General features: G+C 35.1%; 11 protein-coding genes across 11 annotated transcripts; 7 read left to right on the forward strand and 4 right to left on the reverse strand.

Moving 5' to 3' along the window:
* The first annotated feature begins 762 nt into the window (after positions 1-762).
* Positions 763-4,178, forward strand: LOC121257166 (probable protein phosphatase 2C 15). The gene is made up of 8 exons (XM_041158073.1): positions 763-989; positions 1,248-1,419; positions 1,569-1,722; positions 1,795-1,858; positions 1,983-2,090; positions 2,182-2,307; positions 2,455-2,687; positions 3,787-4,178. The coding sequence occupies exons 1-8, from the start codon at positions 780-782 to the stop codon at positions 4,004-4,006; spliced, it is 1,287 nt and encodes a 428-aa protein (XP_041014007.1). The 5' UTR covers positions 763-779; the 3' UTR covers positions 4,007-4,178.
* A 4,477-nt stretch (positions 4,179-8,655) lies between these two features.
* Positions 8,656-11,915, forward strand: LOC121257165 (LEAF RUST 10 DISEASE-RESISTANCE LOCUS RECEPTOR-LIKE PROTEIN KINASE-like 2.4). Its single transcript, XM_041158072.1, has 3 exons — positions 8,656-9,522; positions 9,945-9,983; positions 10,742-11,915. The coding sequence occupies exons 1-3, from the start codon at positions 8,805-8,807 to the stop codon at positions 11,872-11,874; spliced, it is 1,890 nt and encodes a 629-aa protein (XP_041014006.1). The 5' UTR covers positions 8,656-8,804; the 3' UTR covers positions 11,875-11,915.
* A 161-nt stretch (positions 11,916-12,076) lies between these two features.
* On the reverse strand, positions 12,077-14,029 carry LOC121257862 (glycosyltransferase BC10). Its single transcript, XM_041159112.1, has 2 exons — positions 13,406-14,029; positions 12,077-12,944 (listed from the first exon to the last, which is right to left on the reverse strand). Exons 1-2 carry the CDS (start codon positions 14,027-14,029, stop codon positions 12,300-12,302), a joined length of 1,269 nt encoding a protein of 422 aa, XP_041015046.1. The 3' UTR covers positions 12,077-12,299.
* Positions 14,030-26,207: 12,178 nt separating this feature from the next.
* LOC121257769 (zinc finger protein BRUTUS-like) lies at positions 26,208-36,164 on the forward strand. Its single transcript, XM_041158992.1, is given in 15 exon segments — positions 26,208-26,727; positions 28,196-28,405; positions 29,418-29,612; positions 29,695-30,059; positions 30,858-31,083; positions 31,271-31,300; positions 31,302-31,440; positions 31,554-32,780; positions 32,928-33,099; positions 33,190-33,411; positions 33,499-33,636; positions 34,268-34,502; positions 34,633-34,692; positions 35,508-35,579; positions 35,681-36,164. Coding segments are annotated over 15 exon segments (3,729 nt in total). The 5' UTR covers positions 26,208-26,427; the 3' UTR covers positions 35,819-36,164.
* Positions 36,165-37,594: 1,430 nt separating this feature from the next.
* Positions 37,595-45,166, forward strand: LOC121257893 (chaperone protein dnaJ 15-like). Its single transcript, XM_041159158.1, has 11 exons — positions 37,595-38,181; positions 38,813-38,936; positions 41,745-41,827; positions 41,900-42,011; positions 42,089-42,193; positions 42,377-42,427; positions 43,550-43,639; positions 43,755-43,863; positions 43,970-44,118; positions 44,204-44,257; positions 44,643-45,166. Exons 1-11 carry the CDS (start codon positions 38,039-38,041, stop codon positions 44,856-44,858), a joined length of 1,236 nt encoding a protein of 411 aa, XP_041015092.1. The 5' UTR covers positions 37,595-38,038; the 3' UTR covers positions 44,859-45,166.
* A 6,448-nt stretch (positions 45,167-51,614) lies between these two features.
* Positions 51,615-52,884, forward strand: LOC121256938 (zinc finger protein GIS3-like). Its single transcript, XM_041157746.1, has one exon. It carries the CDS (start codon positions 51,831-51,833, stop codon positions 52,575-52,577), a length of 747 nt encoding a protein of 248 aa, XP_041013680.1. The 5' UTR covers positions 51,615-51,830; the 3' UTR covers positions 52,578-52,884.
* Positions 52,885-56,529: 3,645 nt separating this feature from the next.
* Positions 56,530-64,152, reverse strand: LOC121257217 (cysteine--tRNA ligase 2, cytoplasmic-like). The gene is made up of 9 exons (XM_041158155.1): positions 63,957-64,152; positions 62,849-62,912; positions 59,878-60,039; positions 58,750-58,920; positions 58,391-58,672; positions 58,176-58,301; positions 57,478-57,711; positions 57,237-57,353; positions 56,530-57,146 (listed from the first exon to the last, which is right to left on the reverse strand). Exons 1-9 carry the CDS (start codon positions 64,124-64,126, stop codon positions 56,886-56,888), a joined length of 1,587 nt encoding a protein of 528 aa, XP_041014089.1. The 5' UTR covers positions 64,127-64,152; the 3' UTR covers positions 56,530-56,885.
* Positions 64,109-94,201, reverse strand: LOC121257218. The gene is made up of 3 exons (XM_041158156.1): positions 93,095-94,201; positions 75,372-75,382; positions 64,109-64,261 (listed from the first exon to the last, which is right to left on the reverse strand). The coding sequence occupies exons 1-2, from the start codon at positions 93,797-93,799 to the stop codon at positions 75,377-75,379; spliced, it is 711 nt and encodes a 236-aa protein (XP_041014090.1). The 5' UTR covers positions 93,800-94,201; the 3' UTR covers positions 64,109-64,261; positions 75,372-75,376.
* On the forward strand, positions 86,822-88,696 carry LOC121257219. Its single transcript, XM_041158157.1, has 3 exons — positions 86,822-87,853; positions 87,974-88,051; positions 88,248-88,696. Exons 1-3 carry the CDS (start codon positions 87,095-87,097, stop codon positions 88,251-88,253), a joined length of 843 nt encoding a protein of 280 aa, XP_041014091.1. The 5' UTR covers positions 86,822-87,094; the 3' UTR covers positions 88,254-88,696.
* Positions 94,202-102,135: 7,934 nt separating the features above from the next.
* On the forward strand, positions 102,136-115,169 carry LOC121257801 (glutamine--tRNA ligase-like). Its single transcript, XM_041159041.1, has 24 exons — positions 102,136-102,446; positions 102,836-102,886; positions 103,140-103,211; positions 103,352-103,451; positions 103,730-103,825; positions 104,341-104,402; positions 104,607-104,708; positions 104,829-104,921; positions 105,644-105,796; positions 105,885-105,940; positions 109,314-109,404; positions 109,490-109,576; positions 110,030-110,227; positions 110,313-110,411; positions 111,935-112,066; positions 112,167-112,303; positions 112,400-112,499; positions 112,574-112,669; positions 113,024-113,124; positions 113,206-113,311; positions 113,422-113,511; positions 113,622-113,751; positions 114,802-114,994; positions 115,034-115,169. Exons 1-23 carry the CDS (start codon positions 102,309-102,311, stop codon positions 114,894-114,896), a joined length of 2,385 nt encoding a protein of 794 aa, XP_041014975.1. The 5' UTR covers positions 102,136-102,308; the 3' UTR covers positions 114,897-114,994; positions 115,034-115,169.
* A 3,668-nt stretch (positions 115,170-118,837) lies between these two features.
* LOC121258551 (transcription factor MYB62-like) lies at positions 118,838-120,593 on the reverse strand. The gene is made up of 3 exons (XM_041160087.1): positions 120,149-120,593; positions 119,921-120,050; positions 118,838-119,755 (listed from the first exon to the last, which is right to left on the reverse strand). The coding sequence occupies exons 1-3, from the start codon at positions 120,297-120,299 to the stop codon at positions 119,122-119,124; spliced, it is 915 nt and encodes a 304-aa protein (XP_041016021.1). The 5' UTR covers positions 120,300-120,593; the 3' UTR covers positions 118,838-119,121.
* Between the last annotated feature and the right edge of the window lie 1,303 nt (positions 120,594-121,896).

Raw genomic sequence — 121,896 nt, forward strand, 5'->3', positions numbered from 1 at the left:
TAGGAACCGTTTGTTTGTTAACATGAAGCTGACTTCAAAAATTCAGTACATTTTTATTCTGTCTCTTCGCCTCTAAAGAGATTTCTTTTTTCTTTTTTAATTGAAGTTTTTGGGTTTGGGTCGGTCTTACGGTTCATACCTTCTCGTCAATACGCGTTGCGTCTCCGTGTTAATTTTCTTGTAAATATATAAAGTTCTTGAATTTGCTTCTTCGTCCGGCTGTTGTTGCTTCGTGTTGATGTCATTTGCCTTTGGTAGTACGCACATTTTGACATTTTCGCTGGTAATTCTTTCACATTCTCTTATGCGCTAAAATCCATCTTTGCTGTTTGGCTGCGAGAAAACTGAGATGAGTGTAACAAAAGAAAAAGAAGAGAATGTTTGTAAAACCCAGGATTCTTACTTTAATCTTGGAATTTAAAAGTGGAAGTTTCCTTTCTTCAAAGACATTTTATTGGATCGAGTTTTCTGTTCTTGAAGGACCAAATTAGTGTATTCGTAGATTTGTTAATTGGTTTGTTTCATTCGAATATAGATTTATGTCCTTCAGTGTTCTGTAAATCACCAATGCAGGTCAGGTCGGAAATCTTGAGGTTGATTTGGAAAAGTTAGAATTTTTGTTCTTGAATTGGGAACTTCATTTACAAGGGAAACTGGATTTCTTTTGTCTTGGGGGAGGTTATTAATTCCAAGTAATTTGCATTTTGGTTGAGTTGGAATATCTTTAATCATAGGATCTACTATGCTTTTGACACAAAGAACTTTGTCGTTTGGAAGTTATGACGTCATGCGAAGGTAGGCGCCATCGTCACAATCTGGTGCCCCTAGCTGCACTGATCAGCAGAGATTTGAAGAGTGAGAAGATAGAGAAGCCCACAGTGAGATATGGGCATGCGGCTCAGTCTAGGAAAGGGGAGGATTATTTCCTGTTCAAGACTGATTGCCAGAGAGTCCCCGGAAATTCTTCATCGACATTCTCTGTATTTGCGGTAATACACGCCCTTTCTTTTTTTAAGTTTGAGAGCATTTTTTTTTCTTAATTCGTAAGACCGATGCCTTCGGTGAAATGCATTTCAACGTTCTGTAATTACTAGGGGTAATTGTGGTTCAAAAAATTGTACTTTCCTCCTCTTCTTTGCATGACCTTCTTGTCCTTAATTGTCTTGTTAAGTTGTGTACACATATCAATTTTACGTAGCTATAGATGTATTTTCCAACAGGATGAATATTCTTCTTCTGATATTCAGATCTTTGATGGGCACAATGGAAATGCCGCTGCCATTTTTACACGGGAGCATTTGTTGAATCATGTGTTGGGTGCAATGCCCCGTGGACTTGGTCGGGAGGAGTGGCTTCAAGCTTTGCCGCGTGCGTTGGTTGCTGGGTTTGTGAAGACTGACAAGGAATTCCAGAGCAGAGGCATGGAAATTGGCCTCTTTCTTTGCTTTTTTGTTTTTACCTTTTGAAGAGACTATACTTTGTTTTCCTGTTTATTTCAAGTCTTTAGTCATATTTGTTAGGCATGATGATGAACTAATTCTTTCATATCTTCATCCCATTATCTCCAGGAGAAACATCTGGAACCACAGCTACATTTGTAATAGTTGATGGTTGGACAGTGACAGTTGCATCTGTAGGAGACTCTCGATGTATTTTAGCTACTCAGGGTGGCACTGTTGCCACCTTAACCGTTGATCATAGACTCGAAGAAAATGTAGAAGAGTGAGTATCTATTTGAAAGCCCTCATTTGTTACATTTTCTTCTATACACTGAGTTGTTCTTCATGATTGCAGGAGGGAACGTGTTTCAGCAAGTGGTGGTGAAGTGGGGCGGCTTAGTATTGTTGGGGGTGCTGCGGTAAGGTGCTATTATTTATTATTTATTTTTCCTTAAAATCAGAATTATATTCTGATGTTCCTCTCCCAAGTCTTTATCATTTATTATTTTACATTGGGTAATAGGTGACTTATAACCCATGCAGATTGGTCCCCTCCGTTGTTGGCCCGGGGGTTTATGCCTTTCTAGGTCAATTGGAGACATGGATGTTGGGGAGTATATAGTTCCAATACCATTTGTCAAACAAGTGAAGGTACATGTCCTCATCTTCAATCTTTTTTGTGAAGCTTATGCATCATTGATGTCTTCATCGTGAATTCTAATATTCTTCTTTTGCATGAAAGCTCTCAAATGCAGGTGGGAGACTTATAATTGCATCTGATGGCATCTGGGATGCTGTATCTTCGGAAATGGCTGCCAAATCTTGCCGTGGGTTGCCTGCCGAACTTGCTGCTGGGCAAGTTGTGAAGGTTATTTAAATTTGTGACTGCTATATCTTGTGACAACTTTTACTTGAATTACCATTCCCTTCAATATTTTAGCAAAAACCAGGGCTAATTGTATTCTTACACTAATCTGATCCGTAATCATATTGTATTTGATGGAATCCTTTATAGGAAGCATTGAGGACAAGGGGCTTAAAGGATGATACAACTTGCATAGTTGTTGACATAATTCCTCCTGATAATTCAGAACAACCTTCAGCTGCTCCTAAAAAGCAGAGCAAGCTGAGAGCTCTATTTTCCAGGACGAGGTGCGGAAGTTCTGCAATTAAACTATCCAAGAAGCTCTCGGCTATAGGTATAGTGGAAGAATTGTTTGAAGAAGGCTCAGCAATGCTTGCTGAAAGGTCAGTATGCCTATTTTGGAAAGTGGTTATATTTGAATGAGCTCTTAAGCTTACAATTGTGCACTGCTTGCTGCTTTCCTTTTCCCACTATTTCATCTATTGCAATCTATTACTTCCAGAAATTTATATAGTTATGATGGGTAAATGTAGGTTTTTATCTGAAAATAGAAAAACAATTTGATAGCATGAGCGAAATGTGTATGATGGAGCATGATAGAATGAGAAATATGGAAATCTCTAAAATTTCGATTCGATTTTATATGAGCGGTCTATTACTGTTTGTGATTTTTTGCTTAGTTTTGCTACTCCAAATTGTATTTGGCATTCAGTCGGGTATCAAAATTTGAAATTGCAAGCTAGCGTATTATAAGGAACCAGAATCCTGAAATTGGACTCCCACCTTCACAGGGAATGGGGTGCACCCCTCCCTTCCCCCTGCCTCTCTTCTACTGGGGAAGACTAACTTGGTTTGCATTGATACAAGCCTCTATAACTATTTGGGGCATGCCCATGGTGGAGAATCCTTTTAGGAGACGCTTCAAAATTTTAAAAATCTGCCAGTATCTGGTAAGCTAGCAATTCTAGGAGCACACATGAATAGAATCGGAAACTGCTCATAGCATATTCTGTATCTTGATATATAGCTGCCCAAAGAGAAACATCCCCAATACAATCTATTCTAATCTGGGTTAATGTTCAAGAATGGTGAGGTTTTGAGTAACCAAACGGAACTATTCTGTGTAGTAATCTTTATTCAGCAAAAAAAAAAAAAAAATATATATATATATATATATATATATAGAGAGAGAGAGAGAGAGAGAGAGAGAGAGAGAGGAATGGAACTATTCTGTGTAGTAATTTTTTATTAGAACTTGCGTGATCTTCTGTAGTCCTTACAAAGGTTCCAAGGTAGGGACTTGTGTGTCGTGGAACCTTGTATTGTCGAGAACTAATGTTGTTCTTAGTTACCCTGTGGTATAATTTGATTGCCTTTTCAGTTTGGTTCTTTGTACTCATGATGGCTCGTTTCTTATCATCTGAATGATCATAATATGATGAGAGATTTTTATTTTACTAAATTTTTCTCAATGTTTTGCAGACTGGGAAATGATGAGCCCAGAGGCCGATCGACATCTGGCCTTTTCGTCTGTACAGTATGCCAAGTTGACCTTGCTCCAAGTGAGGGCATCTCTGTTCATGCTGGTGCCATTTTCTCCACCTGTTCAAAGCCCTGGCAAGGCCCTTTCCTCTGTCCTGATTGTCGCAATAAAAAGGATGCAATGGAAGGAAAACGCCCCAGTGGAGTTAAAGTGGCATAACTCTTAATATTGTTTTACCCGATTCTTTTCCTTTTAATTCATTTTTTCAGATTGGCGATTGATTGAATCTTTCTGTGATTTTGCATCAAATGTATATGTAATATTCAGAAATAATGTAAGATATTTTTAGCATTATAGTAATACAAGCTTTAAGAAGCAACTGGACTGGGTTTGGGAAATTGAAGATGCAACTGGGCTTAGCGTGAGTTTTTTTCTTTGTTTTGAATCTTTTGATCCTCTTTTTCTTGAAAGAAAAAAGAAAAAGAAATTATCACGAGGTTTTTTTGTTTGAGTAGCTTTTATGATGAGGTTTCCAAATAAAAATATGTTATTGATAGAACTCTTTTTCATAATTTTTCTTGATGACATTGAAATTTTTTCCCTTGTTCATCTTTCTTTCCATTTCTAGTGTTGGTGTTCATCTTTATTTTAGATACTATTATTCTAAGGGTACATTTATTTTCTATCATTATCAGCTTAATACACAATATAAAAATATAAATAGCAAAATGTATTTTACAACTATTCATATAAGGGTTTTCATATAATTCTTTGAAGAGGCAGGAACTCACTATTGACACTAATAGTTATAATTGCTTCTAAAAAACAATATGCAAAATTAATTTTTTTATAAGTAAAAATATTATATATATAAGAAGGAATAATTAAGTACATTGAAGGTATACAAAAAAACACCTTACCCATATTAGAAGCCCCTAATGAACCAAAACTTTCATGAAAAATAACCCAAAATACACTAAGCTTGAACCCAACCTGTTGTTTCCCGCAAAACTAAAACTCTACCCGAAAACCCAACCCCAACCCTAAAACTCTACCCTGTCTTCACAATGCCCTCCCTTTAGACTTCCCTCTAGTTGAGCTACCACCCTTAGCGTCATAGTTGATTGCCTAAGAAAGACATTGTAACTTCCTGCTTTTCTTGAAACTTGATTTGGTTTCAAGCGCATGACTTATCTCAATCGCAATGATTAGTTCTTTAAATTGGTCTTCACATTCTCCATGTGAAATTTTCATAAGCTGCTGAATCTCGTTAACTTTAGGCAGAATCCAATTCGCTATTGCATGAAGAAATACCAGGGGAGCAACATTATCTCCAGACGGAGTATCCAACTGAACTCCCGACTCTAGACATTCCTCTACACAAAGCACCAACACCAAACTCATTGGTTCTCCAGCAACTCCATTGGTTCTCTCCAATGGTATTAGGGTCCCCGTTGGAGATTATGGGATGACAACAAGTCCCTTCACCTCTGGGGTGATAGTGGATCATACCTTCAGACCTCGGCAGTACACCATTTTCCTTCAACTCCGACGAGGAAGCCATAGTTTCTTCGGAGACCAAGGGTGTAATATCAACTATCGGTCTATCCTGTATTACATAAGGCGATTCCATTATTGATGTCTCTACGTCGATACTCGATGTAGACCCTACTTCAAATAACCCAAATTTCCTTTTGACCCGTCATACTCTCCTAGATCTAGTTATAAGGACGGGGCCGAATCTGATTTTTCGTTTTCCTTTATCTGAGTTTAAAGGATTTGGGCCTATCTTGTTTGTTACAACCCTATTGCCTCCAGCTAAAAGCAGATCTATTTTCGTAGACAAGAAAGCTATCGCTACCTTCAACTCGACAAGTTGGGTTTCCATCTCCTTTAAAGAAATGTGCATCTCGACAAGCTGGTTCTGCGGCGTGATTTATAGACCCCCCCTCACTCTAAACCCCCAAAGCATGACCCTTTCTTTAAAGCTGCCGCATAAGATCTCCTCGCCACCGAGGATGTACTTGGGTCTTTATGATTCACCTCCAAGTTCTCCCTCTCTCCCACGCCACCTACATGTCTGCTATAGCCCCCCTGCCACTGAGTTGGATGCGACTCCCTGACAGAGCCATGTCCGGCAACACCTTTTTGTCCTTCCAAACCGTCACTCCAAAAGGAAAAATCACACAGCACCTCTCTCATTCTTCTCCAGCCACTGCCCCCTCCTCAGTAATGAAAATAAAATTCCTCCTCCCACCACCACTATACTCCTCCACCGCCATATAACGTCCTCGAGCATCGATATGCCATGAAACTACGACTAGCTTCCCTGACAATGGAGAAAAAATCATGTTTCTCATCCTTTGTGCACGCATCCATGGCCTTAGCCAGCCACTGTACTGTTGTTGAACCCAGAACCAACTTAGAAATCACCCTTCGACTCCTTTTAGTAATGACCAACATACTCCCCTCATTTACCAATGTAAAGGATTTAGATTCTATGACCAACTTCATAGGAGAACCCATACTGGGCAGGACAGTCGTGAAAAAATAGAAAAATAGATCAAAACCCAGTTGTCATCTCAAGGATATAAAAGACACCAGATCGGAGGATGACCGACGTCGGATGGCTCTCACAGGAGTCGCTGGAGCCCGTCGACCTTGTCTGGAGCGATGGTGAGAAGTCACTCGCCGGTTGTCGACGTCGTCTCCAAGAAACAGAGAGAAAACTTGCAAAAAAACCAGGTTGTCGACGCCAAGACCTACGCCGGACAGCCCTCAGCGATTTCGCCGCGGCCCGTTGACCTAGTCTGGGCCAATGGTGAGCTGTCAATAGCTGGTGGTCAACGTCATCTCCAAGAATGAACTTGCGAAAAAAATCAAGTCGCCAGCGCCAGGACCTACGCCAGACGGCCCTTAACAAGGTCGTCGGGGTCCGTCAACCTTATATGTGCCGATGGCGATGGGTCACTCGCCAATCTTAGGTGGTTGCATGGTGGCGGCTTGTCTTCTCTCTCGTAGGAACCTAGTTTAAAATTACACTTATTGGCGTTATATGCTATATCTAAAATTAAATTTGATAAAATCCTATTAAACCTTAATTATTATTTTTGCTTTGCAAAAGCGATAAAGATAATTTTTAAATAAAAAATATAATATAAAGATTAAATTAATTAAATTAATTTTTAAATATAAAAAGGGCCTCACTCAGAATTTTTAGGCCATTCAATCTATTGAGAAATAGAGCGGCCGACCCGATCTCTGATAATCCACCACCACGCAGGCGGTAGGTGTCTAAGTGTTATAATTATAAATAGATTTTATAAAAATATATTTATAAATTGAGGTAATTTTATATAAAATAATTTTATATAATATATTATATTTATTTTATAATAAAAATAATTTTATAATTTAATGTATAATTTTAAATTATATCAATTTATAAGTTTATTATTAAAAATTTAATATTATATTAATTTATAAATTTATTTTGCTGTTCTCTTCGTTAAACCGTTTTGTACGCAATTGTGGACCATGCATATGATCATGTAGCACGTTATCTGTTTATTTGGAGAATGACGCTAGGGGACTAGATTGGACTCATCAAATTTATCTTAAATTTTGATAAAAATTACATATTTTTTATATATCTAAAACTTTCTTATCTATAACTTCATATTGAATTAGTTATTGAATTCATCAAAATAATAATATAATATTAATTTTTTAATAATAATATTTTATTTTTTTCATATTTTATAATTACACTAATTATATGTTAATTAATAATTTAATTTGATTCTTACATTATTATTATATGACGATTGGAGATTAAACGTGAATAAAAAAAGACCATTGGAGATTAAAAGTGAATAAAAAATAGATTTGATGAGTGAACGATAACCCTTTAAATTTGAAGAAACGTATCCATTTACTGTAACTCAAAATTTCACAATTATCTCTTTGGCTAATCCAATGCAGTTCTATTTTGATGAAATTCATCATATTTTACATTTGACTAGACTCTTGATGAAGCCAATGTCAATGCTCTAATGCTATTTGTATTATCATTATCCTCTAGGGCCCAGTTTTATTATCTTCATCTCATCTGAATCGTACAGTAATTTTCTCTATCTAAACACATTATATTTTCTCTCTAAATTTTAAAAACGTCCACTTAAATAAACAGTGACTACTGACAATGAATAATGTGTGAACAGAGCATAACTTATATGAACAGTACATAAATAGTGAAAACTAACAATGAATAATGCATGAACTGTTTATAAATAGTACACTTTTCTGCTCTCTAATTAACAGTAGGACTTGCACATTTTTCAAATTTCAAAAATTAAAAACTATCACATCTCATCTCACTATCCAAACACATATTTTTTTTACAAATTATTTTATCTCATCTTAATTTAAAATTTTTACTACCATTCAAAATATCTAATTTCATCTCCTCTAAAGATGCTAAAGTGCGTAATCAATCGGGTCTATCTTTCTTCCACCCCCAATAATTCGTTGACGTGAAAAGTATAGAGCCAAGACTCGCCTCTTAGTCGGTCTATTTTACTCTCTCTCTCTCAATTTATGGTTGGTTTCCGTCAGTATCAAGGGTGGAAGAGGGAAACATCCTAATTCCTAGTGCTGATAAATCCGGAATATGAGTAGGAAACATCCTAATTCCTAATGCTAATTCGGGTACCCTTGGCATACTTTCTGAGAAATTTCACATCACATTTTGATGGCAGAAGCAAAGAAGTATTCGAAAATGTTATTTTGTTTTTTGTTTTTTTTTTTTTTTTTTTTTTTTTGTGTTAATAGTAGTAACAAGTCTCCCCTTCTCCAGTTCCCGAGTCAACTGCCCTGTTAAACTGAGAAACTCCATATTATATTATGTTATATTGTGAAGGCAGCAGGAGCTACCAACACAAATAATTATCCCAACACGTTGTTTGTTTTATCTATCGATCCATAGAGTAATAGGTTGTTGCTGGTGAATTGGGATATGGCTTCTTTCTCCGGCCTCTTTGTTTTCTTTCTTCTCTCTTACCTCGTGTTGCTTCTTTCGGCCCAACAAGAAGAAACATACAGTTCCCATAACTGTCCTCCCTTCTACCTTTGTGGAGATCTGGGCAGGATCGGCTTCCCATTCGCCAATACCACACACCCAAACTGTGGTATTGGCATCGTAGATTGTAGCAAAAAACCTGCGATGATTCAACTGGTGAAAGGTGAACTGGTGAAAGGTGATCATAGATGGTACGAACTTAGCTTCATTAGTCGTGAGCCTAATGCTTATGTCCTGGGTATCCGGGACCAGACGCTTTCGAAGAACCTGTCTTCCGGTAGATGCGAATTCATAACGAATCAGACTATCTCCCAATCTCCATTCATCTCTTTTCAAATCCTTGCACCCAATCGGACCTTTGTCAAATGCATCAGCAGTGTCCATGATCCTGGGCCGATGGAATCGGGCGATATTACGTGCACAGACAATTATAAAATTAAAGTCTACGATAGTCATCCAAGCGATGGTATTCATATTCCTTCTGAATGTTCCATTATTCAGCTCCCAAAAAAGCCGGGGCCAAGTGACAGTGAACCGTACGTAACCGGTGAGTTCGAACTTCGGGTGAATGTGTCTGATGATTGTTTCGAGTGCCATGAGAGAGAAGGTCAATGCCAGCTTGACGTCGAGAGAAAATTTATTTGTGCAAAGGAAGGTATGGGATACACAAAACCATTCATCATGAAACGGCCGCAGAGAAAAATTCTTTTTTTTTTTTTTAATATATTTTTACATTAATGTAGTTATTCCTAATACACGTGCTAGTACTGTGTAATTTGTTCCGTGCCATATATATATATATATATATAGAGTTCAGTACTCCTCTATATATATATATATATATATATATATATATATATATGAGCAGTAGCTTTATATATAGGTGATTGATTGGGATTAGTTATGAATTTAGATGATGAGATCAAATATTAGAAATAAGTTTGTGGCAATGAAAGAAATCTGTATGAGCTGGCTGACGGTGCTTTGTTACTTAATAACCCTTTTAAAGATTTCAAAGGGATCCATGCCCATTTCTCCGCCAAGCACTAACACCATTTTATTGTATCTTGTTTGCAGGGCGGAAGCACAAGAATAAAGTGTTGGCGATAGCCTTGGGTACGTAATTCAGCTGCCTCTTCAATCTAATTTTTGTTTCTGTTAAATTGATATTCATTCACACGTGCCATTTGATTGCTTATGGAAATCATAATATTCCATCATAATATGGCATCGACCCCCACCCACCTATCTCCCGGAGATCACCAGAGGCGCAACCAGAAATTTGAAAGCTCATTTTGTGTTTGTTGTTTTTATTTTTTATTTTGTATTTTTTTGAGGGGGAAGGGGTGAGGCTATAAAAATATTAACCCGAGTTCCTGAAATTTTGGGGGCACCAACAATACACCTAATTCTGCCCCTGTCCGGGAGCCAAATCCGCCACCACACCACCCCATTTCTAGAGATTAACACACAAATGCTTCGTCTATTGTGTCTTCGTCGCATATAAATTAATTGGCAATACCTAATTTTGTCATGAGCTTTGGTCATCGCTCAATTTTCTAGATTTCTATAATTCTAGGGCATTTATTATATAAGGAATCTAGTGAGAGACTTCCTACTTACGTACATGACTTATTCCTGTTCCATGATATTCTTTAGAGGCTTCTTGTCTACCTGTTACTCAAAAGTTAACTCATGTACCAGTTAAGATAGTAGAATCCGGGCATCTTTATAATTTTTGCTTCTTCATTTCTACTCTGTTATTACCTACAGAAAAGGCAATTTTGCTCAGTTTCTTGACTGCCTAAATACATTGTTTGAGTTACTCTGGTCTATGCGCCAATTTATAATATATACTTTTTCTTTGATTACAGCCACTTTATCTGTTGCCATTGGAGTTCTGATAGTCATTGGCCTCAGCTTCAAGCGAAAGTTTAGATCCATTAATGTTATAAATCTTTTGAAGAAGGAAAGTCTCATTCATCAGAGTGTCGAGACCTTTATAAGGAATAATGGACCCTTTGGTATAAGAAGATACAATTACTCGGATATCAAGAAAATGACCAACTTCTTCAGAGATAAATTAGGCCAAGGAGGATATGGTAGCGTCTACAAGGGGAAATTACAAGATGGATCTTTGGTGGCAGTAAAAGTTTTGAAAAAATCAATAGGAAATGGAGAGGAATTCATAAACGAGGTTGCTAGCATTAGTAGGACCTCACATGTCAACATTGTCACTCTTAGGGGCTTTTGCTTTGAGGGTTCCAAAAAAGCTCTCGTTTATGAATTTATGCCTAATGGATCTCTAGAGAAGTTCATATACAAAAAAGATTCACCATCTGATCATCAATTGCAGTGGGAAACATTGTATAATATTGCAGTTGGCATAGCTCGAGGATTAGAGTACTTGCATAGAGGTTGTAACACTCGAATCTTGCATTTTGACATAAAGCCTCACAACATTCTTTTAGATGAGAACTTCTGTCCAAAGATTTCGGATTTTGGCCTTGCAAAAGTATGCCCTAGAGAACAGAGTATCATATCAATGTTGGGCGCAAGAGGAACTGCAGGATATATAGCTCCAGAAGTATTTTGTAGAAACTTCGGAGGGGTCTCTCACAAATCAGATGTTTACAGCTATGGAATGATGGTTTTGGAAATGCTTGGAGGCAGAAAGAATATAGATGCTGAGGTTGATCGTACCAGTGAAATATTCTTTCCGCATTGGATTTATAAGCGCCTTGAACTTGATGAAGAACTAACATTGCATGGTCTCATGACTGAAGAGGATCGACAAAATGCAAAGAAGATGACAATAGTGAGCTTGTGGTGCATACAGACTGACCCGTCAAACAGGCCAGCAATGAGTAGAGTTGTCGAAATGTTGGAAATGAGCCTTAACTCCTTGCAAATCCCTCCTAAACCTTTCTTGTCTTCCCCGTCAAGATCAGAAGTTGATTCTTCGACTATAATGGTTCTATCTCATTCTAGTTCTATAGTGGCCTAAAAAGAATCTTTTTCTTGGATATGAAATCTTAATTCTCGAAAGCAACTGTGTATGTTTTTTAGTTTTTTCAAATTTTAGCTTGTTGATGCACCTTCAGTTGAAGACTTGCCTAACTTTGCTTGTCTAAAATATGCAGTATTATCTGGCTTGATGGCTCGGTCCCATCATATTATCTGGTATTATTTGGCTTCATCCCATGTCTGGGTACTTATCAAGCCCATCTAAGGGCTAATCGAGTACAGAAAAGATATGTTTCATCCCATTTTTGGAAGCTTTTGCTGACTCTGGTATGTTTATGCATTTTCACAAGGAGGGACAAAACCTTGATTGAGTTGATCTGTTTGCATAAGGATTATATTCCTTGGAAAATAGATACTGCTAATAAGTAATTTGGCCAAACAATTTTTACAATACTAAGATTTATCTTAAGGATTAGACCCAAGCAATGTTGGAGCTAGTTTTAGCAAAGGCTCTAGGGTGTTTGGTTGAAATTTCCTGGCGAAAAGAAAGCAAACCCTGGTCATGCTACCATTATAAGTACAATTAAATCCATGTCTCACCCGATTCAAAAACTCTTCGGACACATCCTTCCTCCCAAACCTTGTTGGGTGTGAGCCACCTTTGGACCAATCAACCCATGTAATGCTCCTATTTGAGTCGATGTCCGGGTGAGTTTTGGTCACGAGGGTTGCCAAGTAGTGCTCATCCATGTAACATGGAGGCTTGCAATGATCCTCAAAAATGGGGTAGTATGTGACATCTGATACAATCTCTACAGCCAGCTTCCGGTGAACTTCGAACCATTGGTTGCCTTTACGCCAGTCGGACAATGATATCATCGGCCACATGCGCTTATTGTACCGCCCTCGACCCATGGGTCGTGGATCATCAAATGAGCCAACAAAACTATGGTTAGAGTTGATGAGGTAGTTGTAAATTGTTGTAAAGTTGAATAGAGGAATGCATGTTTCGGAGAGCAACACAAATCTTTCATTGGAGAAATCAAGTAGGGCATTAGCTAATAGGCGCCTCTCCGCATCCATCATTGTGGCTTGTCCCCATTTCACGGGCTGCAAAACAAAATACAATCCAATTTAATTTGACAAAAACGTAGCCAATTGGTTCTTATATAATGCTATTTTCCATCTCAAGTCTTGTCATTTTTTGTCATATTTATTAATGTAACACATTTTAAGTGGTTTCATGTGTCAATATCACTTAACATGTGACACAAAGCAAGTATGAATGGAATAATAAAATTTTGGACTAAAAAAAGCATTTCTTGTTCCCCTACTTGAGGGAGTACTAGACGTACGTTAGTCCCTATATGCATTGCACTATTCAGCTAGGCTCTAATGTTCAATTTCTGAGCGAGTGTGGTGCTGCCATGGTAACAACCATACAGAAAATACCGACTTCTGGTTGACCTCTCCTTCACTTTTTGCTAATGAAACCCAAAAATAAATTAAAATAAAAAATCCAAAACACTTTCATTTTTTAATGGAAGAGTGTGTTAATATAAATTTATAACCTTGCTTGGTATCTTCCGCTTATAAAACACCGAGGATTCTTGTGGCTCTTTGGTGAATTCAGGTGAAGTATGGAGGTAAACCGAATAGAGCCCTGCATATCCCTTGAAGAACATTTCCCATAATGGTCCCAACGGCAAGCTTCCCCTGCTCAAGAACATGAACGCCACCTTCCGAGTCCGATTGTTAGGGTACTTACTGATTCGCGGCACCATTGATGCTCTCCACATTAGCTCCTCGTCGCTCATCTCATGCCATAGCTCCTCGGGACCTATAATCCAATCCTCTAAACCTCTACTTCCACTTGAAGATTTGAACGGGGAGGGCTGCAAGGAAGCAGCCGATGACGAATTATTGCAAAGACAGCAAGAACATGATGAAGGCTGCAATGGTGGCATTAGGAAGTAAGACTCATCTGAAGACAGAAATTTTCGTGCACCATTGTTGATACAAATTCCTAATGTCATCACGAAAAATGACAGTGACAAACAAAAGACTATGGTGGTAGTGACATGGAAAGTACTACTTCCCCTTATAACTTTCGTAATACGTTGGCAGAGTTCTTTTCCAAACAACACAGTGATCTTACACTGCTGCATATCTTTATCTAGCTTTATCTGATCCATTAATGTAAGATCAGTCCTCGATACGTTCATGTTTTTAACGTATGACCCAAGATAGTGCATGGGGCAGGGTCTAAAAACTTTTGAATTGAACAGAGGTTATAATAATGCAAGGGCACATGGGAAGTGCCAGGAATAGTACTGTGGATAGCAGGCTAAAAACGTTGATCTGTTATGGATGGATGCATGGGTGATGAGCCTTGGTGTTCACGGGCTCATATACACGAGAATATGGGGGCCAGGGGAGATCACATTTATCATGTGTACGTTAGGCGATGGTTCATCCAAAAGAAATGTCCATGATTCAGGGGCGGACCTTTTGAAAAAAGAAAGGTCTAACACACAAGGTAAAACTTCAACTGCATGGATCAGATCAGATCGAGAAACTCAAGAATTTTACCCCTTTGAAACGTAATACAAGGAAACTAACCAACCAAAACATGTGGATGCAAAGCTAATATATTATCATGTTGTACTTGTGTAGCCCTTCATGGAAAATACAGGTGTTTTAGAAGGCAAAAGTGTCTTGCTGGGCCAGATGCTCTGCATAATGCCTCACATTCAGGCGGTTCCACCCCTGCTCACATTTGACACCAATCGTAAATCCCTGAACTATTAACATTTATCGTTTAAAATGCTTTGGGCTGGGCTTCTCTCAGTACTTATTTGGATTCAGAAATAAGATGAAATAATTTTAGATAAAAGATAAAAATTAAAAAAAATATTATTTAAATATTATTTTTTAATATTATTATTGTTTTAAGATTTGAAAAAGTTGAATTATTTATTATACTTTGTGTGAAAATTTGAAAAAATTATAATATTGAAATAAGATGAAACAATTTCCGAATCCAAACGAGACCTTATTTGGATAGTAAGATTAGATAAAATGGTTTTAGATGAAAGTTAAATAAAATATTATTTTTTTTATTATTAATATTTTAAAATTTGAAAAAGTTGAATTGAGATTTGAAAAAGTTGAATTGTTTATTATATTTTATGTAAAAATTTAAAAAAATTATAATGATGAGTTGAGAGTCTTGCACCGATCTCCGGTTCCATGCACTCAATTAAAAATCCCCCAAACGGCCGAAAGTTAGAAAGTAAGGTCATTAATATTGTCATGAGTTGTTTTTCCAAATCCTATAAAGAATAAATATAGATAGAAGTTACTGTTAGAGCAACCATTTTGTATACATGATGTGGCATCATCTAGACTACACATCTCCCAAGTCTAAAATAAAAAAGGTAGAGAACTAAAAACAGTCATATAGTGAGTGTAAAGTGTGTACTGTTACAGTAACTTCTCTCTAGTATTACTCTTCTATAAATATTAAGCTCAATTTGTTTAGTAACATGGAACTAAAGTTACGTACGTAGACTCCTGATGAAAAAAAGTTATAAATTATAAATATCATATATCATGTATACATATATATATATATATATATATATATATTGAAAAAGCAAATTAAAGAAAAATATTAGGACTACAGCATGCATGCATTGATATATAAGCTAATTAAGTCACTACGCCTCCCCGGTGCTCTAAAGAGGCACGCCTGCCTTTGAGGGCTGGGGGATGTGCATTATGCTGCGTGGCCAACAAATACTAGAAGGCGTACGTACGTGTTCCATTAATTCTAAATCTTCCACTGGTCCGCCATTAAAACAATTAGCTAGCTAGATGCACTACTTCTGCACATATATATACAACATTAAGTACTTTTGATAGCTGAGATGATCAGGACGACCTAACTAATTAATTAGTCGCATTAATTTATATTATATGCTGATCTTAAACGAGTATCTGGAGTAGTACGTACTACTGCAATTACCATAAAACGATTCATGCATTATATCCACATTGCTGCTAATTGCCATAGATTCAATGTAGATCATAGGTTGGCCGAAGTTAAAACGTACGTTCATGTCTGGTTTGGATACAAAAAGCATCTAGCTGATCTCATTTCATCTTATTTAATTATTATAATTTTCTTAAATTTTTAAATAAAATATAATAAATATTTCTACTTTTTCAAATCTCAAAACAATAATAAATTTTATTCAACTTTTAATTTTTATATCAATTCCTATCATCTCAACTTATTATCAAAATCTCACCTTAAGAGAATCACAATCCACTTAGCCAGTACTCATAGCCCAATATCTTTCAATTAGAAGTGTTACACACACATAATAAAAAAATTATAGAAAAGTAAATCTATAAAGTAATGTGATTTTATGTAATCCATTAGATCTATTTTATGATAAAAATAAATAATTTATAATCTAACGTGTTACATCAAGCGCATGCATATATCACTTTGTGGGTCTATTTCTATATGTAATATTGATGTTTTTATGACTAAAGTATTTTTCTTAATTTTTTTAATATATATTATAACAATGGATCATAGATCGACCTGGCCTGTTATTATCATTTTAATAGTCGTTTTTCTGTTTGATCAAGCGGTCCCATTTTTTCTTAAAACGGTTTTTTTATATAAAATGTCTAAAGGAGGTATATATAAGTACCAATTAGCTAGGCAGACTCAGATCTGCATGCATATATGCTGCGCGCAGTCTGCAGATGCTAAACTATACGCGCAATAACTTATCGATTTGGAGAACCATAATTTATTTATCATTCATTGTCTAACATCATGGGATCATGAATATATATACTTTGTTAATTAGTTAGCAATACTATGCTTGCGTATGAAAAAAGATGCATACTTTCCCCAAAATGCTGTTATTAAAATGGACCTACATATTTGAGTAAAATTGGTGGCAACAACTTGCGGCTAACGAGGTAGATGATGATCATCATCCATTATTGCATGCATGGGGTCATTCATTAATAATTATTTATTTCATAATTGAGAAATTAACTTGTGCCAATCATGCTAATTACATAATATAAATAATTAAACCTACATTTTAATTTCTATCAAAAACTTTTGAAATAAATAGTGATTTTATATTATATATATATATATATATATGTTGAGTTTGAATCCCATCATATCCATTGATTGGTTTTGTTTTTTCTTTTCCTTCCGTTTTTTTATTTGCCTTCCATCTTCTCTCTCTTTCTTTTATCTTCTCTTATTCACCTTTTTTTCATCTCTTTCTTTCTTCTTTTTTCTTCCACTTTCTCTCGGTTTCGCATTTTTGCTGTGAAGTTGATTTTTGTTGGTATAGATAAAAAAATTTTAAATCTATTCTATAGAGTTTGAGTTGTGTGAAATTAATTTTTTCAGGTATAATACAATGTTGTATTTTTTACTTTTATCTTCTTGTAAAACTTGTGTTTTGGTTGTATCATTTAGTGATACTTTTTTTGTTTTTTCTTTTCTTATGATTTAGTTTTTTTCATGTGTACTGTATGACAAACATTTTTTTTTTTTTTTTTGTCTATTCTGTTATAGTGCAAGATTTTTTTTCTTTCAGGCTTTTTCCTTATAGGTTAGTATTTTTTAACTTGCTCAATGTGTATGAGTATGTAATTGCATAGATGTTGAAATTCTGATTTTGTGTTATTGCTCGATTCTGTTATGGCATAATATTTAAAGAATTGAGCCACTGTTTAAATTTGCTAAAACAAGTATGTTTGACAGTTTCAAGTTTATAGTTTGGATAGTATTATATATAAATTTGTATGTTTCAAAATTTGATATGTAATATATATATATTGAACAAATGTAAAATAAAAGCATTTTATAATATATTTTGTTTATTTTTGTTTTAGTATAGAAGATAAAACTTGTAAATTGTTGTCTTATTATCTTCTTTTGATGTTATGGTGACTAAGTGGTTTGGGCTTTTTGTTTCTGGTTGGTATCTCTTAACTTTCTCAATTTGGACTTTGATTTGGTCTTTTTAGCAAATTTATGCTCAATATTTAATATTTATTATCAGTATTTATTGAGCATAAATATTTAATATTTGTCTGTTCAATATATGATTTGGTCTTTCCAACAAATTTATGTTCAATATTTAATATTCATGATCAATATTCATTGAGCATAAATATTTAATATTTGTTTGTTCAATATATGATTTTGTTTGTGATTTATTTACATTATTTTATTATTTCTAATTGTGAATATATTCATTGTGTAAGGTTAAACTTTTTTTTTTCAGGAGGTTTCGAACAATAACGCATTGGACTTTTACTTTAATGTTTGTCTTTCTCAAGTTTTTCATTTTGTAGTTATTACTAATATTTTTTAATTTCGTTATAACATGTGATTATTAATTTATTTATAGTTTGAGGAGTGATCAAGAGTTTCAAATTTGTCAACAAATACATTTTTTTCTGGCCCTTTTTTTGTTGTGGAGCTAATTTTTCATGGTATAGATAGAATTTTTTCAAATCTGTTCTATAAAGTTTGAGTTGTGTTAACTTTTTTTTTTCAGGTATGATGTCATGTTCTATTTTTTTTTATAATGTAGTGTTGGTTTTTTTTATTCTGTGATTGTTTGCCCTTTTTATTCTTGTAAAGGTTTTTTTTTTTTTTTTTTTTTTTGTATCATTTGTAGCTGTCTTTCTTTTTTTGCTTTCTTATACTGCAGTGTTTTTTTTAGTATAGTGTGGCTTCCTTCATTGATTTTATTTTTAGGTAAAGTTTGGGTTATGATCTCACTTCTTTGGTTTGGTGTCCCAAGCCAAAAGAATGGGTCAAAACTCAAATTTTCTGAAAGGGGTACATTTAGTAATTTAAAATTTTTTATATTTTGCACTGTATTGTATATAGATTTGTTGAATTTTAGATTTTATGATATTGCTTCGTTCTCTTATGGCACAAGATTTAAAGAAATCAATCAAATTCCAAATTTGTTGAAAAACGTATATGAATTTGAAGCTGGATGGTGTGCAGTGTGTTCTTTGGTTTGCATGTTATGATTGTTATGTGATATATTTTTATATTGAAATAAAAAATAACATGTCATTCTGTTTGTTCTAAAAGAAAGAATTTAGATGATAATGGTTTTCTTAAGATGATGGAATTTTTTAGCATGATTGTCTGCAATAATAATCTTCAAATGAAAGAAGAAATTGTTATGATCTTATTCTATCATCTAATGAAAATCCTCTTTATTTATGTTCTTTGTATTGGGATTAACAGTTTGATGAGTTGGATGGTATGCAGTGTGTTCATCATCTACAACTCTCTCTCTACGTCAGCGATCTCTTCGGATTAGAATTTCTTCCACTGATCTCTACTTTCACTTTTTTTTACTCTTTCATTCTCGCTAAGATTGTTTGGCTGCCGAGAAAGTTCAAATGCTTTCACACGGATTGTTTTTTTAAATTTCTCTCTCATGTTTTACCGTTTTGTGACTTTTTGAGGATTTGGTGCATTGGATTTTTGGTTTTGAGAAGAATTTGGTGGAGTTTGTGGTTACGGAATGGATATTTCTGTATTTTTTTTATGTGTTTGGTGAATTTATTGCAGTGTTGGGTCCTTTGCAGTGTTCTGTGTTGGCCGTGTTGGGTAATTTGTTGTGTTGCTGGGTCCTTTGCAGTGTTTTGTATCTCTTGGAGAAGGGGAGCTGTTATTAGGCTGTGATAATGTGTTATAGTGTGGGTTAATTCACAAGTGTTAATAGGACTTCATCGATATAGCAAGGTAATCATCACCCGAATGACCATATTGCAGTTTGTGGTACTTTCTACAAAAGGCAATCGAGGTTTGGGTGGGGTTTTGTAGCCATTCGATGTGAATGACTTCTTTCTTACGCATGCTGTCAATATTTCCACCATTTTGAGTTTCAATTTATTTATACATTTGATATAAATATACTGGATGGGAATACTCTTATTTAGTATTATAAATTTTTTTTACTATATGATTTATAAATTTGTAAGAAAATATACTTTTTTTATAGTGCATTTGTGTTATTTTTATTTCTATCTATATATAGTTCATATATATATATAAAATTAGCATGAGAAACACTACTATGCCTACTCCTTTTGACACCTCCATTTGACCGCTGGTCAATTTTTTTTTTTTACTTAGTGATTAAGGAAGTGATTATAAATGTATTGGTGTATTTTTTTATTTTTTAAATGTATTTAAATATATTAAAAAAATGTGAAAAAAAAAACTTTTTACCTTGGGCGGTATGCCCAGGGGTCAAGATGGGGCGGCATAGTAGCCGCACCCAATTAGCATATATATTTTATCTCCACACGGTAAACGTCCCTTGGACGTTTCATTACTACTAGAGTGTGTGTATATATATGTATATATATATATTGAGTACGAATCCCATCATATCCATTTAGTTTTGGTTTTTGGACACGCATCCACTTATTATTACATGGTTAGTGCCTCGATCCCTACACAAATTAATGGTGCATAATCTAATTCTTCATGTCTGATTTAGCTGAGCAATTTTCTCTTGCATTTCTTAATATTTTCTTGTCCTTTTTTTGGTGCTAGCTAGTTGATTATAGTGCTCGTGCTTAAGTGTTGGAACCATTTAATGCATATAGGATTGGATAAGGCTAGCAACGTCGGCCATTTTCTCCAAAATTCCACCTTGTCGATTCCTGCCTTAAGATGATCATCAAATGCATGCCAACATAGTCCATTTTCAGAAAACGTTAATGGCTGGCTAAAAGAACTTGCATGCAGCATGCTCCCACACAAAAAGGATAATATTGGTCCATATATATTTTAAATTGCGACCTACAATATCTATACATGTATATGACCTCTAAATCACTGCTGATCATAATCCTTGGTCGACCGATATTCTTGCAAACGGCCGGCACCACTCAAGCTACATCTATACATATGACCACTGAATCACTGCTGATCATAATCCTTGGTCAACCGATATTCTTGCAAACCGGCACCACTCAAGCAAGCACCGGCATTAATAAAGGTTACTTTATAATAAAAGTAACTTTACAATCTGACAAATCACATTAAACCACATCAATTTGTAATATATATTATATTTTTGTATAATCTTTTTGTGACTAGACTATTTCTAAGAAAAAAAAAATTATTACTGATCCGCATATCATTTTAAATCTTGTCATCTTCAAATATATTTTTTGATGTGATACATAATTTTATATATCAATTAATTAGATTATGCCATTTAACATGCATTAATTTGTGACTATAAATCATAAATTTTATGACAAAAGAAAGAATATTAATACTAAACACAAGTTAAAAGTGTGCAACTTTTGTGAAAGCTTTTGTAAAAAAGTAAATCCTATTAAAAAATATTTTTTTATAATTTTTTACAATGGAATTTATTATTTTATAAAAAGGTTATACGAGATTATATATATATTAGAAATTTATACAAATCATTATTACTAAAGATTGGATTTAACAAATAGGTTGAACTTTGTATTTATTGGCTATGGTTTAATATAGATCAATATCAACTTGAAAAAAAAAAATAGGTCGAAGAAAAGTAAACCGTACGACAATAGGCTAAACAATAAGATCACGATTCATGATGATGACCAGTGATAGGATATCATTATTGACCGATGACTCAGCCACCACAATACATGATGTGATTTTTTCAATTAAGCAGGTGGGTGGGAGACGTCTTATAATTAAAGTTTTTTTTTTTTAGGCTTATAATTAAAGTATTTACATGATATAATTAGATTTAAAACATAAATTTTAAATTTTACAAATTAAATTTTATTATTTAATTGATTATATATAAAATAAAGTACTCTATACACCGGCTTAAAAATAGAATAATTCTTTCAATTTATCCTCCCGTTCTTTTTTCCACTTTTTTAGTGAAGTATTCTTATTAAGAAAAAATAACATTTGTATTTGACTTGTAATGTTATTTTTGTCCTAGTGATTATCACGTTAGAAAATAATGGAAAAAGTTGTTTTGCCGCCTCAAAATTACTGCTCTAGGTAACCGCTTGGGAAATTTATTTTTTAGTTTTTTTTTTAACTTAGTGATTAAGGAAGTAATTTTAAGTATATTGGTATATTTTTTTATTTTTTAAAAATATTTAAATATATTAAAAAAATGTGAATAAAAAAATAAAAAAAAATTGCAAAACACACTTTTGATAACAATGAGCGGTGCTACTGAGGCTATAAAAAAACAATTGGTCTAGCTGTAAAAAAAAAATTAAAATATAATTACAAAGCGATCATGTAGTTGTGCATCAAATTATAAAACTCTTTTTATTATAAAATAACTTATCTATTGTATACTGTTAAGAAAAAAACTTATGCTTTGATCATTCATTTCCTGGGATAAAATATATATGTAAAAACATAGGTCGTAACTAACTTATAATAATAATAATAACAATAATAACAATAATAATAAATTAATAATAATTAAAAAAATGTTGGAAATGCATGCAGCTCATACTCCATGCATGTTGGGATAATGGGACTGAGCAGAGTAGCTAGTTTGATGCATTGAATTCTAGATGAAGATTATCAAAGGTATTTAATTAATTAAGAGATAATAATATATTAAGAGCAGATGGCATATATATATATATTTTTATATAAGCTCCATAAATATAAATTAGAACAAATAAATAAAGACGTTTTAAATGTTGACTGTTGAGGAACCCAAAGGACAGAACACTAGTACTACTGGCAATCTTATTTTAATCCGAACAGGTATATGAATGTAGATGTCATGCTTGCCGGCGTAAGTACGAAGTAGAATGCAAACATCGTAAAAGTACGACACATAATTAATTAATTATTAATCATTATTTATCATTTTTATCATTTTCACTTACTTTATCATTAATTTTATTACCTATTCGAAGTTAACTTCAAAAATATTTTAAAAATATTTTAAATTTTCACATTTTAGTTACATATAAATATATGGACTAATGTGATACATTTTAAATAATTATTTATTTAAATAGTTGATATTTAAAATTATATATGTGTGTGTGATCATATCAATACGTACGTGTAAAAGTAGACAACAAAGACTAATAATTAATAATATTTCTCAATTATTTATAATATAACATAGAGGCCGCTAGTGCAATATTAACGAACACATCTCGTATATTCTTTTAACATATTGAGGGTTATGACAATCATATCACCAAAGGATACAATCATTTACTTGGTTAACAAAACGATTAAGGCTCCTATATCTAAAATGTATGCATTGGTTCAAGTCATCATGACACATTTACATTAATTTAAATTTAAATAACTGAACCGATATGTTGAACAATGATAATAATTCACATTATTTTTTACTTAACATTAAATATTTTAATCATTTTTATAAAAACCAATAGAACATATCAATTGATGTGTCTTAAATTGACCAACTTTGTCATAACCTCAAATGTTGAAACATTATATAGGTGAAGCGTGAGTGTCTTAGCATATTCAAAAATGAATAAATATATATAAAAGTAAATAAATGCATAAGTCGCGTACATGCATTTTATAAAAAAGTAAATTTTATTATAAAAAATGTGAAAAATAAATAAGATTTGTGCATTTGAGCTTTATTCTTAACATTACTATTCAAAAATATAGTTAGAAAAAAATGAGTAATATTATACACTATATTTCTATTTTATTTTTATTTTATTATGTAAGATATAATATGTTTATTATTATTAGATGATAAATAATTATTTAATAAAATATTATTTAATAATAATAAATACGTGAGAGACTAAAATGATTTTAATTCCAATAATAATAGAACAGCATGCATGCAATGCCATGAAATGTGACCCTTAACGTGGGGACAAGCCCGTCCACCTAGATATCACGATTCAATGAGCTGACACTGACAGGTAACAAAAAACCGTAAAGCATTGGGATCTCCATTCTCTAAAGCCGCCGGAGACAGATCCCACTTGTCCTGCCACGAGCCCTCACTTGCCACCCAACGTTTTCCACGCACTCTGCGCTTTCATTTCGCGTGTTTTCTTACGTGTCTCCTCTACACGCTAAACTCTCTTCAGTAATGTTAATTTTAATATCAAATATAAGTGTATTATATATATATTTGATATAAGTGTATAATATATTTAAAATTATTACAAATATAAAAAATTATATAAAAATAAATTTATAAATTGGTGTGATTTTACATGATACATTATATTTATTTTATATTAAAAATAACTTTATAATATAACATATTACATCAAGACACGTGTAGATTTATTTTTATATAATTTCTTTATGTCTAAAATATTTTATAGATTTATTTTTATATTTTTTTTTATGTCTAAAGTATTTTTCATTTTATTTTATGACAAATTCTAATTCGTGCCATGTCAGCATAAAATAAATTTGACTAAATTCTTTTAATAATGCTAAATAGATTGTTAATGTGCGTATTATTAAAAAGTATATTTTTTTATTTTTATTTTAAATTTATTTAATTATTTTATAAAATATGTATGGTTTATATATTTTAAAATTATATAAATCATTGTCGGTATTTTACTATCCGAGATTCTAATTTCATATTTTATAATAAAATTTTAATTGAAAATGACCAAAAAGGGCGCTCTCAGTCTCTCCAGTCGTCTTCACGAACGAAGTAAGTACATGCCATCAGCTTAGAATCTTATCTATCTCATGCAGTGGATGCTTACGTGGACAAAGCGACTCCCAAAACGATCGTAGCGAAGTATTAGGCTCATACGGAACGTGCCAAACATACACGTGTCACGCTCTTGCTGCCGCTCCCACGTCTTGGTTTTCATCCTTACGTGTCATCATCCAAGAAGGTCCAATCTTTTAGGAGAGAACAATTGTATTTAATTATTTATCTTTTTTGACTTTTAAGCACGCAGTCGTTTCACGATTCACGAATACAGTGACATATTGCCCTTCAAAGACGTTTAGGACGGTGCAACGTCAACCGCTATCGGTTCTTGTTGGGAGTTTCTGTTAGGTATAGTTAATTATATATATATATATTTAACATTTTTAAATATTTTTTAAAAAAATAAAAAAATCATAACGGTAAAATAAAGCGGTGAAATTAATATTTTCCTTTTAATAATAAAATAAAGTCTCGTTTTGATTCAGAGTTAATCTCAATTTATCTTATTTCATTTCATCTAATTATTATAACTTTCTCAAAATTTCATATAAAATATAATAAATAATTTAATTTTTTTAAATTATAAAATAATAATAATATTAAAAATTAATATTATAATAATATTTTATTCAACTTTCATCTCAATTCATCTCATTTCTGAATCTAAACTAGTCCAAAATCTTTTCATGTAACGACTATTATGGGTTTGTATGTTTATAAACTCAGCATTATCTATTCCATTTATAAAAGAAAAATAGTTTGACTTTGATACGTGGGAATTAAATTGTTTAATGCGAGACGTATTCTATATACAATACAAAATAATAAATGTCCACCCAAGCCAATTCCTTTATAAAAGATTCTTATATGTATTCGTACCATTTTTTAAAGTGCATTCTAATTCCCTCTCCAAATTGATTTCGCTACCATTGCTCTCCAAATTCAATTGGTAAACTTCACTTTTATCTACCTCTTTGAGATCCGTCGATTAGTTTATATGAAATAAAGAGAATTCTAGATAGAAAAAGTCTTGCTCTCTTGTATGATGTCAGTACCAATTTGGACATATGTTAAATTGGAAAAAAATAAATAAATTGTGAAATGTAGTGTTTTGAAAAGATATCAAGTTAAATAAAATATTATTTCTTAATTAAAATCTAGGTAAACTTTTATATGGTTGATGTGGTCAACGTGAAAGCAGTAAAGGAGTTTGGCCTGTTTGGATTGGATAGTAAGATGAGATGAGACTAAATGAGATGATTTAATATAAAAGTTAAAAGTTGAATAAAATATTGTTAGAATATTATTTATTATTATTATTATTATTATTATTTTGAGATTTGAAAAAATTGAATTGTTTATTTTATTTTATGTGAAAATTTTAATAATAAGATAAAATCATTTATATATCTAAACATTAAAGTAAAAATGAATTTTATATATTAGTCAATATTTACTTACACATCTTATATTTATAAATTTTTTTATAAGATGTAAGATAACGAATAGTAATGATAATAGGATATGAGATTTAGGATTGTGAATAGTAGTAGCGAGAAGAATTTGTCTGAAGTAAAAGTTGAAACTTTTACCTGCCCCAATATGGCAATATGGAAACTTCCCTTTTCGCCTTCCCCGTCCTCGTTGAACTTGAGGCCTGAGTAGTACATAATACAAAAAAACAAAGCGAGAGAGACCGCAATAGGTTCATGGCTAGAGAGAGAGAGAGAGAGAGAGAGGCGATAAATCTAGCTAAGTCGGAATGAACTTTAGGGTTTTGAGAACCTGAATCCGAAATCTGAAACGAAACAAAAATGGCGACGCCATTTCCAGGTCTCCAGCACCGAGACGGAGGTGGAGCCGTGGCTGTAATGTCGGGCCCAGCGAACCCCATCGACACTTCAACGTCCAAGGCATGGGTGAAGAACGACCCGGAACTCAAGCCCCCGATCCTAATCTTCTTGTTCTTCCACAAAGCCATCCGCTCTGAGCTCGAGGGGCTCCATCGTGCTGCCGTGGTTTTCGCTACCGGCGGCGGCGATATCAAGCCGTTGTTGGAGCGGTACCGTTTTCTCCGAGGCATTTACAAGCACCACTGCAATGCGGAGGACGAGGTGTGCATGTTACTATTGTTTCAGATTGGAAGTCTTTCAGATAAATGTTCTCCTCTGTATGTTTGCTTATTTTTGTTTTCACGTTTGCTCAGTTTTGAGGGTTTAGGCGTTGCGATTATTCAATTTCATTTCATTTGTGGTTTTCTATGTGCATAATTTTTTCAGTTAATTTACAAATTTGATGAGTATCGAAGCTATGGTATCCAAAATTTACTTGTTTCGTAGTAGTAAAATTATCATCGAACTGAAGGCTTTGATTGATGTTGTTGGCGGCTCGATTCTCTTCTCATTTTCTTAATTCCTTTTTGTGGAATGTGAGCTGCATGTAAAAGGATAGAAGTTGCGTTCATTTATGTTCATTCGTGTCTCCAAATAAATTTGTGGGTATAGCTTCCTCACTAACAAGGGAGAGGATACCAGACATACTACGTGGCTGGGTCAATATATTACTATTTTTGGATTTCCAAAGATGGTCTTGGTAATAACTACTATCTAATTGTAATCTATGCCTCTTGGTATGCAATCTGCTGGATAAGAAAGTAAACTTTGATTGGAAGAAAATATGTTTGCTTGTATTTCTCTCATTTATTAACATATAATCGCATGGAAGATTCAACTTTCTTGTTACACTTGGGACCATTGATATCGCTAATTTCTAACCGTGCTACAGGATTTTGCTTGGAAGAAAATATTTTGGGTTTTAAATTCGACTTTCTTTTTATATTTGGGACCATCAATTGTCCCTCATTTCTAACGGTGCACATGTCTACCAAAGTTTGTTGGTTCATTTTGCTCTAGAACAAGTTGCAAGTACAAGTAAAGGAAGGTGTTGCCTTTGAACAAATTACATGTTGCTCCCACAAATTTGTTTAAACAAAGGTTTGAGAGAACGGCTGTTCAACAATAAATGTACACTTTTTCTCATTTTACATGGAGTTTATTTGACTCGGGGCCATTTGGTTTGCATTATGGGTTACACCAATGAGGTTTGATACTTTTTCTGGACTCACATTCTTAGTTTTTCCCTAATTTAGTAAATTTGCTATTTTTACCAATTGTATGAGGGGTTTTCAGAGCCGGTTAATGTAGGTGGACGCTGAACCCAAGTCTTGGTATTCGTAGTGTTTTGGCAAACAGCTTCTGGTCTTAATTTTATATAATTCTATTATATAATTTATCCATAGGTCTCTCAATAAACATCTATAATAAAATATTTCCGCTCTTTGGCCTAACTGTTGACCATGGAATGAATGTCCAAGCTTTAAGAATTGCAATCACCTTAATCAAATATTTTCACGGTTTAAGGCTTTGTAATTGGATAATTCCATTTTGTTGTATACATGTGGAGGCTCACCTTACATGTGGTTGTATTGGGCAGCTCTTGGTTCACCTTTGCAATGTTTTTTATTTTCAGATGCCTTACATCTCTTAAGATATTATTACATCTTTTATAGATCTGAAATTGTAGGTCATCTTTCCAGCTCTAGATATCCGTGTGAAGAATATTGCCCTAACTTACTCCCTAGAACATGAGGGAGAAATTGTTCTTTTTGATCAGTTGCTTTCTCTACTGGAGTCAAATATGCAAAGTGAAGAAAGCTATAGAAGGGAGTTAGCCTCTTGTAGTGGAGCTCTTCAAACATCAATTAGCCAGCATATGTCCAAGGAAGAGGCGCAGGTATTTATTATCTCATTTTTCTAATGATAGCTTTGCTTCATTATCATTGTAGTCTAGGATGTGCTCTGTTGGATTTGATGAATATTAAACTATAAATTTGAAAATATACAATCAATCATGTGTACTGGATTCATCACATATATAAAGAGAGAGGCTTTATATACTTCCTGTGTACTTGGGCTATGCCTATTTCAACATCAATAAAATATCTTTTTTTTTTTTTTAATAAGTTCAATAGAATATCTTCTTACTTAATAATATATATATATATATATATATATATAAAGAGAGAGAGGCTTCTTCTTCTCTTGTTTCAGTAGTTTCTTTCTTCTGTACATGATGTAATATATCCCAAACACGTCTATAACGTGTATCAGGCACCTGTGATTTTCAAGCGCAGATGCCTGCTGCAATTTTTTCTTTTACAACATATGAATGATTCTGGAACCTAACAACAAGCTATTGAACTATGGCCTACTTTTTCCTTAAGGCTTCTTGCCCAAGGTTGAGTACTCATCACTACATGCATGCTAAGACAGAATTTTGCCCTTGTTTTTGGAATCTATCTGAACAACATTTATTTTCATCTACTTCTGTCTATGTTTGGATGAAAAAGTATGGTGGGGAAGAGAGTTGTTTAAGGATCCCTTCTCCTTTCCATGTCTCATTCCATGTCCATCCAAATCTCCAAGAGTAAAATGTTTCCCCTTTCTTTTCCTCTATCTCTAAACGCAATGTAAGTTGTAGAAAATTCAAAATTAGTGGTGGTTAACTCCTTCCAACTTCTCTGCATGTGAAGATTATGTATTGCTCTCGATGGACTTGACAGTCGATAATGAGCTCTCTGCATATTACTCAAAGGTCTTTGGGATGGTGTGTTGCTCTTTATTGCACAACACATGCTACTGAGTCTGTTCTTATACAACCTTCAAACTTTGCCAGTCATTTATGTAGAGTTTTGCAGGCTGAATCATAAATAAGTTTGGACATCACCATTTGTTTTGTTTGGCAGGTTTTCCCCTTGCTCATTGAGAACTTTTCAATTGAAGAGCAGGCCAATTTGGTGTGGCAGTTTCTTTGTAGCATTCCTGTGAACATGATGGCAGAATTTCTCCCATGGCTTTCTTCCTCTATATCATCTGATGAACGTCAGGATATGCGCAAGTGTTTGTGCGAGATAATCCCAGAAGAGAAGCTTCTTCAGCAGGTGAGGGCTCCTATTGGCGGTATTTCATTTCGAATGGTTTTTATGAAAAGAGTATGCTAACTTTATCTTGTCTAAAGTGAAGGTTGTATTTGCCTGGATTGAAGGGGAAACTGTCTCTGAAATGCGTAAAAGTTGCAAAGATGATCTTAAGGTCAGATGTCAAGATTCCAGGACTAGCACTTTTATCAGTCAAACTGAACAAGGGCATGGTGCATGTGAATCTTTAAAAACCAGTAAAAGGAAGTATATGCAGCTAAATCTTGATCATACAAAACCCAGTATGTCTTGTCCTATAGATGAAATATTGCTTTGGCATAATGCAATAAAAAGAGAGTTGAATGATATAGCTAAGGTGGCTAGGACGATCCAAATATCTGGAAAATTTTCTGATCTGCTTGCATTCAACAAGAGGCTGCAATTCATTGCAGAAGTCTGCATCTTTCACAGGTTTGGTTTTATGCGGCGCTCCTATTTTTAATTAATAGAACATATGAGTCCCCGGGGCCTGAATATAATCTTTCAATTGTGCTGTATTTAATGAGCCCTTGTGGACAAGGAGTAGGAATTTCGATGTAGCAGTCCTTGGTAGCATGGCCTAGTGTAAGTCTTGAACCTGTTTTTATTCTTAAAAGATATTTTCCAAGTATGGAAGACTTCAAGCAGTGAGGGACACCATTTGCCACCCAAACGGCAACAAGAAATGCCCAAAAATAAAAAGAAATAAAAAGGAGAAAGAAAGAAAGAAAGAAAGATTAGAATGAATGATTCTTAAATGAGAAATGATATTTGCAATCATATAGTGAGCAAGCGCCGCGCACTCCTTTTGAAAAAAGTGAGTAAATATGAGATCCACATGAAAAAACTAATTTTTTTAATGGTGGATCCCACTCTTTTTCAAAAGGTTGGCGCTTGCACAACACATGACTGTTTCTAGCATTACTCTTGTTAGAGACTTAGAAATGAGCTCTTTTGGGTTACTTTTCGCCATGCAGGGGCAGAACTCCCTCATAGTGCTTGATTTAGTACTCAAGAGTTTCTGGATATGATGAGGTTTTATGTTTTAGCTTTCTGACTTCATGGATTCTTGGGTTCTTTTGAACTTTTTTTTTTCATTGAACCTTGGATAAAGAAAGCAATACTAATTTGTAGTGGAGGGTCACATAACAATTACACACACTTTCTTGTTGGATATGTAATGAGTGCCTGCATTTCATTAAATGTGCTTCTCTTGCTCTCTGTCTGTAGCGTTGCTGAGGAAAAAGTTATATTCCCTGCTGTAGATGCAAAACTCTCTTTTGCTGAGGAGCATGCAGAACAAAAAATTCAATTTGACAAGCTTAGGGGGCTGATTGAAAGCATCCAAAGTGCAGAAGCCAACTCAACTTCTGCTGAATTTTGCACAAAGCTGTGCTCACATGCTGATCAAATAATGGACACCATACAGAAGCACTTCCATGAAGAGGAAGTTCAGGTGAGTAATGTTCCATGAATGGCTATGAGCTGAGCCCATGGGAAGGGGACATTCAGTTAAACCATATTCTGAAATATTTGTGCACGTTGTGCCTATGATTTGATGCACTTTTATCAGCATTGAAGGCTTAAAATACATGGTCAAGTGTCCTAGCTGTGTTAAAAGTCGTCTAACAAGTACTTTGCAGGTTCTTCCACTCGCTCGAAAGCATTTTAGTGACAAAAAAACAGCGAGAACTTCTGTATGAGAGCTTATGTGTGATGCCCTTGAAATTGATTGAGTGCGTCTTACCATGGCTGGTAGGATCAGTTGGTGATGAAGCAGCTAGGTCGCTTCTTCATAACATGTATATGGCAGGTTCAATATCCATTCTCAAAATTTTCTTTTTCAATGATAAGGACGGGTTCTGGACAAATTATGTAGTCTCCTTGTTATTGGTTCCTAACTCATAGAGTTGTTATCTGATGCAGCTCCGGCATCCAATTCTGTGCTGGTCACACTTTTCTCAGGCTGGGCATGTAAAGGTCGTTCAAGAAATATGTGCTTGTCTTCGAGTACAATTGGTTGTGGCTCGGCTGGGTTCGTGACAGGAATAGAAGAATATGTTAAGGAACCACTTTGTGCATGTGCCTTGTTGTCTTCTGCCGAGCAAAAACCTCCAATCACTCAAGAAGAAGATGAAAATAGAAGGCCAGTCAAACGTGTAAACACAATACCAGGGGAAGGCAGTGATGCTTGTCACTTTTCAGGAACTGCAACCATTGAATTATCTTGTAGCAATCAGTCTTTCTGTGTCCCTGGGTTAGGAGTGAATGACAAAAATCTAGGAGTGATCTCTTTAGCTGCAGGAAAGTCTCTACGCTCCCTTTCTTTTAGTCCCGCTCCTTCTCTAAACTCAAGTCTTGTTAACTGGGAAATAGATGTAGCCTTTGCCAATGCTGGATCTGCAACGCGACCCATTGATAACATATTTAAATTTCATAAAGCCATTCGCAAAGACTTGGAGTATTTGGATGTTGAATCTGGAAAGCTTAATGATTGTAATGAGACCTTTCTTAGGCAGTTCACTGGCAGATTTCTTTTTTTATGGGGTTTATATAGAGCTCATAGTAATGCAGAGGATGATATAGTATTTCCAGCACTAGAATCTAAAGAGGCTCTTCATAATGTGAGCCACTCATATACTCTGGACCACAAACAGGAAGAGAAACTATTTGAGGATATTTCTTCTGCGCTTTCTGAGCTTACTCAACTGCATGAGCACGTGAATGGTAAAAACTTAGCGGATCATTTAGCTGGAAAAAACTTTATCCCTTCTGATCACAATAATATGATGAGAAAGTATGATGAGCTCTCCACTAAGCTTCAGGGCATGTGCAAATCCATCAGAGTGACATTGGATCAACATGTTTTCCGTGAAGAACTTGAATTGTGGCCGCTGTTTGACAGACATTTTTCAGTTGAAGAACAGGACAAAATCGTGGGTAGAATAATTGGTACAACCGGTGCAGAGGTCCTTCAGTCGATGTTGCCATGGGTTACTTCTGCTCTTACTCATGAGGAGCAAAGTAAAATGATGTACACATGGAAGCATGCAACTAAAAATACAATGTTCAGTGAGTGGCTTAATGAATGGTGGGAAGGAACTTCTGCTCCATTTCCACATACAACAACATCCAGGAGTAGCATTTCACTAGGTTTGTGCAGTGTTTTTGTTAGTTATGCTTTTGTGATTTTATTTTATGGTCTTATCATCTCTAGAGGTGCCATTATAAAATCTAAGTGTGCTGTAGATTTCACTTTGTTAGAATTCCTTCTTATGAGTTCAAAATTTACTCTATTAGGCACTGATGCCTATGAAAGCTTGGACCACAGTGATCTCACTTTCAAGCCTGGATGGAAAGATATATTTAGGATGAATCAAAATGAGCTTGAATCTGAAATAAGAAGAGTTTCTCGGGATCCAACTCTTGATCCGAGAAGAAAAGCATATCTTACTCAAAATCTTATGACCAGGTCAGTTTATGCTGTGACCCAAACTTACATCTAACTATTTATATTAATATGCTTTTTCATGTTCTGATATATATTACTGGGTTATGGTAGTCGGTGGATAGCATCTCAGCAGAAGTTACTTCAGGAAACAGAAGGTGAAAGCTCAAATTCAAGAGATATACTTGATTGTGCTCCATCATATTGCGATCCAGAGAAACAGTTACATGGGTGTGAGCATTACAAAAGAAATTGCAAACTTCGTGCTGCTTGCTGTGGCAAGTTATTTACCTGCAGGTTCTGCCATGACGAAGTCAGTGACCATTCAATGGATCGGTAAGTTTGCACCTTATATATTCTGATTGGTTATCACTGGAATCCTATATGTGATGTTTTATTTTTTTAATATGAATTCATTTGCAGGAAGGCTACAGCTGAAATGATGTGTATGCAGTGCTTGAAAATTCAGGATGTTGGACCAGTTTGCTCAACTCCTTCCTGTGGTGGACTCTCGATGGCAAAGTACTATTGCAGTATTTGCAAATTTTTTGATGATGAAAGGTCATTTTTTGTTGCAACTTTTTCCTCCCTAATTATCATTAATGAAATCAGGTTTTAGTTTTTTCAGAGTAGTAGAGTTGGTTAGATGCTTTGGCAGAATGCTAATTTTTTGCAGTGGAATTGAGGTCTTTGAGGGTTTCTGTTTTTATTTGTTATTTTTTGCAGGTGGGGTAGGGCAGAACTGTGGGTTTTGAGTTGAAATTATATATTGTCCGAATGTAGAGTGCAACTTTATCATTTTTTTCCTTCTTGTTAAATCATTGTCTTTGTGTATGCATAATTTTGATTGATTGCAGATTTGAGGGTATTTTTTTGATAAATATGTGTGGATACGTGTTACGTACTGAATGCAGTCAATTAATTTTTTGATAAGTTTTGGTGTTATAGTTTCCACGGTAGCAGAACTACTTTTTTCGATAAATATGGTAACAGACTACCATTTAGGCCGTATGAATATGATAAATGTTGGTTCACTTCAGTTTAGTACTGAATGCAAGCACTCAACTTTTTTTATGAGTGTAGTAAACTTAACTCATAAAAAAAAGTTTAGTGCTCAGATTCAATTGTTTTTAATCAAAAAAGAAGATTTTCTGAAGTGAATTTCTTATTTTTCCCTATATTGTTATTTCAGGACAGTATATCATTGCCCTTTCTGCAATTTATGCCGTCTTGGGAAGGGGCTTGGTATTGACATCTTTCATTGCATGACATGCAATTGTTGCCTGGGAAGAAATTTAGTGGATCACAAGTGCTGGGAGAAAGGTTTGGAAACCAACTGTCCTATTTGCTGTGATTTTATGTTCACATCAAGTGCGAGTGTCAGAGCACTCCCATGTGGCCATTTTATGCATTCAGCTTGCTTCCAGGTCTATATTTTATTCCATTATCGGCTTTGGTTCTAGTACTGAAATTTTGCTCCACTTTTGGTGTCTATATAAAGAAAACAATTTTTCCAGTGCTTAATGTTATATTCCACTTCCTCATTCATTATGCCAGGCATACACTTGCAGCCACTATGTTTGCCCAATTTGTAGCAAATCTTTGGGAGATCTGGGGGTAAGTGAACTATTTTAACACTAATTAATCTATTGTCCCAATAATGGAAGGTTCATTGATGAGACCTTTTGGGCAATGCATTATCAACTTGCTATTTCCTTTTTTTTTTTTTTTGTACTTAAAATTAGAATGATTTGATCTTAATGGCGTACAGGCCTGGAGTTTTTGTTATATAATTTAATAAAAAGTCCTCATATTATTGGTCTTTTTTGTCTCTCACAACTGTATGAGTTTTGCTTATGGGCTAACTTCCGACCAGTGTTCAAGTGCCTTGTAAATGGACATCAGGATAAGAACAAAAGCTTAAGGGGGATGCTTTAAGCTTTCAAAAAGATACTTGGGCTATGCCACCTGTTCTTATGAATAAAATTCTTGATTACCTATAAAAAAAAGTATTCAAAAAGATCTATGCTTGGTGTTGACTTTATATGCTAATGTCTGGATGATACACATATGATGGGCGTAGGAGTGAAGCTGATTGATTAGCAAGTACCATCAATTTTCGTACTTGGTTAGAAGTGAAGAACGCACGGTATTGCATCGAAGTGTGTGTGTGTGTTTCATTTTTGTAGTTATAACGCAACATTCAGCTAAACATAAAAAACTTACACTTATTTGCTTTCTGGGCTGGGCACATTATAAATTTGAGTTAGACTAATTTGTTAGGATTGTATGGAGGTTTGACAGGAACCATATCATCTGCAGATAGAAGATTAGAAAGAATAGATATACATAAAATTTTAATTTTTATGTGATCCTAATTACATGTGTATGTGTGGCTACATGTGTTTTCATTTTTATTTTTGTGTCATCAGGTTTACTTCGGCATGCTTGATGCTCTATTGGCTTCTGAAGAACTCCCCGTTGAATATAGGGATCGCTGCCAGGTGAAACATTCGGACTTATTTTTTCCTTCAAAATCTTTGATAACCTTATCAAGATATCATTGTTTACTGAGTGTTAAGGCGACCAATCTTGGTATTTACAGGATATACTGTGCAATGACTGTGATAAGAAGGGGACAGCACCCTTCCACTGGCTACACCACAAGTGTGGGTCTTGTGGATCCTATAATACCAGAGTAATTAAGATTGATTCCAGTTCTTACTGTTCAGCTTCAAACTAGTGAGGGCATGTCTCTTTCCCCCATGGTTTTATCTCCGCATGTAAATACTTTCGGTGGCGCTGCCACTTTTACATGGTTTTGTAAAGCAACATGCATAAAATGGTGAATTTTACCTGTTATACTTGTACCCCATAACTGGTGAGCATTCCCTACATTATAAGGTCGGCTGGTTTGATCCCCAATATTTGAAGGTTGGTGGATTTTTGTTATATATATATATATATTCAGCTTTCCTCTTTATTATATAGAAATTGAAAATGTATTGTCTTGAGGGAGATGTTAAATATTAAACACACTCTCTCTCTCTCTCCCTCTCTAATCACAAACATTTCTTGCTAGTTTTGTCCAGATGATTTGGTTTTCTTTGTCGACTTTGATTTAGGATACATTTCACGACAATCTCTGCATGCACAGATTCCAAACATGTGAACGTGATTCAAGACCTTTTTGTTTTGGGTTACTAAATACACCATTAATATAGAATCTTGTCGCATCAATTAGTATAAAAGCTATTTATGAAAAATTTTACTCATCATCTCCATATACTATACATAATTTTTTATTTTATTCTATTATCAAATATGTGGTAGATGATGAGTAGAAGAATTCAATTAGTTTAGGAAAAATAAAAATAAAAATAGATAAAAATAAGTGTGGTGTGTAGTGTATGGGGATAATGAGTAACAAAATTCACTATTTATATATTTGAATCTTTGATAATTACAATTATGATCTTAACAATAAATTACATGTTTACGCACCAACTCAACTCGTAATTAAATTATAATTACCATACAATAAAGTGTAGATCTCTTCTAAAAAAAAAGTAATATTAAATATAATTTTATGATGTTTTAGTCGTGTATATTTTCTTTGAAAAAGAATGAATTCATTATTAAAAAATTATTTTTTATGTGGATATTACATTTACTTTTTTTTTTTTCAAAGAATGTGCACATGACTTGCACATCTTAAGATTATATATATAAATCATTTTTCTATATATATATTATATATATATATATATATATATATATATATATCAAAATAGCCATATTCCAATTATGACTAATCACTTCCTAAGTCAAGAGCTTTTCTCCAACAATGCTCAACCCATAAATTAAAAATTGCCTGTATGTATATATATAAATCGTGACCCAATGGTGTAGAGTTTTTCACTAAAGAAAAGACGAGAGGAATGGTAGGTGAGATTGTATGGAATAGTACATTAATCAGGATACTGATTGAATCCTCCTTAGAAAGCAAGTTCGACCCCCCACCATTATTATTATTATTATTTATTTATTTTGTTTCCAAGATGTGTTTTGTCTGGTACAATTTGTAACCATAAACAGGAAGTTACTTGCCAGAACAGGTCATAATCAACCTTTTTTGTATGAATTTCAAAATTTATTTTTATTTTTATATGTAATAGTCTAAATTGCAGCATTCTTAAAGTAATACCATTTTCTTTTTTTGTCAAGCATTAATAGAATCAAATAATTAAGAGATTCTCTTCATTTTCACTTTTAGAAAACAAGATAATTTTCAGAAAAAAAAAACAAAAATTGATATTCATAAGATTAAAAAAAAAAAAAAAAAGGTAGAGCTGAGTGATGTATATAATGACAATTGGGTATTGACAAACCCCAATTTGTTAGACTAATTTATACTTATTATAAATAAAACTAATAGAGTAGCTGAAATTACGTAATATCACTGAGAGTTTGAAAGGACAATATATAAATAAAGTAGATTGAAAAACAAAAGGACGAACTAACGAAGAGGGAAAGGAAAATAAATTAAAAAAAAAAAAGAAGAAAAAAGAACGAAAAAGGATAAAAGAAAAAGAAAAAGAAAAAGAAGTAGAAAATGAAAATATTCAGATCTGCTCCCTCCATTATATTTCCGTGATTTCCTAAACCCTAGAGCTATCTCTGTTTTTTATATCCACCTTTTTTTTTTTTTAATCTGTGCAATTAGATCTCGCTTCGATTAGATCTTTGCTACTCGATGTTACATAATCAGTTTCCGTCTTTTCAAACTCCCGAGAAAGTTCAGCGATCCAATGATGCTTTGAATTGCGTGTATTTTGTTGGAAAATTTTGACTTTTGTTTTCCCGGTCGTAAACTCCTATTTTCTTTAGTGGAAATATTCTACGATTGGAGCAACTGACGGGAAAAGATAGGACTTTCTGATTAGAGAGAAACGGAGGGTGAATGAGGGAGGGAATGGGGACGGGTTCGAAGATGGAAGGACCTTCGGCCCCAGTGAATCGGAGAGACCCCTATGAGGTACTGTGCGTTTCGAGGGATTCCACCGATCAGGAAATCAAAACGGCGTATCGGAAGCTTGCTCTCAAGTGAAATTCGCTTCTTTCAATATTTTTATGATTTATTTATTTATTTTGTTCTTTTTTATGGTTTATTCTTGATTCTTTTTTTTTTAATATGTTTCCGGTGCTGGAAATTCTGGTTGGCCCAGCATGGTATTGCATAGGAACTTATGATTGGGAGTTTGATAATATGCGCTATTAAGTTTGGTTACAATCTTAGTTTCTAGCTCAATGAGGTTATTATTCTGAAGAACACGATAACACGATTAGAAATTCGGAAATGAATTTTGGGAGGTTTGTGGCAGATGAATTTACGGAGCAACCACTCCTATACCAGCGGTTCTGCTGCTAAGCTGTTGATGTTTTATTATTTCCTTTTTTTATGAACGTCATCGTTCAAGTTGATAGATTCATCATTTGATTCAAACAAAAAATGCTACCCTTGTTACTCTGTTGTTCTTGGATAGATTAGAAAAACAAAGCCCATTTGATAAAATGTGTTGAACATCAATTTTAAAATGCTACCTCTCTCCTAAATGTGGTGTTATGACTTCAGTGCTCAGTTGAGTTCGTTCAATAACTTTTTCACCGGTGATGAAGATGCTTATCCAATTGAGCTTTTGCATACGATGTGAACGTGAATTCCAATATTGGACAGGTATCATCCTGACAAGAATGCCGCCAATCCTGAGGCTTCTGAACTTTTCAAGGAGGTTGCATATTCTTATAGCATCTTATCTGACCCTGAGAAGAAAAGGCAATATGACAGTTCAGGGTTTGAGGTGCGTTTCTTTCTTCTCTTTCTATTATATACTCCTTCCTGGGAAGTAATGTGGCGACAGTGGCGTTCATGCATGTGAGTGGTCTAAGTGCATGTGTGCCTGTGAAAGTGTTGGCAGGAAGTAGTAACATTAACTACAGTAAATTCTGGAATAATTTCAAAATTTAGTCATTCCTTTAATGACTTCTTATATTTCCATTCAAAATTTCTGTTTGTTTACTGATGGAAATGTTGTGCTACTTACAAAAAAAACTGATGGAAATTTTGTGCTTAGTTTTTTCCCCCTAAGCAAATGTTGTACCTAGTTAATTAGAAGGAAATGATGATTTATAACATAAGTCCTTTGCACTATGTGTGATGTGGAGCCCAATCTCTGAAGAAGGCCTTCCCTGTCTTAGTCAATATTCTAGGGAAAAGATGCATCGGTGGGAAAAACATTGCGGAATTTGGATGGAATAATCATTGAGAAGTGGATTTTATGAAAGTAGCGTGCGATGAGGAGTTGGACTTGTTGGCCTATTTCTTTTTCCAATCGTACTTGGTGTGAATAAGACATGGGAGAGAAGACAAAATGCATTGGGCCCTATCCAAAAGGGTGATGTTTGAACTGAAATTGTTTTACTGTGCGTTGTATCCCAATGAACAGTCTTCTTTCCCACGGAAAAGCATTTGGAGGAGTAGAGCTCCTCTGAGAAGGTCTTTGCTTGGGACGCAGCTCCATGGAAAATTCTCCCACTGGAAAACCTCTAGGAAGTGACAAATAATAGTGATAAATTAGTGTTGCATGTGCAAGAGAGATGGGAAACTGATCACTTGTGAAGTAGCTAGTACTCTTTATAAAGTTGGTGTTCACAAGGTAGTAACAACTGGTGTTCTCGAAAGTACGATCATTCCTCCATGTTCTTTGTCCAATTGTACTCGACGAATTGGTGTTCTTTGCTGGAAAGTTGGTTTGGTAGCCACATAGTGCACTTGGAGGGAGAGGAATGATTGTAATTTCAAGAATATTGAGAAGAATATGGAGGAACTAAAGGACGCCTTCTTTAGTTCTCTGTATCATTTGATGGCCGTAATCTTTAGTTTTTTGGATTTGTTTTTTGAATCTTTGTAATCTTTCTACCTAGGTGTGGCTAATGTATTTTTTCCTGGTCAGGTCTCTCTTTCTACCTAGGTAGCTTTAATATATAAATTTTTTAGAAGTATTAGATTTACACACAGTTCTTACAAAAGTAAAATTACATAATGATGTGGTTTGATGAGATTCGTTAGACATACTTTATATTAAAAAGTGCCTTACAATCTAATGTACCACATCGAGACATGTTAGTTTGTAAGTTTGCTTTTGTAAGATCTTGGTGTAGACCAAACATTTTTCCTTTTTATAAGATATTTTATTAATGACCAAAAGACGTTGTTAAGTACACAAAGGCTATACATTAGATAGAAGATATTTTTTTTAATAACCAAAAGGTACTGTATCTCTAAATTATATCTTGTGTACTTTACAATGCCTTTTGGTCATTAATAAAAGTATTTTATAAAAGGTTATATGTTAAAGCTATCAAGAGAGAACAATGGAGGAGCTGAAAGTTTTTTTCTTTAAAACATTGTTTTCTTGGGTGGGGGCCATTGGTTGTAACGGACTATGAAAGTTTTTTTCTTTAAAACATTGTTTTCTTGAGTGGGGGCCATTGTTTGTAACGGACTAAATGTCCATGACTTTCTACGTTCAGTTGTAAACTCTAGTTAGGTACTTCTCATGCATACTCCCAGTGTACTTGGGCTTTGCCTATTATTATGAATAAAATTTATTGATTACCAATCAAAAAAAAGAAAAAAAAAAGAAAAGCTAGGGGGATAAAGATTGAAAATTTCTGTGCTGGGCCCTGAAACTATAGAAATTGACAGTTGGCGAACTAGTAGGATATCCCTCGCATTGGTGTGGAATGAATACAATGCTGTGTAGTGAATACTTTACCTACTTATTAAAAAAAAAGAATTGTAGTATTGAAGGGTTAAGAATGAATACATAATAAAATTTTCCTGTGTACATGGGCTTTGACTACTTCATTCATATTAATGAAATTTTCATTTTACTTATGAGAGGAAAGAATGAATACATAGAAAATAACCACAAATTTATGAAAAGGATTATAATATGTGGATACCAACATGGGTATCAGACATCGACATGAATACGAGGGATAGAAATTTGTTCTGAAAAATGATGTAAGAAGTGTTTTTAGTTCTTTCACTTATACTGAAAATTGTTACCATGCCACTTAACCACAAGGCCAGGACCATCTCCAAAATCTCACACAGCCACAACCTGAACACATTGGCTACCAGCCTACCACCATAGCCAAGACTATCTCCCCCCTTATACCCTAGCTTTAATATGGTTAGAAAAAGACCACAAAAACCATATCCAGCTCTGGTCTGAATCCACCAACCTTCAAACAACACCAAAGGGCCATAAAAAAAGCACCCAATCGCAAAAATACACACAAACCATCTCAAACAAATCCTAATGTCATGTTTGCTAATAAAAGTAATCACTTCCATTTTTCTATTTTCTTTGAGTATAGCATGTATATCAACAACATTTTATTAGGATTCACTAATTCCATGTATGGTTTTCATTTGACTATATGATTTCACTTCATGTTTCTAGGCCCTTATGGATCTAATGATGCATATGAGCCAGTTGGTTCTGTTCTTGCAAGTTTTCTTTTTATTTCCTCATTTATTTTTTCCGCTAGAATTCATTTTTAATCTTTTATCACATTTTAGTCATTAAATTATTCAGGCTCTTGACGCTGATGGCATGGATATGGAAATTGACTTGTCTAATCTTGGTACTGTCAATACAATGTTTGCAGCTTTATTCAGGTAATATCTTACTTGTTATTCTAAGAGCTGTCAGGGTCATTGGGATTTAATAACCTCTCATTTTGTCTATAGCAAGCTGGGTGTCCCTATTAAGACTACAATTTCTGCAAATGTTCTTGAAGAAGCCTTAAATGGCACTGTTACAGTCAGACCCCTCCCAATTGGAACAGCAGTTAGTGGAAAGGTGCCTACACAGTTTATGCTATATGGGGCCATACTCTCAGGTGTCATTCCTTTGCTGATTTTTGAATGCTGCTGCAGGTAGACAAGCAATGTGCCCACTTCTTTGGTGTAACAATCAATGAGCAACAAGCTGAGGCTGGGATTGTAGTAAGAGTTACCTCATCTGCACAGAGCAAATTCAAGGTTTGAAAGAATTTGTCAATAAGATCATGTAGACTTTCGCATGACTGTGGGACATCTCTCTGTCTCTCTCCCCCTTCAGCCCTCAACCTGTCACTATGTGTCTGTGTGCCTGTCTGTCTATCTTTGGATCTACTTTCTCTGTACTATTCTTTCAAATTGTAACATAAGATATTGATTTTCCAGTTACTCTATTTTGAACAAGATGCAAATGCTGGTTACGGCTTGGCATTACAGGTATATATATTTTTATTTGGTGCTTTTTCAACCCAGTTTTCTATCATTTATCCCATTACTTGTTTTATTTACTGTGTTTGTTCTAAATTATATGCACCATTTGTTTGGAAAGTTGAGAAAGAAGACGCATTCAAATTATCTCATGTTGATGTAGTGTTTGGATTTCTGTTGTTATATGATATCCCTCTAGTTTAATACAGAAGTTCATAGTATGGAGGCATTCTCAGTACTCGCTTGACACAACCTGGTTTTCTTTGGCATTTCCAGCACTTTTGAGTTTTCTGGAACTTGAGTTCGGTCATATAACTTTAAATGCCTGCATTCAACTCATGTTATTTTGGAATACAAGATGCCAAAAAAAATAGTGTTTGACACAATACTGAATCTTCTCCCCTTATATTTTTCTTATGCTTCTTGTTATTCCTTTGTGTAAGTGGAAAATTTGTGAAATAGAATTGAAGCATGTAGAGCTGTGAATATATGCTAAATTGGTGCTTGTTTTTTTGGCACATAGGCCAATAGTATGGAATTATATGTTGTGGTTTTCGCAACACATGTTTGAAATAACTTTGAGACTTTGAAGAGGTAAAGTGAAACAAGCTGGTTAAAGGGATGTTGTAGAGCCATGGTATTTATTAAGTTTCCAAGATTCAGCATTCTTCTCCAAAGGGATCCATCCAAAGGTTCTTGTTTTAATGGGCAGGTTTAGCTTGATGAACTGTGGATTGCAACAAATTAAGATGAGCACTGGTGTTTGAAATTGATGTTTGAAGAAACAAAGCAAATCGTGTTCACCATACTTCTCTCATTCTAATTTTGGAGTGAAAAGGGAGATCATGAATGTGAAGTTGCTGTACATGTGTGTGTGTTTTTGAGAGAGAGAGAGAGAGAGAGAGAGAGAGAAATGCAAGATATTTCAATGTTTGAATTCATAAGAGTTTCCGTTAAACAGCCTAGAATGGTGTCCAAGGATTTTTTTTTTCCAGGTTTTGTTTTATCAATACCAATCCAATACTTGAAAATCTGCGCAATTGAACTACATCCATTTTTTCAGACATTTATTGATTCTCAAGGTTGGTTACTTCAGTAAACCTGAGATACTGTATCTCTCTCTTTGCACAGGAAGATAGTGAGAAGACTGGTAAGGTGACATCTGCAGGGATGTACTTTTTGCATTTTCAAGTGTACAGAATGGATTCAACTGTGAATGCGGTATGCAAACTTTGCAACCTCATCATCATCATCATATTGGTTTGGGCAGGGATGTGGGTAAAATTTTCCTTCCTGTCATTTCTGAAAAAGTGATGAGTGAATCCTGTTGGTGCAGTTAGCAATGGCTAAGGACCCTGAAGCCGCTTTCTTTAAAAGGTTGGAAGGCCTTCAACCTTGTGAGGTCTCAGAACTAAAAGCCGGAACTCACATATTTGCTGTTTATGGTGTGAACTTATTATCATGTCCCTTCATCATCTTGCTTTATTACTTCATGTCTATTAGAGTTGTTCATCTATTCTGTTATGCTTACCTACTCTGAATTTTGTTCAGGAGACAATTTTTTTAAGACTGCTAGCTATACGATTGAGGCGCTTTGTACGAAGTCATTTGAGGACACAACAGAGAAGCTGAAGGATATCGAGGCTCAGATTTTAAGAAAGAGAAATGAGCTACGCCAATTTGAGACGGAATACAGAAAGGTGGAGATCCTGCCTTTTAGTTATGGTTTATAATTGGTATTTGGTAATAGCCTGTTCATACAATTTTCTTGTGATGTTTTTATAGGCATTGGCACGCTTTCAAGAAGTGACCAATAGATACAACCAGGAAAAGCTGTCTGTAAGTTTTATATATTCCTCTTTTTCATAACTGCATTTTAATTTACGCTATTGTCTCCAGTTTCTTGCCCACTGGTCCTTACACTTAACACGACACACTTGCAAATTTTAGTATAATAGGAAGCTAATGGGACCATCTTTATTCTTTTGGGGGTTAATTGGGGAGGCCATAGCATGAATGACTTCATATTGGATGTCATTCTCTTTTTTTATTTTTTGTTTCTCAGTAACAACCTGTGCTGCACTCTAGCACCTAAAATGTTTGTACTTTCAGATACACATGGAATCTTTATTTACTTTTCATGTGTAAACTTTAAATCATTTTGTTCAAATAATTAAATACGCTGACTCGTCTTCTAATATCTCCATTTTGGCACATTAATCAGGTTGATGAGCTTCTGAAACAGCGAGACAATATCCATTCTTCATTCTCTGTAGCAAGAGTAGCCAATGGTAGTGGGAGTGGCATTAATTTAAGTAATGGCAGTAGTAGCAAAATTACTGGTGAAGATTCAAAGGCAGAGAGTCCTGGGGAAGATGGAAGCTCAGATGGCAAGGATAAATCAGCCAAAAGGAAATGGTTCAATAAAAAGTTTGGTTGAGAAGGTGTTCGGCTTATTCTGTATTATTCAAGTGCTTGAATATCCATCCTTGCGTTTATATGTTTGGGCGTCTAGCTTGCTGCTTACAAAGGCTTGCATTGAATTCCATGTTCGATTTTTCTCCGAGCTCCCCCACACAGGTTTTCCGTTCCTGGTTTTACAATTTGGTTGTAAAAACATTTGAGATTTAAAAGGTATGTGTATTAATGCCGTTGTATTCATGATGCTACTAAGGAAGAGTCGATTCATTCCTCTTTGGTTTTTATTGTAAAAATGAAATCTTCACTCCTTGAAGCATCTTCTGCTAATGACAATGTGCACGAAGAATTGAAGTACCCTTCTCCTCTGCTAATGATAATGTGCACGAAGAAATGAGTTCTCACTCCAATATATCATTTTCTAACTCGTTTACATTAAGGAATCTTGAATATGTGAAAAGTGGGAAATACGAGACCATGGGGCGATGGGAAATACGAGTCCTGATCCATAGAGAGGAAACAAATTTAGTTGAGATGTATCTCAAAGATTTGCAAAACAGGTGCGGGGAGGAGATGGAGCACATAATGAAGGCAAGCACGTCACCGATGGACAGTTTGTTCAAGATTATCAACTTTTCTTTCAGGGAGAGGCTCGCCACTGACGACCAAGAGGGGTATTGGCAACATGATTAGTGTGAGGTATATGGGCTCGGAGTAATTTCATGGCCTACTAAGAATTCATGGACAAGACGGAATAGTTCATGAATTCTTAGGACGCTATCAAAGTTTTAACGGAGTCAAGTCGAGTCGAGTTGAAGTGGACTGTCTAAATATGAGAAGATAGAATAGAAAGGATTGAAGGGGGCATACGACATGTAGTGCCAGGAAAGGAGGCAAGAACATTAGGGCCTTAGGGGTCCTCCGCCCAGGGCTAACTCCACAAATTAGGCATAGGAGTTTTCCTCAGCCATTCATGAAATCACAGGCCGCAAGCTCGTGCTTATTTTCTCGCCCTCTCTTTTTTTTTTTTTTTTATTATTATTTTTTTTGTGCAGGGACTGATAATTGGTTTTGACCTTCAGGAGTCAGTATTCAGCAAACTGTTCCAACACTATCATAGCCAAATGCATGCATTAAGATCGAGGCTATTCATGAGAATTGATAGAGTAATGTTCATGCAAGTCGTACGTGCTGGAGTCATTAATTTTCTTGATCTCGATCGATGTCTTTATAATTAGGGCCATATTGCATGAATTGCTTGGACTTTTTCAAGGGACAATGACCCCAGGATTCTGGAGGAAATTGGACTCATCTCAATTCATCTGAGTTGAGTTTAAAAATTTAGGCCTAGTCCAACATACAAACACACAACTCACAAATTATTAAAACGGAAAAAATCTTCTTGCAAACAATTTCAAGCACCAAATTGCGTACCAATGTTAAATGTAAGATATTATTTTATTTACTTTTGTAATAAAAAAAAAATTATGTGAGTGCTGGTACGCAATTTGATACGTCAAACCGCCTGTACCTAGCAAATTCCTATTAAACGTCACTCAATTCAAGACCTCTTTATACGTAGAACTCATAATTTTTTTCAACTCAACACCTCTTTAAACGTAGGACCTACAACTTTTTTCAACTTCTCATAAATATATTTAAATTTATTTTAATATCAAAACACATTTTAACTCATCTTAGGTGGCTCCCACAAAACTCATTTTACCATCTCAACTCACTACTATTCATAAAGAACTCAACTCAGCTCAATAGCTTTGTTAAAATAAGACAACATATATGTAGATTAGGAAGTGACGCTTAAACCTTTTCTTATTATAAGACATGAACAATTAGCTATGGATCAGGAGGAACTAATTAATGAAGAAATTTGTACAAAAATAATATTTTGATCACGAAAATTCGAAAGCAATTCAGATCTTGAACATACGTACGCGTATGACTACTTTTGTTCCCCCTTGTTCATCATTACTCTTTGTTAATTTCTACAATCCAAACACATCATGATCACAAGCCATGATGTGGGAAAGATTAGAAGAAAAGGGAAAACATTTGAGGGTCAGATAATGGGTTAATAGAAATAATATTGTGGGTATTAATGGAAACATCCGAGTGTCTGATCTTAATTCATTAACAAGCCAATTGAGCACATTTACTTTGTTTCATTTATTTACCAAATTGAGTTCCCATGACTCCAAAGTCCGAGCACATCATGATTTATTTGAACATATATATATATATATATGTACTTTTTGAATTTTAGAATTTTGATGGAATTCATAGCCATCATGGTTTAATTACTTAAATGAATGTGGATAATATTCTTGAAAGAAAAATACTTTTACCACAGAGATTATAAAAATAAATCTATAAACTGATGTCATTTGATGTGATATGTCATATTGTAAAGTTATTTTTATTATAAAATAGATCTAAAAGATTTCATGAAATCACGTCAATTTGTAAATTTATTTTATATAATTTCTTTATGTACGTAACAATTATTAATCTTAAATATTAATGTAATCTAAGTAGCTATCCATATTTTAAGTGATAATTTATTATATTTGATGATGAGTGGTTAAATTCCCTCGATATATGAGCAAGCAACTAGCACAACTTGGAGGTTGGTCATAATTAATCACGATTCGATCTATCTTAAAACGATAACATCGATCGGGATGATCACTTCAATCAACAACAAAGAAATTAAGATGCATTGGTGGAAACATTACAAAGCTAATTACCAAAAAGCTAAAAAAAATATCCATTGTTAAGGAGACAGTTGTTAGCAGCTTGTTGGGAAAGTCATGAGATTGGACAATTCTCTCAACACTCTACTTAATTAGATTCTTCCATATTTGATTGATAGAGATATATAGGGCGTTAGGTGTTCATGTGGGACCATATTGCCTCATACCAAGCAACCACGAATATGTGGCCCCAAAGTGCTTCATCACTGTATAAGGGCCCTACCTGAATTTATTCAAAAATAATGTCGTTCCTTTCACAAAAGGAAAAAAAAAATATATATATATATATATATGTTTTATTATTAAAAATTTAATTTTTATTTTATATAAATATTATATTTACTTAATTTTGAGTATTGTCATATTTATAAAAAAAATTATACAAAATAATTTTATAAATTAACATGAATTTATCTAATCTATTATATCTATTTTATAATAATCATAATTTTATAATATGATAATTATATAAATTCATATTATTTTTATATAATTTATTTATAACCAAAGTGTTTTGAATCAAATTTTATGTTGCTCCCCTAGCCCAAGTACTGCATCCAGCTCTTAGGTTTAGCACCTACGTACCAACCCTATTGCATGCTATGGATTTGGTACAACCTAGGTAGGCTATATTGGTAAAAAAAAAACCAAGATGTTCCAAAATTGGGACTTTCCTTATAATTAATTAATGGGAAAGAAGTTTACTATGCCGCCTTAAGATGACATCTTTATTTGATTATTGGTCAAAATTATTATTATTATTATTTTTTATTTAATGATTAAGAAAGTGATTTTAAGTATATTGATGTATTTTTTTATTTTTTTATATATATTTAAATATGTTAAAAAAATGTGAACAAAAAAAAAAAAAAAATTTTTATGCTCGGCGGTATACCTAGCGGTTAAGATGGGGCGGCATAGTAGCCGCACCCTTAATTAATTAGCTCCAACTTGCAATAAAACCCTAAAGCCTTATATATTATATATTTAGAGAAATGATAGTTGTAATTGTGAGTGTGTAAGTATCGTACAATCATTTAAAAAGTATATATATGTGACCTATATGAAAAAAAAATATTTTAATAGTAGACCGAACTCTTTTTCAAAGCAACTGCACGCGTTTACTCACTCTACGACTATATGTAACATTGTTCGTATATTTAACCTGTGATCAATATTCATGATCTTACTGTACTTTCTTCTTTTATATATCCGTCTAAACCAAATACACACGTGTGTATATATATATATATATATATATATCCATATATATAAGAGTACGTAGATACTTGGTTAACTGATGCATCTGGTCCCATGCATGCCACTCTTCATTATTATTGATCAAGATCCAAAAGTGCTTTGTCCATTTCAATATATTGATTCTATCTATTATTATGGGAACCCTAGCTAGCTAAGATGTAAGAAATTAAAAATCCACATGCATGCCATCCCATAACTACTAGTTAAGCACGCATATGTATATAATCTAAAAACTGATATGTATCAACTGCTGGCCGCCATTGTTTTTTTTTATTTTGAATAAGCCTCAAACTTTCATATATAACTTTCCTGCATACATCTTCTATCCAAACCCAGACTATTTACTATAAAATCTGGAACAATTTCTATCCGAACTTTTTCCTCAACTATGTGCTGGCCTCCATTGTTAACAATTAAGCTTGAGTATATATGATTTCTCATATTCTTTTTCCCCCTGTTTGGGCACATAAACAGCTAGAGTTAGAAAAGTAGTAGGGTTGAGGACCCTGATTTATAAACTCCCCATGCAGTTGATCAGGTATTACAGGAAAAACTAGATACAAATAAAAGATTGAAAAATGAAACTAATTATAATTAGTAGATCGATCCAGTCCTTTAACGGACTGCATGCTAGTAATTGGCTATCTCCTCATGTACTGACAATTTGAGTATATTTGATTCATCTATATATCTGTGGTAATTCATGTACACATCGATCAACACGTACACATTCTTTTCTGCATGTATGTGTATATATATATAAACCCCTGTTCATATTTAGTGGTATTCATCATCATGATAAGTTGTGCAATCTAACGATCCAAATTAAAGAATGAAATATTTCACCTCCAACCACCATCCATCCAATTCATGAAAAATGATAGGGTTTTCATACATGGGAAAAATTGACTAGCTAGGTGAGAATTGAAGGCTAGCTTTTAATGGAACAAACATGAGAAAGAGGGAACAAAGTGGGTCATGTTTAGGGTTGTGATGAATGCATTGGAAAGAGCTTTTGAAATAACAAGGTCAATTTATACATACAATTATTGTGCTCTTTAAGTGGGAGATTACAAAACCAAAGCACTCGTAGTTTACAAGATTCGGAGAAATCTCTCCCAAAGATCACAGAAAACCAATAAGATTGAAACTCAACGTGAATCACGCAAACATCCTAGCTAAACAATCATTCATCATCATGAACACGTGCGTGATGGTGGGGTGTGAACCCTAAGTTGTAAACACACCTGAACATTCATCCATATGATGCCCTTTTGATCTCATTCGATGCACTTCCAGACAAGCTAAGTCTGTTTCTTTTCTAGCCCAGCTAATTCCCTTGTTGACTAATTGATACACAGAACTGCCATCATGAGATCAGTAAGAGAGATATAGAGGGGCGGGGGTTGGAATTTGAGACATGCGTATCTGTTATTAGATATGCGATGGTGACACGTGGGCCATGCATGCGGAAGTGACTAGTGGCCGGGACTGACAATGTTAGATCTCATGAATTCTTTGCATGATCTCTCAATTTAGGACCCTACAGACAGTGAAACTGTTGCATGCATGGATGCTCTTGACTTTATGTCAGAGAGAGAGAGAGAGGGGGGGCCGGCCGGGAGACTAAAGTCTAAAATTAGAAAATCAAATTGGAAAGAGCTAAGGAGTAACCGAGAAAAATAAATGGAATTGGGAATTGTTTTAGCAGTTGCAGTCAGGATCAAGAGGGGCATGGGCTTCAAGTACGGTTGCTCATTAATGGGGGATTTGGTCCACACTCCACTACTACGTTTATATATACGTTTGAGTTTTCAGGCCAATAACGTCTCTACTTGCTGATTCATCTAATGGAAGATCATGGGTTCTCAACCAATAAATAACTCATCTAATTGGAAATGTGTCCTGCATGTAGTGGCCAGGACTTGTCATGATCAACTGAGTTTTTTTTTTAAATTCTTGCTTTTTCATTTATTTAAAATACAACAAAGGATCAAGTGCTCCACAACATCCATTATCTTTTCACCTAATTGTAATAAGTTGATCCCCAACTTAGTAAGCAAGGAAAAAAAAACACTAATTAATATACATCTGGATCTCTCTCTCTCTCTCTCTAGAGTACTCTAGTAGTACTGTTAGTGTATGTAGGAAAAATGATAAGACTTTGGAGTGGATGAATGTTATCATGGTAGCATTAGATGATCGATGTGAGTTATTTCACCCATGTTTATTGATTAGGTATGTTCATCAACAGCTAATTCATGACCGATCAAGTTGTTGTCGATGTTGCCGCCAACCTGTTAAAGTGCCCTAGTTTTGAACTAACAACGACTGTTATACATGCATGCAGGTATGATAAGGATAGATAGTTGCAAAACAGAAACGATGGAGGGTTTAATTCCCACAGTAGACAAAGCCAATCATTGTCATTTTAATATGTATATATATATATATATATATACCATACTCTCCTGATCATAATATTCCATGCATGCCCATTACTACTTCATTAAACTGTACGTTTTCCGATGCATAATTATTGACCATCAAATTGGTTATCAGTTGAAATTTGAAAGGAACAGACCAAAATGGGCCCCCTATTTCAAATCAAGTGTCTCGTATCAGGGTAATCTGACGATTTAACCATAAATAAATAAAAGAGGGAAAAAAAAATGGAAAGAGAGAATCGGTGGGATGGTAAAATATTCCTTCTGGGGTCCCGGAAGTACTGTTCTTGGTCGTGTTCCCAAAATTGCACACTTTCTCCTTTGTATGTATGTCTGCAACCATCTCTCTCTCTCTCTCTAGTCTCTCCCCTTTCTTTACACATTATAGAAAGTCCTTTTTACTGATCTGTATATAAACCCCCCCGCACATGCAACAACTCCCTTGTATCCTCATCCTCATTTCCCATCTCTCTCTCTCTCTCTCTCTCTCTCTCTGTGTGTTCAAAACACGTACAAATGCATATGGCAGAGCTCTACGGCCCAACCAAACCAAGCAATAATGTTCCCACCAACACTAGTAGCAGCTCAGGCTTAAGCTTGAAACTCTTTGGCTTCAACGTCCCAGAAGATGATGAACCTTTGGACTCCTCTAAGAGTACCCCACCGGATTCGGGTGCTTTTCCTACCTCCGGCGACAGGAAATACGAGTGTCAGTACTGCTGCCGAGAGTTTACCAACTCCCAAGCCCTCGGCGGCCACCAGAACGCTCACAAGAAAGAGAGACAACAGCTCAAGCGTGCCCAGTTGCAAGCCTCGCGAAACGCAGCCGTATCGTACTTCCGTAACCCGATCATATCAGCCTTTGCGCCGCCACCGCACCTCTTGGCCCCACCTGGGACCGTTGTGGTCCCGGCTGGAGCTGCGGCGGGGGCTCACCCATCTTGGTTCTACGTTCCACGCGCGGCGCCGCCGTTCCACGTCTCGCACGGGAGCATGTTCACAACGAGTACTGGTAGTAGTAGTAGTAAGGCGACCGGCTCGACCAGTAGTACGCGAGGGAGAGGTGCAGGGATGTTGTTGTGCGCTGGTGCCGTAGGGGATTCGTCGTCATTCAAGATGGGCTTGCAGGTGGAACAAACCCGAGGCCATGGGAGTCCTGATGGGCCGTTATTGAGTAGGTTCTCCAAAGTGGATGGTGGGCCCACTTTTGACCACGTAATGGACTTGGACTTGCATCTTAGCCTTGCCCCGGCTGCATCGTGATTTCGACTCGATTTTAATTAGATAGTCAAGAGTCAACAAACCGTTTAAAAGCTGGCTTAAGGGGTCGCTTCATTCATCTCAGCCATGTTTATCTCCCCAAGCCAGATATTGTATATTTTCCCTATTTATTTATTTAATTTCTTTTTTTAAAAGAAAGTGATTTGGAGAGTGAGAGCTTTGAATTTTTGCACTTTTTTGTTCTATAAATTAAAGATGTCATTTGCTTTAGAGAGTTTGGGACATTTGAACAATTTTCATTCTTCTCTTGTTTATTTATTCCAATTCGATCTAATGCTCCATTTGATTGTTCTGAAAGAGAGAGAGAGAGAAAAGATAAAAGCAAGGAGATTTCTGTGTGTAATCTTATCTTCCTTTTGGACCTATAAAGTTCAGAGAATGGAAAGGAAAGTTTATGTATCATTTCTTTTTTTTTTTTTTTTCTTTTTTCTAAAATTGCGTCTTTTTAAAGGGAGGATTATACTTTCCAAAAAGTCATCCATCCTAATATTACAATCGTCCAAGCACGTTAATTTAATGTTGAAATTTAACATAAGATTTTTTTATAGATCCGATACATTAGTACTGGTATGATCGCACTATTGTACCAAGAATGTACTTATCAACCCATATTGCAGTGTTTCTGGTCTGTCTACACGAATTCCAACTAACATATATTACATATATGTGGATATATATGTTATATACTTAGTTTTTTGGTGCCTTCTTTCCACCCTTATATTAATTGTATTGTATCGACTTGGAGGTGAAGAAGCCGTGGGACCGATGTTAATTTCACATGGAGCCCAATACTCTTGCATGCCCAACAGTTTTAAGTTCAGCAGTTAATCGATTAATGCACGGATCATGCATATTGAGTCATGAAACGCAAAATTCGGTTGTTGTTTCTGGCCTATTACATTATATTAAGAGTTCAATTATATTATTGGGAGCAATGGCGAGCTTCTAATAATAATAATTAAATGTGTTCTTTATTAATTAATCAGCAACTGAATAAACCAAGTGTAAGCATGAAAACAAGATAATCATAATAATGCATGACAAGCAAACACACGTGGCTACTACAAGAAAAATAAATATTTGTGACGGATTATATATTTGCGATGAAAACAGATTAATTTTGATAAAAAATAATCATTTTCATGCCAATATTTAATGAATAATTCAAGAATTATTCACGAGTTTATATAAAACAGCTAGATCATGATGAAAACAGTCAAAACTAGGGCAAGTCGGTACTCCCAAAAATATTAGTAATTCCTTCTTTCGGTGGAAAGTGAAGTTTAGAAGTGCTAGCTAGATCGAGTTGGTACTGCTTTCAAGCATGTATGCATGCACCTAGCTAGCTACCAGTACCTTATGTGATCATGAAACCATTATAAAAAAGATAAAGCTTGCTTTTGGCTGTTTCATTGCCCCAACAGCCGGTTTGGATTCAGATGAGTTTAGATGACAAATTTATATTTATTACTATTTATTATTATTTATAAATTTTAACTCATGACAAATTTTACTTCTATTCACAAACAATTTCAACTCATCTCATCTCATCTTTCAATCCAAACGAGTTATAATATTTATAGAACGCTAGCTAGCTTAGGCTTAGAGGGTGACTGCAGGATCATTTAGATTTAATTAGGAAACATAAAAAGGACATAAATTTATTCATTTTTTTTATGTAACAAATAACTGATCACAAATAAATATTTTTTTATAGTAATAATTTAATATATAGTAGGTCTTTTTTATTTATATAATTAATTCTTTAATTTGATCTTCTCCTTGAAGATTTGGTAATAATTTTGGTTCGATTTGAGGAGATCAGATCATCAACGGATACAAGTATAATCATTAATCGTAGATTTGAAAACTTGTGCCCTTGAAAAAAGTTATTTTATTTTTCTAATCAGGGCCTTTTGACTTATGGGGTACAAACATTCGAAACGTATATAACTAATCTTCGACCATAAGGCAGATCTAATAATAATTAAATAAAACTAATAATTCCCACAACTTTCGATAAATATGATAATAATAATAATAATAATAATAATAATAATAATAATAATAGCTGTGGGTTGGACATGGACCCATCAATTAATTTTATCAAATCCAATCAATTAATGATATCTATATATCTTAAACTTGAGTTAGCTAGCTAGCTGTAGTGGGAATAAGCTTAATCTATTATATGTAGAATAAATAAATAAATAAAGCCAAAGATGGAGTGAGGGTACTTTAACTATATGATCTTAATTTCATTAATTTATTTAGTGATCACCATGATCCAATCTATTAATTAAATAAATCCTAATTAGCCATATTTTTTTATGGCTTAGTGACATTAATGGTCCAATCAAATAGGAGTCATATATATATATATATATATATATATATATATATAGTTAATTAGTAGTTGTGTCTTTGATTGAGGAGCTAGGTAGCTAGCTATAGCAAGCAATCTCAAATGCCTGCAGGTAGTTGTCGGGACCATATATAAATAAATAATTAATGTTGTCAAAACAGTGAGTTCCTTTTTCTTTCTTCCTTTCCTTTTCATTCTTTTTCTTTTTAATCTGTTTTTATATTTGTGAATTGTTTATATATATATATATATATTTGTTAAGGCATGCAGTCTTTTGTTTATATATTGATGTAGATATGTACGAATGAATGTATTTGGAAGAGCTAGGCGCAGTCTTAATTGTATGTACATATAATAATATATATATATATATATATGTTCAAATGAATCAGTGTGTATATATATATATATATATATATATATATATATATATATTCCTTCATAACTACTACTCTTCGATTCCTTGCGAAGCTAGCTAGCTACCATCCATGATCTTAATTTCAGGGTAAAATATATGTTTTGTGGCGGCGTGTTACATTACGTACAGCCAGCCGCAAGATATATGCATGATCATAAAGTTAATTAAAGCCTAGTACGTGCATGCATGATCGAGTGGTTGTCTGGAGTACTACTGTTATCTAATTAATTATTTGCTATATGTTTTCCCTGCCGTAACCGCAAAGATCGATGATTAATTTGTACGTTGTCTGATTTTTATTTTGGGATTTTGAAGTGCTCAATGCATATGTAGATTTGAAGAAATTACAACCTTAAATCCTACGTACGTACCTTTAATTTCAGCTATCACGACGGTGACAGAAGAAATAAATATCCGGACTTTGTATTTTCATATGCATGCAATACTGAATTTATATTGCATGCATATATACATGATGCCTCTCTTTGACCTCTTCAAAATTGGAGTTTTTTAAAAGCTTCGGAAGTTTCCATTTTAAAAATTCTGAAGAGGCCAAGCTAGAGAGGTATTTTTACATTTTCTGAAAGTTAAAAAAGAATAATTTTAACTCTACATGTAACTCTTTGAGTTATTCTATACATCAGTCACTATTCACTTTCACACCTCTACACAGTTTTTTTATTTTTTTATTTTAGAGGTATTTTCCATAAGATCTGGGATAGCGAATAGCGATTGATGAAAAAACATTTTCTTGACTCTTTTTAGGAGAATAGGGTGTGGTTCCTCGCGTTAAGTTGGTTTAGCCATGGCCCTTCGACCCTTTTCCTCCCTTCCTATACGTGCGTAACAGATATATGACTTTCTTTAAATACACGATTAATTTTTGTTGATTTTTCAAACCCAAAAAAGAAATAGGGTTTTGTTTTGTTTATAAATTAGTTAGTGGATGGATGATGATTGAGAAAACGATCCAACATTTTTGCATGCATGGTACGTACGTAGGATTATTCAACGTTTCCCATTAATTTCCTCAAGATCCAACAATCTTATTATTATTAATTAACACCCTAATATGATTTATATATTAAGACTGCATCCAACATGATCTCTCTAAGCCTAACTGCATGCCGTTGTTAATCAAGCTAGCTGTATTTCCTTAATAGCTGTGTTTTAAGTATGAAACGGGTCATAATAAGAGCACAATATTGCTTTAACACACATGGATCATGGTCACAGCCTAATGGGGATGTAGTAACTTGTGACAGCCGCCCCCAAATGTTACAACATTAATCAATAGATTAAAAAATTACAACCATGATCCTAAAAATAATTTAAACCATATCACTCGTCCGTCATGCATGCGATGGTCGGGGTAGGAACAAGGCTTTCCACCATCTCGTCTGAACAGGTGGTCCACTTTGTTCTTGTTCAATAGGTGATACATCTGCAATTGTTTGAATGGATGCGAGTTCGTTCTTATTCAAACAATGCTGATAGCGGTTCTCTGTTAAACTGGCAATGCCTTGTGCTCCTGTTCAACTGGAGGTGCTGGCTGCTCTAGTTCAACAGGGACACATGGTCTCCAAATAGTTTCCTTGCCCACATCCATCAGCGCAACGCCCTTCACAGTTAAATCAGCCCTGATCTGGTCACTCTTTGAGAAATCCTTGTTTTTCCTTGCTAGGGCTCTTTCTTCAATCAGATGCAGCACATCATTTTCCTCCAACCCTGCTCTCTTCAGAGCCTTGTCTTTTAATTGCTGCAAAACCTATAAAGATGGAAAGCAACTTCTATGTTATATACTTCAATAAATCATGCATCTTTAAATTTATTACACAAGAGCCAGGAATTAAATCACCTCCACATAAGTGCAAGAGGATAGCAACCCCAGAATATTAAGAACTTCTTTGACTTCTTTCTCCACCTCAACAAGAGATTGAATCATCGATAATTGTTGTTGTTTTTGCTGCTTCTTCTAGAAAATATTAAAAAGATCATGTCACATTTCACACGGAAAAGAAAAAATAGAAATAAAGACGGATAACAAAGGAGAAAGAGAGCACATCATAGGCCTGTTGGAACTGGTTTCTAACACGTACCTTGAGCATGGTCAAAGAACTGTTTATGAACTTCAGCGCTTCTTGAAAAGCACCGGTCAATATCTGTGCAGTGTTCAAGTCATCTGACATTTTAGTCTTGAACTCACTGCGCAGCTTACTGATGCACTCTTGAGCAACAGGAGAGACACGGACTGTTTTTCCTTTTTGTTCTGAGCCTTCCTTGAGGCTTCCTTCTTGTGATGGGGATAAAACATCTCTACAATCTTCCAAAGTCTAACAACCACAAGATAAGGTATCAATTTTTCTGAAGGTAAATAGGACCTTAGGACCCTTTCAAGAGTGTTCTTACAGTTTATCTGCCTTTTGTGACAATAAATTCAAATAATAATTAATAAAATCAAACAAGAGGAGATGATATTACAGCATATCAACTCAGAAAAACAAGGAATCAAACTCTACTTATCAGGAAGAAAAACAAGGATAACACTGCCATAATAGCAGTCTTCTATCAACTCTACAAGGGGTTGCATCCATTCAAAATCCGGTGCAGTAAGAAATCCAAGCTACTAACGACACGCACGTATTCACATGCAAGCACATACATGAAACCTTGAATGGATGAAAAATTCAAGATAATCCAACTCCCATAGGTGCATGCACATTGATTTGCTAAGGACTGAGATGGTAGAATTCCCTATAAAAACTAAGAAGTGAGGAATCTAAGACAAGCTTTAAACCTGATATATGTAATAAACAGCATCTGATGCACTTTCCAGCTGTAAGACTGTGTAATTGAGAGGAGATCTATAGTGTGCACTTATCAAGAAATGTCTCAGAGCCAGCGGATGATACAATCGAGTAATCTACAAGAAGATACCATATTATTTTAAATGCAAATACTCGTACAAGACAAGTTCTTAGAAGCATTGACAAATGTGTAGCCCCACTTTACCTCACGAATTGTAAAAAAGTTACCCAATGACTTTGACATTTTCTCATTGTTATTAGTGACATGCCCATTATGCATCCAGTAACTCACGCGGCTCTCTTGGCAAGCGGCACAGCTCTGTGCAATCTCATTTTCATGATGTGGGAAGATTAGATCAATTCCACCACCATGAATATCAAATTGGAAGGACAGGTATTGAGCACTCATTGCACTGCATTCTATGTGCCAACCTGGTCTTCCAGGACCCCATGGGCTGTCCCAACTTGGCTCACCAGGCTTTGCAGCCTGTAATTATTAGAGGATATCAGATACTGAATGATATTAAGAAGACTTAAACTTGTCATTTGCAAAGGTTTTTACACCTTCCACAATGCAAAGTCAGCTGGATTACGCTTCCTTGAGTCAATAGCAACTCGTTCACCAGCCCTGTTGTTTTCCAATTTCTGCCCAGATAACTGGCCATAATTTAGGGATTTGTCGACAGCAAAGAACACATCTCCATCAACTGTGTATGCACAGTCATTGTTTATAATCTACAAAATATACAAGCCATATATTAAAAAACAAATAAAGAATTCCTCATAGTGAAGGAGCCATTGTCCCAAGTAAAAGGCAATTTCCCTTTTATCAACATCAAAGAACACATCCCATCAAGGCCAAAATAAATTAGCTTAAATCCAGGAAGTCATGATCCCTAGTGAGAAAGCCAGATGGAGCTGGATGCCTGTGCCATGACTGCATATGGCTCAAGAAGGAGGGGGAAAGAATGCATCAGAAATAAGTTACGATGTGTATATTTCTGCTACAATGGGAATTCGAAGTCCCATATTTAATCCTTAGTCAAATATTGTAACAAGCTGCTTTAGCAAGTCAAGCCCAACTCAATATTTGAGATAGGAAAGTAATATCAATGATAAAATTAGAAATAAAAAAAAAAATTAGAAAATCACACACACTGTAATACGATGAAGATTATAAAGTACTACTCAATTAGGAACTCCGGTTTCATGCCCGTTTTGTATCATCATATACGAGTTTCATGATCTTTTAGGAAATTCAAGATTAGAAATTAGGAACTCCGCATGCCCATTGTGTAGCATCATATAAGAGGTTCATGATCTTTAAAGAAATTCATGAAGAATACCGGTTTCATGATTTTTAAAGAAATTAGATCTTCGCACATTACATCTGAAAAACAAATTACCCTAATATTACCATATAAATATACTGCACTACACATTTTTTCTAAGTAGATATACTTAGTGCACATTAACATGGACACAGTTCATTTTGACAAACACTGAGTGCATGCCAACAGAAAATATATATAACTAAAATTATAAACAAAAGGCACACCACTCTGTTATGTACTTTCAACAGAAAATCCCCATTTTGCAGTAATTTCCTGCCTTTGTGCATATGCGTCTGTTAGAGAGATCAGAATTTCTCAACATCATCAGATAAGGTGAGCACTATAGTAGGAATACAACCTGCATTATCATATCCTTTATCTGTTCCATATGATCAGAAACACGTGGCTCATGGGTAGGAGGGAGGCACAGAAGATCAGCCATGTCGACAACATATTCTTGGCAAAAACGGTTACTCAAACTTAATGGATCCTCCCCAAGCTCATTCGCTCTACGAATTATCTGCATAAAAATGTAAAAATGTTAGCAGTGTCTAGATAAGCATTAAAAACCCAAGGAATGAAGAGTTAACTGAGGTATCACAGGTTCCAACATAAAAATCTTCTTTATTAGTTTTATGGTTCATTTGAACATAAATCTTCAAGTGAGCTTTTAAGCAAATTGAGGCAATGAAAATAATACAAGGCCTTCATATCAGACCAATAGTTTAGTCAACAGGGGCATTCTGGAACTAAACTCCAGTGCTACACTTGCAATTTAGAAGAATGATTAAAGCGAACTGTAGGTTTACAGGAGAAACAGAGTGCATCCAGGAAGAATCATTAAGAAAGATTCTTAAATTGATATATGTCTTCATAGCTGGAGAACAAAGCATAGTTGCAGAGTTTTTCTATTTAGGTGAGGATTTCCCAATAGACTAAAACCCAACCAGATTGTAGAATCCTATAAACCCAACTCTCCACCAGACACATTTTCAGCAGCTTCCATGACTGTTTTTTATTTAAGCATAGCCATTTGAAGTCCACTTAATCCATCTTGCACATGTTGTGGGAAGCTTTTCAATTAGATTGTTTTTACGTTCGTCTCAATTTACCTTCGACATAGGTATCTTACTTGTTGCCAAAACTAAAAAGCATATGGATCTTATCCTGTAACTCCCCAACGGAAGGCCCAAACCACATGACCTATACTTCAAAAGAACTAGTCAATAATACAATTAGAGCCTCATTGGAACCATTATAAAGAGCAAGAACTTCTCTTTTCCAAATATAGTAGGATCCCATACACCAACTACCCTTACACATCATATGGGGGTATCACAATCCCCCCCCTTAAATTCTCGACGTCCTTGTCGGGCCTATCCGCCATAGGTAGCCTAGCTCAAATCCCACATTTCTAGTTGGGATAAGCTCTAATACCATTTGTAACGCTCCAATGGAAGGCCCAAACCACATGATCTATACTCTGAAAAGACTAGTCAATGATACAATTGGAGCCCCATTGGAACCATTATAAAGCGCTTCTCCTTCCCAAGCAATATGGAATCTCATACACCTACCCTTACACATAATATAGGGTATCACATATCCTTTCATTTTTACTTTTGTATTTTTTGAAGGTAATCAAAAGAACTTCTGGATTCAAATTTCAGTCCAAAAAGTGACTGTTAAAAAATTGATTTTGATATTATGTAGAATCCCAATCTCTATGATTTGGTTCTTTTAATTGGTTAATTTTTTTTATCGGTCTCTATGGTTTGGAGTTAGATGAATGAGAAATGAAGAGTATATGAAAAGACCACCTCTCTCAAGAAAACTGTTTTATTTTCACACAATTTTTTCATAGAAAAAACATTATTGATAATAAAAAAGAACTCCTTGCCAGGGACCTGTGCACTCCTGAAATTAGTCGGGACGTTGTTCCTGGACACCCGATGCCAATAAAAAAAAAAAATGTTATCCAGGTCTATACACCGAAAAAGAAAACATCATTGGGCAGACATCCGAAAGAAAAGGGCTCCGAAGATCTCTGATAACTAAAAATAGAAAGGCATGATTGGGCGGACATTCCAAAAGAAAAGGGTTCTAAAGAAAATAATCCTTGATCGCTGCCCCCCCCTAAGGATGTTTTCATGCAATTTCTTTACACTCCAATAAAAAGAAAAAAATCAACTCCACCATGGAATAACATCCAAATTATCCAATGAAATTTGTGGACAAAGCCCAGCAAATAGGATGGATCATGAGGGATGGGTGTCGACCAACAACCAAGCATTAGCGAATGACTCGAAACGGTTCCAGAACGGGTGCTGATTGCCATGGAACCAGGAATTTTCAAGATCACAGAATCACAAGCAACCTGCAAGAGGCTGCCAATCAGAGGCCATGAACAAGAAGCCAGATGTAAAGGATGATCTTGGTGGGATCGGCGGATGGACTAAGTTGAACAGCTGTGTTTGAAGGCTTGAGCTCGTTCCTGAAAATAACTAACTATTTACCTCAGAAGGGGTTTTTGTTTTTTTATTTTTATTTTTTATAAGTACCTCAGAAGGGGTTTTTTACCATTAACCAGGAAATATTGTTTCTTGGCTAACTATCCATGTCGCATCACATTGTGGAAAATGTAAAGAAAAAATATTTGAGAGAAGAGGATCTTTGTTTAAAAAAATTGACATAAGGAGAAGATTCTTTAAGATTCAGGTTTGTTAATTTGCCTCTCAGAGCTACAGGTAAGGCACTAGGATACCCTTTTCCAAACATTTGAGACAAGTTTTAAAAAAGTTAACCATTCTAACAACCAGTATTTCTAATGGCAAGAATAGAATACTGCAAGCTCTGAGAATACAGGGGTTTCTACTTCTCAGGCACAAGGAAAGCACGAGATTTGAAAATCCTCTGTAAGTTCTAACTCTACTATTTAAAGATTGATTCTCAGCATATATTGGCTGGGGCAGTGGTCCTTCTAAGAAGGGGTTCTTCCATAGCAATAAAGTATTACACTTGCAAGGGAAACATACATTGTGTCTATCATTATTTCCTCCTAAACAATAGGGTTTTGATGGCTTTTGAAGAAGATTTTAAGAAATAACAGTTAGGTAGCCAAGCAGATGGATGCATCCCAATCAAATCAATTATTATTCCCACATTTTAGAGAGTAAAGAGACTGCTCTTATCAAAATTGAATTTCCATTATCCGCAATGGATGGTTGGAATTTCTGTTTTCATCTTATATCTTATATGGCTTCAAACATGTCTTGATACAGCATTTCAAATAAAAAAAATTCTTCAATCCAAAAGTTGATTATTCTCACCTTGTCATCAACATCGGTGAAATTCCGCACATAAGTAACTTGATAGCCCAAGTGTTGAAGATATCTGCAGGGTTCAATTCCAAGTAAAACCATGACTACCATCCACATATTAATTATCATTGCTTTATACCTAATTCATGTACGAAAACGAAGGGCACAGTAGCCACATTGTAAAATAAGGCAAAAGCACGAGCTAAAGAATGGGATGAGTTGTGCAGTGAGTTGAGATGAGTTGAGTTGGGTCTAGGTGAGTTGAATAAAATATTGTTAGAATATTATTTTTAATATTATTATTGTTTTGGGATTTGAAAAAATTGAATTGTTTATTATATTTTGTGTGAAAATTTGGAAAAGTTGTAATGATGAGATGAGATGAGTTGAGGTGAATTTCCAATCCAAACCGAGGCTTAAGGTTAACATCAATTTCAGCTTCAAATTAGCACATATTGGCCAAGGAATTTCAGCTTCAAATTAAGGTCCACTAAAGTTCATTTTTTAAGGCCAACGATGGGTTAACCAAGTCAGAGCAAATAAAGCGGGAAAAAAGAGCAAATGAAATTCATCTATACAGGGGCCCTAGGTCACATGCATGAGCACAAATTCCCAATCAAAAGACTAAATCTTTCAAAGTGATTATTAAATGGATGGGCAGAACCTGTACATTGTACCATTTTACTCAAGATGTGGAGCGGAAGAGGTTTCTTTTTTTGGGCAAGGAAATTATCTTTTAAGCTTTTGCAGCCAAAGATCCATCAGTGATAATTCCTCAAATGGTATATGGAGGAACCTGAAGGACAAATGAGAAGTGTGTTTTTACAATATCAGAGGAAAGCCTTGCTGCTTTACAGTCCAGCAAAGCTTTGTATGCTGTGTAATAGGATTATAAATTGCTAACTCCAATCCGTTTCCCTGTTTATAAATCTTTTAAAGAAAAATCTTCAAAAAAAATAAATTTTTACTGTTTGGCAATAAATTGCTTGAAGTTGTCAGATCAGTAGCAAAATTAGCAACGGCAAATATCCATGTTGGCAATTATATTCTAATTCTTATCCTATTAGCTATCAGATAAGTGGGCAATCAGGTAGAATCGAAACTGAAGGAGAATAACCTGAAGAGAACGTCGAAATTGACAGCAGCGCGAGCGTGGCCTAGGTGGCTGAGATCGTAGGCGGTGACGCCACAGACGTACATGCCAACACGCCCTGGCTCATGCGGCTTGAAGATCTCCTTCTGCTGAGTCAACGAATTGTACACTCGAAATTCCTCCTCCTTCGCCATTCCTCCCACACACAGCTCGCTTTCCTTCTCCCTCTCCCTCTCTCCGTCCCTCTGCGTCTGCAGCTTAACGATGCAACACAACCTAAACCTAAAAGCCTACAGATTTCACCGTAGATGAAACGCCAATGGTAACAAAACCCTAATCCTCTATTTTCATGAAACCCTAACAGAAAAAAATCTCCAAAACATGCTAAAATCGATATAGTCATTGTATAAGTATTTTGATTGTATAAAATCAGACTGATAAATACAAGAATTCACGAAATACAACCTAAAAAGGATCAGTAATAGAGAGAGAGAGAGAGAGAGAGATTAGGAATGGGGAAACAAAATAAAAAGGAAAGTGCTACGCAGTCCACGTAGGACTAGGGGTGTAACCGGTCCAGTCCGGTTTTAGACAAAACTTAGGACCGAACCAGTATGTACTGGTTTTGCATTTTCAAAAACCGATTATGCACCGGTTACCCCCTAGACCAGTACTTCCAGTTTTACCGGTTCCGGTCCGGTTCGGTCTGATTTTAGGGTTTTAATCATCTACCATAAAAAAATTCTGCCATAAAAAAACGGGTCCCATGTAAAAAATATGCTATAACAAAATAACCGCTATAGAAAAATCTGATATAAAAAGAAAAAAAAAAAACTGTAACAACAAAATAAACCCTAAATCAGAAGCTCATTAAAGTTTTTACAATATGCGGTTATGCACATATTGATGCCAGTTCACAAAAAATACACCAAAAAAAAAAGAAGGATCAACCAAAACTGACTTTTTTTTTATAAGTGTTCAATGGACACCAAATAAATTGATATAAAGGAATCTCAAGTGCATGAATTGCAACGACAAGCCAAAAGGGCAAAGTACCCTGCCTCTTGTTACATAGCACAAGAGAAAAAGCTTATGGGTTCCATATATCAATACACAGAATAAAGATTAATAAAGAAAGAAAAATCATCAATGCAATAGCAGAAAATTCAAATAGAGAATACACACAAAAAGAATACACTTAGAATACACACATAAAGAAATTCACATAGAGAATACACACAATGCAAGAAAACATTGTAATGATTCAATAAAACACAGAACACACAAGAAACCAAACCAGTAGAATCACTGATTGACATCCATGCAACCCAAAAAAATTTATCAGGTTCAAATCTACTAACAGATATATATGAACAAACAAACAAAATTACCCACAAAAACAAAAAGGAAAGAAATCAAGCTATTTTCAGCTGGATGGGGAACTATACATGTTCATCCTCGATGGGGACTATACAACATATACAAACCCTAAATCCTAAAATATAAAATATAAAATTATACCTTCCACAATTATAAAATACAGATTCAGCTTGATGGGGAGCTATACAAAAAAAACCTATAAAATATAAACCTTAATCAGATTTCGAAATCTGTAAAAAACCCTAAATCTCAAAACTGTAAATTCGATAAAAACCCTAAATGAAATGAATCAATTAACAATGAATTGAAACATTGTAATGATTCATGAAGTAAATGTAAGATTTTGAAAATTACAAAGCATATATATGTTCACATACCGATTAGCTCGCCGAGAGAGGGGAAAACAATATCTGAGATTCTGTAGCCTCGGGAACAACTGAAAGCGGAGAACAGAACGGATCAACAGTGTCGACGGCGAGGGGCTGTTGACGGCGTGAGAGGGGCTGAGCGGACTCAGGGACTCGAGAGGCAGAGGGTCGAGCGGGGAAGGGAGGCGGGGGTGGGTATGTAATATATATATATATATATATATATATATATATATATATATATATATATATATATATATATGGCCCCATTAAACGACGCCGTCGGGCCTTTGGACTAAAATTTAGTCTATATTAATTATATATACTAATATAATAGTTTAATATTAATAATATTTAGTGATTTAGTATAACTATATTAGTATAAATATAACTATAGTCTATATTAGATTATTAGTATTAGTTAGATTATATAATAGTATTAATATTATACTATTAGTATAGCTATATATTAGTAGGGTAGTGATAGGCTTACTACCCTATTACTATCCAAGTATATTTCAAAGCTTTTTATTTTTTTATCATTTTATTTTAAATATTTTTTAACTTAATCATTAAGAAAAAATTAAAAAATATATGTAATTTTACTAATACCACTTCCTTAATCATTAAGTAAAATAAAAAATTAAAAAAAAATAAATATAAAAATAGTAGTAAATGAGTAGTAATAAAGTAGTAATCTATCATTATCCATATTAGTATAGCTATATAATATAAGTATAACTATGGCTATAGTGAGTTTGTTAATTGTTATATTAGTATTTGTTAATTGTTATAATGAGTTTAATTTATTATAACTATATTATTGATAGTATTATAGTGATGGTATTAGTATAGTAATTTATTATAGTGATAGTATTAATACAGTAATTTAGTATTAGTAATTATTACTAACTAATTAATCATTATTTTATATGTGATTATTTAGTATAGTGATTATTTAGCTATATATAATACATCAGTATAATTAGTTATATATTAGTATAGTTATAAATAAAATGTTATTAATAATTTAAATATATATTTTATGTTTAAAGCATATGATAAATTAAATTTTCAATTTAAGATTAAACTTTTATTTTATAAATTATAATAACATTATCTTATATATAATTATATTAATAACATATAATCAAACAAATTACAAATGTTCATATTTAAAATTAACATTTTATGTTATAATTTATAAATTATAATATGAAATTATTTCATATATAATTATATATTATATATAAAACTTATATATAAAAAATATTTTGTATAATATTAATTTTGTATAAAACTTATATATATAAAATTTTATTTTTTTATTTTTTTTCCCAACCGGGCCGGTCAGATCTTGGAAACCATGTAACCGAGACTGGACCTGGTCTGGCTAGTTTTACGGTTACAAGAACCGGTCCTGGACCTGACCGGTTCAAAACCGGTCCAACCGATCCAATTTTCCAGTTCAAATTTACACCCCTACGTGGGACTCCTTGCCATCCAAATATAGGAATAGACTAAAAGACTCCCATTTTTATCATGAAATTGACTAAATATCTTACTTTTAAATCAAGAACAAGTCAGAATTCTAAACTCATTTCGTTTCCCTCTCCCTCTGTGCCAACTATGTGCATATGGGTCATCCACTGCCATTTACAAAGCTTTGATTGTTTTTCTTTATGTTCTAGCAATTTAATTTTGTGTGAACTGCCTTGCATATTTAATTTTTTTTACACTTACGATAAATCCAAGAAAAGTAGTTAAATACGTGACTTGCAGTCTAGTCCAGGTGAGAAAATCTTACTACAACCATGAGACCACGAGAGAAAGAAGTCCAGTGCAGAGCTAGAAATTAAATCTACATCTAAATATTAAACTTTATCACACGTATGGTTCGCATCTAGAAGGATGCAAGCCCTATGGGAAATTCTCAGTTCACACGGGCTTGAACCTAGGTTCTTGAATATTTAAAAAGATGTCACGCTTCCAGAGAGAAGCACGAAGGACGAAGGAGTTTCATAAGGGATTCAGGATTTTCAGAGAGTTGTTCCTGCGTTTGAAGTGCCCTAAGGGCTGTGAGTGAAGTGCATCATCAATGGGAATCATAGACCAGGCCGTGAGCCTTGTTGAGGATGTTGGGTTTATTCTTAGTAAAAAATAAGGCCTGTTTGGAGTAAAGAGTTACAGCCTTGAGGCCTTTTATGTTTTAAGTATTATGTCGCTTTCTATATTAAAGCTTGTTATTTTAATTGTAATCTTCTAGAAGGAATCTAGTTTGTTACGTCTACTGTGTCATACCAATTTGGGTGGAACGTCCACACTTGGAAAGTTATGCAAAATCATATGAGAAGTTTGTTATTCATTCCCTCTGTTCTTTCTCTCTATTTCTTCTTTATTCTTTCCATGGAGGTTCTCACCCTCTAAGTGAGCAAAATTGTCAATTACAGGCCACCATTTTACAGATAAAACCAATACATCGAGTTATATAGTGTTATAGTTGGTATCAGAGAGTGATCCCAAGTGCTATCACTCTATTCAACTTCACCATGGCAGAAGGAACCCACCTCAACCAGCTTCAAGATGACCTCATATCCTTGAAGAAATCCACCGATTCACAGCTAAAAAATCTGGAAACAGAAATGTTAGCTTTGAAAAGGCAATCTGATTCAGTCATGCAACAATTAGCTACAATCACTATGGAATTACAGAAACGTAATAATGACTAGCAAAGGGAGGGAAGTACCTCGTAGGATCAGCAATACAACTCTCACCATCGTGACCATGAGCTGGAGCTGCAACCCAAACAGGTAAGGATTGATTTTCCTTACGTTCATGGGGATGCCCCAGTGGTTAGTTATACAAAACTAATCACTAATTTCCTTTCTACAATACAATGCCTCAACACAAGCTAAGGTTGGCCTCTTTCCACAAGAAAGGGCCAACCCTTGTTTGGTTTCAAGATTTAGAAGAATCTGGGATTGTTCAAGACTAGGAAGGGTTTACCAAGACATTGTTGGTGAGATTTGGACCATCTTCCTATGATGATCCAATGGAGTCTCTTACGAGACTCAAGCAAACTGGCTCAATGGAAGATTATAAAACCAATTTTGAAGGGTTGTCCAATAGACTAAAGAGGCTATCTGAGGACTTTAAACTGAGTTGTTTTCTTAGTGGATTGAGGGATGAAATAAGGCTGTTGGTGCTTATGTTTGGGCCTAAGAACTTGTTGACAGCTTACAGTTTAGTAAAGATTCAGGAAGAGCATGTTGGGTTGGCTAGAAATGGTGTTAGAGGACTCGGCAATAACCATGACCCTGGGATTTTGAAAACCCCACAGCTCCCTACCTCCAGCCTACACAATAACCAAAAAGCCCCACACATCCCTAGTTTCAGCTTCCATAACCACCAAAATAATCAACAAAGAGCCATTGTACCAGTCCATAAAATCAAACCACAACAAATGAAAGACCGCAGAGATAAGTGTCTTTGTTACTATTGTGATTCCAACTGGAATCAGGGCCACAAGTGCCAACAATCCAAGCTTTTCCTCATTGAGGAGGTTGAGGAAGAGCTGAGTGATTCCTTGAAGGCGGAAGAAGTAATAGAAGGGGGAGATACTGGATTTTGTTACAAACTCAGTGCAACCAGAAATATCATTACATGCTTTAATTGGTTCAATCAACCCTAGAATTATGAGGGTGAAGGGTAGGGCTGGGAACCAGGAGGTAGTTATTTTAATTGACTCGGGAGCACCCACAATTTCTTAGACCCTTCTATGATTACAAAAGGAAAAGTTCCAGTGGACAGTGATAAAATAATTAAGGTGAAAGTGGCCAATAGAGAGACGGTTATGAGTGAGGGCAGTTGTGCCTCATTGAGAGTAAGGGTGCAGGGGAATGTATTTGTTATTGAAGCATTTGTGTTGGTGCTAGTGGGCTGTGACATGGTGTTAGGAGTGCAATGGCTTCATGAGTTGGGGTCCATTCTTTGGAATTTTAAAGAATTGTCTATGAAATTTCATTATAACAGTAATGCGATTGAGTTGTAGGTCTTGTGTCCAGCCAAGCTAATCGAAGAGGGCAGCTTGAACAAAAATAATAAACTGGAGAAAATGGGCGTGCTGTTACAGTTAATGGAGGTGAAGGAGAACCAAAAGCTGAAGTAAAAAATACACCCAGCTATCCAAAATTTACTAAACCAATACCAAGAATTTTTTGGAAAACCAAAAGGCCTACCTCCTATAAGATCCCACGACCATAATATCACCCTACAACCAAACACTCAACCCATTTCAGCCCAACCTTACCAATATCCTTATTTTCAAAAGGATGAGATTGAAAAAATTGTGAAGGAGTTGTTGTCCTCTGGTGTCATAAGGCCAAGCCAAAGCCCATATTTCTCACTGGTGTTGTTGGTAAGAAAGACGGATGAGATATGGCGCATGTGTGTGGACTATAGGTCCTTGAACAAGGTGACAATTAAGGATAAGTTTCCTATCCCGGTGGGGGAGGAGTTATTGGATGAATTAAGCGAGTCTAAACTGTTTTCAAAGCTAGACTTGCATTTCGGGTACCACCAAATTAGGGTCAAACCTGGAGATATTCCTAAAACGACTTTTAGGACTCATGAAGGGAATTATGAGTTCCTAGTCATACCTTTCGGATTAACGAATGCTCCTAGCACTTTCCAAAGCCTCATGAATGAGGTTTTCAGACCATACTTAAGAAAGTTGATACTAGTTTTTTTCAATAATATTTTGGTTTATAGCGCTAACTTGGATGATCATCTCAGGCATTTGTAGTTAACATTGGAGGTGATACAGCAGCATAGCCTGTTGGCTAAGCTTTCTAAATCCAGGCTTGCTATCCTGGAAGTGTCTTATCTAGGCCATGTGATCTCAGCTGATGGTGTAAGAGCAGATTTGGAAAAGCTGGTTGGTGTAACAGAATGGCCATTTCCAACTTCTTTGAAGTCCTTAAGGGGTTTCTAGGATTGACGGGCTATTATCGTTGTTTTATAAAGGGGTATGGGAGCATAGCTGCCCCATTGACACAAAATGAAGAGGCAAAGGAAGCTTTTCGACTCCTTAAGTAGTGAGTCAGCCCCCTGTATTGGCTCTCCCAAATTTTTTCCTTTCTTTCATAATAGAATGTGATGCATCGGGAGGGGCAATTGGGGCTATTTTGATGCAGAGGAACAGGCCCATAACCTTTTACAGCCAGACTTTAAAGGGCAGAATCCTAAATCTGTCCACCTATGAAAAAAAGCTCTATGCGTTAATTATGGCAGTGCAAAAATGGCAACCATACTAGTTGGGGCCTGGGGCACCCTTTTGTGGTGAGGATAGATCATCAGAGTTTGAAGTATCTTTTAGAGCAGAAAATAGGTACTCCTATACAGCAAAAGTGGACCTCAAAGTTACTAAGGTATGATATGTTGGTGGAGTACAAAAATGGACTGGCAAACAAGGCAGCAGATGCTTTGTCTAGAAGAGGTGAGAGAGAGGAGCAAAGAGTGGAAGCTACCCTTACTGTCATTTCCTTACCAACATTGGAGTGGATGGAAGAGATTAAGGAAGGGTACAAGGGGGATCCTAAAGTATTAGAGTTAATGGAGAAATTTCAAATAGGTGATTTACCTCAGAAATACTCAGTAAGGGAGGGATTGTTTTTTTACAAGCAGAGTCTAGTAGTGGCTGATGATGCAGCCTTCAAATAGAAACTATTGCAGCTGGTGCACTCTAGTGTTTTGGGGGGACATTCGGGGTATAATAAGACCCTCCATAGACTTATAAGAGATTTCTATTGGGAGGGTATGGAGAAAATTGTGAAGGATTAGATTAGGGATTGTGAAATCTGCCAGTGTATGAAGATTGATCAGACAAAACCCAGCGGCCTACTTCAGCCCCCTTCCAATCCCTTCCTAACCCTGGACTCAAATCTCTATGGATTTCATAGAGGGCCTACCTCACTCACATGGTTTTAATAGCATATGGGTAGTTGTTGATAGGCTCACAAAATACAACCATTTTATTCCTATAACCCACTCGTATACTGCCAAAACCATAGCCCAGTTGTTTACCAAGCATATCCTAAAACTACATGGAATGCCCAACTCCATAGTGTCTGATCGTGATAGTACTTTTACAAGTACCTTTTGGCAAGAGATGTTTAAGTCCTAGTGGGTGCAATTAGCTTTCAGCACTGCATACCATCCACAGTATGATGGGCAGACTGAGGCTGTGAACAAGTGTGTAGAGAATTTTCTCAGTTGCTATGCAGGGGACAGACCTCGGGATTGGTCCCACTGGGTGTCCTTAGCCGAGTGGTGGTACAATACCACCCAACACTCATATATTCTAATCACCCATTTTCAAGCACTGTATGGGTATGAACACCCCAAGTTAATCAGTTACATGCCAAGGTTATCTAAAGTGCAGACAGTTGAAGAAATTTTATAGACAAGAGAACACATGAACAGCTTACTCAAGCACAATATTCAGAGGGCCCATAATCGAATAAAAAAAATACTATGACTTGAAAAGAAAGGACAAGAGTTTGAAGTAGGAGATGTCGTTTACCTAAGCCTACATCCCTACAGGCAGATGAGTGTGGCTCATCGCAGGAATCACAAGCTATCCCCATGTTTTTATGGCCCTTTTCCCATCATCCAGAAAGTGGGATACGTAGTTTACAAGTTGCAACTTCCTCCAATCTCGACAATATACCCGGTATTTCATGTGTCACAATTGAAGAAAACCTTGGGACAAAGGCATGTTTATTTACCTACCCTCCCACCCATAGGTACAGATGGGAACCTTAAGCTTGAGCCTGAGAAGGTCCTCCATCGCAGAGTTCGGAAACACCACAATCAGCCTTTGACCAGATGCTTGGTGCAATGGTAGGGGCAAAATACGGAAGACGCATCATGGGAACCGTATGAAGAGCTAAAGGCATCTTACCCGCACCTTGTGGGAACCGTACGAAGCTTTGTGACACATCCAGAGAGAAGCATGAAGGAGGAAGGAGTTTTAGAGGGGATTCAGGATTTTCAGAAGACTGTTTGTGCGTTTGAAGTGCCCTAGGGGTTGTGAGTGAAGTGCATCATCAATGGGAATCATGGACCAGGCCGTGAGCCTTGTTGAGGGATGTTGGGTTTATTCTTAGTAGAAAATAAGGCCCGTTTGCAGTAGAGAGTTACGGCCTTGAGGCCCTTTATGTTTTAAGTATTATGTCGTTTTCTATATTAAAGCTTGTCGTTTTAATTGTAATCTTCTAGAAGGAATCTAGTCTGTTACGTCTGCTGTGTCATACCTATTTGGGTGGAATGTTTGCAAATGGAAATTTATGCAAAATCATATTAGAAGTTTGTTATTCCTTCCCTATGTTCTCTCTCTCTATTTCTTCTCTATTCTTTCCATGGAGGTTCTCACCCTCAAAGTGAGCAAATTGATCAATTACAGACCACCATTTTACAGATAAAACCAGTACATTGAGTTCTATAGTGTTACAAAAAAAAAAACACTAGCTTCCCTTCGTTAAATCTTACATTTTCTCACACTGACTAGGGGCAATTACAATAGAAGAAAAGAGAAAATTGATTACACAAATCTACACCTTATAGCCTACAGGGAGAGAGAGAGACATAAACACACATGGGCAGATTGGGTCCTCCCTTGAGGAAGGGGACAGCACAGCGACATCAATGGCCGAGGGATTTGTGAGGGCAACATGATTTCACTGAGGAAGGGAGGGAGCTACGTCTGGATTTCACGGAGGAAGGAAGGAAGCTATGGATGTAAGCTTCCTTGGTTTTGCGACGTATTGGAAACGCTACATTTCATCAATAAATGAAATGGGAGCGTTTCATTTAGGACTGCATTGCAGGCCACGCTCATGGACTGCAATAAGAATTTTCCAAAAATAAAAATTATGGGGATGGTGTTTTTTATTTTGGTAAAAGACTATTTCTGGCGCTTTAGTACTGCCACAAATAAGCAATAATTGGTCGAAAATAAAAGTCTCCTTAGTTATTCTCCATTATGTGAATCCCTTTTCCCATCACATTTTATTACGGCGACAAAACATAGACACAAAAGGTAGATTTTGTGGCGATTTTTCTCCCTTGACGGAAAGAAAATACCGTTACAATAAAAATATTTGTTGCGACAACAAAACTGTCACAATAGGTATAATAGTAGTCGTAAAATATTATAAAGTGAATTTTCCATCAGCATTTCCTAACTTCGTGTTGGAATTTAGCGACGATTAGAAAAAACGTCACAATTAAGGTCCATTTGCGGCGATTTCTTTTGTAACAAATATAAAATCGCTGGAATAGACCGATTTTCTTGTAGTTAATGTTAAAAAGTGTATTGAATTAAAAAGAAAAAAAATACAACAATCGGTCATTCTATCAGTAGACCATCGGTCTTTGTAGAATGATCCCTTTAAAATTGTAACATTTTGGGCGTACTCTTATTGCAAATTATTTTTTTTTCTTTTTTCTTTTAAATATTTTTTAAACATCTTTAAATATTTAAAAAATATATTTAAAAGAAAAAATAAAAAAATAAAGTTTTTGAGATATCAAGTTGGGAGGACAAATTCAAACAACATAGTATCATTTTCCGTACATTTAATTTATACCCTAGTTGAATCAGTACCATCTCAACCAAGTGCGATTCATAGGTTGTTCTCGCTACTACCAGGCATACTTCTATTAAAAGGGAAAGTTATTAATAAAATTATCAAGCAAGTCAATGCGAATTTTTTTTTAGTTTTTTTTTTTAATTTAAAAGTTATCCTAGCTTTTTATGAAACTATTTGACTATAGATAGACACCCATCTATTATATATAGCATAAAAGTGAGAGAGAGAGCGAGCCGATATTCTTATGCGATATGAATGGAATAGTACTCATGAGAGAGAACCTCAAACTTCTCACTAAAAACTCCCTTAAACCAAAACTAGCTTGAAGGGGTGGGAGCTTTGGCGCCCCCCCCCCCCCCCCCTCTCTCACTTTTCAAATATGTGTTTTTTGTTTTATTTTATGTGTTTTTCAAGTCTAATGAAGGAGTAACACGATTTTGGTTTTCAAGTCTGTGTGGTTTGTGTGTGTTTTTGTCCGCCGCCCACCTCCATCACATGAGCATTTTCTAGGATCAAAGTCCTTCACAGTGGGGAACGGCAGCATGTAGTTTGGTGCTGTTTTTATGCAAAAACAGGGGAGGGGTTCCTTTGTTGAAGGATACCCGTGAGGGACGAAGGTGTAGTGGTGGTTGGCTTGGAAAAGGGTTTCAGCTGGAGGTGTTGCAAGACAGAGCTCAAAGGCCTCGACAGAAGAGTGGCTTACGGTGGTCGGTGCTTGGTGGTCTCTTAGTTTCACGACTCTACGAGCAGACCAAGACGCACGCCGGTTTGGGTTGGCCATGGTAGAGCGAGAGACCAACCGCGTCCTAATGAGTGGGCGATGGAAGGGTAATCTCTACTATTTATCTGCTCCATACGAAGCTCACTTCTCAACTCGCTTTTGGACTGTCTCTGAAAATGTGTGGCATCACCGTTTGGGACATCCTCATGCCTTTGCTATCCAAGTTCTTAAATCTAAAGGACTTATTCAAACCTTTGGCACCAATAAAACATTTCTATTTGTGAAAGTTGTCAGTTAGGCAAACTAAGCAAGTTTTTCGTTTTACCATCTACTAGTTTCACTCATGCTATTTTTTATAAAGTTTATTATGACTTATGGGGTCCTACCTCTGTTGTTTCTGTTGGTAAATTTTCTTACTATGTCTGCTTAATTGGTGTCTTTTCTAAATTTATGTGGTTTATTCCGCTCCGGAAAAAAATCTGATTTTTTTTCAGCCTTTTTACTTTTTGAAAAATATGTTGAACGCCAATTCAATAAAAAAATAAAAAATTTTCAAACTGATGTGGGTGGAGAATTTGCTAACACTCAGTTTACCTCACATTTAACACAATAAGGTATTATTCATCAGTTTTCCTACCCCATACCCCTGAACAAAAAGTCACAGTGGAACGTCGTCATCATACTATTCGAGAACTTGGTATGGTGGCCCACCCAGACCGGCGTGCGTCTTGGTCTGCTCGTGGAGTCGTGAAACTCAGAGCCCACCAACAACCGACCACCATAAGCCACTCTTCTATCAAGGCCTCTAAGCTCTGTCCTACAATACCTCCAGCCGCAACCCTCTTCCAAGCCAACCACCATTGCACCTCCCTCCCCCACGGGTATTCTTCAATAAAGAGAACCTTCCCTTTTTTTGCATAAAAACAATGCACTAAACTGCATGTCGTTGTTCTCCACCGTGAAGGACTTTGATCACAAAAAATGCTCATGTGTAGGAGGCAGGCTACGGACATAAACACACACAAACCACACAGACTTGAAAAACCCAGATCGTGTTTCTCCTTTATTAGTCTTGAAAAACACACAAAACAAAACAAAAAACACAGATTTGAAAAGTGCGGGGGGAGGAGCCAAAGCTCCCACCCCCTCAAGCTAGTTTTGGTTCGGGGGAGTTTTTATAGAGAAGTTGGAGGTTCTCTCTCATGAGTACTATTACATTCATATCGCATAAGAATATCAGCTCTCTCTCTCTCTCTCTCTCTCTCTCTCACTTTTGTGCTATATATAATAGATGGGTGTCTATCTATAGTCAAATAGTTTCATAAAAAGCTAGGATGACTTTTAAATTAAAAAAAAAAAAAAAACCTAAAAAAAATCGCATTGACTTGCTATGGATGGTGGTGATGGTAGGTGGAGGTGGACGTAGAAGAGGAAAAAAAGAGGAAAGGGGTCACGGGCAAAGGGAAGATGCAGAAAAAAAAAGAAAAAAAAAAAGGGGGGGGGGGCAAAGATAGTGATGAAGCCCTAAGGGCTGGGCCAATGTGGTTCTTTTTCAATTTTTTTATTTGTAGTTTTCTGTTGTTTTGTTTTAGGTAAAAAATAAAATGAAATAGACTATTGGACTTGATGTCCACAGCAGCAAAGTCTCATTCCTCCTTTGGGAGGAGTCGGAGTGATAGTACTCATCCTCTTTAAGAGGATGGAAGTTGATAGTACTTCTCTTCTTTTGAAAGATGGGTCGTTTTGTTTTGTTTTTACAAAGCACTCTTCTCTCCAACAAATCGGAAGGTTTGTTAGGAAGAAATTTATAGAAATTAAAACAATATCCATCACAAAGAAATTTGTGTGGGGGGTTGCCCCAAAGCAAATGCATAGTTTGGCTTGTAATCTAGATTTTTCTCTGTATTGATATGTCACAACTGTAATTTTGGTTTCATTGAATGAAATGAAAGTCTATTTCCATATATATATATATATATATATATATATATATATATATATATATATATAGCACAAAAGTTGATATAAAATGGGAAAGTAGGTCCATTCAATGCCCTATGCTCTGCACTACTTGTTTCCATCCACCCATATATTTGCAAGGTTGTTTGCAAAATTTATTTATTTTTCATTAATTAGTTTTATTTTGGATTTGTATTACATTCAATTTTCAAACCAAGTTTGCTGAATAAATAACCATATGCGAGGAATATTATTTTAATTACAAAAAGATTTTACGAAAGCAAGTTTATAAACTAACGTAATTTGATATACTATATTAGATTGTAAAACTGTTTTTATTATAAAATAGATCTACTATACCATATAAAATTATGTTAATTTGTGAATTTATTTTGTAAATCTCTTTAGCGGTAGCATGTCTCACATTTTAAATATGTGAACAAATAGTTAAATCAAAAGTTCAAAACCCATCGATCTCCACAATCTCCAAAAAGCCTGTGGAGAGCAGACGGCAATAAAATAAGAAAGTACTACAAAATCAGTAATTAACAATGAGCTAAATTGATTCATGCCTATATATTCTCATCTCTTCATAGAACCTCTAAAAATACCTCTCATCCCTCTGATCGTGCGACCTTATACTCTAGTCTTCATCACCAGAACTCGATGGCTCCAAAAGCTACCTTGCAGTGACATCTTCCATGGCAGGAAAAGCAGGCGGATCTTTGAATATACGTAGGTTGCAACCACTCCTTGAGCTCTCAAACTGAACCATGCAACATCTATATAGAAAGAACATCAAAGAAATATCTCGAGGCCTTTTGTTCTTGAAATGGTTTCTGTGGTAATGAATGATGGGGTTGGTTGAAGGAGAAAACTAACCGTACTCCTCAAGAAGCCCACAAATGTAAAGTTTGAGAAGTTTGAACCTCTTGACCCCTCTTGCTTTCTTAAGAAATATTAGTTTTGAGATTATGGCTTATCTCATTTTCGCAATGAAAATGGAGAACTTCAGAAGATTTCAGACCTTTTGGAGAATCGGTAGCCCTTTTGTATAGGATTGTTCAAATTGTTCTGGCCCGAGAATCCGGGTTCCAAACCCGGGCCGAAATCCGGAAGGGGTTAGTTCGGGTCAGATCCCGGGTGAATCCAGGTTTACAACCCGAAACCCAGGTATACAACCCAGTACCTTTTTTTCCAATTTGAATGTTTTGATTTTTTTTTTCACTTTGTATCATGTTGTTATCCAGGAAGAGCCTCTCTGGATTGTGTTCAAGTGGGCGGGAAAGTGATGACGAAAAACCACAAGAAGATGATTGGGGCAAAAGAAAACCCCACTTTGTTTTGAATCGTTGAACAAAAAACAGAACTATCAAGATTGCTGCTGAAATCCCCACAACAACATCTGGATCGAAGCATATTTAATACACCACAGATAATAATCTAAAGAACTTTCTAGTCCGTTTATAAAAGAATGATTGACATATAACATAGCACTTGTGCCTAGCAAGTGTATCCCATCTATTTTGGACGTGTTTCACCACCACAATCTCGTGATCACCTGCAACCAAATAGTAGATGGCTTGGGGGTTAGATGGAACGTCTCTAATGCCTAAGTCAATCACTGAAAGTAATAATGTAATTCTCAATAATTCGATCTCTTTCACGTACCTGGGTTCTCCCCTTATATAGAACCGTCTAATCCGTCCCCCTTTTTTGGGTGATAATGGCTATCCATTATTCAAATTTAAATCTGGACATGGAGGTTCATCTTTTAGAGCACTCTCAATGGATTAGCCAAAACTAAATAACATTTTTTATGAATGTAAGAAAAATTTGACTTTTAACTACTCCATTCACATAAATCTCCACATTGGAATATCTATTTTTTCATTATATAACAATAAAATAATATAAGATGAAATTGGTTTTGGTTATTCACATCAAATCTCTACATTAGATTATCCATTTATTCATTATATAGTATGTATAACTAATAATTTCAAAATTATTTTATTATTTAATTATTATTTTATTTTATTTTATCATATTTTACTATTCTACCTATTATATATTAAGTAATAATCATATTCTTATCAAATTAATATACCAATTGTGACAAAATATGTGATAGAAAGAAAGGGAGATAGAAATAATTAATAAAATATATAACCTCTGGGTGGTTACCCAGTCGGTATTGGCAGTGGGCTAGACCCTCTTGGTATTGATTGGACTTTTCTGTAATGGGACAAGCTTCAAGCCTAAGCCAAAGCCCAGGCCCATGTGGGGGCTAATCGGTCGGGAATATCCCCTCCACCATCCATTGCAGAAAGAACTGCATGTAGCAAGCAAAATCCATTTGTTAAATGATACAGACAACATGTTTAGGATTGTACTGTCTTCATCAAGTCCGAGATTTTTCTGTCAAACTGACTTGAAATGGATGGAGTAAGATCCCATCTCCAATTACCATGGAAGTTCCCCTGATGGTGACAAGGAATTGCAAAATTTGTGTAGTATCACCATGTCTCACCCACTTGAACACAATCCAGAGAGGCTCTTCTTGGATAATAGCATGGCGCAAAGTGAAAAAATAAAAAATAAAACCATCAAAACATTCAAACTGAAAAAAAAAATGGATACTGGGACCCAGACCAGGTGTACTCGGATTTGTTTTGGGCCGGAACCCAGAACCGGAATTCGATTTTTTGGATTCCAGACCAAGCCAGGAAAAAATTCGGCCCAGATGAACAGTCCTACTTTTGTGGGCATTATGAAAAAAAAGAGTTATGAGAATCGGAGACATGCTCTTTCTGGAAACAAAAGGGTTGGCTTGGAATTTGGTAGGGATTCAGAGGTTGAGGCATGGGTAGGGAAGGTTTTTAAGGATATAGAAAGGGGAATGATTTAAGAGGACATGATCTCTAGAAGGGAACGGAGAGCCAAGGTGTAAAATGATGGTGTGACACAACTTGTACACGAGGGGTTATTTGGAAAGTGAGATAAACTTTTCATCTCATCTCAAAACCTCTAATCATAATATATTTATTTTCCAAACATCATTTAAATATAAAATACTTTTCAATTTTAAATTTTCAACATTTTCAATTAATCATTGCAACTTTTTTTAAACTTCCAAATAAAACACAAAAAATAATATTTTTTTTCAAAATTTAAAACAAAAATTATATTTAAACAATTTTCTAACTTTATAATATTTTTATTCAATTTTCTCTCTCATTTATCAAAATCTAATAAAATATCTTAACTCAAATTATTTCACTACTATTCATAAATTATTTTCCTAGTATTCAATCGCACATCGTCTCATTAACATTTCCATACGATGAAATTAGGGTTCTATAATTTTTACCAAGAAAAGCCCAAATGATGAAATCTTGGTATGTAATGATTCAGCTTGATTAATTGATTGACAACCCCTCAATGAATTAATCTTCGAAAGTGATAGCTCAACAGTCATTATCTAGACAATATTCCAAGACAATTTTCTACATTAATACCTCACCATTCTCTTGTCTAAAGTCTTGTTTTCTTTTTTCAACACAAGTGGAATGTTATTGTTAGCATGTCACTTCATTCGTAGCACCTAACACTAATGAAGAATTAGGAACTCGATCGATCGGGCTTGTTTGGCTGCAAGATATATACATAATTGTTCAAGCTTTGGCCGGTGAGGATAACTACTCAAGCACCAAACAAGATTATCCTCACAATTAAGACTTACATGCTGTTCTATTCATGATTTTTTTCATTTACAGAAAGAAAGGCTATCACTTTTCATGACCAAACACAATCAATCTCAACTTTACTGCACTGTATAGGCACATGATTTCTTTACAAAAATCATGGTGCTTGGAGAACATGTACATTTTTTTTTTTATTTTTTTTATTGGAGAACATGTACATGAGCACGTTTTCCTTTCATTTTCGTTAGCAAAGATATATAGACATAGAGCACTGAAAATGAGATATATAGACATATAAATCAAGATCTATTGTCCATATGAGTCTCTTGAATAACACCAAATTAATACTCAAATAGATATTATGAGAATTGAGAACATTGGAATTCAAATAAAAGCCTTCAATAATACTAATGCTATAAAGTGTTAAAAATATAAATTAAATAATTAAATCTACATAATCCCATCACCTTAACATTTTGGGACAAGTGATAATTTCACATGATATCATAGCAGAGGTCTTGAATTCGAACTCTAACTCTACACTCTACTCCATTTAATTAAATATTTTACGTGTTGAGTTATCCATTGAAGGAGAGTCTGACCCACACGTGAAAAGGAATGTTAAGATATAAAATAAATAATTGAATCTATCCATTCCCATCAGTTTAAACTTTTGGAATAAGTGGTGATTTCACATAAAGATATTAGTTAAATTATAGATATTTTAGACTTTTCTCTAATCAGAATAGAAAATTCTCTAATCAGAATAGAAAATTTGAGAATTGTTTTTATATATATATATATATTTAATTATCAACCATATTTGTCAATAAGGTACATTTTAAATAGCTTTATATTCAAGCGGCAGATGTATAAAATTAATTAAAATATATCATAATAATAATAAATAAGAATAGAGATGACCAAATTCAAGAAGAAAAATAATCACAAAAAGACTTGCGTGCCAATGCGTCACACCCCGGAAAACTAGTCGTTCTTTCATGTTATTATGCCATACGTAGTTTTCGTTTCTTAATTTATTCCTTAAGGTTTACCTCTCTTCCCTCATTGTATGGAAAGGCATTATATATGTCATGGAAAATGCTACATATCACTCAAATGAATTGCTCAAAGTTACGTTATTTAGGTTTTCTTTTTTATATGTTTAAAAAGAAAATACGGTGCTATGAGTTTCACTCTACACATTCTCTCTCTCTCTCTTCAATTAAATAGGCATTCGATCTAAGGGTATAAATCGGTCTGATCTGGTTCAGGAGTGATGGATTGAAATTTTAGGTCTATTAATTTTTCCGAACCAAATATCCATAGAGACCAGACTGAACCGGTAGCTATCAGTCCGTTCTATTCGCTCTGGTCCAATTATTTTTTATTTTTTTCTTCTTCTTTTTTCAAATAAATTAATAAAAAAATTTATTTAAATTATTAAATTAAAATTGAGTGAATTATTAATGTAGATTATGTAACTAACTCATTAAAAAAATATTTTATATGGTCAATAATAATAAATTAGATAAAAATTATATCATTAACTCATATAATTACTATAAAATAAATAACATATTAAAAATATTTTAAAATATATATAAGAGTTCGGTCTGGTCTGGTTCAATCCAAAATTTATAGACTCCAAGACCGGACCGAATAGTTTCGGTTCAAAATTTATAGGATTGAGACCGACCAGTTTGGAGTTCAGTTTGGTCTAGTCCGATCGGTTTTTCCGGTCCAGACCGAACTCATTTCAACCCTAATTCCACCATCTTCTAAAGATGTTATTAAGAAAATGCTATATCTACTTAAAAAAAAAAAAAACTTACTTTTTCATAAATTAGTTATTGATATACTAAAAATCATAAAATTTGAATTTAAAAAAAATGAGTTTTATAAATAAAGATGCAAGTACATATACTATTACTCAAGATCATGTTAAGATGTTGTTACTGTTTGTTTAAGAAATTGCTGCACACCCATATATCAATTAATAAAAATTATGTTAGTCATCATTTACTCTTTTTATACGAAGCATTGTAAATAGTTTTATAGGTCGATTAAATGAACAATTATTTAAAAATATATCATTTGAATAAGAATGCAGCTATACATCAGTCGTACTTTCCAGACACCTCACATGATATATATATATATATATATATATATATATATATTTTGAACTCAACACATGATGTGTTGCGGCTATAAGCTAAGGTAAATAATTACACTTTCAATAAATATGACTGTGGATGACAAAATAAATAATAGCGTTACTAATTAATCAATCACACTTGTTAAAGTACCTTTTGCTTACTTCATCCCGACTCTCTCTCTCTCTCTCTATATATATATAATATTTATATATATATATATGTATACATATTGGCAGTTAGTTCATGTTTTGGGATTATAATTCTTAAACCTGTATCTGAATTTTAAGATCTATATACGAAAGAGATAAATGTAAAAAATACGTAACGAAGTATTTATTTTGAATAATTACTCGGATTATATAGTGAACAATTAATGAATAAATATTAGGAAAGTCATTGCATATTTACGTCTCGCACCTTGAGATATTGATCCGAAATTACTTTAAATAGTGAGGCCCTATATTACTATTAAGAGTGCCAGAATATATTTATTATTAAAATGCTGGATATATATACATTAATATTCGAAAGTTGAAACGATTTGAATATTGATTTTTTTTTTTATCGGTAATTTGAGCTCTATTATAAATCTTAATATGTATGCAGGTAATTCAAGTCTCATGCACTCGTCCTCGATCAGATCAACTTGCATGGACCAATGCTTTTTGCCTTTTGGTAATCTTGTTATAATGCATGCATGCCATTCTGTATATGTAATTGATATCTAATTGGCTTGTTTGTTTTTACAAATGAGATAAGATAAATTGAGATTAAAATTAAAAAATTAAATAAAGTATTATTATAATATTATTTTTATTTTAGAATTAGAAAAAGTTAAATTATTTATTTTATTTTATTTTAAAATTATGAAAGTTGTAATAATGAGATGAGATATTTTCTAAAAATAAATGCAACCTAAGTGTTAATTTGAATTTATTTATAAAGACGTTACCATGTACAGAAAATGAATCGTTATGTTTCCTTTGACCAATTCAGAATATTTTGGGAGGACCTCTTTGACTTTTTATCGATGTTTTGGATTATTTTTTTATTTAAAAAAAAGGTTGCTCATTTTGGCTCAAACTCCTATAAGTACAAGAACTAAAAGAGGATACAATTTGCTATATTATTAACTAAATTAATGTTTTGCACTTGTTTGATCATTTCTGGCACATAATTTCTTTCAGCCACAAACAAAAAGGATAAATAACAAATTTATCTTTTTGGTCCCTCTCCTTATATATTAATTAAAACTACCCCAACTCTCTTTTTATTTATTTTTTAATCGACATATCTAATTATAACTTCAATATTATTTTAATTTTTTTCTGTGGGCAAGCCAACTCAGCGGAAGCTAATAGGACAATGCTAGGGCGACGAGAAAGGTCACTTTGCATTCTATCGATAGTGCAAATTGTATTTTATTTTTTTTTTCAAATATTTTTTAAACTCCTTCAAACATTTTTTTTTTAAATTTATAAATTTTTTAAAAAATATTTTCTTAATAATTAAATAAAAAAAAAGTATTAATCACTTTTGGAGGCACCATTCTTGTGTTTTTTATGGGACACGTATATTCCATCTAATGAGTCCTACTAGAATTGGACCCAAATCATATCGGAGGACATGGTTTGGATTTGGTTCTTGTAAGAATTGAGGGTGCGTTTGGTTACCAAACTCACATCAACTCATTTCAACTCATCATTACATCTTTTTTAAATTCCAATATAAAATATAATAAATAATTCAATTTTTTCAAATTTTAAAATAATAATAATATTAAAAAATAATATTCTAATAATATTTTATCATCACAACTCAACTCACTTCAACATCCACACATACCTTAATCTTTTGGATCGGAGACTAGTTCTAACGGGAATGAAATATGGAACATAAGACCAGAGTTTGTCTATATGATCCATGATAAAAAAAAAAATTAAATTTGAAATGGGTTTAAATACTAAGGTCAAATTATTCATTAAGGCTCCGTTTACATACAGAAATAGTTTCATCTAATTATTACAATTTTATCAAATTTTCACACAAAATATATCAAAAAACTCAACATTTTTAAATATTAAAATAATAATAATATTAAAACATAATATTTTAATAATATTGTATTCAACTTTTATCTAAAATCATCTCATCTTACTATTCCAAACGAGACCTAAGTTTTTCAATTGGACTTATTATTCCCTAAAGGTGTAAAATTGATCATTTTATGAAAGTTCCATTTCTATTCTAAGGAGGCATAGAAAATGGCAAAACAAGTATATGTCTTAAAAATACTTAAAAAAACTAAAAATAAAGAAAAGAAAGTTATTGTAGAAACAAGGTGCGGTTGCATCGGTCGCATCACCATCGCTTAGCTAAGGTTTGTCATCGATTGTGATTGAGATATCTCAAACCTAAATACATCTAACAATTCAAAGAGAGATTGACTCGTTTCTCCACAATCTTATGCTGCACTCAAATAATATGAATTTCATTATATAATGCAATGGGTTCTTCATGTTATGTCAATCTCTCTTAAAATTGTAAAAAATATTCAAATCAGAACATTAATATAGAAAATTTTTATACATATGTGACCACCTAAATGCAAATAAATGAGAGTCTCCCTTCCTATTACCTTGTCACCTAGCCACACCAAGGTGGCTTGGCCAAATCTCGGCCCCTCTCAGGTGGTTAGACCATGGGGGCTCTCATGCCCTTCATCAAGGATGATTGTGCCATTACTTTTAACTTTTTCAATTATTATTTAAATTTTTTTTTTAAGTTTTAGGGTATATTTGTTTTATTTTTTGTTTTGAGTTTTATAAATTATTTCCCATTTTTTTATTTTTCTTTTATTTTTTTTTTTTTTAAGAATTGGCGAGTCCAACGGATTTAGTAAAGAAAGTTTGACGGATAGATCAATTATTTAACTCTTAAAATTATAAAAAGAGTAAAAAAGTTCAATTAAAGAAATATATGGGGCAATCTATTTTTTATTTTTTGATAAAAAATGCTTGATACGGAGCAGTTTAATTTTAAGGCGACTAACATGTATCAATATAATATTTATTAAAAGTCTAGTTAAAGTAATTTAAATCGACAATTCTATTACATATAATTATTTTTATATATTTTTTTTGCACTCTAATGCTGTGTCGGAATTCAACATTTTTTTATATTAAAAAAAATAACGCAGCTAATCACATTAGTAGAATGTGTAAAAAATACGTAAAAATAATTGTACATAGAATTTTTCAAATTTTACATCCATTGCAATTTCTATTTTTTTCCGATAGCACATGGGAATTTCTCTGATTAATATTGTTAATAGTTATTAATATTTTCTGTTTTCAAAACACCATGTCCTGTTCGAATTGTTGTTTCTTTGGCATTTGAATAATGCTAATTAGCCTCTAGTGTGCCACTCAAAATTATCGTTAAATGCTAATGTATTTATTTTTTTAAATGGTTAAAGATGTTATTAGTGCATTTATGTATTTTTTAACATTTAAAAATCACATAAAAAATTAAAATGAACTAGTGGTAATTTTGAGGGATCTAAATGAAGATGCTGACTGAATAGCGACACGCTCTTGTCATTTAATAAACCTACAATTCTTTTATAATTATTTTACTATTTACTTAAAATTTGTAGTGCACTTCTTTAAAAGATCATTTTAATTTTATTTAATTATTATTTATTTTAAATAGAGTTATAAAATAGTTATAGACCAGTGTATGTTTATAATTTCTCTTTAAAATTTAAATCAAACTGGAAAAAAAAAAAAAAAAAGAATCCTACGGCTATACGAAGACTTCATTAAAAAAAGTGTTTAAATCCAATGGTAGAGACAGCCACCGTCACTCAAAAACGACGCATCGCCCGGGAAATGGCCATCGGCGGGCATAAAACGCACCTACGGTGCATTTTAGCATCGACCACATTAGGGACCAGACTTGCGAGTGTTAACCCGAACGTTAAAACCGACCTCTCTCGCCCTCCTATATAAACCTGGGCTTCCCGGCGATATTGTGAATAGAGAGAGGCAACAAACACCAAGAAAGAACATAATTTTCCGAGAAAAAATAAGTGATAGAAGTTCCTACGAATTATTGGAAAGCAACCAGGGTGAAGGGGGAGAGAGAGATAGAGAGCTCTGATCTCAGTGCTCTCTGTTTGGAGTCTATTTGACTTGTGTTTCCGATAGATGGTGTGTGCCGGTGTGGGAGGGGAGAGAGAGACAGTGCGACGACCTAAGAACACGACCATGGCGATGGGACCTGAGAGATCCAAGGCTCTGCATAATTTCACGCTGCCTTTGAAGTGGGGGAACCAGAGGTACCTGCGGTGCATGAAAGAGAGTCCACAAGACGTCGATCAGCGATCTCCTCCTCCGACACTGGACAGCTCGCCAGTCACTCGGCGTCGGGAATTGGATAGGAAGAGGAAGAGGGATTGGAAATCGGGAATCGAGAGCGGAGGTGGAGGAGGCGGCGAGGGAATCCAGGCGTTGAGGAAGAAGGTCTTGTTTGATCTGAAAACGGAGGCTAACAAGATTAAAGACGCGTTTTTTAGGATGGAGGTGGGAGAAGAGGAAGACGTAATTGAGGAAGACGAGGAAGAGATCGAGGAGGTCGGCCAATCGCCTCCGGTGGAGGAGTCTGCCAGGCCGTGGAATCTGAGGACAAGGAGAGCCGCGTGTAAAGCTCCGATTGCCGGAGGAAAGGGATTGGGGATTGAGGAGAAGAAGAACGTGAGTTCATCGCCGTTGAGGTGCGAGAACAATGGCGCGAGGTTGAGAGGTGGATGTGGAGGAGGAACGTCGGAGAAGAAGGAGAAGGAGAGGACCAAGTTAACGGTGTCCCTGTCGAGGAAGGAGATCGAGGAGGATTTCAAGAAGATTCTTGGACAGAGGCCGCCGAGGAGGCCCAAGAAACGGCCAAGGACCGTTCAGAAGCAATTGGATGTAAGTTCGAGAATTCAAAAAACTTCATTTGTTCGCTTTCTTTGATGAAATTGCGTCGCTGCGTCTGTGAGGCGTAATTTCATTGGGTGTTCTCTTCTTAATGTTTGGCTTTCTGCGCAGTCGCTATTTCCGGGGTTGTGGTTGTTGGATATTACAGTTGATTCATACAAGGTTCCTGAATCCGTCGAGAACGGCAAGGTAATTGCTAATCAAGTTTTTCCATTTCATCTGTTACGTGTTTTCACTTCTGGGAAACGATTTTCATCTCTTCTGAACTAATTTCAGCCGTCTGGGGGGCTCTATTCAGCGGTGGATTTTGAATTCATTTACCTTTCTTCTTCGATCGGCTTCATGGAATTTTGGTGAGCTTAACTCCTTCCATTCTTTATTGCAGAGGTAGTAATGGGAATGGCGGTCTGAGTGGAAAGTTTCAAGGATTCTGCTTTCTGACTACTGGTGACTTCATGACCCTGACTAGTGCTATACCACACCTTCTTTCTGAATTGGGAACTTGATCAAAGTGTTGATTTCCCAGTTACTTGTGGTTCTTCTGTACTTTCTTTTAAATGCTAATTATGATTTGTTTTTCTTTCTTTCTTTCTTATCATAATAATCTTGTGTAAAGGAAAGCTTTTGTAGCTGTTATTAGATGGAAGAGAACCCTTTTTTTTTTTTCTTTTACAAGTTTGATTTTCTGAGCACACTTAAATCAAGTTGCATTTTGGTCAGGCAACCCAACTTTTCTGGGTTATTGTTTTGACTTAAGAGGCTTGACATAGAGCATCAATTGAGGAATGCACGCAGAGCTATTGGTACTACTATTGTGTACCAATTTCTGAAAAATTCTGCTGTTTGTTTTATTTTCTCCTAATCTATATATACTGCTTGTTTTAGGGTGAATAAAGGCATCTATTGATCACAGACAATGCATAGTTCTTTGTCTTCTATATAACAGTCCAGATCCCCATCTCTTGGTGGTGTAGCTTTGGAGGTAGAGACCAAACTCCACCTTATGTTTCATGATCTTCTATATAGAATTGAGAGGAATAAGTAGTTGATTGGTTATAGTTATGAAAATAAAGAATCTCTTTTTTTGGACAATTTTTATTTGTCCTAACTAATAACTGCAATCCATGAACGCATCATCCTTGGGATTCTTTCCCTTTTCCCCTTCACACATATCATTAAGTAATGAAAAAACCTCTTTATTCTTTTGTTTGCTACAGTCTACAGAGCTTTTATAATTACATCCTTCCTCCTCTTCTAATTGCCCCCCTTGGCAATGATTATTTCATTGTCGGAAATATCTCGCACTTCTTTTGCTTTATTATTATTATTTTTTTTTTCCAAAATATATAGAGTTTTAACGGGCGAAGATGGTGCGTTCTCTGCGTCAACTTGCGAATAGAAGTAATCTGATGATGATGCGTGGATGTATGGAGTGCTCTTCTTGCCGTCTATACGGACTTCACGGTCGTTGGTAAAACCTATATAAATTGAGCAGGTAGCCTGGTAAATTCGTAGCCTTTTGGTGGTGGGTTGGTTCGTCGTTCGCTTAACTTGCTGGCAGGCTAGCTGTTAATTCATCATTGTCTGAGGTCTTGCGACTTGGCTTTCTCATGGGCCAGAAGTTTTGACTGTCTTCGCCTCCATATTTTTGGTGTCTCACGGAATGTTTAAATACAATATCATTTTTAAATTTTTTTTAACTTAAAAATAAATAAATAAGATCGGTTTTATGCGGTTTTGTGAAAAGGGTAGAATATATTAAAAATAAGTTTTGATAGGTACAAGCGAGTTCGTGCACCATATCGCGTATCGATGATTTTTTTAATTTGAAAAAAAATGAAAAGAAATTTTTTGAGAGAAGAAAAAAATCTCCTATATCATAAAAATTATTTTCATCTTTAATTCACATCATTTCATTAAACATATGTATTATATATCAATATTGGTGCACGAATTGGTACACAAACTTACTTGCAGTAAGATTTTTCCATTAAAAATATGGTTGGACTGCGAGAGGGTTTTACAAATCTTTTATTGGGATTTGAAAGAACAAAATATTTTGAGAGAGTTTATATAGTTTGGTGAAAGTTACGTTGATTTCTGTTTATTATGGAAATTGAGATAAGTCTGTTTTGGGCTGTTTAGTTGGTCGGTGGCCGAGTGATTTCAATCTATCTCAAATCAATTATTAATAGAATCTATTATTTTTTTAACTATTAATAAAAAATTAAATTCATCTCAATTTATTTCATATATTTACACATATCTTAATCTATTTACATTTTAACATATTTTAATGAGATCTATAAAATACTATTATTTTCAAATCAATTCAAATCATTTAAGATCATATCAACATTCAAACGTACCAACCAAACACTGCCTGATCTCGAAAACATTAAACTAATTTTTTCAAAGTCCTTTGGAGCAGATAATATAAGGTCTGGTCTCGAATGGAAAAATCAGGTTCACCCTTGGCTCCTGTAAAAAAAAGAAAAAAAAAATTTAAACTAATTCCAAGAAAACAATCGGAACCATTAAGTTATAACCATTTCCTCTCCTTTCTCCTTCCCTCCGACAATCACTATTTTACTTGTTTTGTTTTTTATTTTAAGTAGATTGGTCTACGTTTTGGATTAATTTGCATTATATCCATTGTTTTTAAGAATATTTGAGCTGATTGTGTTTGTGGTTATGCTCTACACGCACGGCCTATTTATGTGCTAAGATAGGCCCATTTGAACTCATCTTATTATTATAACTTTCTTAAATTTTTATACAAAATATAATAAATAATTTAATTTTTTTCAAATTTTAAAATAATAATAATATTAAAAAATAATATTTTAATAATATTTTATTCAACTCATTTAAAATCATCTCATCTCATCTCATCTCACCTCTTAATCCAAATGAGGCCTAAGATGTAAACGAGTCGATTTTTGAGTGAATAGTAAGTGGTCAAGCTTTGTTCGTATAACTTTTATTCAAATAACTTTATTTATTTGATAAAATATATTATTTATATTGAATTTATAACTTTATTTATAAGTTTTGACAAACAAAATTTTAACATTTTGCTAATATCTTTATAAAGTTTATATATACATATATCAATTATCATATTTACATAGATCTTAGTATTAGGTTTCATCTAATATCTTTAACATTAAAAACGTTCTCGTTATAAAATAAAGATATTATTATAAAAAATAATAAAAACAACCCATTTGTACCAAGATTTTGAGGGATTCAATATTGATGCTGAAGTAATGACTATTATCAGTTGTACGTAATGAGTCCAATAAGTCCAAGTTTCAACTCTCTATGCAGCAAAAATGCCTTTGTGTTTGAAAATATGATTAGCCTTTACAGCAAATTTACATTCAAATAATTGTTTGAAACTTTTTCTCTACTTCATATTGGTATAAGAAATAATATTGAGGGATCGTTTGGATAGTAAAATGAGATTAGATGATTTTAGATGAGTTGAATAAAATATTGTTAGAATATTATTTTTTAATATTATTATTATTTTGAGATATAAAAAAGTTAAATTATTTATTATATTTTGTGTAGAATTTAAAAAAATTGTAATGATAAAATGAGATAAGATAAGATCGTTTCTATGTCCGAACATGCCTGGATGTTATGTGTCAAAACAGAATGTGCACTTTTTCTTAATAAAAAAAAAAAGAAAGAAGAAATATTCAAATTTTTTTATTTTTTACTTTCTATATATATTTTTTAACTGACTTAAATAGTAATGAAGATTACCTGTTTTGGGTTTGAAAGTTAGTGACATCTAATCAAGCTCAATAGAGCTCTGACCATATAATTCATGCCAATAATTAATGATTAGTGGCTTGGTTTTTCTAGCTAGGACCGTGATTGACTGGTTGAAAAAAAGTTGTTATTCCCAATCCACTTGTATTATGGAGTAGACATGTTTTGACTGTTCTATTACTGTTATCTCTTATGTTTTAGGGAGAAAAAAAAAAAAAAATCTTAAGAGGAGATTTTTGGATGGTACAAAGAAAGAGGCCAAGTTTAGGCTTGGTTTGGGTAGTGAGAATATTTGAGAAGTGTTGAGAATATTTGTGAATAGTAGTGAAAAAATAGTAAAAAAGTAATAATAGAATAATAAATAATAGGTAAAAAGTAATGAATAGTAAAAAAATAGATAAAAAATAATAATAAAATAAAAAATAGTAGTAAGAGTACTTGAAATACTCTTAGTACCCAACCATAACCTAAGCCTTAGGATGGTGGTGACAACTAAGCTAATACAAACAAAGAAACACAAAGTGTCTCATAGACTAGAGGAATCATTTATATTAGCAAGCTAAAGTTTAAAGAGGAGCCAGCCCCCCCTCCCTTACTCAATTATCTCCTTTTGAAAATTCCAATCCCTTTGTAGCTACTGTTTTTTGTCCCAATAAAACAAAAAGACCAAAATTTAAGGATTCCAAATTAACGGATATATTTGCATGAGTTGTATTTTTCATCTTAAATTTTATTATTTTTAATAATATACGTTAATGCGATATATTTTTAATGACTATCTATTTAAGTGATTGATATATAAAATCACTTAAAATATTCTACGTTTAGAAAATATGAGTGAAACGAAAAACACTACAAGAAAATCGGATTTTTCTGACATTTAATTTCGCCGCAAACATAAAATTGTCGGGAAAAACACTTTTTCTTATATTTTAAAATATAAGATCAAAAGTTGCATTACTTATATTTACAATTAATCATACTAGTAAAATACCAAAATAAGAACTCAATCAAACTTCAAAAGAGCAAAAGACAGCCACATTAAATAATTAAGAAAGAATTCAAAAGATAAAAAGAGATAAAGCATGGCATTGGAGACAGCCACAAAAGAAGGGAACCTTGTTTATCTGTTTCCCAAGCCAACAACATGATGCGATGAAAAAGAAAAGGTAAAATAAAAATGATAACCCATGTAAATTCTGAAACACTATTATTATTTGTTTTGTTTTTCCTTCAGCAAAAAAAAAAAAAAAAAAAAAAAAATTATAATCAATTTACAGAGTCTGATCACACATGCAGATTCATGAAACAAAATGTACTTGAACACCAGCCATGAAAGATCAAGTCGGAAACGCATCATTTCTTCTTCTTTTTAGACTTACCATTACAGAAGAGAGAACCAAATCCGAAAAAACTTACAGTTACTCTAGAAATGCATGGTGGTGGAAGGTTTAGAACAGGGCTGATTCGAACCCCATCGCCATAAGCTCCACAATTCTTGATCTTGGTGCAAGGCCTTTGTGAAGAACTATAGGAATAGTATGTGGTCGGACATGATGCCGATGACTTTCTTCTTGACACCGACGGTTGTTTCTGCAAATGCGGCTTCTGGGTTCCCTTCGAAGTCGTTGGTTGTTTGGAATTATTTGGTACCGAACCTGTTGAGTTGCTTCTCGATAAGAACTGTAATGAGCGGATTAAGCTTCGGCTTCTCACACTGTCAAAGTTGAGACTGCTGCTTCGCTTGAACTGCCAGAAAGATTTTGATGGAGGCTTTTCTTCCACGTCAAAATTGTTGGACAATAACTCTTTGAGCTGCTTCTTTTCTGTGTTCCCGGAACAAGAAGGCCGTGGACGAGAAGAGACGGACTCTGATTGGATTGACGTTTCATCTGGGGAAGTGACCTTTCGTTTGATTTCTTTTGCACGGATCTTGCCGTTGGAGAAAAGCTCGTCAGCTGGAGCCAGTTCTTGTGCAAATCTATTACCAATGCAGAAGACGAAGTCGGAGCTGGAATCCAAGAGGGTCAAGTCCGACCGCCGGCAGTGATCCTCGTTTGACAGAACATCTGGCCTATTCAGATCATATGAAAACGAGATTCTTGGGCTGATTCCCGCGCTCGAAATCTCCGAGCAGACATCGATTGCCATGGCTATACTACGAGTGCCCCCCAAACACAACAACCAAAGCTATTATTAGGAAGTGAAAGCTGGTTTAAATGTTGGGTTTCATTTCAGAACAGCGGCTAGAAGTTTCAAAGTGAAGCTGCAGAGAATGTCGTTAGATTTGGAGTCAAAAGGAAGCAAATGAGAAGAAAAAGTCAGGAATCGCAGCCTTAGCTTTTCTTTTTTGTCTGAGCTATGAGCATCTTTTCAAACACTGAGAAATCATGGGTGCCATATATTATGGACGTTTAAGCAGAGTGGCAATTGAGTTTGATTCCATCGTTCAAAGTTTTCATCAGAAAGAAAGAAAGAAAGAGTAAAGAGAATGAAAGCAGTTGGATTGAAGCACCGAAAGGCTACAAAAGGATCCCTCTCTGAGTGGTTTCCAAAGACACTTTTTACTTATGAATGGGAATGAAAGTGAGATATATGAATGTTTCACCTGCTCGGTTACTGTTTTACATGTGATTTTTCGGTTGGAAATTGACTAATTAAGTGTACGTTTGGAAGTATAACTCCTCTCAATTCATCATTATAATTTTTTCAAATCTCAACAATTTTTTTAAATTCTAAAATAATAATAATATTAAAAAATAATATTCTAACAATATTTTATCATCTCAACTCAACTCAACTTAACTCACTCCAACATCCCAACGCAACTTAAGAAGCTTTTTAATTGTCTGTGAATTAGATGCTCCAATGTAAAGAGATATAGACGTGATTGTGTATCATAGCATTCTCAATCCATCAGTCAAAGTTAAATGATATTTTTTATGAATATAAAAGAAATTTAACTTTTGGTTATTTTATTTATATAAATTTTTACATTGGAATAATTATTTGTTATTATATAACAATAAAATAATATAAGATAAATTTAGTTTTGATTATTCACATTAAATCTTCGTATTGAATTATCTATTTATTCATTATATAGTAATGAGTAATTAATAATTTCAAAATATTTAATTTTTTTAATTATTAATTTTTTAAATTTTAACATATTTTACTATTATACCTATTATATATTAATTAATAATCATATTCTAATTAAATTAATACATCACTAACTCAAATTAATATATCAATTGTGATAAAATATGTGATAGAAAGAAAGAGAGAGAAATAATTGATAAAATATGTATTTAATATATAAACAGTAATCTTTAAAATTAGAAAAACTTTTGAAAGTTATGGTACTAATCTATTGAGCATGCTCTCATATAGACATAATATTGCTCGTATAGGCTTTTCGGATAGCGTGCACCTCACATTATTAGTTAATATTGTATTTATATCTCTCCACTATTGAACCATTCGGCATTCAGTTCGATCAAACTATTACAAATAATCTCAATCACACATTATGCATTATCATGTTGTAAAATATGTTATGCTACGCAAGGGTTGGGGTGGGGGAACTCAACTTATATAGATTATAGTGATATGGCATCTCCCTTCAAGCACTTGCAACTTAAAACAGAATTTAGATTTTAGTGCAGGAGAGTATTTTGAAATTGAATAATTTAAATGTACTCCAAATTTTACTTTAATAAATAAAATATTTTGTTATATAATTCAAATTGGGATAGTACTGAAGTTGTCGTTTGTCCGTTGGAACCATAAGATGCACAAGGTTGATTATTGAGAGGCTAACAATTATAGGCCACGAGATGTAGGGTCCATTAATGGATTTATATATGTTAATAGTAAGACTGTTCACTAGGTACGGATCTGGGTATCGAACTATATCGGGACCTGGACTAGGCTCGTAATGTAGCCTAATTACCTGATCAGGTTAACTTGGGTCATAATCCGGATATCAGAATTGTATCCAGGTCGAGCATAGCTTACTTTTAAAAAAAAGTGAATTCGGGTTGCGATTATTAGGTTTAAAAATCTAGTCTATCCATTGTTGGAAAGAAGGGTTGTCCAAAGAAGGAATGGTTGAAGAAGGTGAAATTTTCTTTCTACCTAACTACCTGGAGACTTTTGTGTAACGGCTTGAACAACAGAACTACATGTGGGATTAGAGCAAAAGCATATTGAGGGATACCCATACTTAACCTTTGAATAATATATATGAACATAGAAAATGATATGTGAACGGGATTCACCCCGAGCGGGCAAGGTTGGAGGTTGCCCCTGTGAGGGATGGATCCATAACCATCCTGGCTCATCCAATAGGGGCAGTTGAAATCTACCTCCATTGTGAAGGAGTAATGATAGAGTTATAATATATTTATTGAGAATAATTATATAAAAGTGAAGGATTCAAAGTAAGAAAATTCGGGATGGCACGATTAGGAGTGCTACCCGCATTATACGGTGTGGGGTAGCCTCCCCTGGGCCGCACATGGGCAAGTGGTAGGGTTTTCACCCCCACCCCCGCATCCCAATGGCGGGGTGAACTCCCAATCTGCCCTGCTCTGCCCTTCGCCCACTTCAATAATGGACTACAGTCTATTAAACCCAAAAATTATTCATGGGTCCAAAAGTGATCAAAACCACATTTTTGGACTCAAATTGTAAATTTAAATTTGTAAATATGACTATAATTTAAAAATTGTGTAGTTTTTAAATTTACCAGTACATATTTTATGTAAGTTGTAGTATAATACAAGAGTCTCACATTACTTAAGTATGAGACTTGTATTGTCAAGGCAATTTATAAAAAGGTCACCCTACTACATTACAACTTACATAAAATATTAAGTAAAATTTTTTTTACTTAATACATATTACTATATTTATATATAATAAAGTTTTATAAATTTTTGTATATATATATATATATATTTATATTAAAAAAAAGGTGCGAGGCAGGGTTGGGCCCTACCCACCCCCGCATGGGCAGGGCAGGGCAACGGGGTGCGAAGCCCCGCTGCCCACCCCTAGGCATGATATGTCTAACATTTTTTTTTAAAAGAAAGATGCCTTATTACTCAACCAAACATTACAAAGCTTTTTATATAGTCAAGAATAACTTCAATATCTCATATAACTTCTTTATGATTAAGAGCATCTTTAGCAAGATGATGGTGTTGCTTCAATTGCTATCCTGCATCTTATTCTGCAAACACTTGACCACTTGCAAAGAGTCTCCTTCTAACATAACCCTGTTGATCCCTACAGAAATTCATTGTCACTTGCAGTGCTATTGATTCAGCCATAGAACAAACAAAGATCTAGAGTCATGACAACAGCCTATGACTTATCCCATGATATCCCTTATTATCACTCCAATACCAACCCTGCCTCTGATCTGATCACATAATACATCTCAATTCACTTTAAACCAGTCTGCTGGGGGCTTCAACCACACAGAGGTCTAAGTAATGGAATTACCTAATGAGGGCTTCCTCTCTTGAGCCACTTGAAACATATTACAGTCCTCTTTTGCTTTATTGAACAAATAACTAGAAGGATGAAACTCCTTGCCATGAAGAAATGAGTTCCTCCTCAACCAAATGTGTAACACCGGGACTCAGAATTTGTATGGTTGGACTACGGAATTTTTTATTTTTTTATTTTTTTTGGACCATAGCCCAAGCCTGTGTTACCTTAGTTTCAGATTCCACGATTCTACACAGTTTTACGTTGGTTTTATCCCTATTCATGCACATGCACATCTCCCTCTTTTCTCTAGGGTTTTTCGTATCTCACTTTGATATATATTTATGCACTTATCATCTCATGCACGTACACCTCTATATTCTCCTCATTTTGTGTTTGTTTTGTTTCAAACATCTATTTATTCACACGGCAACTTCACAGTTCATCGGATAGCCCCATAGTTTTCTCGTGCACGACTTCATCTAGTGTGTTTTACTCGTCCGTTTCTCCATGGCATGAACGTCCCTATTGTATTTTATCCACTCCATGCACACGCACGTCTCCCTCACTTCTCTAGGATTTGTGTTATTTTTCGTTGGCCTATATTTAACCCTTCGTGCATGAAGAAAACTGAAGAAAAATGTTGTTGTCTCCTTCCCCATCTCTCTCGCGCGCTGAAGCCGCCACCCTCCCCAACCTCCATGCTGCCGCTGCCTCCCGTTACTTGCTAGTACAGCCACTCCACACGCAGCAACTCCTCTTTGCAAACAGCCCAGCCCAGTCCTCATCCACTCGGAAAACACCCCGCCAACCTATAGGAAGTCTCTGCCTTCCTACTTCGCATAACGTGCACCGCTTTGCATGCCGCTTGAAGCAATCACAGCCGCCTTCTCGACGAACCTGGTCTACACCTCCATAAGCCGCCGTGACCCACTCAACCATCAGCCGTTCAAACCTCCACCCTTCACCTCCGTGCCTAGCCCACGCGAGATCGGCAACCACCGGCATTGAGAATCGAAGACCTATGTTTTTGCTCATCAAAACAGAGCACTTCGTTTCGGCCACCGTGAGTTTGTCTTTACCACCCAGCTGCCGACATTGCCACTGTCCATCTCCCAGCTCTTTGCACAACTCCTTCCTGCACGTTCGACTCTGCCGGGACAACCATCTTCATCTCTGCACCTTATGCATCTCCTCTATTCGCGGTGAGTTTCCGTTCTCTCGTCCTCCATCTCTCCCTCACTATCTGTTTCCTTCACCGTATTGCTCTCTCTCTCTCTCTTAGTGCTCCGCCAACTTCACCACCTCCCATCGCACACTGCGTCGTCGCACGTTACCTTCTCGGTGAGTCTCTGCCGTCGCTGCACTTCTATTATTCATATGTGTATGTTCATCGCTAGTTTTTCTTCATAAGGTGTATTTATATATATATATATATATACACGTATATATATATAATATATATATGTAAATTTTTAACCTAATATATATATATATATATATATATATATATATATATATGGAAGGTTCTCAGTTTTAACCTAATGTTTTCGGGTGAGAGGTTTTTTTTTTTTTTTTTGTTTATATTTAAATGGGTTTTGCTTTAAGTCTCATTAAATATTATATTGTATTTTGATAATATTGTTAATTAAAGGAAGTAAACTTATTTTTCTTAAGAGATGAGTTTTTCATGACTTATTTTATGGAAATTTTAGTAGCCAATGTATTCTATTTATTTATAAAATGTTGTTGGTATTTTAGATATTTTGAATATTAATTTTTATTGAGTTTTATAATTATCTTAATATTTGCTCAATTAAATTCATATTCGGTACGAATTCGATTAAGTGGATATTGATGGTTTTGAGAAATGATGATATTTTGGGAATTATGATAATTTTAGGTTTTGAGGAAAAATAAAATAGGTCATTTTAGCATCTTAGGCTTAAATATTGAAATATGTGATTAATTAAAAATTTATGAGAATTAAGTGATTATTTTATAGGTGACGATTAATTATTGTTCGACATTTTGAGGAAAATTTCAAAAAAGCTAAGAAGTCCAGGTAATCGGAGTTCCTATGCTAGATTTTGCATAAAATAAAAATGAACTGAGGTTGATTTATGAAAATGTGCATTACATGTTCTGAAAAGAAATGTGAAAATGACCTCAGATAATTGTTGTCATTACTCATTGAACTCTGATGAAAAAGAAAACGTTTTTCATGACTGGTGTAGACATGAGCTTATTTTTGACATTTTATTTCTGATTTATGCAAAAAGAGCGAATATGAAATTTGTGCATAAACGTTGTAAATATGCTTTAGATCTGTTTTGATTACGAAGATAATATGATTTTGTTCAATACTCTGTTTGGATAAGATGTAATTTTTGAAAACCTTTGGCATGACTCTTTGATTCTGAATTTGATTATGTTTTCGCTCTGTTCAGTTACGGCCTTACCACGGGTTACAATAGTAGATACGGCCCAACCATGGGTAATAATAGTAGATATGGCCCAACCTCGGGTTACAATAGTGGATGCGGCCCAACCACCGGTAATAATAGTGGATACGGCCCAACCACGGGTTATAATAGTGGATACGGCCTTGTCACGAGTTATAGTAGTGATCTCTGTTTTGAGTGCACACCTTGGTGACAGAGTTATTTATGTTTTGCTTGGCTATTCGCAGATGCACAACCCTACCACAGGAGTTATACATGATTTCTGTTCTGATATGATGTTCTAATGACGATGATGATCGTTTATGCTATGCCAAAAGATATTTTTAAATGAAATTATTTCTAAATCTTCGCTCTGATATTTTGATAACATGTTCTGTTTCCGCACTTTGAAAATGAAAATGTTTTGTTCTGCATTCTGATCTCTGTAAATGCTCATATTTACACACTGGTATATGTTCTCTGCTTACTGAGTTGTTGATAACTCACCCCTTACCTCTTAACATTTTTCAGATAATCTTGATGGTTCTACTGGAGAGCAAGAGTAGGCAGTATTATAGAGGTCTGATGTTCGTTGAGGAATAAGTACCCGATGGTACAAGTTTTTATTTGAGAGTCTTAGTTAGTAATTTGGTTATTTTCAGTTATTTTAATTTGATGAGTTAAGGATATTTTCGAGTCTTTTGGAGAGTTTTAATTTATTTTATTAAAAATTTATGTATTATCCTTATGAAGGAACATAGATATTTAGTTTGAGTAAATGAATATTTTTATGGAGTTGCTGGATTATTTATAGTTGTGATTTTGAATTGATATTTAACTTACAAGAGCTAACTCTCTGGACCTTCGGGAACGGAACGTTACAAAATGAGTCTTGTGATCATAGCAGCCATATCCAATTCCTCCTTCTTTAATTTTGGAAATAGCTCACTCCAAATTTATACAAAACTATAGCTTTGGAAAGACATTTTCTGGACTTTTTTACACCTTATACTCCATACATCTTGTGAAGCCACACAATTCCATAAGGCATGCCCCACTGTTTCTACAAAAGAATTGCAAAAAGGGCATCTGTCATCCTCCATAATCTTCCTTTTGCAGAGATTAGAATAGGTGGGAATGGCATCTCTACATGTTTTCCAAATAAACATTTTAACAGCATTGCGGACATTCAATTTTCAAATGGATTTCCAAAAACTAGAAGTACTTCTCCATGCTGAAGTACTTCCATTAAACTTGCTGACAAGCTCCCTATGAAGATGGTATGCACTTTTAATAGTAAATTGGCCATTGTTAGAATAGAACCAAACTGGTTTACCATCTCTGACTCTGAACTGATGGGGATTTTAAGGATCTGATGAACTTTTTGAGGTGTGAAAGTCTAGTTCAATAGTTGTTCATTCCACCATTTTAACTTAGGATCAATCAGTCTTTCAACTTTTGCCTCCTCTCCAAGAGCTAAATTGGAAGATTTAATGCTATGGCTATAAGGGGTTGGCAGCCACCTGTCTTTCTAGATCTTCACTTTTTTGCCATTTCCAATTCTCCAGTATAAGCCATCTTTGAGTAACTTTTTCTCTGCCATGATACTTCTCCACACGTAAGATGATCTTGATCCTAACCTTGCATTCAATAAATCATCCGGAGAAAAATACTTTGCTTTAAAAATTCTTGCAGGTAAAGAGTCGGGATGATTGAGAATTCTCTAGCTTTGTTTTGAAAGCATAGCTAAATTAAAACTCTTGAAGTCCCTGTAGCCTAAGCCACCATACTCTTTTGAAGCATCCAATTGGTTCGGTTAGACATTGAATCTTTGAGTAGTCATCATTATAGTCCCACAAAAATTTCTTCAACATTCTATTCAACTTTGCATAATGGAATCAAGAAGCAAGAAAATTCCCATAGTGTAAGTAAGAATTGCTTGGAGGACAACTTTCATGAGAATCTCTTTACCTGCCGTGACAATACTTTAGTTTTCCAATTTTCAGTATCTAGCATTAATCAAATATAAATTATGAGGATCAAATGACTGTTTAATCCTTTAAAGGAAATGGGGGCATTTATACGGGAATACAAAACGGAGGAAAAATGAAGGGCAAATTTATGGGCCGGTGTATGAATAGTACATAAATTTGGCCTCCATTTTCTATCCCAATGTAAATGGGGCCATGTATATATGACGGCTCATATTCTATACATTGGCAAAATTTCAATGAAAAATACTGAAAATATCTTTAAGAAAAGTATTGAAATCTTTTTTTTTTTTTTAAAAAAAACAAAGTATTGAAATCTTTGAAGATGATGAAAAATATTATATTTTAAATCAAATTATCACATTTAACGAAGTATAAGATCCAATTTACTTACATGGGCGTCTGTCTCTCTTTGGAACTCTGTATTAATAAATTAAAATTAAATAAATATCTCGAAGGAGTTGACGAAATAATTCGTCAGCCTATGGAATGAGGAATCCATAGAATCTCTCGTATCCGAAACGCCAACGATATACCCCCCCCCCCCCCCCCCCCCCCTCTGCCCCCTGCCGAGACTCTCTCTCTCTCTCTCTCTCTCTCTCTGTGTTTATATTCGGGTTTTGTTAGGGTTTTTCTCAGTTTCTAAGCCGGCTTCCCCTTCCAGATATAGACACCAATTTAGGAGTCCCAAGCCCTTAGGTCCGTTGCTTTCTGGGAGAAATGCCTGGGAAGGAGGACAGCTCCGACAAGGAGAAGCACTTGGAGCTGTTTCTGAAGATCGGATTGGACGAGCGAACTGCGCGAAACACCGTCGCCAACAACAAGGTTACGGCCAATCTGGTTTCTGTGATTCATGAGGTATTGTATTCTTCATTTCACGTCCGACCAGACGCATTTGATTTGTTCATGTTTTCGTCTCCGTCTGTTTGGTTGCCGATAAAATCGAGGAATTGAAAACCAAATTACGACCGAAGCTTTCGACTTGTTTTGTTTTAATAGCTTAAAGAGAAAGCTCAACTCAAAACTGCGACCATAGGACCATGGTTTTTGGGGCTAAATTGGACTCATTTTTTAGTTTTTTAATTTCGCTGTGTTTCTTCTCGAACAAACAGAGCCTTCCCAGTTGAGTTTTCTTTTATTATTTTCTGTTCTGGAAGCTACCCGTTTACTTTATGCACATGCATGTCAGGTATCTATTTTATGATCTAATTTTTATAATATTTATTTGTTTGGTTTGTGATTTCCAGGCTGATGTCACCGATGGATGCAGTCGGACCGTCGGAAATCTGCTATACACGGTAAGATAAATGCTTGAAGCAATGATTTTCGCTCTGCATGTTTTGCTAAAAAATCATTTCCTTGAAAAGTTTTGAACTTGATGAACTATGTTTCGACGTCCAATTTCGTCCTTGAATTATCAATTGTTTCAATATATTATTTAAAGTTCTAAAAATTGGACTTTGATATTTTTCCCTTAAACCAACTTTTCGTCAGGTGTTAACACTGTTGCTACCAATCTAAGACTTATTGCCATGTTCCCCTGTGTGACAGGTTGCTACAAAATATCCAGCAAACGCCCTTGTGCATCGCCCAACCTTGCTGGAATACATTGTTTCCTTGAAGGTTTGCAGCTAAATTGTCTTTAAAACATCAACCATGACGTTCAAATTTTATTATTGTAATGGTTGATATCGTCCAAATTTGAATGGAATTAGAAAAGTTTCTGGATGTACTAATATTCTTACACGCTTCTTGTTTCACAGATTAAAACCACAGCCCAGTTAGACTCGGCGCTTTCATTTTTTGCATCTACTGCTTCAGATGATTTTAAGTTGAATGAATTTGAAGAAGCATGTGGTGTTGGTATGATGAAAGAGAACATCTTTTGCACATGTTTGTAACTTTTAGGCTACCTTGTTCTTAATGTTTCTTGTATATTGAATTTGAAGCATCAATTCTAAACACAGAGTTAGTTTTTCTGCTCTCACCGGAGTCTCATTTTTTTTTTCATTTTTGTTTTCCCTAATTCAACTGTTAGCAGGTACTGTTATTTTTTTCTTGTGTTGTGTGCTTGTATGTTTGTGAATTTTCCTTCCTTCTTCTTTTTTTGTCTTTCATAACTTCATTGTTTTTGCAACTAGGTGTTGAGGTTTCAGTAGAAGAAATTGAGCAAACTGTTAGTGAGGTTTTTGAAGAGAATAAGAATGTGATTTTGGAGCAACGATATCGAACAAATGGTAAGTGATTTGTTTCAGGAAACCATTAATAATTTATTTATGTACTTTGATTTAAGTTTGTTAATACGGGGGCATATTCTTGTACCAGGGCTATGCCTTTTGTGTATTGTAATAAAATCTTTTCATTAGTTATCAAAAGAAAATATTCTTATCAACATGCTTAAAAAATATTACACTTGCTCTGGATCATTGCTTGAACAATCAGTTTGAATTTTTTATTGTACATGGGGCTACATTAGGGGTGTCTCTGCCCATATGATTGTGTGTGCATATGCGTTACTGGTCAGCATTTCTTTGTTTGCATGTGCATTACTGGTGAGCCTTTTTTGTTTGCCCTGTCCTTCAGTTCAGGCTACACCATCCTATTCCCATCATCATGATATCTATCGTATACACTATATTGTGATATCGATGAGCATGCCTGCTATTCCTTGTAAGCATTTAACCTCCCCATTTATGCTATACCATTCCATTTTGTTCTGTACATAACCTTCATGTCTTTTTTTGGTCTCTAGTGGGTGAATTATTAGGTCACATTCGGAAGAGGCGCCCATGGGCTGATCTGAAGATTGTCAAGGTATTTTTCTTTTAAATATTTTGGAATTTTTGTATGGTTGGAGTTTGATAGGCTATGAAGTTAACCTAATTTAAATTCCACTAATTTGCTCCTGTATATATCCCATATACTTGTGATCTGCCTATTCTCATTAATTAAGTTTCTTTTTTACTGAAAAAAAAATTCACTAAAGACTATTTTGCTTGCCTTTTTTTCTCTTCGCAGCAATTCGTTGATAAAAAGTTGTATGACATACTTGGTGAAAGGACGGCAGCTGATGATGAAAAGACTTCCAAGAAGAAGAAGGATAAGCCTGATAAAATAGAGGTGAATGCATTTGCAGATTTTTTTTTCCAATTTGCCTGATCACTTTTATAATGTGACTGATAATTCTAGTTTGATAAGTAATGTGACTGGTAATTTTGTGCCCCCTTTATACTGTTGTAGGTCAAAGCCATTGCTGTTGTTACTCCAGAACAGCCATCTGAAGAGGAGCTTAATCCGTTTTTGATATTTCCTCAACCAGGGGAGAATTTCAAGGTACATAATTGCTTCTTTCTGTTTTAATCTCTTATGATTCCCTATTCCCCATTCATAATTACTGCACATAGTCTATATCCCGTATATTCGGGCCTCTGTCTATTTTATGCTTAATAAAATTTTGTTTATCGATAAAAAAAAATAATTACTGCACATAGCTTATTTTTTGTACAACTTTTCAGTCACTTAACATCTATACGTGTTTAAAAAACTAATTTTTGTAGTGCTCATCACAAAACTAAGCTTTGTAGTTGCCCTGCTGCATAATATTGGCTGATTTCATCTGGTGTGATTATATGATTTGTGAATCACCAAGAAGAATAAGACAACAAATGAGAGAAAAGGTTGATTACATAGGGATTTATTAACTTCATTATATATCCATGCGAGAACAGCCTTTTGAAACCATTTTTAGTGAGATTACTACTTAAAGGTTGATACTTGCAGAGATTGAGATTGGATTCTTATAATTTGTAATAAATTGGGATATGATGCTGTTAGCTAACCTTCCATCGATTCATGGTTCTCTAAACCATTCTTCAAATCTGGGATCAGGCTCATTCTTTTCTTGTCATGATTCAGGCTTATAAAGCTAAACAGTTGACAATTTCATGATTGTCTCTACTTGCTGTTAGTGTTCGTCGACTTTTGATATCCGTCGGCATATCTGCAGCTCTGCAGAAGAATTTTGTAAGATGTTTCACAGTTCTTCTGCCTTTCAGGTGCATACTGAAGTATTTTTCAGTGATGGTTCTGTCCTGAGGTGTTGTAATACAAAGGAACTGCTTGAAAAACACTTGAAAGCAACCGGAGGAAAAGTTTTAACCCGCTTTCCTCCTGAACCAAATGGGTATTTGCATATTGGTCATGCTAAGGTAAATAATGTTATTTTATATTTAAGGTGGATTAATGTTTTTCTAGTCCATGGCTGTACCTTATTATAGTTACTTAATGGTTACTCAGGCGATGTTTATTGACTTTGGCCTAGCAAAAGAGAGAGGTGGAGGATGCTACCTTAGGTTAGAATTTCTCATCTCTACTTGGCTATTCCCTGTGCCCTGCAAAATAGTCCATTTGTCAAGAGCACACGTCTTAAAGAAAAACATGCTTTTCACCTACTCGCTTCATACTTGTTTTCCAACTTCATCTTCATGATTATCACTATTATTTATAATAGTGGAAAAGTAATTGGCATCACGTGTAATTTGCAAAAAAAGTAGGCTATTTTAGGAATGGACAAATTTTTTTTTGGATGTAAAAAGAAAAGGGTAATGCGCACTTTTATTATGGGATGGAGGAAGTTTACTCTAATTGCTGTCACCGTGTTTCTTTCTTTTATTGGTAGAGGGTGCTATGAATATCTAATGTTGAGGTCGAATTTGAGTTTTAGGTGCGGTTTGGATAGTGAGTTGAGATGAGATGAAAATTTAATAAAATATTGTTAGAATATTATTTTTTAATATTATTATTGTTTTGAGATTTGAAAAAGTTGAATTTTTTATTATATTTTGCGTGAGAATTTAAGAAAGTTGTAATAATGAGATGAGATGAGATGAAACACTTTCACTATCCAAACGAGACCTTTTTTTTTATAAGTACTATCCAAACGAGACCTTATGAAAAAAAACTATCCAAACGAGGCCTTAGTGTTTTCAATCCAGTATCATGGATTGACGTTTCAAGTGCACAATCTGCTAGAGATATTTATAATGGTTATAGCATACTTATGAAGAAAATGTTTATAATTTATAGCTGTGAGAATAATCTTGGTTTGCAACATGTGTTTTGGATCTTTAAATTGTGTGGTATTGGCATCGATTGCTGGGTACAGCCCAGTGATCACTTATAGACCATGGTTTTGATTCCTCACTGGGTGCTTTCCTGGAATTCTTGATACGGGGTTCTGACAATTGGGTCATATATCTGAGGTTTACTCCCCAAGTGTGGGTTTAAAAGGCCCCTTTTGGGTTAGGCTTCACATATGGCATGTTTTGGTATATAGATTATAGTTGGTACTATTTTTATCTGTCAAAGTGTATAAAACTTTTCCACCATTTCACGTATTGAAGTTCTTTTTTACATGTTAGCATTTGTGAAATCTGGTAGGTGTTGATACTTGTAGTCTGGTTGGTTCTCAAGACATGATTTTGTAAGGTAGTCATGGTTGAAATACAGGCTCCTGCCCTGAAGGGTTTTTTCTGTGCATGTGCAGAGCATGATACCGGCAGATAGCTGACAACATATACTGTGAAACTAAAAGAACTTCTATTTATTTCCTTAACGAACTAAAATATTGGTGTTCATTCCTTGATAATATTCTAGAAGATTACTTTTGGGCTTATTGGTTATTATGAAACATTGTAGGTTATCTTTTTTTTTTTTTTTTTTTTTGGGAATGCACATATACAGACAAACGAGAGTGAGAAACGAGATTTTCCAGGCGCTGTTGAACCTATGGATCCACCACCGCCATAGACAAGACTTACGGGAGGACACTCCGGCGACCAGGATCCTCTCAGGAAGCCTTCCATTTAGCTTCGTCGACACAGATCAGTTGTGTGCTTACGCTTCCGTCACTGACAAGGCTGACGGGCTCCAACGACTCCTTTGAGGACACCTCGGCGAGGGATTTTATTAGAAAGCCTTCCATTTCGTCGACGCAGATTTGGTGGAGAAAAAGCTTAGATCTGGTGTTTCCTGCATCGTTGGAGTAGATCTAGTCTCACTTAATCGAAGCTCTCTCATAGTTGTTGGGAGCAAATAGCTAGGAACGAGTGCATAGATGGCTATTTTCGGTGATGATTGCTGGAAATAGTTCTTTGTTTCACTTAGTGTTCACTTCATTATGGGTTGGTCTGTGCAGTTTTGGGTGGAATCTAAGACTTTCGAATTTTCACTAGAGAAATGGAGGTCCTCAATAGAAATTATGGAGAAGATCAGAAGGGTTTGGAGGTTTCTAGTTATGGGATGTAGCAGTATAGGATGGTTGGTGGATATGGTGGAAGCTGTGTTTCAGGCGGAAAGACAATCGGAATTCATCAAACACATGCGTGAAGGAAATAGAGCCTTCGTGGCTCAACGATGCTCCAACGTACGCGGTAGATTCTTATCTATAACCGAATATGGTGAAGGAGGTCGGCGGGGGGTTCTAGTCATTCTGGATCCTTTTTTTGCCAGGCCCATTCCAAGAGGCTAGATCGTACTAATCCGACTAATTAGACGTTAGCCCTGAGTCTGTTGGGTCTTCCTTGTACTGGAATGAAAGTGTAGATACGCCCACGCGAGTCTGGATTTTTTTTTTTTTTGGGGGGGGGGGGGGGGGGGGGGGGGGGGGGGGGGGGGGGGGGGGGGGGGGGGGGGCTTTTTTTCTTAAAAAAAATTTGTTTGAAAAAAGCGTACACATTTATTGGCGATTTCGTAATCATTCGATTCCGTCCTAATTAGCTCCTACTCCTCCTTCGTCGCCGTTGGTCCTTCGCTCACTAGCTGGTAAAGATGCTCGAGTGCAGCTGTCAGCTACCTATGCCTGGCTGCTGCGGAGGTAAATGAATGCTCTTCTAATTGGTACCTAAACCCTAGTTAGCTCCTGATATCTATGATGCTTTCCTTGCTGATAGGTGATCAACGGAGACTAGTGCTTTTGTTGTTGTTCTCTGCCACAGCAGCCTCTGCTGGTTTGTTTGGATGCTCCAATGCGTGCTTCAACTGGCATATACAAGAGAAATTTCAATGAAAATAGACTGAAAATTGAATGAAAATTGCCGAAACACCATGCCAACATTTCATTCAATGTTTGGCTGTTGCTTGACCTGCTGACTTGAAACTATTTAAACACGACTTCTCCTGGAGAGTCTCGCTCTGAAAAATAAGGTTCTAATGAATTCGAAGAAAACAGCACATTATGGCCATGATCGGCTAAAGATCATTGCCGTCTCACGAATTGGATTCGAACCAATCAAGCTACTTGCCCTTTAGTAGATTTGCATTCATTACAAAGTAAACCAAGCCTAACCGGTCACGACATGTTGTTTGTTAATATTTATTGAGGAATTTTATGGAGTTTATCTTACTGAATCCATAAACCTATAAAGTCACTGTCACTGGTACTATTTTGACACTTGGCTTCTGAAAGCAATCAACACTTGTACAACTGAAAGCTTCACTTTGAATGGTGCAACCTTCATATAAGGGAATTTAGAGATCAGGCAGCTTCCCTAGGTGTATTCTCTTGTATACATCTAGTGTACTTGGCTACGCCTATTGACATTAATACATTTTTACTTATAAAAAAAATCTTTTTTATTTTTGGGTATGCTCCTGTTGAAAATAGATAAAAAAAAAGTTTCCTGCAGCCCAAGTTTTGCTTGATCCCTGATTTTTTGTAATTATTAGGTATGATGACACAAATCCTCAAGCTGAAAAGAAAGAGTATATTGATCATATCGAAGAAATTGTCCAGTGGATGGGCTGGGAGCCCTTAAAGGTATTACAGTTGCTCTACATTGATGGAAAATCCTTTGAACTTCTGCCCTTAGTTTCTGCAACATGTTGACATTAAATTTTTGCAGATCACTTACACCAGTGATTACTTCCAAGATTTGTATGATTTAGCTGTGGAGCTCATACGCCGTGGTCATGCATACGTTGATCATCAGGTTGCTGCTTGATAATTGTAGAAAATATTAATTATCTGTTAAGAAAAATATCTTATTTAAATATTTTGTTTGCTGTGAATTAGCTATGTCTCAAGGGTGTGGTTTAGTGCTGCTTGTCACTTCCATTTAACTTATCCAACCCTACTTTGGGTTTTATATCAATGTGGAAAGCAAGACTTGATGTTAGTGAGTTATGAAGTTATGTATGTTAACATGGGTCTTGACTATGATCTTTTTGTGTCATTATTCTCTTGTATATTTATCGTTGCTCTGGTGGATGAAGGGTTGTAGCTGAGGCTGCTGTTGAGTTCTATTGTTCATGTTTTCCATAATGGAATTTGATTAGCAAAAGAAGTACAAAAATAGAATCTGACCTTGGCCCTTTTACGTTGCTTCATGTGATTACTTTCTTAACCAATGTTGATAAAGTTATTTTGTAAATATTTGTGTTAGACCCCTGATGAGATAAAGGAGTACAGAGAGAAAAAGATGAACAGTCCTTGGAGGGACAGACCGGTTGCAGAATCATTGAAACTTTTTGATGATATGAGAAAAGGACTTATTGAAGAAGGGAAAGCAACACTGAGGATGAAGCAAGACATGCAGAGTGATAATTATAATATGTATGATCTTATTGCTTATCGTATCAAGGCAAGTGACCACTCTTAAAACTTCTTTGATTACTCAAACTCATGGCAATGGTCCCATTCAATGGTGCAAATTTCTTTTTCTTCAGTTTACTCCTCATCCACATGCTGGAGATAAGTGGTGCATCTATCCCAGTTATGATTATGCTCACTGCATTGTGGATTCTCTTGAGAATATTACACACTCGGTATGTTTTCAGCCTTAAAGTATTACTTCCTGATTATTTTTCCGAATAAATTAAAGATTTCATCGTAGATGAGATTGTGTATGAAATGATGGATTACTTTACAAATAAGCTCAATTTTTGTATTGGTTATTGAATAATGGATGCATGGGTTGGTATGTTTTTTAACTATTTCTTGTGAAAGCCACAAGTTTCTGTAGCTTCAATAATCGTACTTGAATTGCTTATCACTTGATGGATGCCAAAGGATTGAAAGATTTTTAGATAAGTCTTTCCATGTGGTAATTATATAATTTTATGTTCCTTTGGTGTTGCCTGATCATAATTAAAGGAAAAGAATTGCCAGATTAGTTCTCACTTTTCATTTATGAAAAAAATATTAGTTCTCGGTTTTCACGGAGTTCTAGATTTAACTTAACTTAATCATTGTTTTTTTGCTTCTTCTTCTTTTTTTTTCTTTTTTTTCCCTTCTTCCTGGAATTTTAGGTCAATCACCTATTGTGGTTTGGCCAGGTTGGGATTCAGCACTTGTGCCTTTTTTAGAAATAACCTCATGCCATGACAAACTTTGAATCAGCCCCCTCCGTTACAACTTTTGTCCAGCCTGGTTAATGGAAAAGTATGACTGCCGTGTAGTATTTTCTTTTTAAAAAAAATTTGAAAACATAATTTATTTATTTTATTTTATTTTATAAAATTAAGAAACAGAAAAAAGGGGCAGGGAGACTAGACCACCAATCTAACCTAGCTCTGGCCACCCATGATTGACTAAGCCACTCGATGGTGGCCAAATCTGGGCCTATAGGTGGTGGCCTTTTTCTCAGTATTCCTATGGTGGTCTGACCTCTGCTACCAGATGGGTGGCCGAATCTGGCCAACCATGGTAGCCTAAGCTCGGCCACCACTTGGTAGTCAGGTAGGGAGGGGTCCTCTCCCCCCCTTTTTTTGTCCTAATTTTTTTAGATAAATGTAATTGTTGGTGTCTCATAGCCTTGATGAATGTCATGCAACTGCTCTTTGTGATGGAGGTTGTTGTCTTGTTACGTCATGTGTTGGTAAGAAGGGTTTGGCTATGTGATGTTGTGTTGGCTTTCTACCCGTGCTTTATTGTCAATATTATTTTCAGATCCACACCCTCATTGATTGACCTTTCTGCCCTAATGGTCAGACAATTTTCTGGAAACTTGCACCTTCTGCGGCTTCTATTAGCAGTTTGTGTTTGAAAAATAGGGGTGTGGTTGCTTTGAATAAGACAAGGGCTTATTGGCTTGTTGCAAGTGTCAAAACTCTTTTTGGCTCATATCCATTACCCATTTTGATGCACTCTTTTTTATGCAATAAGTGTTCTTCACCATCTGATTTTAATCCCTGGCAATCAGTGGCATAAATATTTTTTAAGATATTTTTGTATTTGATCAACTCTGCAGTTTTGAGTTTGTGACTTTGATAGAATTTTATTTTGATTTATTGTTAGGGATAATTTCTGATTTTGATTTCTTCTAGTCAACTTTGGATGCTTTATGCAGCTTTGTACACTTGAATTTGAGACACGCCGTGCTTCATACTATTGGTTATTACATGCACTGGGCCTTTACCAACCATATGTATGGGAATATTCACGACTTAATGTTACTAACACGGTGATGTCTAAGCGCAAGGTCAGTGAGAACATATTCTGTTGAAAGCTTAAAGATATGATGTTATCTTATCCTGCTTGATGAGTTCCCCATAATTGTTGAATATGGTATACTTTTGCAGCTAAATTGGTTGGTAACAGAAAAGTGGGTTGATGGTTGGGATGATCCTCGCCTTATGACACTAGCCGGTTTGCGTCGTAGGGGTGTGACTTCAACTTCAATCAATGCTTTTGTTCGAGGAGTTGGGATCACTAGAAGGTTTGATATACGTTTTGGGCTTGCATTGGAAAAATAGAAAATGTGCAGGATCTATGACTACTTGTTAACATAAGTATGCCTTTTCTTATGCTACAGTGATAATAGTACAATAAATTTGGATCGCCTTGAGTATCACATAAGAGAAGAACTAAACAAAACAGTGCCTCGTGTAATGGTCGTGCTACATCCGCTGAAGGTCTGCTTCTTGTTATGCACCCTTTCTAGACATGTTTTCATTCCCAGTACAACTGATTCTTTCTGTGTTTGAAGGTTGTTATCACCAACCTAGAAGCTGGCTCGATAATAGATCTTGATGCAAAGAAATGGCCTGAAGCTCAATCAGATGATGCATCCTCTTTTTACAAGGTGGCATTGGATTCTATTATGACTTTATTTATAGTAATCTAGAGAGCTGTACTGCTTCTATATAAAATTTGAACAACCAGGAAAGGAACTTAACTTTATGTGTTGTTAATTTGTTTTGGCACGAGAGTATATGCTTCATTGTGATTGGTGCCGTATTGATCTTAATACAATAATTTATGCTGGGTCTTCTAACACCAACGCATTTGAATTATGAGAACAACTTTGCTTCCTTCACAAATGTATCCTATATTCTATTTCAGTTGCTCAGTTCATCTTAATTAAAAACCATATTTTGCTCGGAGCGTTTAATTTATAATCTGTTTCTGGTTGTGCTTTTTACTGCTTCTGCCGTAGGTCCCATTTTGCAATATTGTGTACATTGAACATTCTGACTTCCGTATGAAAGATTCCAAGGATTACTATGGGCTTGCTCCTGGTAAATCTGTCCTGCTCAGGTATGTATATATTGGAAGTTTCTATGTCTCTTAGATTGAGCAGGTCTGGGCTTTATGCTGAGAATACTTATTGTTGGGCAGATATGCATTTCCCATAAAGTGCACTGATGTTATCCTAGCTGATGATAAAGAAACTGTTCTTGAGATCCGGGCAGAGTATGACCCTTCCAAGAAGACAAAGCCAAAGGTTCACTGTCCTGAATTTCTTTGAGCACTGCAAAATTAAAATTGGCGCTTGTTGGTAAATAGTTTTTTCATTTTAATACCTACATTTTCGGTCCATTTATTGTAATGCAGGGTGTTCTTCATTGGGTGGCTGAACCTTCCCCCGGGGTTGATCCACTCAGGGTGGAAGTCAGATTGTTTGACAAATTGTTCCGTTCAGAGGTTGGAAAACATCTACTATGGCTGTGTTATTCCTGTGTGTGCGTGCATGTGCTTGCTTTGTTTTTTGAAGATATAATGTATTCTTACTTGTGTTCTAATGATTGAATCAGAATCCAGCTGAACTTGATGATTGGCTTGCTGATCTGAACCCTCAGTCCAAAGTGTTGATTCCCAGTGCATATGCTGTACCCTTCCTGCAGAATGCTGCAATTGGGGACAGATTTCAGTTTGAAAGGCTTGGTAAACTCCAGAACCCTTCCATTATATTTATATGTGGCCTAATTGTGAAGTTTAAACTAGGGTGCTCTTTTCATAGGATCCATTTGTGCATCTAGTTCTAACCTAATATACCTGGGTAAAAATGTGATACCCCCATATTATAAGGATAAAGGTAGGTGGTGAATGGGATCCCACATTGTTTGGGAAGGAGAAGTTCTTGCTCTTTATAAGGTTTCAATGGGGTTCCAATTGTATCATTGATTAATCCTTTTGGAGTATAGGCCATGTGGTTTGGGCCTTCTATTGGGGCGTTACAAAAAATTCTGATCCTTCATACCAAATGGGCATGAAAGGTCAATGTGGATTTCAATGTCAGGGCTTGTGAGAATACATTGATAAAATGGATCCAAATTTTATTGCCCCTGGAGAAATCCAACCACAACCCTTTCTTGTATCTCTATTGAAAACAGAAGGTTTTGAGTTCCTTCAACTGGTTATTCCTTGCCATCCGTATATATTTTTTCAATCAGTCCTCTATATTGCTAATCTGGTCAGGTTTAATCGTGCCAATGCAATTTCACGAACTCCCTCTCAAGTCTCCTTTTTTCATCTCTGATTACTTGATTATTTAAAGAAGTGCCAATCCCATTTTTTATTTGCCCAAAAATTCGAGGGATAAGTGCCAAACAACAAAGTTTGGTTTTGGAAAACATCATCATGGATTGTGGTTATCATTTCACCAAGTTGGCATTTTTTCATTCATTAAAATGATTAAACAAGCCGGATCAATGAAGTGATAGCCTACTGAAGCCATTACACTGCCTTTTTTTGTATCATTTTGAAAGTTTCCTGCAGTTCACATAGCGCCATTCTCCAACGGGTTTATTATTGCTTAGGGGGTCAGTCTTAGGATGGCAGATTATATCTGCCCATTGGGGTTTATGCATATTATTGACTTACAGCACTTGTGTATATCCATGACATGTAGTTTTTCTGTCAATTGTCTTCTCTATTTTTTGAATTTGCCATACCACCCTCTCAGCACGTCGTGTTTTCTACTTGCAATTCCAGGTTATTTTGTGGTTGATAGAGACTCCACTCCTGAAAAGCTTGTCTTCAATAGAACAGTCACGCTAAGAGATAGCTATGGGAAGGGTGGGAAGTGAGTTTCTGACCATGGAAACCGCAAGTAAAATGAACTTTGGCAGGTTCGAGCTACTAACTTGCGAGTATTTTGTGTAGGTCATGTAAGGTTTTTTTTTTTTTTTTTTTTTTTTTTTTTTTTTTTTTTAAATATATATATATAAAATAACACAAATTATTCATTGCAATCTACTTTTTCATGGACACTACAACTACATTTAAAATTGTGTATGCTCAACTTTATTTCACGTGTTGTATTGGGGAAAATCTATTCAAAATCAGTTAGATTTCTTTTATTTTGAAGGAGAGCCCTTTGCTTATGTATAGAACTGGTTTCTGCTTTTTTAGGGATAGGGCTTGTTGAGCTGATCTCAAACTCTACTTACATAAACATAGAAGTGGTGTTGCTTCCGGCTAGAGTTGAGTTTATATCTCCCCCGCCCACCCTCTCTTATTGCCAGAAGGGATTGGTCTTAATTAAGGCGTTTGTTGGGAAGCTATTCTCAAATTTACAAGGCACGGACAGTTCTTTGGGGCCGGAATAAAAAAAGAATGTTCTTTGGGACCAGAATACTGATGTCCCATAGTCTTTGAATGGAAAAGTGATGGAATCCGTGCCTAGAGTCCTTCAAGAATTGTTGTGTTTCGGAATGGAATTTTAAATATGTTTGTCTCGTGCTAATCTTGACCATAGTGTGGTGCATCGAAGAGCACTTGACAAGTTGATCTTACATTGTTTATCAACCTCCAAAGTGGAAAAAGTAAGAAACAAACCTCCTTAATTTACTCCCATTTGAGCCATTGCAGTGCTGGTGCAGGCATTAGAAAATCATCTTGAATTTCAGTGCCTCTCACTTCAATGGACCTACCCTCCCCGTAAAAAAAGGTTCACTTTTTCATCATTAAATTCATAATTTCATTCTCTTAAGACTTCCAATCATGAGGTGCTACTCATGTTTGTCCACTATCTTTCAAGTCACTTTAACACTATTAGGTTGGCATTCATATAATATAAATATTAAAAATTGTGTAAAATCATTTCTCTAACGTGTAATTTTACTTGCAAGTCAATATGGTTGATATGTCTTTCGCATTATTAACATTGCAAGATTTTATATGCAAAAATAAATTTAAATCAAATATTTCTGGTAAATCAAATCTCATCACGGCGACGATGTGGATTATTTGAACTTGATTGTAGTATACATCAGCGAGCCTCGCATTCTATACACTTTGAACTTGATTGTAGTATACATCTTTGACTTGGGATGCTTCATGGCTGAGGGTGGGTGCTGGAAGTTGTGGTTGGATGGCCAATAAGGGAGGCCTACGACTCTTCTCGAGTAAGATTTAAGAAAAGTAAAAAGCCTATGTGGGGGAGTTTAGTCTCTTCACGCTTATATGTGACACTGAAAGGTTGATTTGATGGAAATGTGAAAGGATGGGCATCTAATCTTTGGAGTGCCTAATCCATCTCGCTTTCAAAGTTTCGACTCTGACGTAAACTTGGGCACAATTTGGCACCTGTTGAGGTGCCAGTTTCTACAATGCAAAAGCTCCCTGATCTGACAACCGAGGGGCTCCTAAGAAAAATATCATGAACATCTTGGAAGGTGGGCAATGCTACTTTTAATACTTTTTGCCAATGCAGATATGCAATGCAATTGAGAGAATGAGGTAAGCTATTTCCTCTTTTTTTTTTTTAGGAGTCTAGGTTACCTGTCTAATAGTAATTACTTTCCAATTTTATTAAAAAATCACTACTTATGAAGAAAGAATACCGTAGTAACAAAATAAAACACCTGAGATTTTGCAAAATAAACAAAACTCATATGCCAACAAATCCCAGAAAAGAAAACATCTATCATCGTCTAATGTATGGAATGTCAAGCTTATCCATGCCAATGAGTCCCCGAATATTTCCTTGTGAGGAGGTAACGTCATCTTAATTAATGCCTTGGGAGCCTTGAGGTAAGCTATAACCTTACTCTCAAGGGAAGCTTAGGTGAGTGAGCCAGACTTTGATTAACACCTTGCATGTCATATGTTTAGAGTTTGACATTTCACTCTTATAATAATCTCTTGCGATCATCCTAGGATCCAAACTAATATGATATGGAAGTGTAAAGACCATTCTTTTTTTTTTAAGAGGACGGATCCATACTTTTATTAAGAAAGTCTCACTCAGTGCAAAACTAATTGGCTATTCGTGAAAGAAAGAAATCATAGTGCAGAAGTAATTGACTTTGTCGTGTGACTAAAATGCATGGGCCATGTTGTCCGTTTCTTTATCCATCTTTCGGCCATAAATCAAGGTGGATAAGTGCTATCAGCAACGGGTAAGTGATGATCATGTCCTTGTGAGTGCTAGCCATTAGTTTCCTTAGGAAATAATAAAACAAAAACAAAAAAAAGAAAAGAAATATACGATTCATTCGTAATTAGCCAGCCACAAGGCTGCTGATCAAATAGGTGGTACTGAAAACGATATACCATTTGAACATTTTATGGGACTAACAAAGCATCAACTAGTCATGGCCGTCATGTCCTTGGAAATCTTTTGAATTGCCTTTATTTTACTGCTAGAGAACAAAGTCCGCAGTAGTACTTCCCCAGATTCATCTGCCTTAGATAATTTTTCAGTGTTTACAATAATATGTCAATACTTTTCTTCCTTGATTTCTGTTAAGTTGACTTAACGATCGTCCCGTTAATTAAGCCAAGACTGATGATCAGAATAGCTAGCTTTATGGTTTAATTCTTACTAGACTAGTCAAATTTAGCCATCAATACTGTTGGCACTAGCTAGTAGTTTCTACTTGCATATCAACTATCTATTAGGGCGGCCCCCTGTGAAAAAGCATATGATATTGAGGTTTTTTTCTTTTTTTCTTTTTTTTTAAAAAAGTAACACAAAGTGGGGGGGGGGGGGGGGGGGGGGGGGGTGTTGTTTGAAAACTTTATCATACTTTTTTCTATTGTTATTGTACTTCCCTCACATCTTTGTACGTGAACTTTGATGATTGAAGTCACTCATCTAATGCTGATCAACATCACATGATACAGATCAACAGCATTCATAGTTTCTCGAACCTTTTTTGAGTTCTATATTCTGAGAACCTAAATTAAGAATGGTTATAAGCTCAGCGTATGCTAACTGTGGTAGTCATGCAGTAGCCAGTCCTTTTTTATGAGTATGATGCCTTTCCTACATCACAGAGGAAATGCCGGTGGTTGGACAGAATTCAGAATTCTAGGAAACTTGAGGCATGTCATGTCATGTCAAGTATATATTATTTGGATTTCAATGGCGGCATGGAAGCATGCATATGGTGGTAAAAGCATTCTTGAAGAATAAGAATATGCAATCTACGTGGATGCATTAATTCTTTTGTGTTTTAGGAAGCATGAGACTTGATGCAAGTTGTCTACCTTTCTGAGATCGAGATAAGGGGAGAGGGTGGGTATATATGACCCATATAGTTTCCAGGCACCTCCATAGAAGACATTATATATAGTTCTTTTTCTCTGCTATTTTCATCCTTCTTGAAAAAAGAAAAAAAAAATTAAAGTTTCAAAACTACCTTTAGAAAGTGGCCGCAGATGACTTGGTCCACTTCTAATTTTCCGGTGAATTTTGGCACCAGTTCATCATGTTTAAGTTTTGGCACTCGAATAATTTGAAGAAGAGTAGCATTTTTGGGGCCCTGCCTGCTTTAGAGCACCTTCACCAAATTCACCGCCCTTTCCTAAGAAACATGCCCGTATGATATGTGCCCCCACAACTAGATGTGACTCCACCTTTCTTCTCTTTTGACGTCACTTCTTCTTGATCGTTTATTCCTTTCTTTGATTGGCTACTGCTACATAGTTGATATCACCAGGGCTTGTATTACAGTGGTCAAGTTGCAAATAATTTCAGTTACTTGTTGAAAAATGCAGTGATAAAGTATAACAACCCAACTGAAAAGAAGATACATTTGCTTCATCTATATACAGTCTTGTCCAACTCCTACAAACCCCATTATGGAATCACTCATTACATAACCATGCACCATTAAAATTCATATTTGCTATTGATTTTGAGCTACATAAGGCATTCTTCAAACTTCAATATTGGAGTAGTTGAGTACATCAAGTATCAAATCCTATTATATTAACTAAATTATGGTGACATGTGGCTCGAGCCTCGCATAATCAAAAGATCACCCATTTAAGATGCTCCCGTCACCTGAAACCCTTAAACTGTTACATTTCATTCATGTTCCATAAAGAATCTGCCATGTCGTCAGAAAGCCAATCAACGCCTTCCATATGGCAACCCAACAGAGAGTTCTCAGAGGTGATCATTGCTGACGTGGGGTCCAGCATGAGAGTCTCCATGTCATAGCTTCTGCTTTCTACAGAGTAAGAATTAGCTAAATTTGGATGACTGTAGATTGTGCTGCCAAAGGCATCCAAGGTATCTGCCGGGTGTTCATGGGCTCGAGTGCTTTCTGAGATTTTCATGGAATCTGAAGTATGAATAATTGGGCTTGTAAATGAACATGAATTGTCATTGGGATAACTCGAAGTGTGTATCAGCTTTCTTGGCGGGGGAAATGAGGATGAAAGAGAAGCAGCTGCCGGATTGGGTGACAGAGGAGCCGAAGAACTCCGGGAATTCATGGACGTCGTCAATGAAGAATTAGAAGTAGGGGAAGAAGTTTGCTCCATCTTCTGTATCAATCTTGGCATCCAGAAACATTTAACTGCATCAAGGAACCTCTTGCTATTAGACTCAATATTAAGTTGGCGTGCCTGTTTTTGCACCCTTGTTCTCCAATAGTTCTTGATTTCATTGTCTGTTCTTCCGGGTAGATGTTGTGCAATCTTTGACCACCTGGGTTTCCAGTGTGGAATTCCAAGTTAATCGTGACGTTCAAAATTTGTAAAAACAATAGAAAAATCAACCCAAAACTCTTCTCAGTTCGAAGTAAACTTCAGTCCTGAATACTATGGAGTTTGGGCTTGCTTGTGTGTGTGTATAGGTAAGCAGAAATTTCACCTATTACCCCACTTGGAATGGAGTTCAAGAATCAAAAGCTGTTCTTGTGGAGTAAGGTTCCCGCGCTTAATATCGGGTTTTAAATAATTCAGCCATCTCAACCTACAACTTTTTCCAGTCCTCTTAAGTCCTGAAAGTGGGGAGGAAAAAAAAAAATTGAATCAATTCAAATGAAGAAAAGAACACAAAGTATACATCTTGTTTATGTGATGGAATGGTTCTGTTTACCTGCAAACTTAGCTAACAGATTCCAACGACCTTCACCATGACAAGCAATGTGGTGGATGAGCGTACTGTCTTCTTCAAGTGTCCATGGACCTTTCCTTAGCTCCATATCTTCTTCATTAGAATTGCGAACCTTCTTTGTATGTGTAGGCATGGCTGCTCTCCCTTGTGTGAGTTTCTATGTGTCCTCTTCTGTATCTGTGTCTGTGTGCGTGTGAGAAAGGAAAAGGAGGGAGGGTGGAGTTGTGTGCAAAGTTGTTCCTTTTCCTTTTCTTTCTCTTTTGTTTTTTCTGTGTTCGAGTTAAGATTTCTTAAAGTAAAAGCAGGAGAAGCCACATATATATAGAATCCAACATGTTCAACCTACGCCTTGAAATCTAGAAAAGTAATCCAAAATTAAAGTTTCTCCACATGCTCTTGCCTTTCTATATTAAAATAGAAAAAGAAAAAGAAAAACTCAAAAGACTTTTTTAGATGGGTTGGTCGTATAGTGTATAATTAGATCATCGCAAAGATGGCAGATCTAGAGTTGCCTGATGGGATCCATCGGTCCTATATATTTATATTCATACATTTAGTTTATAACTCATTTTACAACCAAGGCAATGGCGCCACTTCATAATAAATATTAAAATATTTTATTTAAATACCCAAAGGGATAACTGATCACCATCTTTAAGTTATAAATTTTTTTCCCCATCATCAATCAATAACGAAGCTGGACACAAGATCAGCTGCATTTAATACTCATTCAATAATGGAGCAAATCAAATGGCCATGATCATCTGATCATTGTATCTGAAGTGGGTCCATCATGAAGAATGAATATTTTTCATGCATTGCATATACTATTCATTTACTTAGGGCCTTTTTATATTCTAGTTTAAACAGTTTATATATATATATATATAATCGAATATCAGTTGAGTACTGAGGGAAGGAACTGAAAAAAGCCTCGAGAAGTGGAAGAAGGATAAGACCTTGCTCTTGAAAATGAAATCTGATGTTTCATACGGCCAGGAATGATTCCTTGCATTGTGTCTTGCTTCAAGATCTATCAAGTAAGAAACGTGATTGACTGGACAAAATATATTCCATGATAAACTAAGCAGCTAAACGTGGAATTGTAGGGTATATGCTCAGTAGTGCTGCATTGAATCATGTTACAAGTTTTAATTGTGTGAATAGATAAAGTGCGATTGACAGATGAATGCTCCAAGCACAGTAAACTTCTGGTTTCCTCTGTGATTTTGTTCCTCCATCCCCATCAAAGTAAAGACAAACACTCCCCCAATAGATCACAGAATCCATCACATTGAAGCAAATAAAGGCCAAAGATCAGAGTGCAGCTAAATTTGACTATGATACAGTTAACTTTCATGTTGTGTCGGTAAATATCTACAGATGTAAGAAGTGAAAAATTGTAATTGCAAGTTTTTTTTTTTTTTCTCAGCAAGTAATAGATTCATTCCAAAACAGAAACTGTTCCATACAACAATGAAGTAAAGGAAAGCAACTAAAACACAAAAGTACTAAAAATACACATTTTAAGAGGGTGGGTCTTTCCCACTATAGAAATTCAGCAAACAGTTTGAGATTTTGACGAGTGAGATATTTCCAAACTCTAGATTGGAATGAGCCCATTGCGCAATGGAATGTACGTATCGATTCTGGGATCAATGTATCTTTACAGCTTTCCGTGCTTGTAGGTCTTTGAGTAGAAATCTAGTGTCTCTAGCAATCCCTTCAGT

The sequence above is a fragment of the Juglans microcarpa x Juglans regia genome, chromosome 3S (assembly GCF_004785595.1).
Source record: "Juglans microcarpa x Juglans regia isolate MS1-56 chromosome 3S, Jm3101_v1.0, whole genome shotgun sequence".
Taxonomy (NCBI): domain Eukaryota; kingdom Viridiplantae; phylum Streptophyta; class Magnoliopsida; order Fagales; family Juglandaceae; genus Juglans; species Juglans microcarpa x Juglans regia.

Excerpts from the sequence above, each read along its gene's own strand:
- LOC121257166 (XM_041158073.1), top strand. The coding sequence starts at position 780 with ATGACGTCATGCGAAGGTAGGCGCCATCGTCACAATCTGGTGCCCCTA. Across the intron at positions 1,723-1,794 it reads CTCGAAGAAAATGTAGAAGA|GAGGGAACGTGTTTCAGCAA; the intron begins GTGAGTATCTAT and ends TCATGATTGCAG. Across the intron at positions 1,859-1,982 it reads GTATTGTTGGGGGTGCTGCG|ATTGGTCCCCTCCGTTGTTG; the intron begins GTAAGGTGCTAT and ends TAACCCATGCAG.
- LOC121257165 (XM_041158072.1), top strand. The coding sequence starts at position 8,805 with ATGGCTTCTTTCTCCGGCCTCTTTGTTTTCTTTCTTCTCTCTTACCTC. Across the intron at positions 9,523-9,944 it reads ATTTATTTGTGCAAAGGAAG|GGCGGAAGCACAAGAATAAA; the intron begins GTATGGGATACA and ends TCTTGTTTGCAG. Across the intron at positions 9,984-10,741 it reads AGTGTTGGCGATAGCCTTGG|CCACTTTATCTGTTGCCATT; the intron begins GTACGTAATTCA and ends CTTTGATTACAG.
- LOC121257862 (XM_041159112.1), bottom strand. The coding sequence starts at position 14,029 with ATGGATCAGATAAAGCTAGATAAAGATATGCAGCAGTGTAAGATCACT. Across the intron at positions 12,945-13,405 it reads AGCGGAAGATACCAAGCAAG|CCCGTGAAATGGGGACAAGC; the intron begins GTTATAAATTTA and ends TTTGTTTTGCAG.
- LOC121257893 (XM_041159158.1), top strand. The coding sequence starts at position 38,039 with ATGAGGGAGGGAATGGGGACGGGTTCGAAGATGGAAGGACCTTCGGCC. Across the intron at positions 42,012-42,088 it reads GAACAGCAGTTAGTGGAAAG|GTAGACAAGCAATGTGCCCA; the intron begins GTGCCTACACAG and ends ATGCTGCTGCAG. Across the intron at positions 44,119-44,203 it reads TTGAGACGGAATACAGAAAG|GCATTGGCACGCTTTCAAGA; the intron begins GTGGAGATCCTG and ends ATGTTTTTATAG.
- LOC121256938 (XM_041157746.1), top strand. The coding sequence starts at position 51,831 with ATGCATATGGCAGAGCTCTACGGCCCAACCAAACCAAGCAATAATGTT.
- LOC121257217 (XM_041158155.1), bottom strand. The coding sequence starts at position 64,126 with ATGGCGAAGGAGGAGGAATTTCGAGTGTACAATTCGTTGACTCAGCAG. Across the intron at positions 57,712-58,175 it reads CTGTTTATTACATATATCAG|ACTTTGGAAGATTGTAGAGA; the intron begins GTTTAAAGCTTG and ends TGTGGTTGTTAG. Across the intron at positions 57,147-57,236 it reads CCTCTTGCACTTATGTGGAG|GTTTTGCAGCAATTAAAAGA; the intron begins GTGATTTAATTC and ends CCATCTTTATAG.
- LOC121257219 (XM_041158157.1), top strand. The coding sequence starts at position 87,095 with ATGGTGTGTGCCGGTGTGGGAGGGGAGAGAGAGACAGTGCGACGACCT. Across the intron at positions 87,854-87,973 it reads CCGTTCAGAAGCAATTGGAT|TCGCTATTTCCGGGGTTGTG; the intron begins GTAAGTTCGAGA and ends CTTTCTGCGCAG.
- LOC121257218 (XM_041158156.1), bottom strand. The coding sequence starts at position 93,799 with ATGGCAATCGATGTCTGCTCGGAGATTTCGAGCGCGGGAATCAGCCCA.
- LOC121257801 (XM_041159041.1), top strand. The coding sequence starts at position 102,309 with ATGCCTGGGAAGGAGGACAGCTCCGACAAGGAGAAGCACTTGGAGCTG. Across the intron at positions 102,447-102,835 it reads TGGTTTCTGTGATTCATGAG|GCTGATGTCACCGATGGATG; the intron begins GTATTGTATTCT and ends TGTGATTTCCAG. Across the intron at positions 104,709-104,828 it reads ATAAGCCTGATAAAATAGAG|GTCAAAGCCATTGCTGTTGT; the intron begins GTGAATGCATTT and ends ATACTGTTGTAG.
- LOC121258551 (XM_041160087.1), bottom strand. The coding sequence starts at position 120,299 with ATGCCTACACATACAAAGAAGGTTCGCAATTCTAATGAAGAAGATATG. Across the intron at positions 120,051-120,148 it reads TCTGTTAGCTAAGTTTGCAG|GACTTAAGAGGACTGGAAAA; the intron begins GTAAACAGAACC and ends CCCCACTTTCAG. Across the intron at positions 119,756-119,920 it reads CATTCCAAGTGGGGTAATAG|GTGGTCAAAGATTGCACAAC; the intron begins GTGAAATTTCTG and ends CTGGAAACCCAG.